Source organism: Kogia breviceps, chromosome 3 (assembly GCF_026419965.1).
Source record: "Kogia breviceps isolate mKogBre1 chromosome 3, mKogBre1 haplotype 1, whole genome shotgun sequence".
In the NCBI taxonomy this organism is placed as follows: Eukaryota; Metazoa; Chordata; class Mammalia; order Artiodactyla; family Physeteridae; genus Kogia; species Kogia breviceps.
In genome coordinates this window covers 97,120,552-97,260,660 of record NC_081312.1, presented here as the reverse complement: position 1 = coordinate 97,260,660, position 140,109 = coordinate 97,120,552, and the positions used below count along the sequence as shown (strand labels likewise).

General features: G+C 39.0%; 1 protein-coding gene across 1 annotated transcript; it reads right to left on the bottom strand.

Moving 5' to 3' along the window:
* Positions 1-22,278: 22,278 nt before the first annotated feature.
* GLCE (glucuronic acid epimerase) lies at positions 22,279-132,149 on the bottom strand. Its single transcript, XM_059056058.2, has 4 exons — positions 131,948-132,149; positions 36,681-37,276; positions 32,124-32,369; positions 22,279-26,272 (listed from the first exon to the last, which is right to left on the bottom strand). Exons 2-4 carry the CDS (start codon positions 37,261-37,263, stop codon positions 25,248-25,250), a joined length of 1,854 nt encoding a protein of 617 aa, XP_058912041.1. The 5' UTR covers positions 37,264-37,276; positions 131,948-132,149; the 3' UTR covers positions 22,279-25,247.
* Between the last annotated feature and the right edge of the window lie 7,960 nt (positions 132,150-140,109).

Sequence of the window (140,109 nt, the reverse complement as noted above, 5' to 3'; positions counted from 1 at the left end):
GGGTCTTCGTTGAGGCGCGCGGGCTTTCTCTAGTTGCAGTGAGCGGGGGTTACTCTTCGTTGCGGTGTGCGGGCTTCTCATTGCGATGACTTCTCTTGTTGCAGAGCACGGGCTCTAGGCGCGCAGGCTTTGGTAGCTTTGGCGTGTGAGCTCAGTAGTTGTGGCTCACGGGCTCTAGAGCGCAGGCTCAGTAGTTGTGGCGCATGGCTTAGTTGCTCCGTGGAATGTGGGATCTTCCCGGACCAGGGCTCGAACCCGTGTACCCCTGCATCGGCAGGCGGATTCTTAACCACTGAGCCACCAGGGAAGCCCCAGACACCTTATAAAACGTAACTCATATAATCCTTTTTGGGAGATTAGCCCCACGCATCCGTATGACTTGGAGTCTCCCATCTCTCTGTCTGCCCCTCCCTGGCACCTGCGCTTTTAGGGTGCAGGTATAGGAAGTTACTTTTCCCAACCAGGTGCCTACTCCTCAGGGGAAGAGCCAGCTCCTCCTGGGTGGGCCCAGACTGTCCTCTTCGTTCAAAAGGCTTTCTGAAGGCAGAACAGTGCCAAAGAGACTCTCACCCCTGCTTAATAGCAGAACGTGGGTCCCTTGCACGTTCTCAGCTCCCTTGCACCCAATCCTAACTTAAGCCATCAGAGCCCCTCCCACTCTTATCTCGCCTGTGATGGCGTCATCAGGTCAGGGCTTACAGCTCCACTTTGAGAAAACTGAGGCCAGGAAAGGTGCCAGGACTCACCCAGCAGTGACGAATCTGGCACACAGCACCTCCCGCACACTGTCGGAGCTGCCCTGCTGACAAGGCCCTTTCCCGGCCATCATCTCTCAGGGCTGGAAGCATTCGCCTCCTTTCCCAGAGGCAGAAATGGCCACTCAGGGAGAGCGTGTGGTTGATGGGAACTTCTCGAAGAGCATTCCTTTCAGCCACTGTGTTCACACAAGTGGGCAGTGCTGGTATTAGTTTCCTAGGGCTGCCGTAACAAATTACCACAAACAACAGAAGCTTAATCTCCCGCAGCCCGGGAGGCTGGAAACCCCGAACGTAGGTGTCAGCAGAACTACACTCCCTCTGAAGCTTCCACAGGAGGGTGTGTCCACGTCCCTTCCAGCTTCTGGTGGCTGCGGGAGTTCCTGGGTTGTAGCAGCATCACTCTGCTTCCGTCTTCCCGTGACCTTCTCCTCTGTCACTGTGTCCTCTCCCCTTTGTGTAAGGACACCAGTCGTTGCCTCGGGATCCTTAATTACATCTGCAAAGACCCCTTTTCCAAGTAAAATCACAGTCACAGGGACTGGAGGTTAGGAGGTGTTCTCATTTCAGGGGACTCCCAAGTGTGCTGTTTTTGTTGGGTGGGGGCTTTATTTGGGGTGGCTTGGGGGGAGGGCACTCATAGAGATCATGAAGGGGGTTTAGCCCACCCTCCCTTGCAAGCACCATTGTTACCCCACAAGGTACCTTCATTTTCCCCTACTAGCCTCAGAAGGTCTCTGTCCCTGCAGCCAAAGATGCTCTAACAAGAAAATGTAACACCTGATCCAGTGGTTCTCAACCCTGGCCAGATGTCAGCATCAGCCACCAATTCAATGGGAATATCTGGCAGTGGGCCGAGGTCTTCTGTGAAGCTCCCCAGGTGATTCTGATGTGCAGCCAGGGTGGAGACCGCCAGGTAGTGCAACTCCCTCGGCTGCCTGACTCTGGAGTGACTAGCGAGCCAAGAAGGCCACGTCTTCTTCGTCATCGTCCTGCCCCGAGTTGCCCTGGGTTGGCCCAGCACGCAGCAAATATAAATACAAATAAATGTGTGAGGGGGCAGGGGGAGCACACCCCAACGGCTCCAGCGTCCAGCGATGGCAGTGGATTTTCCCAGCAGCGATGGCACTTCTTGCCTGATTTCTGGGCCTCTCATTGCTCACCACTTCCCAGTGTTTCTCCTTCTCCCAGCCCCCTGAGCCTGCGGGGCACTGGGGTTGGATGCTGCCGAGCTGGAGGGCAGTCAAGCACTCCAGAAGGGGTGGGAAGAACGGGAGCTCCTCTGGGCAGCCTCTGGCTTCTGCTCTCAGCCTGAGGCTGCTGCCTCTCCTGCATGGCTAACGGCCTATAAGGATTCCGCCCCCGCCCCAGCCCCGCCAAAGTGTTGACTGCCCCCAGTGAACCCAGAGATCCCCCTCCCTGACCCCCGGCTCTCTCTCAGCCCTCAGGCACCAGCTCTCTGCAAGCTCTGGGCAAAACCTGGACTCCGCTCTCTTTCAAGAGCCACACAAATATCTATCACCTTTAACCCCGCAATCCCATGCCTGAGAATGCATCCTAAGGGAAGAATCCTCAAAGAATGAAAACGCTCTTTGAACAAAGTTTCAGCGTTCTAACAGCAGGAAATGAAGGAACCTACGTGTGCAGCTCTAGAGCGCTGGTAAGCAACAGCGCACCCATTTTAAAAGCTAATTGTGAAGACCGTTGCACCATGGGAGAGCGCTGATGATACTCTGTTGAGTGGAAAACTGCACTGGGCAGGAGGCCAGCTGTGAAAAAGTTGTATATGTGCATGTACAAGGGCTGGAGGGGAATTGGGGGGAAAAAAGGGAAACCGAAATGCCCATTTACTAGGTTTGGGATTGTGGGTGATTCTTTTTCTAACTTCTGGTATTGTTGTAATATTGTTTGTGCAATAAATATTTGTATTAGTATATAATAATAGTAATTATTATTAGTCTTGAGATCAGGAAAGGCTCCTGATGGCACCTATTCAAAGCAGGTGTAAATGAGCCCAGGTCCTAATGCAGGCTGCCTCAGTGAAGTATTTGCATTTGAAAGAAGCTAAAGTTTCAGACAAACAGTGGCCTTCAGGCTGGGGCGGTAGGGCTATTTTACAGGCGGGGTAAGGTCCTGCAGTCCCCATCTGTGGATGAGCCCCTGTCTCTGCACAGCCACTCCCGGCAGCCTTCTTTAACTCAGTGTTGGGGCAACGGAGGAAGGGAGAGCTTACAGGTTACTCAACCTCTGAGTCTCACCTCCTCTGCACATTGTTTTATCCAATAATAAGAATATCTGTGGGGGGACTTCCCTGGTGGTGCAGTGGTTAAGAATCTGCCTGCCAATGCAGGGGACCCGGGTTCGACCCTGGTCCGGGAAGATCCCACATGCCGCAGAGCAACTAAGCCCATGCACAACTACTGAGCCTGCGCTCTAGAGCCCGCGAGCCACAACTACTGAGCCCATGTGCCACAATTACTGAAGCCCGCGCTCCTAGAGACTGTGCTCTGCAACAAGAGAAGCCACTGCAATGAAAAAAAAGCTCACGCACCGCAACGAAGAGTAGCCCCCCCGCTCACCACAACTAGAGAAAGCCCGCGTGCAGCAACAAAGAACCAACACAGCCAAAAATTAAATAAACAAATAAATAAATTTATTTTTTTTAAAAAAAGAATATCTGCAGGGTCAAACAGGAACACCCTGACTAGGTTCATGGCTAGTAAAAGGCAGGGCAGAGAGCTGAACTCAGGTGGGTCTCAGCCAAAGGCAAGGGCCTCCTCTCCTCTCTTTTGGGGTCTTCTCCCTGAGGTGGGGAGGTGACCCAGTGCTGTCCACAGCCACCTCAATGGCAGCCTGGATGGGCAAGGACACTTCTAGAAATAGAGCTGGGACAGAGTGCTGACCCCAGGGAGGAGGGGGGTTGGCACTGGGCCTGAGGCTTTCTTAAAGTCTGGGTGTGGATCTTTTGAAGTTTGTTCTCAGGAAAGGCCGGAGAAGCCTTGCTGTGTTCTCTGTCCCCACCCAGCTCAGGAGCTGTGAGAGGTGGAGGCAGAAATGCTCCCCTGTGCTCTCCTGGGGGCTGACCGGCTGGGCAGGGCAGCTCGGGACAGCTGATGAGCCCCATGACGTACCCGGCTGCTTAAGGCGCGGAAGTCCAGATTTACATAAAACATTAGCAGAGCGAAAAGGCTTCACTTTGACAGGAGGATTTCAAGTGATAGTCATAACCACTGTTTACCAAGCTCTTACTACAGGCCAGGTGCCCAGAGCTCTGTAGACACGGAATCTCATTTGACGCTCATCAAGAGCCATGTCTATCTTTATCCCCATTTCATAGATTGGAAAGTTGAGGTAGTGACTTATACAAGGTCACACAGCCAGGACTCAGGACTGGTCCAGAGTTTGTGCCATCAATTGCTGTACTACAGTCTTCCTTGGGAACCAGAGGGTACATTTCAATTTCCAAAAATTAAATATATATACAATTTTCCCTGGAGCACATCTGCTCTGAGGTTCACCACAGCATATATCCTACAGGTAACGTTGAAAATATGACTCCTGGGGCTTTCCTGGTGGCGCAGTGGTTGAGAATCTGCCTGCTAATGCAGGGGACACAGGTTCGAGCCCTGGTCTGGGAGGATCCCACATGCCATAAAGCAACTAAGCCCGTGTGCCAAACTACTGAGCTTGCTCTCTAGAGCCCGCAAGCCACAACTACTGAGCCCGTGTGCCACAACTACTGAAGCCTATACACCTAGAGCCTGTGCTCCACAACAAGAGAAGCGTGTGCACCACAATGAAGAGTAGCCCCTGCTTGCCGCAACTAGAGAAGACTGCATGCAGCAACAAAGACCCAACAGAGCCAAAAATAAAAAAAATAAATTAATCTTTTTAAAAAACAACAAATATCTAAAAAAAAAAAAAGAAAATGTGACTCCTATTCACATTAGCCAGCTAATCTTGAGGCTTTCACAGGATCGAGCCTTTGAGAAATGGTCCACTTGTGGGAAATAGGGCATGCTTGTAGTCAATCTCCTACATTAGAATACAGGGATATAGAGATCTATTCGGTATTGTAGGAACAGTGAACTCCTAAAAGGGCAAGTGACTTCCATGAATTAGAGGCTGAATCTGCATTAGATTGCCATCTGCCCTCCTGGAGTTTCTCCCTCCTCAAAAGTTGTTGTGCAGCTATTTTCAAGGTGGTTTCTGAATGAATACTAGAAAGTCCCTTTGGGTCCAGCCTGCGTCAGACCTAGCCTACATGATTTGTTTTTTTTGCCCTTTAAAGATTCAAATGTGATGTCTTTCTTCTAACACACAGATCTGGGAATCTGCTAAAAGCAAGTGGTCACCATCACCCTCACTCTCAAGTAACTTTCTGCACCACAGCTGGGTTTGAGAATACTCCTGAAATCCCTGCTAAATATTTTAGCGTGGGGAGGGAGCTGCTAAAGAGAGGGAGAAGATAATTGAGGGCTGTGTAAATATTTAATTTAGCCCCAAGCTAGTATCCTTAATTACAGAACACTGATGTCTTTATCATAATATCATCCAGTCTAACTAATGACAAACAGCTCTTTCTCAAGCTCACTTCAAACCCCGGGTCAGAAGACTCCAGGCAGAGCCTCTTTCTATTACTTGCACTCTCTGTTCGCTCTGTCCTCCCAGTCCGCTCCCATGTTACCCTTCACCTCCCCGGCATGTCCTCACCACCCAGGGCCAAGGGAGAGGTGGGATGGATTGCATCATCTCTGCTTACAGATGAGGAAATTGAGGCTTACAGTGTCAGCAAAGCTGTAAGACCAGGTGTCCTCACCCAGATCCTGAGTATTTTCTGCCTCACCTTGGGGCCCACAGGGAGGCCCTCTGGACTATTGGGGGCCCTATGGCTCCTCCCGCCTCTGAGTTCAGTTCTCTGTAATGAATGAGTAAAGCGAGTCAGCAAATTGCACAGAGAGAAAGGGCCATGGACTGCCTCACTCTCGCCCAGGACTGCCAGGGCTGGGGGCCAGGGGCCTCTGGGTAATTGCCAGGCCAACCAGGCAGAGTCAGCACCCACCCCACCACTGCAACCCAGGCCCTGGCTGCAGCTCCCCATTTTGCACCCTCCATCCCTGCCCTCATTCATCCCTCCAGGGCCAGGTACTTCATGCCTTATCTCTGGTTCTCACGACAACCTGACAAACTGGTGATGCTGGTGTTGCCATCCCACATTGCAGATGAAGTCACTGGGGAGGTGCAGAGTGGTGAGGTGGCTTGTGCAAGCTCGTGCACTTGGCACATGGCCGAGTAAGGACTTGACCCCAAAATGTGTGTTCTCCAGACACCAAGCTCTCCATCTGGCACCCCAATCTTCCTCTCACAGCCCACCTTCCGATCACGGGTCTGCCTGCCCCAGCGCTTGGTGCGGGCCGCCTGCCGGGCTCCGTCCTGGCTGGTAGAGCCTCCGTTTTGAGCCTCACCTGCCCAACATACACTGCACCTAGTCACTTGCATTGAAGGATCGATGTGCTGAGGAGCACTGCAGTATCCCATCACCCTGGGACCAGGTCAGATGCTCACAGGCGGGCTAGGGTTCACAGAATAGGGAGGGTGAAGCGTCCTCTTTCTCTGATTTCTTTCTTCATTCACTCACTCATTCATTCTTTCTTCAGCTCCTTGCTGAGAATCTGCTCTGTGACAGATGCTGAATAATGGCCCCTCAAAGATGTTCACATCTTGATTCCAGATCCTGTGAATATGTTACCCTATGTGGTGAAAAGGATTTTGCAGACGTGATTAAGTTAAGGAGCTCAAGATGGGGAGATTGTCCTGGATTATCAGAGTGCGCCCCTTGTAGTCACAAGGGTTCTTACAGGAGAGAGGCGGGAGGGTCAGAGGTCAGAGAAAGAGTGTGATGATGGAACTAGAGGTCAGAGGAATGTGAGCAGCCTCTGGAAGCTAGAAAAGGCAAGGAAATGGATTCTCCCCTAGAGTCTCCAGAAGGAACACATCTGTACTAACACCTTGATTTTAGCCCAGGGAAATGGATTTTGGACTTCTGATCTCCAGAACCATAAGATAATAAATTTGTATTGTTTTAAGCCACCGTGTTTGTGACAATTTGTTATAGCTGTACTAGGAAACTAATACAGATATGAAGATAAATGAGATGTGGTTCCTAACTGTGAGGAGCCTTTTATGAGGCCCGTGCAGAATCCCCTGAGGGCTTGTTAAACACAGATTCTGGGCCCTACCCACAGAGTTCCTGTTTCAGTAGACCTGGGGCATGGTGAGAGTTTGCACTCTGACAAGCTCCCAGGAGATGCTGAGGCGCCGGCTGGGGAACCACACTTTGCCGCTGATGTACAACAGCAGTTCTCAAGTTTTAACGTGCATTCAACTGTCCTGGGGACCTTGTTAACATGCTGGTTCTGAAGTTCATTTGTTCATTTGTTTGTTGCCATGTTTGTTGCCTGAACCCTCTTTAGAAGGTCAGGTCTGTGAAAGCAGCACCTCTGCCGTTGCTGTTAGAACAGGGCCTGGCAATAGATACTTGATAAATGTCTGCTGTTAGGACGGGTGAATGAGCAAGGGTTTGGAGCTTGCAGGAACAGTTTAGGCCAGACATCGTAATGTGGGTGTCCTGGGTGCTCTTGCTGAGGCCACAGAGTGAATGAAATCCCAGGGGGACAGAATGAAGATCAGGAAGGGGGCTTCCCTGGTGGAGCAGTGGTTGAGAATCCACCTGCGGATGCAGGGGACACGGGTTCGTGCCCCGGTCTGGGAAGATCCCACATGCCGCGGAGCAGCTGGGCCCGTGAGCCATGGCCGCTGAGCCTGCGCGTCCGGAGCCTGTGCTCCGCAAAGGGAGAGGCAACAGCAGTGAGAGGCCCGTGTACCACCAAAAAAAAAAAAAAAAAAAGATCAGGAAGGAAAAGGGGGTGGAAGGGGTCCTGGAGGACCCCATCATAGGAGAGGGCTGCAGGAGTATCCACAATGGAAGAGGAGCAGCTGGGTGAGAGGGGAGAGCGACGAGACAGCCAGGGGAGAGGGTGTTCAGGAAGGAAGGTCTGCAGTGCCAAGAGCGCAGAGAGCCAGAAGGGGCTTCTGGATGAGGCTCTAGGGAGACAAAACTTCAGCATATAGTTCTGGGAGCTGGGGTGGCATCTCCTAGGTGAATGATTAGGGAGGACTTAAGGGCTCAGCTACTATGCATCCATTTTTTTTCTCTCTTGACTTAGACAATTTGTAAAAGCAATATGTGTATGTTGGGAAATATTTTGGAGAATTCTGAGAAGTATAAATAAGATAACTGAAATCTTTTATCATTGTCATACCCAGAAATGAGCCCTATTTACATTTGTATGCATTTCCATCTTTATTGAATACATGTATGTAATACATAAAATTTTCCTTCAGATAGGGATAAGACTTTATATGTTTATATCCTGTTTCTTTTACTTAATAAATTGTTCCATAAATATTTTTCATGTTATTTTGAAGAGCAAAATATAATTTTGAAGGGTAGATAATATACTTTTTGCACAAATGCACTGTAATTTAACCACACCCTTGTTTTTGAGTATTTAAGCTGTTGCATTGTGGTTTTAATTTGAATTACCTTAAGGCAAATGATGCTCAGCATCTTTCATGTGTTTATTTGCCTTATTTCTTCTTTTGCAAAGTGTCTGTTGAAATTGTTTGCCTATTTTTGGATTGGGTTATTTCTTTTCCTATTTTTGAGTCCTTTATATATTCTGAGTATAAGTCCTTTGTCAGAGATGTGATTTGTAAATATTTTCTCCCAATGTCCCAGGACATTTTCAGTGTCCTCTACAGAGCAAAAGATTTTAATATCGATGAAGTCCAATTTATTTTTAATCTTTTTCTTTTAAAGATTACGCTTTTGATACCTAAGAGCTCTTTGCCTAACCCAAAGTCACGAATATTTTCTCTTGTATCTTCTAGAAGTTCTACAGGTTTGCATTTTACATTTAGAACTATGACCCTTTTTGGAGTTAATTTTTCTATAAGATGTGGAGTAAATTTTGTATAAGATGTGGAGTATGTGGTCTTTTTGCTTTTTTTTTGTCTTGCATATACATGTTGAATTGTCCTAGTCATTCATGCACTTGTACAAAGCATGCGAGTGTGCACCCCTGGGGCTGGCACATCCCCATTTACACACAGCATGGACACAGGAATTTGCCTTTGCACCACAATCCCACACAAGGGGAGACCATGCTTGGCAAGGAGCGTCCTAGGCTCAGGATCAGATCTCTACTCTGTTTCTAGCCTGCCCCTGACTCTCAGGAAGAAGTTACACCATCTCCCTGGGCCTCAGTTTCAACATCTGAAAATGGCAATAACAATCCTGACCTCACTGGGTTGTTGTGAGGCTGCGGAGGTGTAACTTGGTAGCAGGATTCTAGACACACACACGAACAAACTGAGGAGTTCTGTAAGGCAAGGAGATGGGTCTGAGCGACAGTTTTGGGTGGAGGGATAGGGTTGGTTTGAATGCGAGAGGAATTCGTTTTTTAATGCACTTTTTATGTATTTAAAAATTGAAGTATAGGTAATTTACATGTGTTAATTTACAAGATATTGAGTATAGTTCCCTGTGCTATACAATAGGTCCTTGTTGTTTACCTATTTTATATATATCGATAGTAGTGCATGTATGTTAATCCTAAACTCCTAATTTATCTCTCCCCTCACCCCATCCCCTTTGGTAACAGTCTTTTCTGTCTGTGAGTCTGTTTCTGTTTTGTAAATAAGTTCATTTGTATCATTTTTTTAAAGCTTCACATATAAATGATATCATATGATCTTTGTCTTTCTCTGACTTACTTCACTTAGTATGATAATCTCTAGGCCCATCCATGTTGCTGCAAATGGCATTATTATTATTATTTTTTTATGGCCAATATTCCGTTGTATATACGTACCACATCTTCTTTATCCATTCCTCTGTCGATGGACACTTCCATATCTTGGCTATGGTAAATAGTGCTGCTATGAACATTGGGGTGCATGTCTCTTTTCAAATTAGAGTTTTCTCTAGCTATATGCCCAGGAGTGGGATTGCTAGAGCATGTGGTAGCTCTATTTTTAGTATTTTAAGGAACCTCCATACTGTTTTCCATAGTGGCTGCACTAATTTACATTCCCACCAACTGTGTGGGACAGGAATTCTTGATGGATTTCCAGGGAGCTGTATCTCTGCAAACCCTGGGAAGCAGCTACAGAGACTGCCTGGGGTTTGTCCTATTCTGTTTCCCTGCAGTGAAAAGGGCTTCCATTGCAGTCTGAGGGACTGAGGTTAGACGTTGGGAATAACTTTCCCTCTGACAGAGGAAGAAGTGAAAAGGGATAACTGAGTTCATGGCGCAGGGAGTAGCGTGGGTCTTTCCTGGTTGTGCCTGTCCAGACTTCCTTCCTTCCCTGAGGGACCCAACTGGGCCTCTCTGCAGGCTGGGGTCTGACTCTGATGCAGGCAATTTGCTGGAGAAGGCTGCCCTTCTCCAGCAAATTCTGCAGGGCGCTGCCCTGCAGGTGGCGCCCGTGAGCCGGCCCAGGAGGTGGCTCGGACTGCACCCAGCTCTGCAGCAGCTCGAACGGGCTGCCGGATTTTGGTCGCCACCCTTTGCCCACAGAGCCTCAGGCTAGGGGTTGCAGGACCCCAGGCCTCAGGCCTGAGTGAGCCAGAAGTAGCTGCTGTGGCATCAATGTGAAGACGGAGAAAACCCTGGGTTTGGGGGCCGCCCACCTGCCCAAAACAGTTCAGGGGCCCTGAAGGGGCCTGTGGGCCTTTCCAAGGGTGGCGGCTCAGTGTGGTGACTCAGAAAAACCTGGTACAGATCTTAGTTCTTCCCCTCACTGACTGAGGACACCCGGGCATGTCCTTAGTTTCTCTGTTTTCCCACCCAAAAAAGTGAATGATCCGTCCTCCTTCATAGGGCCGTCAGAACACCTAATAAGCACTTAATAAATGTTAGCAATTCTTGTTATTCAGCAAACGCGCTGTGTCAAAGCATCAAGAAAGATTATATTGCCAATTAGATGGATATTGAACGCTAGAATCACAAGTGGTTTTATTTTTAGAAAATATTTAAGAAGATTTAATTATAATTTCAAAAAATTAAATTGAGAATTCCAGGTGTAAGTAAAATTTTGATTTTATGTTTTGATATCCATTACTTATCATTTGTATTTGGCCTTTAAAGTTTAATAGATATATTTTAATATTTTAGAAAAAATAAAATTTTTTTCACATACATAACTTTTCAAAAAAGTTAATTTTTACAACTGATTTAATTTACATTTCTGATGAAAATGTATTCAAATTTTATACTCTGGATGTAATTCATTTTATTTTTAATCCCTTGGATCATTGAGAATGAGTGCAAATAGACATGATGATAGAAAGAGCAATTATGGAAGTGGAACTCAGACAAAAAAGGCACAAAGAAACAGAAAATCTTGAAAGAGACAGTCTGCTTAAAATTTTAAAAATTGCCAACAACAAGTGAGCAGCTTTCACTGTACCCCTCCCCATCAAAAACCCCACTTATATGATTACTAGAAATGAAAAAGGAGCTGAATAAACCGCCAACAGTGGATAGTCTTCAATAAAGATAATAGGGAACGTTGATGAGATGCTCTATTTATTTATTTATTTTGGCCAAGCCAGGTCTTAGTTGCGGCAAGCAGATCTTCATTGTGGCATGGGGGACTCTTTAGTTGCAGCAAGCAGGCTTCTTAGTTGCAGCATACATGCCGGATCCGACCAGGGATTGAACCTGGGCCCCCTGCATTGGGAGCGCGGAGTCTTACCCACTGGACCACCAGGGAAGTCCCCAACAAAATGGTCTTAAAGATATCAGAGATAATTTGGACAAGATACAGTAGCACTAGAAGAGTTCAGTGAAACAGCAGATGATCCTCAAAGAGCAAACAATGGGCTTTGGCAGAAAATGAAAGTATCTTTAAAAGTTTGTTAATTATTTGCTTGCCACTAATAATGTTAGCAAAGGGTTATTTTTAAAAAACAAACAGATCTAAATTGGCTGTGTCATTTTTTAAAGGACTAAAAATATTTTTAAATGTTTAAAAAAGTTTTTATAAGTAGAAAGAACCTTCATATATAATATGCAGTAAAAGTAATATTCCAATAAGATGTAAGGAAACTAGAAAGCAGAAATAAAACACTCATATGACCGTTAAGGAGAAGATTCACATTCACAGAGTCCAGTTTATAGAGACTATTTTCTAGCCATTTCTGCCTAGATTAAGGCAGAATCTCAATTGAGAGATTTGAACAAATGAGCAAAATACTGGTATTTCGGGTTTTCTTTATAATGTCCCAATGTTGAAAAATGTGAAAGAACTTAAGAAATGCTACATGGATTCTTCATGCTAATCCAGGAATATAAATTAACACACTGCTTCCTTTATCTGGAAAGTCCTGCTATGAAAAAATGCCAGCTGAATTAAAGAGTGTGCTTGCAGGGGTACAGTCTGTCACAGCCTCCCTGCCTCATCACAGACCTGCAACAAATATTTTATGGTTTGGCATTTGGGGTACCACCAAGCTAGATACTGCTTCAAGAGATGTTGAAATCTATAATGAAAGAAATCCCTAGGGGACAATTATAATATTATGTAATGTTTCCTGTGATAATGATGAGTTATTCTATATAAGCTTATTACACTATTTGAACATGTAGAATTTATGATTCACTTCTGAACCTAAGGACCACTTTAAGGAATATATGACTAATTCCAGTTGCTACTGTCTCAGAATATTGAAGTTTCTCCACACAGAATTTAAAGAAAAACTAAGAACTCAAGAAAGGTTGTCTAACCTGGCATTTCTGTCAGTAGAACAAAATTTTGTTACCAATTATTTAACAACATTGTGATTTTGTTGAAATAAAGGAAGAGATGCACTAAAATGAATAATGTATAACTTACCTGTTTTTATTTTATTAGTCTTTCAAACACCACGAGCCCATCAACAGAACACTCAGACATATATAGTAATGATTAAATTCAGCCATCTTTGATATTTTACTAACTTTCAGCCATATAAAAGCCAGTTTTCAGTCACATGAAAAACACTATTTTCAATTTTGTCATTATTAAGGTATATCTGTTAAGGTAGGAGGAGAAAACAACTTTCTTTAAAGGGCTTGTGAGCCTGATTAAGAACTTTGAAATATTTAGTCATGTGGTTGGTGGGCCTCCATCTGTACTCTTGTTCCAGGCCCCAGAAATGTTAGGAGACCACCCGAAGACCCTTCTTCAGAGAGGCTGTGAGGCATAATGGAGAATCACTGAGTATGAACAAGAAGACCCACCTTACTGGACTTATTTTCCTTCCTCGTCCATGAATCCGAGGTGACACGGCCTGCCTCCCAGAACCATTTAGGATTCCCAGGACATAGTACATGTGGAAGTGCTTCCTGACACGGAGACAACTCTCCAGATTGTCTGGCCCAAGACCCCTGGTTTCATGCCTTACCTCCTTCGTAAGGGACACTGGCTTGCCCCAGCTGTTGACTCACTGGCAGTTCTAGGCCATCATATTTTATACCACAGCTGTCCTCCTACCCCTGGTTGACCAAAGGGTAGTCAAGTGAACTATGACATAAGAGTAGACAAAGATGAGCTGGAATGGAGAATATTTCTACCTTCCCATCGACCTCACCCCCTTCCCCAGGATATCCTGTGTGTACTCAGCAACTCAGGAGTGCCGCTAAACTTCTGTCTACTCTTCCTGTCCTCCCGCCCCACCCCATCTCTCTAGCTCATAAATGTAGTGTAGTCTCAATTTTTTTGTGGTATGAGCTAGGAAATTGTTAGAGACTCGTCTTTTATCTAATGCAGAGAAAAACTGAGATGGCTAAATTAGACGGGCTGTTATCTACTACAATTATGAAAGAATCAAATGATCCTGACCAAATTTAGAACAAAATTTGACCCTAGAAAATGGACTTGGTAGAAATAAAGCTCACAAAAGAGAACTTGCCATGACAGAAACTATCATCAGTGAAATCTGGTACTGACCAAAATGTGATCTATGAACCAAATTTCTAACCTAAAACTTAAGCGAAAAAGAATTGGTCCCCATGAAAATAGTTTTAGTCAACTCGAAATGAAAAAGTGAAAAAACTGGAAATGGCTTAACTGGGCTTTATAGAAAATTGATCAAGGAATTAAATTGACTTAATGGAGTCCATTCCAGAAAGCCCTTTCCCAAGAAAAATTAATCAGAGTCAGTGTACTTCCTAGTTATATCTTTATTTTCAAAATGTCTCCAGTGGATTCTCTGTGGAATTTTCAGTAAGAAACAAGGAGAGGTGGTTCATGGTGGTTGCAACCTGAAAGGTCACAGTGTAGAGGGGCTGGGGAGGGTGTGGGCAGGGTCTTTGTAGGTGGGCTCCTCTCTCCCTAAAAATGTACTAGAATTATATGACTGCATTGGTATCATGACAAATATAATCCAGGCTGGATTCATTGTTTTCTATTCGCCATTATTATTTTTTTTTTTAAAAATAATCAATTAATTAATTAATTTTTGGCTGTGTTGGGTCTTCGTTTCTGTGCTAGGGCTTTCTCTAGTTGCGGCAAGCGGGGGCCACTCTTCATCGAGCTGCGCGGGCCTCTCACTGTCGCGGCCTCTCTTGTTGCAGTGCACAGGCTCCAGACGCGCAGGCTCAGTAGTTGTGGTGCACGGGACTAGTTGCTCCGCGGCATGTGGGATCTTCCCAGACCAGGGCTCGAAGCCGTGTCCCCTGCATTGGCAGGCAGATTCTCAACCACTGCGTCATCAGGGAAGCCCTCACCATCATTATATTCATCTTTTTCTTCTGATTTTAAAAGAAATTAAAACACTTCTGTGGGCTCCTATAAAGCATTGAGGGCCTTAGGCGCTGTGGCTAATGGATAAGTTGGCCCAGATCAAGGGTAAGCAGGAAGTCTGAATGAACCTGGGGGTAGGGTGGGGCCGGATGGAAGGAAGAGACAGGGCTTTACCTTCATCTTTTTAGTACAGGTTGCCAGGGTGACAGCTCCCCGTCCAGCCTTCCAGCAGTTGCTCTGCTTTTCCTAAGGCCTGGTTTCTATTCACGTATCTCTTGACAGTGAAAGTTCCATCTTTCAAGGAGCCCTGGGTTTCTGTTCTTGCTACCTTAAGAGCCCAAGTAAACAAACAATTCTAAGGCCCTCTACCCACACTCGTGAAGCCCCTCTCAGCAACCCACGTCAAGGTTGTCCTGTCTCGGTAGAGTTGAGTTGTTTGTGTGGAGGAGAGCCGGTGTGCATGTGGTCCCCGCCCTGACTCAGCTGTGAACTACTGGGGCCAAGATCAGCTTTCTCTTTAGACCCGCTCCCTAACCATTCCACCTCATCAACATTTGAGTACCTTCTGTGTGCCAGCCCCAGGGTCATAGAGCCTGGGGCACAGCATTAAACAAGACACAGCCCTACCCTCAAGGAACTAATTCAGGGCCAGCTCAGAACAGGGTTTCTCAACCTCAGCACTATTGACATTTGGGCTAGATAATTTTTTGTGTGGGCAGCTGTCCTGTGCATTGTAGGATGTTCAGCAACACCCTTGGCCTCCACTCACTAGGTGCCTCCCGCAGCTCATAACCATAAAACTTTCTCCAGACATTGCCAAATATCTCCTAGGTGGCAGACATTGCTCTAGTGAGAACCACTGGTTTAGGCAATGGGTGTTGACAACTGAGTCAAAGGCCTCAGGGATCACAGTGTAGCTCATCGTGGGCACCCCAGAACACCCATAGGAGCTGGAGGGGAGAGAGATGCAGGGATGCAGGTCTGGCTGTCAGGGATGCTTCATGGCTGAAGTGCTGTTTTAATTTGGGCCTTGGAGCTGAGCAGAGCCCTTGGAAGAACTGTCAACAACATGGAGGAGAAGAATTGAGAGAACTTCTATGACATAAGATTGAGGAGAAATGCTTATGCTCCAGTAGGAATGATGGGGGTTAGATAATGGGTAGATCTCATTATCAACTGGAGGGCGGGGCATGTGTAAATACCTAGGAAATCCTTAGACAATACTTAGGTTACCCATGAGTTAAATCTAGTCTCAAGATGCATTTTGTTTGGTTCATCTAGTAATAATTTAATTTTTGACATGATTTTAAATGCTTTGTTTTAGCCACAGTCCCCACTATTCTTTATCACTCACTGACCCAATTATTCTTTTACAATTATTTCACTTGCCAGGTTTCTGAAGGCTTGTAAGTTTACATCTTTAAATATAAATAATATAGTGACTTCACTTGGGGGTTCATAGACACCTTCCAGATCTTTGGGTAAAATTCAGAACATCAGGAGGCTCAATAATTGGCTGAGACCATGGGGCCCAAAAATGTATCTAAAATTTTCTGGGCATTTTTCTGGTGAGAGAGTCTCTGGCTTTCATAGAGTTCTCCAAAGGGTCTGCCCTTCTCTCCTGAAAAAGGCCTAGCTAGGTGGGGCAGAGGTCTTTGCAGTTCCCTGGAGACATTTTGTGCAATCAGCAAAGGAGACTCAGGGCTGACTTCTGTTCACTTTTTCCTCTTAGCCTAGGTTTAATTCAGTTAGTAATTAAAAACATGAATGCACTGTGGGATCTGCTTAGAGCACGGACAGGTGTTGCGGCTGTCACCAGAGGGCTGGGCGCATTGATTTAAGATGTCTGGACAAACTTTGTGAACCATATAGAAAGCCTTCAGTTAAAGATTTCTTCCACCAATTAAGAGGCCACTTTGAAGGACACAGAGCCAGAGGCAAGACAAGAATCGCAGCTTGGAGGTGCCAGTCAGCCAAGGAGGACACGGGCGACGGTGGTGTGGTCCACGAGTGGTCTCCCTCACCCTCCTCAGCCCCTTGGCCCCAGGGCCCGCTGGCTGCGCCACCTTCCAGCAAACCACTCTCACAAAGGAGCTGGTCACTCCATTTACACCAAGGTGTACGTGATGAAGCAGCTTACAATTAGGTTCGCATTTTGACTGTAATCATGTTTTAGCCCAAGAGTCTCTGACTTCACAGGTAGCTTGCTGGGGGCGAGATAAGGGTGGAGGATAACTTTGGGGAGGGGTCCGTGAGTGGGGATTGGGGGAAGGGGCAGGGTTCCTGTCCTCAGACGCAAAGCCCTTTTCCTCAACTGAGAATTGGAATTGTTCTTTGAGCTGCAAGGACAGCTGGGGCATTTCTTCTGGATGGTTCCAGCGTGGGCAAAGACTCTCCTTCCCACTGAAAAGACAGCAGCTGTGTGTGATTTCCCTGACTTCTCTGGGTTTTCTGTTAATCCTACCTCTCTGTAGTTTTTGCTCTCAGGATCTGCTGCGCCCACCAGGCCTGGGCCGAGTTCTGAATTTCCCAAGGGGATGGGCAGGCTGCAGTGTGTGTGTGTATGTATGTGTGAACGTGCTCACAATCATGGGTCTGGGGCTTACCGTGACCCTGACCCATCTCCCAGAGAACTCTGTGCTGAGAACTCTGGGGAACTGGTTTGTTCTGGGGGATAGAGAAAATGAGCAGCTGTAGGGAGGCCTGCACTCTGCCATTAAAGGGGATGACCACTCCATTGGTCCCCTAGGACCACCCTGAGGATAAACTAATGGAAGGATGCTAAAAAGTTTAATATAGGAAAGTTCTTGAGAATCTCATTAATTCAAACTCTAATTTGGAATTTGTAATATTTTTAAATGTTTTGTTTTCATAGCAAAGAATAAAAAACGTGTGCCTCCTGAATCTGTTACTTTCGCAGATTATAGAGGGCAGGGACCCATTCTTACTCATCACTGCCTCTCCAGCTGCTGGCAGGCTGCCTGGTAACCGCCCGCTGAATCCTTCCAGATGTTTCTTGTGCATTTACATACGTGTGTATGCATTTGCACACACAAACACACTCTACTTACATCTTACTCTGTAACATACAGAGCATTTGAAAGTCCATTACGGAAGACGGTAAACAGCAGGGGGGTGCCGGAGGGGCTGTGATGCTGGGTCATCCAAGATCTAATGTATACAGAGGGTCCAGGGATGCAGAAGAAACGGAGCACATACCAAGGAGACTTGATAGCTGAAACAACCTCCTGTTTCCCGGCTCTTCTAATCATTTAGTGGAGCAAGTATCAATTTCAGCAGATCTCATAGAGTCCACAGACGAAATGGGCTCATTTCCCCATCTGTGGGCCAGCACTGGGGCTGAGATCTGCATCCCTACTTGAGCCCCCTGGGGTGGAGTCAGGAGCTAGTGGGTCATGGCTATTGCTTGGGGATGATGGCTCGGAACATGGAATCTGGGGGCGGACATACCTGGCTTCCAGATCTTGGCTGTCAAATTACTGAACGACTTCTGGAGAGTCGTTTGACTTCCCCAAGTTTGTTTTTTCATCTGTGAAGTTCACATAGTACTTCTTCCCAAGACTGTCAAAAGAATTAGGAGTACATGTGGAGTCCTTTTGCCAGAGCCCGACTGTGGGCATGCAGACACTTGAGCTGCCCATATTCCCACTACTACTTGGCTTTGATTTGGGTGGGGGAGGATACCCAAAGCCTACCAGAGGAAGAGCGCTCCCGGCTGTGGCTCAGGGCAGGCACGGCATCTTCTTACCTTTGCTGTCCTGGCAGCTAGCATGTGAAAAGAACTGCATGACCTTGAGCAAGCTGCTTAAACAGTGTTTTGTTTGCTCATCTACCACCTGAGTCAGGCAGAGTGGTAAATGAGGTTGAGCTTGGGGGGCACCTACAATGGTGCTTATTCCCTCTCCTTATTCCTAAACAAAGATCAAGAAACACCAATCCAGGGACCTCCCTGGTGGTCCAGTGGTAAAGAATCCACCTTGCAGTGCAAGGGATGAGGGTTCAATCCCTGGCTGGGGAACTGAGATCCCATATGCCGCAGGGCAACTAAGCCCGTGCGCCACAACTACTGAGCTCGAGCACCTCAACTAGAGCCCGCATGCCACGAACTACAGAGCCCACGCACCCTGGAGCCTGCGCGCCACAACGGGAGAGAAGCCTGCGCTCTGCAATGAAGAGCCCACGTGCCCCAACGAAAGCTTCCGCATGCTGCAACTAAGACCCGACGCAACCAAAAATAAATAAAATAAAATAATAAATAATTCTTAAAAAAACCACTTTCTATCATTCTACTTTAAAAAAAAGAAAAAGAAACACCAATCCAGAGCCATTGTTGGCTGTACTTTGCTGTACCCTGATACTCAGAGCTCTGAATATTTACTCAAGCTGACAAGAAGCTGCCTGGGTGACACCTCCTGGTGGGTATTTCCAGATGGAGACGTACCCTCTTTGTTGCTTGCAGGAGTTGAGAAGATGCACTCTCCTCCTCCTGATTACCTTGCCACACCACTGATGGGATTTGGGAATTAGTTTGGGGCCTCCTACTCTGTATTCGATTGAATTGCAGAGATTTAATTTCACAGGTGTTAAAAAAGGAAAGACAGAGTAATAGGCATTAAATTAAGCTCACGCGCACTTTTGCCAATACCCCTCCACCCCCACCAAGCCTCAGGGATTTTCTTCCTTCTCTAGTGCGCAAAGAGATTACCACTCTACTAGATTTTCTAAACTGAAATGGAACAGCCATTCTTATCTCGGGGATTTTCACTAGGTGCTGATGAGAACAGAGCAAAATCCCAGGAAGGCACTGGCCCTTTCCAGGTGCGCTACAGGCAATGTGCGCGGGGGTTGCCTAATAATATCCTCCCTAAACCGTGTGTTTACCAGCAGTTCGTGGGCTGCTCTATTTCTGATCCTCCCCAGGACTTTTTTCTTCCTCTTTTGCTGTTCTCTTGGCTACTGCTCGATGCTTTGCTTTGCAGTCCTGTCATTTCACAAAATCCTACTTCTGGAAAAGGATTAGCAAAATTACACAGTGTTGCTGCTACTTAACATTCAGGAAATGCAGCATCCACACACAAGTTACCAATCATACTTACCAGATGGTAACAGTATCTTTTCACCAGAAAGTGAGCCGCAAACATTGAAACTCATCACCAACACATTTAAATTCACATCCATTTTCAATCTGACATCCTTAATCAGTTGGTATAATGAAAATCAGTATTTTATCCCTATATTGTTAACTATTTGTAACAATAATGCTACAATAATGCAGACTCGATATTTTTTAAATTGTCATGAAACAAAATCTCACCACAACCTACAATTCTGATATACTCTGTATCTAAATATATTTTTTCAATACTTCAGAGTTCTATATTCAGAATGCGCTAATGGAAATGGCACATGGCAGGAAGAAGAAAAATCTTGCAGCTGATGATGGTGTCTATATACTTTTTTAGCACCACTGCTTAACCTTAGTGGTTACTTTTTTTTTTTTTAGTGGTTACTTTTTGATCACCTATTTCCCTAAAAAAACTTTAAGATCAACTAGTTCTCTCTTATTGGACTTGTGTTAGGAGGCAACTGAAGCCCATGGGGGTGGAGTAAGTTCCTGATGTGATAACAGCAGAGCCAGAGAGCCTTGCCTCCCGAGTCCCCGGTCTAGATTTCAGTCCACCTAACACTCCCTAAAGATCTCTCAGTTTTGGTCTTAGCTGGTTGTCAATAAATTAAATGGAAACCCTGGCTAGTTTGGTTTCTGTGCATTTAATGAGTGAAGAATGGTTGCTAATGGGCTGAATTGTGTCCCACCCAAAATACATGTTGAAGTCCTGACCACTAGGACCTAAGATTGTGACTGTATTTGGCGAGAAGACCTTTAAAGAGGTAATTAAGGTAAACTGAGGTTTCTGAATTAATGGGCCCTGATTCAATATGACTGGTTAGGACACAGACAACACACAGAGGGATGACCATGTGTGAGGACACAGCAAGAAGGCAGCATCCTGCATGCCAAGGAAAGAGGCCACAGAAGAAACCAACCCTGGTGACACCTTGATTTTGGACTTTTACCCTCCAGAATTGCGAGAAAATTAATTTCCACTATTTAAGCCACACAGTCTGTGGCTTTTTTTTTTTTTTTAATGGCAACCCTAGCAAATACAGTGGTCCAGACTGAAAGAAAATGTAGAACTCACATTATACTTTTCTTTACAATAGGGACACTATGTTATTAAGTAGGGCTCATTTATCCTTAGGATACAGTGGAATCTCATGGAACCGGAGTGGAATGCCGATGGCCTCCGAAATGCATTGGAGGGACTTCCCTGGTGGCGGAGTGGTTAAGAATCCACCTGCCAATGCAGGGCACACGGGTTCGAGCCCTGTTCCAGGAAGATCCCACGTGCCGCAGAGCAACTAGGCCTGTGCGCCACAACTACTGAGCCTGTGCTCTAGAGCCCGCGAGCCACAACTACTGAAGCCCACGTCTACAGCCCGTGCTCCGCAACAAGAGAAGCCACCACAATGAGAAGCCCACGCACCACAACGAAGAGTAGCCCCTGCTCGCCGCAACTAGAGAAAGCCCGCGTGCAGCAACAAAGACCCAACGCGGCCAAAAATAAATAAAAATAAAATAAAAATAAAAATAAAAAAGCCCTGTGGAGACAAAGGAGGCGTTCTCAGCAAAGGAGAGCTCACCAGACTATGGAATAAGTCCTGTGCAGCATGGAGGGTCTGTCTCCTCTCAAGGGCAATGGGGAGGCAAATATGTGATGCTCAGTGTGTTAAAGCAGAATGGCCGATGTATTAACAGTTTGGCTACAGATACAGCAAAATCAAGGCAAGAGCAGTGCAAGACCTCATTCAGACCAAGGACTGCTTGCAATTTTATGGCTGTTTCCCAACTGAGGATGAGAGAAAGAAGAGATGACAACAATGTTGATTAGCAGCCTGTCAAAGTATGTGCGCCCGTCAGGTAGAAAAAGTTGATTGGTGATCAACTGGAATTCCATTACAGAAATGGTGCAGAACATTTATAATCTAAAAAATAATGTGCAATGAAACATAACAGGAAGCCAGACTAGTCTCTGGTTTCATACATATTAGGGAGCCTAAGTCATTACCTTCTGAGAGGAAGAGGGTGGGGAGATTAAATAACGATTTTTGTTCTGGAGAAGAGGTTACGTATGGGAAATACAGCAAGAACAAACTTTCAAATAAATCGGAATCAGACAAAAGTGGTTACCAGCCTGAACTAGCATGGGAAAGGGCATCCTCACAACTGTCACAGCTTTTGCTTTTGCTCACGTTACCCCTTCTTCTTCTTCTTCCACCTGGTACCCAGGCCTGAAGCCCCTGCTTAGGCTAGCTCCTCTGTAACACCTACCCTGACTGACCACACAATTTGGCATCTTATTTTTCTGAAACAGTTTTTGTGGATATTGTGTTCCTGCTATAGACTAAACCTCTTTAGGATGAAGGCCTATATGATATTCCCCATTTTGTCTTAAAGGGCCTGACACACACTTAATGAACATTTGTTGCCTGACTAGTTGTCACCAGCTGAACAGAAAATAGTCAGAAATATGCTTGCTGGGCTCAAGTAATCTTAGAATAATCAGAGGAGAAAGAGAAACATCCAGGTATGTTCCTTTTAAGATAAAAACTTTATTTTACAATTATATAAAGCTGTTTTACATTAAGCACAAACAATCCATTTACTTTGTATAGAAACAAAATACCTTTTCATCTGCAAAAAATCAAGTTTTGCTGTATATAAAACTAACATGTGCACATTGTGCTTAAACTGCAAAGTCTGTACAGCTTTACAAAGGACTACCCTTCAGAAGGGCATCCAGTAAACACTTTATTGCATATTTAACACATGGTCTATAACCCACATGTACAATGGAGGAGAAACAATTAAGAGGAGGATGAAAATAGCAGCTTTCAGTGAAAAGTTTGCACACCAACAAAGAAAAAGGTCTGCCACATCTGTAGAGTTGTGCTTGTGTGTCATTTTTGTATTTCCTCACATACACTGGATGGTTTTTGGATGAAGCCTTTATGTACAATAACTCTGAAAGGGTCAAACCTGACCTTCATCTGGAAACTTTTGGCTGGTTTTATAACTGAAGTGGCAATAGGTTTAATTTAATATCAAAGCTAACTCAAGGTAAGTGTAAACAACTAATACCCATATTCTTGGAACAAAGAAAAATTTAAAGAAATAAAACAAAACTTTAAAATACCTTCCCCATTCTCACAAAGCTCAGACTAAATAAACATTTTGCATGATTTAAAATCCTAGAAAACTCCACAGGTGTTTAGGAAGAAAAATGTGATGGATGGTCTTGGGCAGTGTTTCTCCACATATATCCCCCGGTTCACTTGCATCAGAATTACCTGAACACTTTTTTAAAAAATGCAGATTATCATGCTTCACAGGAAGATTTACTGAATATCTGGAATCCGTATTTCAGTAAGCTCCCAGGTGATTCTGAGGCATTAGTTTGAGAGCTTACTGGTTTGTACTGACGGTGCTGCTACAGGGTCAACTCACCCTCTTCGAAAATTCTGGGATCACAGGAAAAATCGAGTTGCTGTTGCAACGTGGAAGGCAGTGTGAAACCAACAGCAATGAAATAGCAATGCCATTTCTAGATCAAAATGTCTTTCTTTTTTCAGTGGAAAAAGACAGCCACATTGTTAAGGCACTGATATTTGTCACAGAAGCAGTACCATACTGTTTTCATTGATTCCCTCAATCTGAAGTACCAGTATGCAAACACAAGGCAGAAGTCTGGACTGCTCTAAATAATAACAAATACGATGGAGTAAAAACGATTTCAAGATTGGAGGTTTATTTTTGAGCCCTGAAATAAAGAGAAGGAGTCCAGATATTCTTGTTGAGACATCGAATGTATAAGAACTACAAAGGTCAACAGCTAGGGGGAAACCTAATAACCCACAACTGTTTTGTTGTGGGCAAAATTGACTTGTGGTCACATAAATCGGGAGTTTGAACTTACTTTTCCATGGCCAGTTTAATATTGTCTTCAGTTGTAGATCTTCGTTCCTGCCCCTTTTGTCACTGATACATATATTTTGTACATAGGTATGTATGTATTGCCTGGTTTCTAAGTGGTGTTGGTAGGCTGAGTTCAATCAAGATGTAGTGTGCAGGCAGGTGCCCACCTGGCTCTTGATATGCATTTCATACAGGTCACACACACACTGCACAGTGTGTGTCAGACTCATCCCCCTGAAAACATGGGGTCTCATATTTCCATTCTGTATAAGTTATTGTGTTGATTTAGTGTATTGTCATACACTAAAACAAAGACAGCAAAATCAGCCCCCCTCAGTTCTGATCTACTGCCTGAAGTCTTATAGCAGACACTACCCAGGGTATGAGGGCTATGATACCTATTTACGTGAGGTATAAAACCAAAATAAAGGTCTGATTAACACATGTACAGCTAATGCAGTAGCATCACTTTTATCCAATAGCTGAAATAATTTAAAGTTAAAATTGCAAAGGAAAAACACTGATGTACAAAAGGCAATAGTTTGGAAAGTTGTCGACCAAGAATGATCTAAGTAGGAAAAAAAAACCCTGCTACAAACCTTATAATATCTGACCTAGTAATTTTCTTTAAAGGGGAAAAAAAATCTTAAAAAGACAGTGGTAGTGGACTTATCAAAATTACTACCTCCTCCCCAAATTTAGGTTTATAATAAAAATTCCCAAATGTCCCCCCAACATAGAAAAAACTCTCTAGCATAGTCTGAAATGAAATACAAAATTCTAGATAGTGACAAAGAGAAACCACCACATGGGGGTAGAGGAGGGATAGAATGATTATCAAACCTTTACTGATTGTAGATCAAGTTTCATAAAACAGATAACATTTCTGTAATTTCTTGTGCAGTCAACAAGTTTCATTTTAGTTGTGCTTACATTATATAACTGTGAAGCCTGAACACTGGTTGTGTTTTTAATTTACACGTTTCAAGAAAACCATAAATTCAAAATATTCTCCATATGTAACAATTGAACAAATGCAACAAATGCTCATTCACTCCCAAGAAATTAATATATAGAAAAGAAACATCATTTTTAAAGTTGCACACAGTCCACTATTCAGGCTACAAGTACATATTTACTGTATTACAGCACATTATTTTTTTTAAAGTCTGCTTTCAACATAAACATAAATAACCATATTTTAAAAGAGCCCCAGACTAAGTTTGCAGGCTAGTGCTGGACAGTTGGCCAGTAAGAGCTACTTACCATTGTCTTTCCCAAACCGAGAGGACTGGACTATCTGTGGAACTATCTGTATAGGGTGATAAGCAAGGCCAAGTTAAACATTTTCATTCACCCACTGACTAAACACTTTTCTGCTCTAAATGCCACCTACATTTCTAAACACCCAACTCACGGAATGCAATTATCTCAGAAGACTGGTTTTAAGGATCATTTATCACTTTGATGTAATCCACAAAAACCTAGTATACAACCTTCTAAAATGTGCCTATGCTGTGCTGACAGAGAGCCTGTAGTTTTTGTGTACAGTAGAGGCTGAAATATGATTTTGGTTCTGAGCTCTAGTTGTGCTTTGCCCTGCTGCCTTTAAGGTAGCTTTTCCACCTCCTGACAAATTCTTTGAAGACTGGGGACTCATCAATGGTGCTGAGTAGCTGCAGTTGATTGATGTGGGTGGTGTGATAGTCCCAGCGGGCCAGGTTGGGGGCAATGCCAAGCATGAAGTGCCGGAGGTCATAGATGGTTCCTGAGCCAGTGTCGTACAAGGGGAGCATGGCTTTAAGGGATTCCATGCCACGCTCATACAAGGACCTCGCTTCTTTCCCGAGTTTTTCCCCTGCAGTTTCTTTTAAGTCATACAACCCAATTAAAGAATACATAAAGCCATTTAAAACAAAAGAGCTAGGTGTGGTTGGATATTCTTCATACCAGTCATGTTTATTCATAAACACAGCTTTAACTCCATGCTGCTCTGATAGAAATTTGTAAGGGGCTGTTGCCCTTAAAGCTGAATTGAGGAATATATGGTCTTTTGTTAAGAGATAGGCCCTGACTAATGTAGAAATGGCTTGCCCTTGGGCCATGGCAGAGTACCACCCTGGCTCTAAAGACTTGAACCCTTCCCCTAACTTACGGGTCACCATAATTGGCCAGCCACCTTTCTCGTCCTGGTTCCTCACCAACCAATCACTGGCAGCAAAGAATGCGGCCATGTGGGCTGTGGTAGAGATGGTAATGTTGTCGAGGAAGCCTTTCCCTTTTGCAATCAACCTAACTACTTTCTTGGGCATTATTTTGGTTGGCTTGACAGCTTTTGTGTTGGAAAGACCCACTCCTTTCCGGAGGTCAGTGACCAGGTCCCTGGTAACCGTGCTCCATGAAGTTCTGGGCCCAATGCCATAGTATATGTCTCTTTCTTTAAAAGCAATTAGCTGGGTATTTGAGACATAATGTACAGTGAAGAGCTGATTCTTTTCTGTGGTCTCCAAAACCACAGACACACTTCCGTTTGTTAAGAACTTGAGGTCAAATGAAATAATAAAATCTTTTGTGTTCCCCAGTTGCAAGGATACACCATCACTGGTTTCTGTAGGGGGAAAATATACCAAAAAAGCCTGGTTAGAATAGAAGCTCTTCGTATTTAAAAGTTACTTGTAATTCATCCTTGACAATCACTGACCATACAAAATTAATACTTCAATATTTTATATGTCAGATTAAAAATTTTTTAATTTTTACTAAGTTAACCATAAACAGATGACAATTGTTGAGTCCATGATGGCTTGTGAGCATCAGGGCAAAGCTCTTACTTTTTGGCCTGTCTAGTTTACATTAGAGGGGTTAATGGCCTTAGCAGATAGCTAAGGTACTGTGGTCAAACTGCCATTTCTAGATCAAATACTGGCTGACCAATAATCAATGACTGTCTAGTATACCCATTCTACAAAAAGAAAAAATATAGCCAAAGGCTGGCTCAACACATAATATTACAAGAAAGAGCCTAGAAGAAAAGAATGGTTAGACGTGAATTTAAAAAAAAAAATTTTTTTTTTTTTGGCTGTGCTGTGCAGCTTGTGTGATCTTAGCTCACCAATCAGGAATAGAACCTGGGCCACCAGCTGTGGAAGCATGGAGTCCTAACCATTGGACCACCAGGGAATTCCCTAAAAAAATTTTATTTACAGGTTTCCCTGGTGGCGCAGTGATTGAGAATCTGCCTGCTAATGCAGGGGACATGGGTTCGAGCCCTGGTCTGGGAGGATCCCACATGCCACGGAACAACTAGGCCCGTGAGCCACAACTACTGAGCCTGCGTGTCTGGAGCCTGTGCTCCGCAACAAGAGAGGCCAAGATAGTGAGAGGCCCACGCACCACGATAAAGAGTGGCCCCCGCTTGCCACAACTAGAGAAAGCCCTCGCACAGAAACGAAGACCCAACACAGCATAAATAAATAAATAAACTCCTACCCCCAACATTAAAAAAATTTTTTTAAATTTACTTAATATTTAGTAAGTATTTACTATGTTCTAAGTGCTTTACACATTTAACTCATTTAGTCATTATAACACTTAACAAGAGTAGTGCTATTATTACTCTATGAATGATGAACACAGACACAGAAGTTAAGTAACTTGCCTAAGGTTCAAAGAGTTGAACACAGGTTGTCTAGTCTGGCTGTATAATACATGCTCTGAATCACCAATCAATTTTGAAAATGATAGGTTTGTCTTCAGATATTTATTGGAATTGTGAATAAATTCTGGAAATTAAGCAATCGGCTCATGAAATCAACAAAAAGTGAGAAATACTGGGGGAGGCTCTGGAGTTAAAACAAACAAACTTTGTTTGGATTCTCACTTCACCACTTACTAGCTTTGAGATATTCAACAAGATACATCTATTTGAGCCTCAGTTTCTTCACGAGTTAAGTAGAAATAATATTACTTTGCAAGGTATTACTTGGCAAATCGTCAAATAGGAAATTTCTTTTGCATGTCTACAGTACGATGATGGCTGACTCTCAGAAAGCTGACTTCTACCAAGAAAAGAAACTGAGCATATTAAAAACAAACAGTAGCAGCAGCAGGAAGAAGAAAAAGAGGAAGAAAACCAACAAAAATATATGTAGTACAAATTTTATAACATTAAAGGTAAATGTGAATATCTTGGTCTATACAGAGCTTAAATCTTTTAAAAATTTATTTAATTAATTAATTAATTTTGGCTGCGTTGGCCTTCGTTGATGCGCGTGGGCTTTCTCTAGTTGCGGTGAGCAGGGGCTACTCTTGGTTGCTGTGCGTGGGCTTTTTTTTTCATTGCAGTGGCTTCTCTTGTTGTGGAGCACGGGCTCTAGGCGCGTGGGCTTCAGTAGTTGCGGAATGTCACATGGGCTCAGTAGTTGTGGCACACGGGCTTAGTTGCTCAGTGGTATGTGGGATCTTCCCGGAACAGGGCTCGAACCTGTGTCCCCTGCATTGACAGGCAGATTCTTAACCACTGCGCCACCAGGGAAGTCCCCAGAGCTTAAATCTTAAAAACACATTCACATGTATTTTCTCATTTGATCCTTACAATAATCTTCTGAGGCTGGTAGAGCAGGAATTACTGCTTCCATTTTAGAGATGAAGATATGGAGGCTTTGCAAGGGTAAAAGGTTTGCCCAAAGCCAAATGCTAACTAGTGGTAGAGCAGAGACTAGAAACCAGTGTTCCTGGGTCTAAGCTCAAAGACTGTGATAAAGAAATGATATTGGAAATACTATCCTCATGAGAATAACCAGTGGAAGAATTATTTCTCTTAAACATAGCTACAGAATCAGATCTACTTTAAGGCGTCCTTGAGGAAATCTTGGGTGCTCCTTATTGGAGCAATGATTGGGAATGTGAACTGATGATAGTGTATATAGTGTGATTAGCTTGGACAGTATTATCACCATGTTGAGCTGATCATTAACTCTTCCAACACTGGACTCTACCAGTGTGGATATAATTGACCCAAGGCTCTTAATTACTTCATTTGATGGAATAGACAATTATGGAAGTGGTACTGAGAATGAGAACATATTGCTAGACATATGATGCTTTGACTTTTTAAAAAGTGATTTCAGAAGTATATTTCTAACACAGTAAAAATCCATTTTATCTGGAGAAATGTCAACATGCAACCTCTCTCTTAGCTGGCATTTTCCTGTATCTATAGTAAATGGAATCTGATGCTCAGTACAATGTACTTGATGTTTCAGGATGTTTCGCAGGATTCTGAATTGACTTATAAATTACTCAAGATTAAATTATATTCAGCAGAGGCTATCTTGAGTGCTACTTATTTTTTTATTCTTATGGTAATGCCTCATTAATCAGACAACACTGTTTACTATGGCATCCATTCTCACTACCATCTTCAGAAGTCCAAATGGGAGAAAGTTGAAGAATTATATTTTCTTCTCAGAATTCCATTCTGGGCTTCCCTGGTTGCGCAGTGGTTGAGAGTCCGCCTGCTGATGCAGGGGACACGGGTTCGTGCCCCGGTCTGGGAAGATCCCACATGCCGCACAGCGGCTGGGCCCGTGAGCCATGGCTGCTGAGCCTGCGCGTCCGGAGCCTGTGCTCCGCAACGGGAGAGGCCACAACAGTGAGAGGCCCGCCTAGCACAAAAAAAAAAAAAAAAAAAAAAAAAGAATTCCATTCTAATTTTCACTTTATGTATACAAACCTAATGAAATGATATAGCTCAATCAATCACCATATGTTTCAATATAACAGATTATGTAGTTCAAAGAACTCAGTAATGAATGATGTCATTTAACACCACCAGAGGGGGTTATTGAGCCACAGAGGTGAAGTGACAAAGAAGTCACAATCCTCAATTTAAATCAATCTACAATCATATGAGACAGGTCTTTTAATTTCTATCTTATAAATGTACAGAGAGGCTAAATATCCTGTCTACGTCACTCAGAAGGGTCTGAATGGTAGCAACTGGGACAAGACTGTGGTTATGGTAACCACTTTGGAAATATACCAGGCAAGATTTTGAGCTCTACTGGAGAATCCTAAGCTATCTGGAGATCTGTGCTTTAAATCTACTAATAGAAAGTTTCAAGCTTCCTGTCGCTTGAAGTCCATGACTCCTCTCTCTGACCGGTTATTCCCACGAGTAACTATAAGTGTCTATTTTTGGTATATGTGGTACATATAAATGTACTTTAGGCAACAAAGGATGATAAACATTTAAGAATAATCTTTAAATCAATGTTTTCACACATAACATGAACTGTTATTAATCAACAGGTTTACTATGTGGAGTGAGAAGAGCCCTTAATCAGAACCTCAAGGAACAGAGAGACAAGGGTCAGGCAGAAGAAGAGAAGTTCATAAGAAGCCTCAGAAGGAATGGATACACAGAGAGGAGAAAGTGAGGTCATGGAAACGAAGTGAAGAGAGTGCTTGGGAAAGGGAAAGCTAATTTAATAAAGCAGGACAGGTATGAAGTTTTAATTCATTCAATTTTAAAATTAGGTAGAAGGAAAAAAAACATTCTTCAACAAACAAAACAATAAAAAATATGCTGCAGACCCATGTTATGGTTTTTCCCTCTAGATAATCTTATTTCCTTTCAGGGAAAAAAAATTCAAGGCCAAAAAGGAAAAGGACCAACAGCATGTAGCCTCTGGTCTTCCAGAGCCTCACTTCACTTAGGCCTATGCTTTTATGCACAAGTTCCAATTTCTTCTCATCAATGATTCTCTGAATTTATCTCCCAAGAAGACTATATCATCTAAAAAGCCTCATTTCCCATCCCTACATTTCAATAAACGTCTCACCTTTTTGATTTCCTTCTCCTGCTCTGAGCAACAACTCCAACTAACTCTCCCTCATATGCTTGTATCAAACACAACTCCAGACACATCCAAGATATCAAAACAAGCACCACATTCTGAGGTAGCACACTCCTACCAACAGAGAGTTCCAATTGTGAGTAGCTAGTGTGCCACTGGCAGAATGTCTGTCAGAGACAGTTTTCTCCTCCATATGCTTAAACCCACCTTGGGAAGTAGTTTCATCTCTGGTTGCCGGCTATAGAATGAAGGGCTGAAGTGAAGAGCCCTTCACTTAGTATGAGGAGACCTATTGTTTGTATTAACCAGGGTACCCAAAAGTGCACAATGAAATCTATTGCTCTGAATAGGGCAGAGTTCAAGAGATCGTTCTAGAAAACCTCCCAGCATTTGAGGAGATCGAGGTGAGGGCTGCTGTTTTCCACCCTAATCAAGACTACATTATTAATCAGTATAAAAATAAGCCCTCTAGATGCAACCAAAATCAAATGTCCTTTTTAGTCTAATAATTTCCTGCTATAAATCATAAGCTAAATATTCTTAAACATCTCCACGTACTTTCTCACCCAGCCAAGCCTGTTGTTTTACAATAAGCAAAGATGCTCTATGTACTGGAATATCACAGAATGCCATAGGATAAAAGAAGTTTTAGCCACAGAATAAAAAGTAAAGGTCACCACCCATTATTTGCATTGCATTAAGCTCTCATAAATCCATTACGTAAGGCCATCTAGAATGTACTGCTGTTTTCAAGGTCTGTGAATTACACAGTCATCAGTAAAGGACAAGGACAGAATACAGAAAAGGTCTTATAACCTTTTCTCTCTTTTTATTTACCAACTGGCAAGGTTGGTGGAGGGAAGATGAGTTCTGTTCTTGACAACATTTCCCCCACCCCACAGAAAATTAAGCCTGAGGTGCTAAAATTATTCCATTGTCCTTTTAAGTAATGAACTCATTAATTCTCATGGATATTGATTAGTGGAGAGAAATACATTACATCCCAATTAATGGGACCGTCTCAGTAAAAGGGGAAATGTTGCATAAAGTTAATTTGATTTTATAAAAGGTTTTATTAATGAAATGGCTTTATATGAAGTTTGAAACAATCTAATACATTAACAAAAGTCAATATAGAAAGCAGGCCTGGTTGGTAATGCTATATTACTTTGAAAAAATAAAAAGCTACTGGTAAAAAACAGGCAAAGGAAAGGATGGCTCTCGCTATAAAGAAAAATTTCTGCCTTAATGCAAAATAGTTTAAAAATTAAAGGATGAGTACTGTGCTGAAACATTAAAATAAACTGAGAAACTTTATTCCTGTGGGATCTGGTTCCCTGGAAGGAGAAAGACATCATGTAGTAACCTGGTTCTTGTGGCTTGGCTCTTCATGCAGTAAATATTCCTTATATAACCTTAAATTTTTTAGCTGATCCTTTTTTAGATTTCACTTGGGTGACACTATTTGTTTCTTCATATATGTAATATCAAGCATCTGCTAATGTGTTTTTTAAAAACCATAAAAACAACTTTAAGGGAGTATCAGGTGCCATAAATCAACATAAAATTAGCAAACACATATAAAAAAACATCACTTACCTGGAGCAGTGAACTGTTTAACATTGGTGAATCTAGACTTATCAGCCACACTAGCCATAAAGCAGCCCTTTGGCACGGTCCAGTCATTGGGCTTGCTATTTTTGTCCCTTTCTTCTGCTGTTTCATATACCTCTATGTGAGGGGGTTTCTCAGTTAGATTCTTGCTGTAATGACTTAACCCATACTGTGCAATCTGGATTGGGTAGAAATAGCCTTGAGGTCCCCATTGTGTAGATAGAGGTACACCTATCAAACAGAGAAACAAAATAAATAACTATCTTCAGACATTCATAATCCTATTCTGAATACCACTCTTCACTCTTTTACTTCTGGGGGAGTTATAGGGTTATCAGCAACTTTTAAGCTTCCTTATTACACTGTTTTCATAATTACTAAAAACGAGTACCAAATTAACCAGAAATGAAAGAACTAAATGCTCATTCACTCTCATTCATTATTTGTTAACAGATAGCAATGCAATGTTGTAGATCATCTTTTTAAGGACTAATTTTTATTTTTATAATTTTTAAAAATTTGTTTGTTTGTTTGTTTTTTGCGGTACACGGACCTCTCACTGTTGTGGCCTCTCCCGTTGTGGGGCACAGGCTCCGGATGCGCAGGCTCAACGGCCACGGCTCACGGGCCCAGCCGCTCCGAGCTATGTGGGATCTTCCCAGACCGGGGCATGAACCTGTATCCCCTGCATCGGCAGGCGGACTCTCAACCACTGTGCCACCAGGGAAGCCCAGGACTAATTTTTAATGTGTGCTACTTTTGCTCATAGCTACAGATGTCATATTTCATAATTCTATTTCATACATTCAAGCTTTACACAATTTAAATACATATAGTTAATGTTACCAGCTTTATTCTAGAATATTAAACCTGAAATTTTCTTAACATCTGTACTTAACAGTCAAGTTAATTACATACTAATCTTTCCCTCCAGTGTCAAGATGTGGTCTAGTAACTTTATCATCTGACGGTTAAAAGTATTTGCTTAAGAAGCCAGCTATGACTAGGCAACTTAAAGTATAAACACAGTTTGCAATTCTTTTTCATATCCTTCACATCAAAATGTAATTCTTGAGAACAAAGAGTGCTTTTTTTAAAGAATGAATTAAAGTTGTATATTTAACCATAGATTCTTGATAAATTCATTAATGGATTACCTCTTGTAAAGTTCTAAGCAAAACTTTTAAATGTTTGGCATTAGTGTTTATTTTATAATTTCCTACATGGGAAATACAATATCACACTGTACAGAATACTGTATTATTGCATCATGGTGTAAGTGTTGAGAGATAAACTCCTATTTGTAGTCCTAAAATAAATTAACAAGCAACAGATGGGCATGGCAGAAACTGGGAACCTACAAAACTATATGTGTTTTAATGTAGTTTCAAAATAGTTTAAGGAATTAGAGACCATATAGGCTAAGAAACCTAGGCTACAGATAAGCTTTTTAACTTCAATATTCTTTCCCCAAGAGTAGATTTTTTTTTTTCAAAATTCAAACAGAATTATTTTCACTTAATAAAAGGAAGGTTTACACTATCTCATTTGATGGGTAATAACTACAATAATGTGCAATTGGCTTAAGAAGTGATAGACTGATCAATGGGACAGAATAGTAGGCCAGAAACATACTCTAGTAAAGATTTAGAAACATACTCTAGTTTCGAAATATTTTAGTATAACAATAAAGATTGAATCATTGATCAGCAGGGAAAAGAGGAGATTATTCAATAAACGTTAAGGGAAAAAAAATCTAAAATTAGGCCCTGACCTTGTACCATTTGTCAAAATATAAATCAGTTTAGCTTGACTAAAAAGTTAAATGTAAAAAAACCCCCAGAAAACTATTAGAGAAAATACAGATGAACAGCTGATCATGGCATGGCAAATGATTTTCTAAGCATAAAAGGAAGAATTAAAAAAAAAAAAAAAACCCTAAGTCTAGTAAATAGAACTAAAACTTTCTAAAACTAGCAAACATAAATAAAATGAAAAGACAGCCAAATTAAAGAAAATATCTTGAACAAATGCAACAAGGTGCTACCACCCTTGCTACATATATAAAAGTTCTCACAAATATATTTTTCTAAAAAATAACATTAATCACATTGAAAAAGGGGGAAAGAACATCAAGCCCATTCTATAATGGTTAAAAGCATATGAAAAAGATATCTGACCTCACTAATTGCAAATCAGAAAGCAAATTATGAGATCCCTTTGTAAATAACAGATTAAAAAATAAACTTTCGAGCATCCCTGGTGGCACAGTGGTTGAGAATCCGCCTGCCGATGCAGGGGACACGGGTTCGTGCCCCGGTCCAGGAAGATCCCACATGCCGCGGAGCGGCTGGGCCCGTGAGCCATGGCCGCTGAGCCTGCGCGTCTGTGCTCCGCAACGGGAGAGGCCACAACAGTGAGAGGCCCGTGTACCGCAAAAAAAAAAAAAAAAATAAATAAATAAAATAAAATAAATAAACTTTCATGGGCTTCCCTGGTGGCGCTGTGGTTGAGAATCTGCCTGCCAATGCAGGGGACATGGGTTCGAGCCCCGGTCTGGGAAGATCCCACATGCCGCGGAGCAACTAGGCCCGTGAGCCACAACTACTGAGTCTGCGCCTCTGAAGCCTGTGCTCCGCAACAACAGAGGATGCGATAGTGAGAGGCCTGTGCACCGTGATGAAGAGTGGCCCCCACTTGCCACAACTAGAGAAAGCCCTCGCACAGAAACGAAGACCCAACACAGCCAAAAATAAATAAATAAATAAATAAATAAATAAAAATCAGAGTTTCTAAAAAAAAAAAGCTTTCATGATGGCAGGAGTTGGGTGACAGGAGCACCCTTATACTCTGCTATTGGAAGCATGAATAGGGTCAACCTTCTTGGAAAGTAGTTTGGTAAAATAGTTTAACTGATACTATTTGACATGGTAATTTATTTCCTAGGGAACTACTTTGAGAATACAATTAAAACAGCAAATGATTAACTATGAATATCTATACCATATGTATAATGGCAAAAAAGTGGAAACGACCTAAATGTCCAACTAAAGAGAAAGGTTCCATACATTATTATGGCATGTCCTTATCACGAATATTAGTGATTAAAATATTCAATAATGAGGAAATAATAATATGTTGAATGAAAAAAGAATACAAAATTGACGATACAGCATGATTCTAATCTGTTTAAAAATGTATACCTACAAAAACAACAAAAAGATTGGAAAAGACATCAAAACACTAACAGTGGTTATGGTTGCTTTTTACTTTTTCTTTAGCATCTAAGCACCTATTAAGCTTATACACTTTTTTTTTTTTTTTTTTTTTTTTTTTTTTTTTTTGCGGTATGCGGGCCTCTCACTGCCGTGGCCCCTCCCATCGCGGAGCACAGGCTCCGGACGCGCAGGCCCAGCGGCCATGGCTCACGGGCCCAGCCGCTCCGCGGCATGTGGGATCCTCCCGGACCAGGGCACGAACCCGCGTCCCCTGCATCGGCAGGCGGATTCCCAACCACTGCGCCACCAGGGAAGCCCAAGCTTATACACTTTTAAAAACTACTGGAAAAAAAAAGGTTTGGCGATGGATATCTTTCAAGCCTCTAAAAAACTATTACCCTCCTGAACACTGCACAATAAATATCATTATAACTATGTTAAAACATATACCTAGGTATAAAGACCTTCTGAGAATATTCAAAAATGGTAATAATTATCTTGAATGGTAAGAATATAAGTGAATTTGCCCCCTTCCTTCTTCTAAACATTCAGTAAAGATATTACAAAATTAAAATAGTAAGATATTAAAATCACTCTCTATAACAAAATGAGAAAAATGAAATAAAACCCAAACTAAGCAATTTTAAACACACTAAGTTCTTTCCTCTGATTAAATGATATACTTTAAAGTCAATTTGGCATTCTGATCAATCCTAGGTTTGAAATACAAATTCCAAAATGTATTAATTATACCCATAAGGAACCCCCAGGTTTTAAAGACAATGAAAGGCAATATGTAATAGACTATAGGAGTTCATGAAGTTCAGAGAAAATGGTATTATGTATTATCTTGTTCTGAGAACTGTAAACCTCCATCCAGGGATGATAACCTGGCTAATCTGGTAATAAGACTTGGTACATCGATGGGTCCACTGGATGGTCTGTCTCCCTTTCCCATCTCCTCTCATAGGATATGATAATAACCTATTACAATAGGTTATTAGGATAATAACTGTACAGGATAATAACTGTATATTTTAATGTAAAATTTCTGGAGATGCTGTGCCTTGACTTTACTGATGATAATTTTAGTTTCTGGGGCAGGTTAATGGCATAATCCTATTTAATCAGGTATGATCTTATTGTAGCCCTTAAATCACACCATCTAGAAAGTTCAGGTTTAACCTGTTCCTCCCTGCTAAGTCAGAGTGATGAAAGGTCTCTTGATAGTAAGCTATGTAAGTACTTGCTATATAATTAACACAGTCTCTTATTCCTCAACACAATCAGGACAGAAAAATGCAGTGGAGTAGTGGATACCAACCTTCAACCCCACTTATGCACTTGACTCTGTCTCGGACTTCCACATTGTAGCCTTCAAAGGACATAAATACCCCATCAGGGTGATAAGGGGCTCTCTGTGCATAGACTTTGGAATAGCTATGAGAGAATTCAAACCGATCATAGCCATCGTACTGAACCACCTTTCCGTAAACGTCAAAATATTTCTCTACCCAGGTGAATGGAAGAAAGACTTCATTCCCCTCTCGTCTCCCTTTAATTGTGTGTTCATCATTTATGAGACAGTCAATTTCTTCATATTTGAGCCCTAACACCTTGCTTCCCCCATTGCTATTGAAGCCCCCAACAACAGGGGGTGCTTTCTGCTGTTCCTGAGGGAATGCCTCCTCAGAATGCTTGGCCATGTGGTTCACATAGTTGTTGCTCTCAGATGCTGCTGCTCTTTTGTCTAATGCATCCACTCTGAAGCCACTACTCGAGTGCCGTGGAAACTGGATCGCTTTGTCGCTGGAACACTTATTCCACAAAAGTACTGTGACCAAAGTGAAGAGTGCGCAGATGACAATCAAAGTCTTATAGTTGACCCGAGCTGCCAAGCAACGCATATTCAGACCATACCTATGGAGGCAAGAAGAAAAATTCACACAAAGATGTACTTACTGACATTTCATAGGATAAGATTTACTTTTTTATACTGAACCACCACATTAGAGCAATTTTATTAACTGCATGTAATCTGATCAGATTTAAAATGACTAACTCAAACTTTTCAGCAGACAAAGAAAAGGCAAGAGGTGCTTCCCCCTCTTAAAATGTTCAGTTAGCATGATCCTCTAAAGCAAAGATTCCCAATCTTTCTCTGTTTGTGGCTCCCTTGGATTCTTAAGAATTTTTTCATGAAACCCCTAGGTCAAAAAAAAATACCTATTACTTCCATTTGTGAAGTAGTTGGGCTCAAACAACTTAATACATATTTTTGTCCTAACAACTGAGTAGCTGTATGAAAAAAATATAACAGGTCATGTCAAGGTAAACACTGACACCCATGTTGCCAAGTCCAACAATGAATTTTTAGTGTTCACCCTATGTTACTTCTCAGCAGCATAAAATAGTAAACGGCTCTTTCCTTCCTGAAACACTTTCTTCCCAGGACTTCCCCGGCACCATTCTTTCTTGGTTCTCCTTATACCCAACTGGATGCTCCTCCTAGTCACCTTTGATCATTCCTTCTCACCTCTCTGAACCTTAATGTTGAAATGCCTTAGGGTCCCAGTCCTCAGACCTCTTCTTTATCTCTATTCACTCCCAGGTGATCTCACCCAATCTCATGGCTTTAAATACAATTTATATGTTGACTTTTCCCAAAATTCCATCTCCAGGGCAGACCTTTCTTCAGAACTGCAGGCACATATACCTATGTGCCAATCCAAGTATCAATAACTGACATTTTTATTTGAAGGTCAAATGGACTTCTGAAACATAACATTCAAAACTTAATCCCTAATCTTTCCCTTCAATCTGTTCCTCCTTTACTGCTCAGACCAGAAATATTTATTCCTTTCTTGTTCACCCCATATCCAACCAGTCAGGAAATCACGCTGTCCCTACCCTCAAATTATACCCAGAATCTAATAACTTTTCACCAACTACACAAGTTACCAACACATCAGAGCCACTGCCATATTTCACTTGGAATATTACAGTGATGTCTAACCTGCTCTCCCTGCTTTTACCCTTGCTCTACTATTCTACCCCAAAGTCTATTCTCAATATAGCAGTCAGAATGATGCTTTTAAATATAAGCCACATCCTGTCTTTCCAGTCATGATGGGAGAAGAATTTGATGCTGTTGCCCTTACTGGCCATGTGGTGTACCAACCAGTTGTGATTGTACTGTAGGTAGTCCTGGAATGCCTGTTGCTGGGGTCACTGGGAAATATGGAAAATTATGGGTTAGTTATATGTGCAACATATGGAATATCTCTGCCCACTGAGAGTAAAGAGAGTAGGCTTACTGCTGTTTGCTACAGTAGCTCTGTAATTTATTTTATGGTGTAAATCCAAAACTACTTATTTTATGGCTGTAATCCTTCTTCCCCCTTTTCCTCTCAATAAACCCTTCTGGCAGCAATGAGATTAAAAAAAATCAAACTGTAAAATGAAAACGTTTAATGAAAAATTACACAATGATTTTCTGTTTTTCATGAAAGCTGATGGTGTTTTTCAATTAAAAGCTCATTTCTTTTAATTCCAAGAGGAGGTAAACCCTGAGTCCTTGCATGTCTGAAAGCAACTTTATTCTGCTCTCACCTTTGATTAATAGTTTGGCAGGGGGCTTCCCTGGTGGCGCAGTGGTTGGGAGTCCTCCTGCCAATGCAGGGGACACGGGTTTGTGCCCCGGTCCGGGAAGATCCCACATGCCGCGGAGCGGCTAGGCCCGTGAGGCATGGCCGCTGAGCATGTGCGTCCGGAGTCTGTGCTCCACAACGGGAGAGGCCACAACAGTGAGAGGCCCGCGTACCGCCAAAAAAAAAAAAAAAAAAAAGTTTGGCAGGATATAGAATCCTTGGGCTGCATATTATTTTCTTTTCTAAATGCTGTAGGCAATGTTTTACTTTCTTAAAGTATTATGGGCTACTGATGAGAGGTTTGACTTCAGTCTGATACTTGCCATTTTTGTACATGACTTCCCTCTGAATCTTGTGTTTACCTTAGGAATTCTGCAGTTTTGCGAGAATGTGTTAACAGTATGATATTTGAGTCACTATTTCAGCACTTGGTGTGCCCTTTCAACCTGAAACCTTGTGTTCTCTTATTCTTGTTTAATGGATGTAGTATCTTCTTGCAGCTCTGAGTATGTTAGAGTTCTGTTTTTATAAAGTTCTCTCTGATTATCTGTTTTCTTTAGTGGTCATTTTTCTGGTTATTTTAGTCTCTTTCATGGTGTTAGCTTTCCTCACATGCCTGTGATCTTTTACTCATTCATCTCTAGGCTTGAATGACTCATTAGCCAACAGAGATTTCCTGTTATTGTGAAGATGGCCTGATTTGGGGCTAGATTGTTCTCCTGAGAGGGGCTCTGTGTGGGTTGGGTACAGGCCGAGTGACAGTGTTCCTTTAGGGTGTGTGGGTGGGTAGCCAGCAGGCCGTCTAAATACCAGAATGAAGATGACTTTTTCTTTTGTCCTGGGGACATAACTCGTACTCTAGAAGCCTTAGCTTTTCCCAATTTCTCTAAAGAAAATCTGGCTGGCGTTTTGGCTGGGGTTCACGCCAGCTATCTATAGTTCAAGTGCAGGGGTGAGAGAGATAAGGAGAAGGAAGGAGAGGGTACAGCTGTGCCTTCTAGTACTGGAACAGAGATCCGGAAATCTGTTTAATTATCACCCTATGGTAATCTTCCTATTTACTGTTATTGGCTTCTTCATTTCTTATTTCTATATATTTTATTTCAGTGGGGCATCAGGAGGGAAAGGAGGCAAAGATATGGGTCTGGTACAACTTGGAAATAATACACAGATTGTAGGAGCTGGAATCCAATAATATATTTCATCATCTGCATTATTACTATGAGAAAATGTGTTGAACGCTAAAAAAAGAAGTGTGGTACAAGCAAACCTTCAGAAGTCATATATTTATAAATTGAGGATTTCCTTATATAGTAGTATGGGCAAACTGATAATACTAAGTGATGTTCTTTGTTTTAATTTTATTTATTTTTACTTTTGGCTGCGTTGGGTCTTTGATGCTGCGTGCAGGCTTTTCTCTAGTTGTGGTGAGCAGAGGCTACTCTTCATTGCAGTGCGCGGGCTTCTCATTGGGTGGCTTCTCTTGTTGCAGAGCATGGGCTCTAGGCACGTGGGCTTCAGTAGTTGTGGCGCTTGCGCTCAGTAGTTGTGGCTCGTGGGCTCTAGAGTGTAGGCTCAGTGGCTGTGGCGCACGGGCTTAGTTGCTCCGCGGCATGTGGGATCTTCCCGGACCAGGGCTCGAACCCATGTCCCCTGCATTGGCAGGTGGATTCTTAACCACTGCGCCACCAAGGAAGCCCCTAAGTGATGTTTAAACAAACAAACAAAAAAAGCCCTCCATTAAAAACATTTATGTGCCAACATCTGAATCATCCGTCAGCTATACTAACATTTAGACCAATTAAAACAGAAATATAAAGCTTTTGTCCCACCTTTGAGACGTGCCTTTCCTCCATGACCTAAAAGAGTAAATAAACCTGCTCATGGAACTAGTAGGCTACCATTATGATGAGGCATGTGACGGGAAAATAAAGAAAAATTAAAAACTTTCAGTAACCTTTATGTCCAGATTTTATATCTGATACCATTCATTATTAAAAGCAATCAGGAAAAAAAATTATAAAAGCAATCAGGGCTTCTTAGAGAAATCAATCTGAAAGGTCCCTTTCCCCATTAAGTCAAAGCTGTGAGAATTATGACTAACGTTGACTGAAACACACTGAATCAATAAAGATCCATGAGCATAATGATATTCAAAAAAGGAGATAGCCAGAAAAAATACTCAAATCATCTTCTGACGAAAATTGGTAACTAAATTAAATAATTTATTTATCTGTCTTTGCAGGAGAATACACCAATAGCCCCAGATGACAAAGAATTCTATTTTACAGAAAAAGGGTGGCTAATAATGTGGAAGAAAAATATCAAAATCAGAAAATTAGTATTATGCAATTCCTCATGAAATTACTAATTTAGGCAAGTGTTATATTCAGGCATATGTTTGATAGGGATTTAGTGATTCATACTGTGCAAAGTAACACCAAATACATTATTTCCTAGTCACAAGGAGAAAAAGGTGAAACTCTACAATGAAGGGATCAGTCAGCACCCTAATTCAGTGGTCAAATTCAGTCTCATTAATGATGACTCATGCAGATGTTGTGTCTCTTGATGAGTTAAAATAAAAAGTACATAACCTATTGTATATCCCAGCCAAAAATGTTTAACTTGGATCTCTTTGACCCTACGATTTAATTTCTAGTTAACAGAAATGCAAGGGAAAGAGGAACAAGTTAAGTGCAGATGCAACCAGTACATCAAGAAGGTGAGACATCCTGCAGGAGGGTTGGCCCCATCTCCTTAATAAATTAGTGGTATGAAAAGAAAAAGGAGACTGGGTTAGACTTTTTGAAAAGAGACTTAAGAAATATAACAACCAAATGTGAGACTTGGTCCTAAGCTGGGAAATCTGACTATGGACTTTGTAAGAAGGAAAGATGGAAGGACATGTGGAGGTTGTTAACTGAAAAAAGGAGGTTACAGAAAGAACAGCACATATAGTATGATTTTCTAATTTTCCATGAATATGTTTAATGTGTTTTTAAACCTTAAAAAAAGAAAATTAAGAAGGTCAAAGTCACTTTTGTTAAAATATTTAAAGAAAGAAATATAAATTTTTAGTTAAAATTCTTAGTTTTCAAAATAGGCACTGACATTTTTTGGAGGGATGGATGGAGAGAAAGAAAACTCTGAATATTGACATGCAGTATTAACTACCAAACAGGCTTATCTAAAGGTAAGTACAATAATTTTATTATGTTTCTCATATTATAGAAAACTGACCATAGAAACTTTCAAATTTTGAAAAGTAAATTGCATTGACATTTTGCTAAGTATAAATGATAGTAACTTTAAAAGCTAAAACCAGGGTTTTCTGCTGAGTGATGATAAGCTTCCTACTCATTTTAAAGCTTTTGTTACATCCATGAACTAGATTAACCTTTCAAGTTAAAGTAAAAAAAAAAAAAAAAGTAAATAAATAAATTCAAAAACCTTGAAAGCTCATGTATTGCTGATCCTAAAGATTTATTTCATTAGAAACATAATCCAATAAAATTTAGTTTTAGTAATTTTAGAGATCTACAACAGGGAATAACATTCAATAAACATCATAAAGAAACTATGGAACAAGTTCTTTGCACAAACAGTTAAAAATTAAGTAAAGCAAAATATAACTTAGTTTTCCTTTGGGAGAGCAAACTGTTCTCTTCTAAAATGATGTGCAATTCAAAGAAATTTTCCTGACACCTTACTTTTCAAATTCATTTGCCTGAGTAATTCAGTAAACATTAAAACTGTGGATATCACCATGAGTTTTTAAAATATGAAGGTCATATTTCAGTTAAGAACAACCTTCAAATAAATTTGTAATAGATTTCAGTGAAAGAAATTATTGGCTTTTTCCTTCCTCTGAATAATGTAGACCAATGCCTGCTTGCCCATTATTTTCTCTTTTTTATTTATATATCTAACAATTTATATTCTTATAATCCTTTGGTAGCAAGTAAATAGAAGGAATGGTAGTTGCTCAATAGAAAATCAAACTGACTGGTTCAATCAGTATCTATTCGGCAGCTAACATGTGGCAGGTAAGGCACAATCCCTGTCCCTAAAGGCCAGACTGGTAGGAAACATGGACATAAGAAACAATAACACAATGATACACAAACTGTGAAAAAAAAAAAAAAGTTATGTAGAATGTGTTATGAAACAGTAACTTTTTTTGTTTTGTTTTGTTTTGTTTTTTGCGGTACGCGGGCCTCTCACTGTTGTGGCCTCTCCCGTTGTGGAGCACAGGCTCCGGATGCGCAGGCTCAGCAGCCATGGTTTACGGGCCCAGCCGCTTGGAGGCATGTGGGATCTTCCCGGATCGGGGTACGAACCCGTGTCCCCTGCATCGGCAGGCGGACTCTCAACCACTGCGCCACCAGCGAAGCCCCACAGTAACGTTTTAAGTGAAAGCTTCCAGGTGGAATGAGTAGACTTACAGTCAAGCATGCTCCAAAATCAGGGTGTTTGCATTTGCCATTCCCTCTGCTTGGCAACCTGTTTCCCCAGATATCCACTTGGCTTGCTCCCTAACTTCTTCAGGTCACTGCTTAAGGGTCAGTTTATTAGAGAAGCCCTCTCTGACCACCCTATCCTAAATAGCAGTTCTCATCCCATCATTCTCTAGGTCCTTACTTGGCTTTATTTTTCTTCATAGCATTTATTACTACTTGATATTATACATATTCAGATTATAAACCCTCTCCAATCCACTAGAATGTAAGTTCCATAAGGGTTGAGATTTTGCTTCTCTTGGTCATTGCTGCATCCCCAATGCCTAGAAATGTGCCTGGTTCAAGTAGGCATTCAATAAATATTTATTGAATGAACACTGTAACATGCAATTTAAAAAAATAACAGACATTTGAAGTAGACAATTTTGTTTCCTTCCCCATATTTGGGTATTCTGAAATCATAATCCAAATAAAAATGAACATAACTGACATAACAGAATATGGATTGTTAGCTGTATATTGGCCAACTCTTTAAAACGGATTTATAATTTAAGTACTGCTTTTAGTAATGTTCCATCTGCTTACTGCTTGATAGACCAAGACTTAAATTACACAGTCAAATGTTTAAGTATTCTGTGATAGCTCCAACTCAAACGAGAACTGCCTAATACTTTTGGTAGTCAGGACTCTTCCAGTAATGCAAGCAAGTAGTATTCCCTAGCAACTACTGAAAATAAAGGACAAAATGAAAAGGTAATTCTGCTAGTCCATTAAAAAGAAAAAAACAAAGTCAAAATAATCTTTGATACAAGTGGCTCACAATGCTTCAAATGAGATTATATTCCTAGGCAAACATCCCAAAGAAATTGTGCAGGGGGTTTATAGTATATTATATTATTCACATTTTACAGATGAAGAGACCAAGGTATAATAGCCCACAAGAGGTTCATTAAAACAGAGGACAAGGACAAAGCCAAAATAGCTGAGAATTTAAGATAAAAAATTATATTTCTATTTTACAGATGATGAAACTGACACTCTGTGATGTTAAGTAGTTTACCCTAGGTCATGTGATTATTTGATGGTTCACTAGAGATCTGAACTCCAAACCCTGTGCTCTGACATTCACAGGGTATCTTTGCGCTGATATATATTTTATTTCAGAAGCGGAATACCACCCTGTCCCAGGAGATACTCTAATTTATAGCAGGTTACCAGATTTTGAATTGAATCCAGACATTAACAGATCTTATTCTAGATAAAGCTGAATTTTGACCTTGAAGCAACAGTTTACATAGGTAGAGTACAAGTTCAGAAAAAGTTATCTAGTTATTTTTAAAACGTATTAGCATTTCTTTTTTTTTTTTTTTTTTTTTTTTTGCATTACGCGGGCCTCTCACTGTTGTGGCCTCTCCCGCTGCGGAGCACAGGCTCCGGACGCGCAGGCTCAGCGGCCACGGCTCACGGGCCCAGCCGCTTCGCGGCATGTGGGATCCTCCCGGACCGGACCGGACCGGGGAGAGAACCGGGGGACCTGCGTCCCCTGCATCGGCAGGCGGACTCTCAACCACCGCGCCACCAGGGAAGCCCATATTAGCATTTCTAAATGAAGCTACTGTTATTTTTGAATCTTCTTCAAATCTAACAATATAATTACAAACCATGTTACTATCAGAAAAGAATAGAAAGGGAAGTCATAATTATGATATTTATGTATACATAACCCAGTAAAGCTACCTGGTCTGCAGGTGGATTAGAATAATTAAGCTCTTGAAAATAGGATCCCCATTGGCCCTACAAATCTAGCAACAGCTTACAAATTCATTACAATGCTTCATTCTGCCAATAATTATAATGATGTTCTGGGACAGCTTGTTGAAGCAAAACCTTTCTCCAGAGATAAAAATGGAGCTTAATAACTGTTTCATCAGTCCATGTTAATTTGAGGCTTTGAAAATAATGTACTGGCGTCCTAAAAACCCCACAGTGGCAGTATTTATAAGAGTAACTAACATTAGTATAAGGACTAATTACTAAACTAAAATTAGTAACTAACATTAGTTCAGGTATAAGAAAGTAGAAATCTTAAGATAAATTTTTTTTTATTCCATGATTGCGTTTTTATTAGCTGTGGGGGGGGGGGAAGAAAAGAGAAACAAAGAAAAACCCGGAATATAAATGCTTTACCTTTTTTTTCTACTTAGCTTAATTTCTGACAAGAACATAGAATCTTTGATATAGATTATTTGTAATAACTCTCAGAATGAAAATTACCCAAGACATCAAAGCTCAAATTTATCTGCTTGGTTACTCAACACAAATCTGCTTAGAAGCAACTTAAACCAATACTTTTGCTTTCCATTCTCTTAGAAACATTTCCATTGTCATGAAAGGAAAAAACAAAACAAAAACGAAAAACTTCAAACTATAGAGATAAAGGAGAACCATGTATACAGCAGCAATTAACACATTATAAATCAACTATACTTCAATAAAAATTTGTTTAAAAAGGAGAACCATCTAATGAGGAATATGTTAATTGTATAAATAAAAACTCAAAATAGAACTCAGGAGTTAGGGGAAGGTATACTTGTGGTTCTGTCTGTGCTCTATTTGCAAGGAGACCTGAGACCACCCGGTGTCTTCTATTAGCCCAGAGTGTGGAAGTGCACATTTTTTCCCCCATTTTTTTTCTTGGGTGGTAAAATGCAAGTAACATAAAATTTACTATCTTAACCATTTTTAAGTGTACAGTTATGTGGTATTACATACATTCACAATGTTGTGTGGCCATCACTACCATTCATCACCATAACTCTTCCCATCTTGTAAAACTGAAACTCATATCCATTAAACAATAACATTTCCCTATTCCTCTCTCCCCACCAGCCCCTGGCAACCACACTTTCTGCATCTATGATTTTGACTAGTCTAAGCATCTCATATAAGTGGAATCATATAGTATTTGTCTTTTTGTGACTGACCTATTTCACTTAGCATAATGAACCCAAGTTTCATCCATGTTGTAGCATACGTCAAATTTCCTTCCTTTTTAAGGCCGAATAATATTTCATTATAGGTATATACCACATTTCGCTTATTCATTCATCAGTTGATGGGCACTTTGGTTGCTGCTGTGAATAATGCTACTATGAACATGGGTGTACAAATATATTTTTGAGACCCTATTTTCAATTCTTTTGGACATAAATCCCAAAATGGAATTGCTGGATCATATGGAAAGTCCATTTTTAAGTTTTTCAGGAATCTCCATACTGTTTTCCACAGAAATTGTAACATATTAACATCCTCACCAAAAGTGCACAGGGTTCCAATTTCTCCACATCCTCACCAACACTTGTTATTTTTAATTTTATTTTAAAAAATAAAACCATCCTAATGTGTGTGAGTATCTCATTGTAGTTTTGATTTGCATTTTCCTAATGATTAGTGATGTTGGGCATCTTTTCACGTGCTTATTGGATATTTGTATATCTTCTTTGAAGAAATGTTTATTCAGGTCCCTTGTCCATCTTTGGCTTGGCTGCGCTGGCATGCAGGATTCTAATTCCCCGACCAGGGATCGGACCCACACCCCCTGCAGTGGAAGCCAGTGCAGAGCCTTAGCCACCAGGGACCACCAGCGAAGTCCCCCATTTTCGAATTTTTGTTGTTGTTGTTGAGTTTGAGGAGTTCTCTATATATTCTGGATTTTAATCCCCTATCAGATATATGATTTGCAAATATTTTCCTCCTATTCACCTCAGTCTACTGTCTTGTAAACTCATTTTCCATGTCTTAATCCAAAGACTCCACAATTTAAAAAATTTCCAAGCATAAAAACCAATTTATAAAATTTCCTTGTTATTGAAGTAACCTGTGATATCAAGAGTATGCTTCTGCCTCGTATTGAGTGCTACCTTCCTCTCTTTTAGTGGCTGCAATGTATTAACTCTAATTCCATCCCTGGGTACTTCCTATAAAACAGTAGCTGATTCCACAGCTTGACAAAAGTAGGGTTTGATTTTTCAGCAAGAATACTTTATGGTAGAGATGTGAACTTTCATGAGGAAATATATGTTTGGTAGTCTCTCTCTTTTTTTTTCTGTTAGGATTAATCTGTACGTTCAGGTGTTGTCAGCCTGACCTAGTCATTATAAAGTTCTGCATTAGCAATCCATCAAATGGTTTTAGCAACCACTGATAATTCTTTTATTAGGGGGGCTGCAAAATGGTGATATTATAATTCTATCAGCCTTTCTTAATGTAGCAGCTGAAATATTTCTGTTAAAGAAAATCTTGCCCTTAGCAGCTATTTGGTTATCCCTATACAGTTTGTACAGGAAAGCCAGAATTAATGCTTGAATCTTTCCTTTACCAATTTTTGAAATAATGAATTGACTCCCTAATAATCTCCAAAAATAAACAATGACTTTTTAAAAGTAACATCTGAATTCATTAATTTTAAACATACCTGATGTGTTTCAATCCACCACAGTTACTAATTTTTCTTTATTTTTTAACATCTTTATTGGAGTATAATTGCTTTACAATGGTGTCTTAGCTTCTGCTTTATAACAAAGTGAATCAGTTATATATATATATATATATATATATATATATATATATATATATATATATATGTTCCCATATCTCTTCCCTCTTGCGTCTCCCTCCCTCCCACCCTCCCTATCCCACCCCTCTAGGTGGTCACAAACCACTGAGCTGATCTCCCTGTGCTATGGGGCTGCTTCCTGCTAGCTAACTATTTTACATTTGGTAGTGTATATAAGTCCATGCCACTCCCTCACTTTGTCACAGCTTACCCTTCCCCCTCCCCATATCTTCAAGTCGATTCTCTAGTAGGTCTGTGTCTTTATTCCCATCTTACCCCTAGGTTCTTCATGACCTTTATTTTCCCTTAGATTCCATAAATATGTGTTAGCATATGGTATTTGTTTTTCTCTTTCTGACTTACTTCACTCTGTATGACAGACTCTAGGTCCATCCACCTCATTACAAATATCTCAGTTTCATTTCTTTTTATGGCTGAGTAATATTCCATTGTATATATGTGCCACATCTTCTTTATCCATTCATCCGATGATGGACACTTAGGTTGCTTCCATGTCCTGGCTATTGTAAATAGAGATGGTACATTTTGGTACAAGCAGCTCATGCAGCTCAATAACAAAAAAACAAACAACCCAATCCAAAAATGGGCAGAAGACCTAAACAGACATTTCTCCAAAGAAGATATAGAGATTGCCAACAAACACATGAAAGAATGCTCAATATCATTAATCATTAGAGAAATGAAAATCAAAACTACAATGAGATATCATCTCACACCAGTCACAATGGCCATTATCAAAAAAATCTGGAAACAATAAATGCTGGAGACGGTGTGGAGAAAAGGTAACACTCTTGCACTGTTGGTGGGAATGTAAATTGATACAGCCACTATGGAGAACAGTATGGAGGTTCCTTAAAAAACTAAAAATAGAACTACTATACAACCCAGCAATCCCACTACTGGGCATATACCCTGAGTTACTATTTCTTTTTTTTTTTTTTGCGGTACGCAGGCCTCTCACTATTGTGGCCTCTCCCGTTGCGGAGCACAGGCTCCGGACCCGCAGGCTCAGCGGCCATGGCTTACGGGCCCAGCCGGTCTGTGGCATGTGGGAATCTTCCTGGACCGGGGCACGAACCCATGTCCCCAGCATCGGCAGGCGGACTCTTAACCACTGCGCCACCAGGAAAGCCTTGAGTTACTACTTCTTGATGCTCAAATTATCCCATCTTTAGCCAGTGCAAATCTCTTCAAGTTGATTCCTAAGTCCTTTTGACACAACCCAAGTAGCTTCTGAGAGCTTCCTTCTATGAAAAGGTATCCCAGGTTCATCATGTACACTTTCTACCAAAGACCTGAAACAGCCATTCTTCAAAGAGCTCTAGTTGCTTTCAGTGGGAATATCTAGGTTATTTCTAATAGAAATTTCTTGACATTTCTATATTTCAGGTATATGAACATGCCTCTTCTATGTTTAAGTGTTGGTATATTATTTTTAGATATTTTAGTGGTGACTAGAGGTGGGTTTAGAAGGAGTCAGATGCCTGTATCCAGACTGCTATCTGAATCAGTTTGGATTAGGTTCTGCTGCTAGTAACAGACACCAGAAACAAACCCTTATATGTTCCACCCATTGACATTTTTCACTAATGCATGAGAAACCCAGAATAGGCAGTCTAGAGCTAATATACAGCTACATGGTCAAGGACCTGGGCACTTTCTATCTTTCTACATCACACTATGGCCCAGAAATTTACTGAAGCTTCAGCTGTCATGTCTGTGTTGTAGTCCAGAAAGAAGAGGAAAGACAGAAGGGCAAATGAGCATATCTCTCAGTAGAATGTCTTTATCCATAGCCACTGTAGTAGGTACTCCATAAATATTAAATTGGAATGTGCCTTAGTCACGTGATAGGTCTGTATCTAGTCACAGTGTTTATAGCCATGTACATTTTCAAACTAACCTAGTCTTCCCATAGTGCAGAGTTTGTGCTGAAAATCATTACCAGCACTCCATGAGTAGGTCAACTCTGCTATCTTCATCTATCTCAAACCTTCAGGAGACATATTTAGGTTAACAACAAAAACAAGACGTCACATTTGAGTGATAAAGGAAGTTATTCTCTTTGTGAGGGTGTAGGGGAAAGATGACAGGGAAAGGAAATATTTAGAGTGTCTTACCATCTGCCAGGTGCTATACATACTTTCAGTTACTGAAATCAAACCCTAAGAAGGAGCTCTTGTTATCACTACCATACAGTTGAGGAAACAGTGCTGAAGAAAATTTAACTCTGCTGAAGAAAAATTGTTAGCAACTACATAATGGGATTTAAAGCTAGATTTATCTGGCTTCCAAGTGTAGGTTCTTTATATCAGACCACAACAGCATATTATCTGGCTCCAAATCACTATTCATTTTCTCACCAACTAGGTAAGAGCAGAATGAGTTGCCCTTGGTTTGTGCAGACATCTTAAACTAGCATTATGCAGCAGTTTCTGAAACTAAAATTTGTTTCTGAAAAGAGCTTCCAAATGTATTCAGCTTAATTCTCTCTAGCACTGAAAGCAATAATATAAAGAACTAGGATAGGAATGTTTTTTAAAGAGCAGAGAGCAGGTTTGTATCCAGAAAAGCTGAACAGCTACAGTGTAGCTAAAATGTTCTTTGAAGTATTATACAGTACTTAACTAAAAAAGCTCTCTGCTTCTTCTAAGCAAGTGTCAAACTAAGCATATGCTATGTAAATATATCAGTTCGGAAAGGAATCCCAGGCTTCTTCAGCTGTGTAAGATTTCTCCCCTCATTAAGAAAGCCAAGAGAAAGAAAACCTAATGATGTGTTTACTCTTCATGGCTCATGCACAGGAGAACTTTACAGCACAAATTGGTAGAACTATCCTAAGAGGTTCTACAGAATAGCTGCTGATAAAAAGTTTTTATGAAGATTGGTGCAATCCTGCAAAACAAGAATGACAGAGGGGGAAAGGTTCATCAAGTTGCTTGCTTACAGTAATTTTAAACAATCATAGGGCGTGAAGACAAGAGTCTTGGCCATGCAGAAGAAGCTATATGTGGAAGAAATGAGTGCCCAAGCTGATTTTCAAATATGAGTAATTACTGGGTTGACTGCTGACACAGAAGTAGTAGAATGCAGTTTTGAGCTACTGCACAAAGCAATGCAGAAAGCATCACATTGGAAAAAATGATTGGAGAATGTGCTAACAGGAATCATGTGAGAACAATCTGTCAGGTTGTTAGACTATATGGTGAAATTCTATTTGCTAGTCAACTTAGTGTTTTTCTAATGTTTATGATAAAAAGAAAAAATCTAATATACCAGCCCACTGACATTGTATAATCTTTTGCAATTAAAAGAAAAAACATGGTAAGGTTAGCTCCCACGTTTTAAATTCTCTTAATAAATAACAGAATAGCTGGGCAGGAGACAAGGAAAGGGGGACCTTTATTAAAAGGGAAGGAGAACATACAAACTACTATACATAAAATAAATAAACAACAAAGTCCTACTGTATAACACAGATATTCAATATCCGGTAATAAACCATAATGGAAAAGAATCTATACATATGTATAAGTGAATCACCTTGCTGTACACCAGAAACACAACACTGTAAATCAACTATACTTCAATTTTAAAAGGGGGGGGCAGGAAAAGCAAGAGACTAGCAGTTTTGAGTCTTATTAATATAATCACATTTGATTCTCATTAACTACAAAGTGAGTATTATCTCCATTTTCCAGAAGGAAACTGTAAGGAGTCAAATGTTGACTCAACCACCATTGCCAGTTGCTTCACTTCTGTGAATCACAGTTTACTCACCAATAAAATACAACTAGTACTATATACCTCATTGGTACCTCATTTGGTGATCATTAGGACTAAATGAGATAATGTATATACTTAAAAATGTGGAAATGTTAGTCCCATTTTTCTTGCAGAGATGTTACTAATTTGCTCAAAGTCACAAAGTGTTAGAAGTCTAATAAGAGATAAAACTGGAGATTGAAACCAGATTAAATGACTAGAACCCAATTTTTAAACTCTTAGTCCAGTGTTTGCCATTACACTACATTTTCATTGTACTCCACTTTGTATTATTTATCTTTCTACTACTACAGCATGCTAAATTAAACAACAAAAAAAGTATGCCCCAAATGTCACTCACATACTACCCTCCAAATTTTCATTGAAAATAGTCAACAAGTTTCTTCATTCCTACTTTCTAATAGAGGGCTCATATTTTAGATTATTTAAGACTAAGGAATCCATGAACTAGTCACTCAACAGAATGCCATGTCCTCAAGATAATGCCATATTAACCCAGATATTCTAAAACTAAAAAGGTTATAAACATGAATGTATAGCAGTTTATTCACAATAATCCCAAACTGGAAACAAACTGATGACTGGGCAAATAAACTGTGGTTCATCTATACAAAGGAATACAACTCAGCAATAAACTGATACCTGATATCGGCAGCAACATGGATGAACCCTAAAAGCATTTGCTAAGAGTAAGAAGCCAGACACAAAAGGTTACTTAATATGATTCAATTTATATGACATTCTGGAAAAAAAAAGTTATAGAGATAAAAGATCAGTAGTGGCAGAAAGGGAATGACTATAAAGGGGCATAAGGGACTTTTGGGGGGTAATGGAAATGTTCTAGATTTTGACTGTTATATATACATGAGTATATACATCTGTTAACTCATCTAACTGTACACTTTAAAAGGAGTGCATTTTAGGGACTTCCCTGGTGGTCCAGTGGGTAAGACTCTGAGCTCCCAATGCAGGGGGCCCAGGTTCGACCCCTGGTCAGGGAACAAGATCCCACATGCATGCTGCAACTAAGAGTCTGCACACTGCATGCCGCAACTAAGAAGCATGCGGAGCAGCCACAGATAAATAAATAAATAAATAAATAAATTTATTTATTTAAAAGGGGGTGCATTTTATTGTATGTAAATTATACCTCAATAAATCTGACTTATAAAACAACTTGTAAAATTAGTCAAGAATAAATGCATCGCCATTGGTTTTTTTGAGCAATAAATGCTATGAAAATATAGAAGAAACTAATAAAATAGGTCAAATAAGCAAAAAGAGATAGTATATTTTGGAAAAATTCTGAAATTTTGAGCCTGATAGGCCTAAATTTGAATACTGGTAAGCTAGACAATGCTGGACTAGTTAGGTAAGCTTTCCAAATCTCAATTTTCTCATCTGTAAAGCTGAGATAATACCTTCTTCTTCATAAAGTAGTTGTAAGACTAATTGAACAATTTGGTTCCTACCACATAGTAGGCAAACAAAGGAAAATGTCTATGGATGAAGTGGTGTTTCTCTTTTTAAGTCAATAAAGAGTAATCTTCATCTCTCTATCTGTATCAGTCCATTTAATCAACACATATTTGTTAAACATCTATTATAACATTTTCTCAAATAAGCAATCTCAAAAAAAGAGAAGCACATGTGTCCCCTGAAAAGAACACCTTTCTCTAAGCTTCTGTAATTTTTATCATCTCAGAAAAGTTGATAAGAACAGCAATCAAGAAACAGTACAGGGCTTCCCTGGTGGTGCAGTGGCTATGAATCTGCCTGCAATGCAGGGGACATGGGTTCGAGCCCTGGTCCGGGAAGATCCCATATGCTGCAGAGCAACTAAGCCCGTGCGCCACAACTACTGAAGCCCACGTGCCACAACTACTGAAGCCTGTGTGCCACAACTACTGAAGCCCACGCGCCTAGAGCCCGTGCTCTGCAACTAGAGAAGCCACTGCAACGAGAAGCCCACGCACTGCAATGAGGAGTGGCCCCTGTTCTCCAAAACTGGAGAAGGCCCATGCGTGCAGCAATGAAGACCCAGTGCAGCTATAAATGAATGAATGAATGAATGAAAGAAACAATACAATCTGCCTTTCCACAGAATGATATATGGGTAAGGAACATAAATTTTATCAGCAATAAATGTGAATTAAATAAGATTTAAGCTAAGATTTCCCAGATATACAATTTTCTAAGCAAATAGGAAGGTTACCAAATTAAATTAACTTCAGCACTGTAGGAACTTTCATTTAACTGGTACTTAAGACCATTCTGCATACTAAGCAAGGGGTATAGATACACTGTGGGTTTTAAAATTTGAGATGAATGTAAATTACACAGAAATTCCACTTACCTAAATAAATAAGGTGACTGAAGTATAAATAAAATGTATGCAAAATAGAATTTTTTAATGTGTAGAAATACATTTCTATACATTTACTAAGGGTTGAAACTAAGTTTTCAGTGACATTTAAATAAACAGTCTCAGATCTTGGCACTAGAATTATTTACAAAGGTGAAACTTGAATTACAAATATTTGGCAAAGATAAAATTATTTCTGTTTTTCTTTCCAAATCAAAATCTTTTCCTCCACATATGTAGGTGTATATCATGTATACTTCATATATATATACATACATTGTTCCTGCAACAAGCCCCATCATATAGCCCATACACTGCTTTATGTTTTTAAAAAATTGCTCCTTTAAAACAGAATTTAAAGTATTATCCCACATCTCATAAGCTTTAGGTTTCAAAATGTAGTAAGTATTGATTAAGGAATAAGAAACTAAGATGACACACAAATCTTCCCGTCTCTATAAAGCCGAAAACAAAGCAGCTATGGCCTCCAAACAATCCAATAGGAATCTGGGTTATAAATCGAGCTTCTCTGTGATGCACATTTATAATAAGGATAGAGAGCATTCTTTTTTGTTAGTGCTAAAACTCCATCTCTGGGAAGCAGAGTGAATTTAAAAAGAAGCTTAACATTATACACTAAATTTGAAGACATGGCATTAATGTTTTCCACCTCTTTACTATTACCTGGAGAAAGGAAGGGGAAGGGTGTTCAAGCAAGTTATTGACGTCTATTTCTTGACTGAAAACTAAATTCTTCTAGCAGTTTCTTGGTGTAAATTTACAGTCTGAATGCAAAAATCAAACAAAGGGACTTTGTTTATAAGCTAAAATCAAACATAAAGTCCATGAAACTTTAATTTCTCATTCTCCACGTTAGTCGTAAGAAGTAACTACAGAGGTCATAGGAATTTGGTGGTTTCAAGATTTTGGCGGGGGGTCATATGGAATCTTTTACAGGTTTTTCATTTAGAAATTAAAACTCTTGGAGGTTATAGAGTACCCTAAAGTTAAATATGCACAACTTGAACATAAGGAACTCCTTTTCTATAAGGAACCCCTTAAGGTGACTCATCAAATTCTAAGCCAGTATAACTTCCTTCAGCCTTTCCAGGAAAATGAGAATTTACCCTACAATACCTAAATATGGATATTATACAATATTTAATAATGCCAAATAAATTATTTCTTTACGTTATTAGGAAATTATTACTCATTTGTATATTCTCTGCCTCATTCCTTAATGTCTGCTCCGCCTCCCCAAATAGTACATCCTCTACTCAAACAGAAACGCTCGCCAACAATTAGTCTATGATTTTAGACTAACCTAAAGCTTTTAACTCTCTTGGGATGAATTTTATATGCCCTCACTGTTGCATTTATATCAGAAAATAAACTCCTTAAGGCGAGAAACCATGTGTAAATGGATTTTTCCCCCCTCCAGAAGTGCCTAGGACAATACTGGGTTTTTGTTTTGTTTTTTTTTCTTTCCATATAATGGTCTAATTATTCTTGGAATACATGTGAATACATTTCTATGGATATAATTCCCACCCCAAATTCTACTTTGCTAGCCTAAACATGGAGTTATTTTTCCCCTGTAAGGAGAAGTAGCTAGTTTGGGAAGTGCAAAGGATCCCAAGCTCTGCAACAATTAAAAACATTTAGAGAGCAATGCCTCAATTTTTTTTTAAGTATTTGAAATCTTTAAGACAAATGGTAGAATAAGATACAAGTACAGCAATTTCTATTTTCACTACAAATAAACCTAGGAGGAAGGAAGGAAAATGGGCACATGAGTGTACGTATACACACACGCACACACAAAGAGGATTCATGTAGTTACACAAACCCCATTGTACCAAGTGACAAATCAAGATCTGTTTTCCTGGAAAAACATTTTGTAATATAACATAGTATTATGTGTTTCATTTAAGGTGCTATTACCTAGAAGTATCACTGATTATTTAGAATATTACAGCTGGATCAGTCCAGAGCTGCTAATGACTAAATTCAACCATATTCTACCAGACTGATACTATTGTCTTGACCCATCAACATACTAGCTACATACAGGAAGTTGTCCTCTAGCTTAAATAATTAAATAATTAGAAATATGTTATTTTCCTGCAAATAAAAGGGAACTATGATCACTCAGACAATATTCTGTTTTACTCCATCCAAAGGTATATATGAAAAAATGAAACACATATATATCCTAAATGGGAAAAGCTCATAAGCATATATAAAGATATATATCATAAATGGGTGTTGAATTCTGTCAAATGCTCTTTCTGCATCTACTGAGATGGTCATATGATTTTTTTTTTTTTTTTTTTGGCGGTACGCTGTCCTCTCACTGTCACGGAACACAGGCTCCGGATGCGCAGTCCCAGCGGCGATGGCCCACAGGCACAGCCGCTCCATGGCATGTGGGATCTTCCCGGACCGGGGCACGAACCCGTGTCCCCTGCATCGGCAGGCAGACTCTCAACCACTGCGCCACCAGGGAAGCCCGGTCATATGATTTTTGTCCTCTATTTTGTTAATGTGTCATTTAGGCCAGTGTTTCCTTATTGACGTTCTGTCTGGATGAGCTATCTATTGATGTTAAGTGGGGTGGTATAGTCCCCTACTATTGCCTTACTGTCATTTTCTCCCTTTTGGTTTGTTAATAATTGCTTTATATATTTTGGCGCTCCTATGTTAGGTGTCTTCTTTATGGATTATTCCCTTTATCATTATATTATGCCCATCTTTGTCTCCTGTTACCTTTTATGGCTTGAAGTCTATGATGTCTGATATGAGTATGGCTACATTCACTTTCTTTTGCCTGCCATTTACTTACAGTATCACTTCCATCCCTTCACTGTGAACCTGTGTTTGTATTTAGAACTGAGATGAGTCTCCTGGAGGCAGCATCTAGTTGGACCTTGTTTTTGAATTCATTCAGCCAGTCTAGATCTTTTGATTGGAGCATTAGTTCATTTACATTTAAAGTAATTATTGATAGATATATATGTACTTATTGCCATTTTGTAAATTGTTTTGGGGTTGTTTCTGTAGTTCTTTTCTTCTTCTTTTGTTCTCTTCCCTTGTTATTTGATGACTCTCTTTAGTATTGTATTTGGATTCTTTTCTTTATTTGTGTGCGTGTGTGTTATCTATCACAGATTTTTGGTGTTTGGTTACCATGAGGTTTATATATAGCTATCTATGTGACTATTTTAGTTGCTAATCTCTTAAATTCAAAGGTATTTAGACAACTCTGCATTTTTACTCCCCTCCCCGCACAATTACTATTTTTGACATATTTTACATCTCTTTGTTTTGTGTATCCTTAACTACTTATTGCAGATATACATTTACTACTTTTGTCTTTTATCCTTCCTACTAGCTTTGTATGTGGTTGATTTACTATCTTCACCATGTATTTGCTTTTACTGATGAGCTTTTACCTTTCAACTTTCTAGTTGTGGTCTTTTTCTTTTTTGCTTAGAGAAGCCCCTTTAACGTTTCTTGTAAAGTTGGTTTGGTGGTGCTGAACTTTTAGCTTTTGCTTTGTCTGTAAAATTTCTGATCTCTCCATTAAATCTGAATGAAAGCCTTCTTGGGTAGAGTATTCTTGGCTGTAGGTTTTTCCCTTTCATCACTTTAAACATGTTGTGCCACTCCTGGTATGTAGAGTTTCTGCTGAAAAGTCAGCTGATAGCCTTATAGGAGTTCCCTTGTACAAGACTTGTTTTTTCCTTGCTGCTTTTAATATTCTCTCTTTAAATTTTACCATTATAATGTGCCTTGGTGTGGTCCTCTTTAGGTTGATCCTGTTTGGATCAACTCTGTGCTTCCTAGGCATGGATGTCTGTTTCCTTTCCCAGGTTAGGGAAGTTTTCAGCTATTATGTCTTTATAGTCTCTGCCCCTTTTTCTCTCTCTTCTTGTGGGACACCTATAATGCAAATGTTAGTACATTTGATGTTATTTCAGAGGTCTCTTAAACTCTCCTCATTTCTTTTTATTCTTTTACTGTTCAGCTTCAGTGATTTCCACTACTCCTTCTTCCAGTTTGCTGACCTGTTCCTCTGCATCATTTAATCTACTGTTGATTCCTTCTAATGTACTTTTTCAGTTATTGTGTTCTTCATCCTCCTCTTTATATCTTTTCTTTGTTAAAAACTCCTAACTCCTCACTCTGTTCGTACATTCTTCTCCTGAGTTTATTGGTCATCTTTATGATCATTAACTTCAATTCTTCATTGGGTACACTGCCTATCTCCACTTCACTTAGTTCTTCTTCTGGGGTTTTATCTTGTCCTTCATTTGGAACATGTTCCTCTGTTGCCTCATTTTGCCTAATTTTCTGTTTTTATTTCTATGTATCTGGTAGGTTGGTTATGTTTCCCAATCTTGGAGAAGTGGTCTTTTTAGGAGATGTCCTACGCATCCCAGCAGCATACTCCCCTCTGGTCACCAGGGCTATATGCTCTAGGCGTGCCCCCTATGTGGGCTACATGCGTCCTTCTGTTGTAACGGGCTAACTACTATGGGCAGCCTGGTATGCATGGCTGGCCCCTGGTCTGGTTGGCTGCCAGGTCCTGCCTTGAACAGAGGCTGCTAGCTGCTGGTTGGCAGGGCTGGGTCACAAGGAGGCTGTTTTCCAGGGTGCCCGAGGGTCAATGCTAGCTCACTAGTAGGCAGAGCCAGGTTCCTGGGTGGATGGTTGCAGATTCCAGGGTGTCTCAAATCTCATGCTGGCCTGCTGGTGAGAGAGGCTGGATCTTGGGCCGGTTGGTCCAAGGTATCTCAGAGCTGGTGTCTGAACACTGGGCTGGGGCCTGGGTGTCCCTGGGCTAGTGCCAGCTCATTGGTGAGTGGACCAGGGCCCTAGGGTTCCCAACACTGGTGTCAGTTTGCTTGTGGTTGGGGCTGTATCCTTGAGCTGCTGGCTAAGGGGCCCAAGGTGTCCCAAAACTGGAGTTGGCCTGCTGGTGGGCAGGGCTGGGACCTAGGAGGTCTCTCAGAGTTGGTGCCAGCCTCCTGATGTGTTGGCAGGGTTCTGACAAGGCAGACTATAGGGCACTGGTCCTGGGGCCAGTGTCACCCTGCTGGTGGGCAGAGTTGGAGTCCAGGAGATCCCAGGACTGGCTCCTGCCCACCAGTGGGTGAACCTGGGTCTTGGGGATAGTGCCGGCCCAGTGGCCAGCAGAGCTGGGTCCTAGGGTCTCTGGCTGCAGGGCCCAGGGGTTCCAAAGCTGGTGTTGGACTGCTGGCCAGTTACTGACATAGCTGGCTATGGGATCCGGGGTGGCCTGAAGCTTGTGTTGGCCTGCTAGTGAGGGGGGCTGGATCCTGGGGCAGCTGGCTGAGGGGGTCAAAGTATCTCAGAGCTGGTGTTGGCCTACTGGTAGATAGGCTGGGTCCTGCCACAGCAGGTTTCAGTGGTCCTGGGGCTGGTATCTACCTACTGGTGGGCAAGGCCAGGGCCAAGGGGGTTCTGGGGCTATGCCTGCCCACTGGTGGGCAGAGCTGGGTCCTGGGGTCTCTGGCTACAGGGCTTTGGGGGTCCTGGGTCTACTGCCTGTGCACTGGTCTATGGGGCTAGGTCCTGGGCCCTCTGGTGTACAGGGCTATGTCAGGGGCAGCTCTGGGATCAGGGGATCTTAAGGCAGCCTGCCTGCTGGTGGGCATGGCTGTGCTCAGCTAGTTGCTTGGCTTGAGGTGTCCCAGTACTGGTACCTACAGGCTGGTGAGCAGGGATGGGGCTAGGTCTTGAGCCTAATAAGCTAGAGAGAGGATTACAAAATGGTGCTCATTAGCACCAGTGTCCCTGTGGTAGAACAAGCTTCCAAAAATGGCAGCCACCAGTGTCTATGTCCTTAGGGTGAGCTCCAGCTGCCTCCTGCCTCTGTGGGAAACTCTCCCAAGATCAGCACCTGGGTCTGACCCAGGCTCCTTTAAAATTACTTCTGCCTTGGGTACCGGAGTGTGTGAGATTTTTGTGTACACTCTTTAAGAGTTGAGACTCTACTTCCCACAGCCCTCTGGTCTCCTGAGAGGCCCATGTTGGGATCCAGGCCTGGGGTCCTGTACCAGGAAGATGAGCCCTCAGACCATTTGGCTTTAAAGGCCACTGGGCCTTGCTTTTCTTTTTTTCCTGCCATTTTCTGAGTATTTTTTATGATTCCATTTTCTCTACCACTGACTTATCAGCCATACCTCTTTTTTTCTTCTACTTACATTGTAAATACCACAATATATTGTTACTCTTGATTTAAACAATTATCTTTAAGAAAAAAATTTCTTAAATGAGGGGGAAAAGGCTTTTAGATCCACCTACATGTTTACTCTTTACAGTGCCCCTCATTTCTTTTTATAGATGTAAATTTCCATTTGATATCATTTTCTTTCTTCCTGAAGAACTACTTTTAACATTTCTTACAGTGCAGGTGTGTTGGTGACAAATTCTCTAAGCTTTGTTTATCCCCAAAAGTCTTTATTTTGCCTTCATTTTGGTAAAATCTTTTTTGTTTTTAAAATTTTTATTTCCAGCACGTTAAGGATGCCACTTCTGGCATGTTTCGTTTCTGACAAGAAGGCTGCAGTAACTTTTATATACTTGCTTGTCTGTTATTTAAGGTGATTCCCCACCCCCCACCCGCGGCTGTTTTTAAGGACTTTTATCACGATTTTTGTCATTAGTTTCAATAATTTTTGTGCCTGGTTCTTCTGCTTAGAGATTTGTGAACTTCTACAATCTTTGGGTTTATAGTTTTCAACAAACTTGGTAAATATTTGCCCATTATTTCTTGAAATAGTCTTTCTGTCTCCCTATCTCCTTCTGAAACTTGTTACACTTACGTTAAACTGCTTGATATTGTCCCATAGCTCATGGGTACTATCATTTTTCTTCTTTTTTCCCCCCAAATATTTTTTTCTCTTGGTATTTCATTTTAGATAATTACTATTCCTATGTCTTTGGGTTTTAACTAATCCTGTTCTCCTGCAATCTGCTATATTTTTCATTTCAGATATTATATTTTTCATCTCTAGAAGTTCTATTTGGGTTTCTCTTTTTAAAAATAACTTCCATGTCTCTTCTTGGCATGTTCATGTTTCCCTCTACCTTCCTGAACATATGGAGTATACTTGTAATTGCTGTTTTAATATCCTTGCCTGCTAATTCAATCATATGTGTCATTTCTTCTTATTAGTTGATTTTGTCCCAGTTATGGGTCATACTTTCCTGCTTCTTTGCATGTCTGGTAAATTTTTTAGGCTACAAGACATTATTTTGTATTGTTGGGTACTGGATTTTTTTTTTAGATTTGTTATGGATATATTTATCTTTTGTGCTTCACTATATGGATATGCAGCATATTTTTTAAAAGCAGAAAACAGTATTTATAGCAAAAATGAATGAACAAATGAATTTGTACAATTTATTTAATTATTACCCTCAACAAATTTTTAAGTGTACAGTACTGTTAATTACAAGCTCAATGTTGTACAGGTGATCTCTAGAACTTTTTTATCTTTCATAACTGAAATTTATACCCATTGAACAGCAACTCCCCATTTCCTTCCTTCCTGCCCCTGGCAACCACTATTCTACTTTCTGCTTCTATGAGTTTGACTATTTTAGATACCTCACACAAGTGGAATCACGCAGTATTTGTCCTTCTGTGACTGGCTTATCTCACTTAGCATAACGTCCTCAAGGTTCTCCCATGTTGTTGCATGACAGAATTCCTTCTTTTTTTAAGGCTAAGTAATATCCCACTGTATGTATATACAACCATTTTCTTTATTCATTCATCTACTGATGAACATTTGGGTTGCTTCCACCTCTTGGCTATTGAATAATGCTTCAGTTAACATAGAAGTGTAAATATCTCTTCAAGATCCTGATTTCAATGATTTTGGATAAATACCCAGAAAGGGGATTGCTACATTACATGGTATGGATTTTTTTTGCATTCTTTTAAGTGTTTTTGAGCTTTGTCCTGTGTGTAGTTAAGTTGCTTGGATATAGTTTGATCATTTCAAGGCTTACTTTTAAACTTTGTTAGGAAGGGCCAGAGTAGCTTCTAGTCTAGGGCAATATCCTTACAACTTTACCCAATGCCTGTCTATTAGAGGTCTTTCCACTCTAGCTGGTAGGGTCACCTTACTCTCTGTAATCTGAGGATTCTTCTTCCTACTCTTTCCAGTGGTTCTTTTCCTGGTGTTTCGTGGTTATTTCACATGTATGCACAGATTGATATTTAGCCAAAGACTTGAAGGGGCCCTCTATAGGGCTCTGGAACTCTACATTTTTGCAGGCCTCTCCTTTCCAATATTTTACCCTCAAAATTTTAGTTTCCTTGCCACATAGCTGAACCCCAAACTCAATCCTATGAGATTCCTGGGCTGTTAAGGTTCCCTGTCTCTGCACTGTGGCTTGGAAACACTGTAGGATCACCTCATTTCTCTTCTGTCAGAGATCATTATCCTGGATTGACTTTTACCTAATATCTGAGAAAAGAACTACTAGGAAAGGTGAAGTAAAATTGAGAAGTCAGTTCTTACCACTAATAAGTTTCATTTAATTATTATACCATAGTTTTGCTGCAACTTAAAAAGCTTCACTTCATTTGTAGCTGACTTCACAGGGGTAAGTGTTAATTGCTAAACTACCTCATAAAATATAGTTCTGGAGAGTACATTTAACTCAAGCATGACTGAAAAGGATAATCTTCCATGGAAATGTAAATTTTTCTTTGCCTCTTCTTGTGCTATAAACAACATGAAAACTTTGGCCAGCCATCACTCCAAATATACTCTTTTTTTTTTTTTTTTTTTTTTTGCGGTATGCGGGCCTCTCACTGTTGTGGCCTCTCCCACTGCGGAGCACAGGCTGCGGACACGCAGGCTCAGCGGCCATGTCTCACGGGCCCAGCCGCTCCGCGGCATGTGGGATCTTCCCGGACCAGGGCACGAACCCGTGTCTCCTGCATCGGCAGGCGGATTCTCAACCACTGCGCCACCAGGGAAGCCCCCCAAATATACTCTTAATTTTTAAAATATTAAACTTTTAAAATAAGCTTTTCATCACAATGTAATACACACTGATTAATTTTCATAAGGTGAATGTACCCATGTAACCATATCCAGATCAAGAAATATACTCTAAGAACACAAGGTTGGTTTAATACTCGGAATTCAAATTAACAGAAAAAAGAGAGAAAAACCATATCATCTCAATATTTTATTTGATTTTTTTTTGATTTTTTATTTGATTTTATCAAATAGAAACATTTAATAAGATTTATCCAGTCATAAGTTTATTAAATGTTTATAGCAAACTATCAGTAGAACAGAACTTCCTTAACCAGCTACAGAGAAGATTGCCTCATGTTATTCCCCTGTCAAAACGCTTCTTCCTAAAGTAACAACTCTCCTGTCTTCTAACACAATAAATCATTTTTTCCTGTTTTTAAACTTTATGTAACTGGAATGATATAAAATATATACTCTTCTGACTGGATTTTTCCACAGATCATTATGTCCCTGAGATTCATCCACATACTCGTGTACTGCAATACTTCATTTCTTCTCATTGTTGTATAGTATTCCATTGTACAAATATACCACTATTTAGTTATCCAGTTTGTTGTTGTTGAACACCTAGACTGTTTCCAGTTTTTGGCTACGTGAATACTGCTCTATGAACACTCTTATACATGTGTTTTAGTGAACATATATTAGCATTTCTATTGGGTATACACCTATGAGTGAAATTGTAAGGTCATGTGGTTTTGAGTATGAGTAAGTTAAACTTTAGTAAAAAAAAATTTTTTTAAGGTATTAACCAGAGTGGTTAAAGCAATTTATATTCCCACCAACTCTGGAAAATGTGTTGCAGATGCAACATAATCTCACCAACATTTGGTATTGTCAGTCTTTCAATCAGGTATATGTAATGCAAATTGCTAATACCCTTTCCCACTCTGTGGCTTGCCTTTTCACTCTTAATGGAGTCTTTTAATGAACAGACTTTCTTAATTTTAATGCAGTTCAATGTATCATTTTTTCCTTTTATTGTTAATGCTATATGTATTCAGTTTTAAGACTCTTTGCCTGCTTCAGGGTCACAAAGATAATGCTTTCTTCCAGAAGCTTTATTGTTTTACTTTGCATATCTATAATTTATCTTTTGATTTCTTTATATGATTTGAGGTCAAGATTCATCTTTTTTCCCCCCACATGGGTATCTAATTGACCTAGTACAATTTATTGAAAAGAATGTCCCTTTCTCTCTGCACTGCAATGTTATCTCTGATATAAATCAAGTCACTATATATGTGTGCATCCGTTGGCTCCATTTTGTTTCATTGGTTTATTTGTCTTTTCTTGTGCAAGAACCATGCTGTCTTTACTATTGTAGCTTTATAAAAGGTCTTGATATCCTGTAGTAAAAATCCTCCAGTTTTGTTATTCTTCAAGACTATCTTGGCCCTTTGCATTTTTATAATTTGAGAATCAGCTTGCCAATTTCAAAACCTAACAAACAAATCTTCAGGGATTTTGCTGAGACTACACTGAATCTGTGTGAGGAGAACTGAAATCACACAACACTGACTCTTTCGATCCATGAACTGATATCTTCTTCTATTTTTTTGTTTTAATTTTTCCTAATAATGTCTTAAATTTTTCAATATAGAGGTCTTTTGTTTGATTAATTTTGTGTATTTGATGTTTTTGTGTACTAATATGGTTTTATTTAAAACTTTTTACTTTTCATTTATTGTTAGTATACAGGCCTAAAATTGATTTTGTATACCAATACCAATCATGTATCTGGCAACCTTGCAATATTAAAATTCACTTTTTAATTCTATCAGTTTATAGATTCTTTCCAATTTTCTTTATAACAATCATGTCATCTGTAAATAACTGCAGTTTTATTTTTCTCTTTCTAATCATTATGCTTCCTCCCTTACTGCACTCTCTAGGTCAGCACTATACAATAGAACTTTCTGTGATAATGAAGTGTTCTATATTTGTGGTATATAGTAGCCACTAGTCACATGTGCCTACTGAGAACCTGACAGGTGGCCAGTGTGACTGATGATCTATAATTTTAACTAATTTAAATTTAAATTGCCAAATATGGTACTGGATAGCTCAGGTCTAGGATCTCCAATATAATGGCGATACACGTGGTTATGGCAGGGATCTTTGTTTTATTCCTGATTGCAAGATAAATGCCTTCAACATTTTGCCACTATATGTGATAACTTGCTGGAGGTTTGCAGGGGAGGCGAATAAAACACCCTATCAGATTAAGGAAGGAATAGTTTGCTATAAGCATTTTAAAAAGTCATAAGTGGGTAAATTTTATCAAATATTATTTGATAAAACCAATTGAGATGATGTAATTCTCTCTCTTTTTCTATTAATTTAGTCAGCTACATTCATTGAGTTCTAAATGTTATAACAAACTTACACTCCTATAGTAAATTCAACTTGGTCATGACATCTATTTCTTTATCTATCTATCTAGATTTGATTTGCTAATATTTTTAGAATTTGTTCACCCATGTTCCCAAGAGAAGTGGATTTGAAATTTTCCTTTCTTATAATGTCTTTATCAGGTGTTGATATTAAGGTTATGCAAGCCTCAAAATGGGTTGGGAAATATTTTCTTCTTATTCTCTGAAAGAGTTTTAGTAATATTGATGTTATTTTTTCTGAAAATTTCTTGGAAAAATGTATTTGTGAAGCCACCTGGACCTAAAAATTTCTTTGTGGAAAAGTTCCAAATTACAGACTCAATTTCACTAATATGGAACTATTCAAATTTTTAATTTTCTGTAAAGTTTTAGCAAACTGTTTTTTTCTAGGAATTTGTCCATTTCATCTAAATTTTCACATCTTCTAGCATAAAGTTACTTTTAAGATTCTCTTATTATCTTTTTTAATGTCTGTAGGACCTGCTAAGATGTCCCCTTCTCATTCTTGAAGTTGGAAATTTATGCCTTTTTCTTTTTTTCTTCACTAGTCCTCCAGAGGGTTATCACTTTTATTAGAAGTACTGATTTTGTTGATACTCTCTTTTGTACTTTTGTTTTTACTTTATTAATTTGGTCTCTAACTTTTATTTTCTGCCTTCTACATTCTTTGTAGAAGAATGCTTCTTGCAGGGCTTATGTTTGGCCCAAAGCTTTTGCTTAAAAGATTACCCTGGTTTTTTTTTTTTACTGTCATGTAAAAAATAAATTGATGACTCCCCTGATTTGATTATCTAAGAGTTCATTCTAGTGAATGCTGTGTTTTCAAAAGCTTTCACTGACATACTTACTCTAGCATCAACTCTACAATGAACAGTCAATGACTAGTGACTTGGTGTGTTACAGGGCTTCACTAACTCTGTGTTCTCTCTCCAAAGTATCATTTTATATAAATAGGGGTCTCTAACGATTAATTGGATACCCTTAGTATAGAGTATATGAATTAGCTTAGTCAGGATATTCAAGGCCTGGGACAGTAACAAATATTCCCTACACTCTTAGTGACTTAGCAAAACAAATTTATTTCTTGCTCACACAGGGTCCAATGACTCAAATTATATTTAAACAATTAGTCACCATTGACTTAAGTAGGCAATAATTTTATACATGTATGTGTATGTATGTATTGATATAAGTATATATATTTATGTACATATTTATAAAATAAAAATTATATATATATATATATATATATATTTGTCTACTGAAATCTACTCGAGAAAATACTAATTAGGTAGCAGGCTTACTCTGGCCATAGACAGAAATCTATATTAAGAGTCCTGATTTACAGATTAGGAATATGCATGAACATGAAGTCCTTATAATGTTTCTATATAGCCATATTTTGATTTTCACTAAGGAGTCGGGATTTATTTTAGTATAAACTTTCCTGCTGGCAATTTAGCTTTACTCTGAAGACCCACTGTTCCTATGCTGTTTTGCAATAAACACTATGGACAAAAAAGTAAAAATGCTACATTTAAACAGTGACCGATTGGCTATATTATTGCCTCAGATTTTCCCATCTTCTGCATCTGTACATTTGTGAGATAGGCAAGGCTTATACAGACCAGGAGGTTTATGAGATATTTGCAAAAATACTCTATTTGCAATGTCTACCTTAATACAGTACTCAGAATTCTATCTAGCATGACACTTCTAACAACAGCAGTGTTTGGAACTTGGCCAAAATCATGTTTATTACTCATGGAATGGTTCTAAAATGTCAATAGTTTGGAACAAAAGACACAGCCTTATCCAACTCACCTAACTATAAGCATGTTAGTGATAGAAAATGCCATGACCACAAGATAGTCTAATTACTCTCCCTAATAATGAGGAATTGAAATAGGGTGTGTCTCTGTGTGTGTGTGTGTGTGTGTGTGTGTGTGTGTGTGTGTGTGTTTGTAGGAGGCTGAAGCTTGATGAATTTAGAACCATAAGTTAGACAAAATCTGAAAATTCACATATATAATACTGGGAAGCTGTACAGCATAGTTAAGGATGTTGGCTTTTAACTGTTCCTTCTCAGTTTGAATCTTGGCTCTATCATTTATTAACTGTGTCTCTAAGAAAGTTATTTAACTTGCTTACATCTCAGTTTCTTCATATACCATATGGGTTTAAAGAATAACTACTTCATAGGGTAGGATTAAATGAGTTAATGTATGTAAAGTGTTTCGATCAATGCCAGGCACATACAAAATAATCATACTAAATTTTTAAAAAGTGAGAGAAAGAGTCTTTAATAATTAAAAATGTAAGTCACAGTTCAAAATTTATACATACTTCACAGGAAGCCATACACACTTTCAACCTAATGTCTACCCAAGTTTCAAAACCTTCACTACTCCACAAAATAATTATGCTTTATATATGATGACCTGATCAATAAGTATTTATTGAACATTTATTAGGCACTGGGATGTAAAAACAAGAGGCATAACAACTGCCCCTTAAAACCTTATAATCATCATTAACAAACAAATTATTTAGAATATAAGACCATATATAATTAAGTGCTAAACTCTGTGGTAAAGAACATAAATCCTGACTAAGAAGACAGGGAATTCCATGAGAGCTGATGTAGGGATGCCTATTGTACTGCAGGCATTCCCATAACTCAGGGTTTACTCTGCATTATGCCAAGTCCTCGAGAGAACTAAATAGTCTAACCCTTCCCTACCACCCTGAAAAAAAAAAAAAAGCTTAAAATACATTTGGCTAATGTTGTAGTCTTTTACTTCTAGTGGTAAGAATAATACTTTTTACATAGGTATATATAGTACTTTCAGCACCTAACTTCACCAGCATAGTTGTGTTGGGCTGCCCATTCTAAAAACAAAATACAAAATGAAAATCACTATTTATTAGTTAAGAGCCAGAAAAGAAAAGTAGACCAACTATACCTTTTAAGTAGGTTTAGTACTGACATAATTTCTGATGTAAGAATCCTAGAGCTGAGAATATATATATTGAAACAATTTTCCATGCAGTTTTATCATACTTGAAATGTTTTCTATATTTATGGAGAATTTTAATATGCTAGAAATAAATACTAAATAACTAGAGACTTGCCTATATAGAAACTTACATTAAGTGTACAATAAGACCACTAACATAACAAAAATGTTAAGGATTCTACATATAGTTGTTAATTCTGACAGTATGACATTACTACAAGGGTAAAATACCATTAAGATAAAGACGTTTCAATCATTGTGCAAATGGAATTTACTGATCTACCGTAAAATCAGCTTATTGACAAAATAGTTTAAATCATTATTTGCAGCTATACAACACTTTGTCTGCAAATGTTATACTACGAATCATTTTTCTAAGAGTTTAATAAGACTATTAAAAAGTTACTGCAAATGTCTTGAATTTTTGAGATGAATATTTTTACTGCTAACACCACTGCAGGCATGTGTTGTTTGATTTATAGATGATTTTTATTTTCAAGAAAGCTATTATCATTAATATCATTAGAGAATCCTTCCTGAGACAGCAATTGGAGACCCAGTCATATGATTAGCATTAATGAGTATTATGCTGGCGTTCTTTCATATAACATGTGTAAAACAGGTTTTCCAAAAGTGAAGCCCCTTGAGGTTGAAGAAAACACTATATAAGGTTGAGATTATCTCAGTCTTATCTAATTATTAGTTTCCCTTCCAGAGGCTTAAAAGTTTAGAAAGATTTTCTAATAATTTGCATTACTTTTCTAATCTTAGGAGAAGCAGTATAGTCTAGTGGACAAGCGTGTAGATTTTTAGGCCAGAAAACAAAAGTTCAAATTCTAACTGTGCCACTACTAGCTGTGTTACCCTGGATAAATTTTCTCTATTTGTGAAATGCGGACATACCATGTAGGCTAACTGTGAGGCTTAAATTAAATAATATGGAAAACAAAGTGCCTGACTTGGAATCAACCAAAGAACAGCTGCTCAGAAGAAGCTAAACTCCATCCTTCCTCAATTTTGCAATTTTGGAATGCTGATTTCAACACTGGAAGGTAAAACTGATATTGACAACAGACACACAAGCACAACTACTTGTAGTTGCTACTTAATAGTCTCAGACGCTAAAGTATACTCAACTGAAGTCACAAACTTCACCTTCCTAGCCTTCTAAATATAATAAGGAAGTAGGCTGCCATCAAACCCCTAATAAGCAAGCAAAACCCCACACTCTTTTTTTCCTGTTCAGGAAAAGGGGAAAAGGAAATTTTAAAAAAAATTATATATATATAAACTCTTCTGGTGTTCTGAGACCAATTCTCAGGACCAGCAGGGCATCCAAGAATTCAACTCAATTCTATCTACCTGGAAACAATAAAATTCCACAGGTGGGCTCAGTCCCACAAGATGGCCCTCTACTTCAGAGGCCAATCAAGTCCAGGTTGTTACCTGTACTTCTGACTGACTGGCTATAAATCAGAGGGTCACACAACCCCTTCCTCAGGTTTGATTAATTTGCTAGGATGGCTCACTGAACTCAAAGAAACACTTTACTTACTGGATTGCCAGTTTATTATAAAAGGATATGATGAAGGATACAGATAAACATTCAGATGGAAAGGATGAGTAGCACAAGGTATGGGGAAAGGGAGTAGAGCTTCCATGCTCTCTCTGAGCTCATCACTCCCTCTAAATCTCCACATGTTCACCAACTTGGAAGCTCTCTGAACTCTCTCCTTTTGGGTTTTTATGGAGGTTTCATTACATAGGCATGCTTGATTAAATCATTGGCCATTGGTGACTGATTCAACCTCCAGCCCCTCTCCCTGGAGGTCAGGGGTGAGACTGAAAGTTCCAACCCTCTAATCACATGGTTGGTTCTACTGGCAACCAGTCTCCATCCTTGGGTGAGAACCAAAAGTCACCTTCCCTGAAGCGTTTTCAGGAACTGAGGACAGGAGACCAAATATTATCCCGCTCTTATTGCTCACGAAATTCCAAGGGTATGGGAGCTGTGAGCTAGGAATTGTGGTGAGAAATTTTCCTATAAATCACAATAGTACTTTTTTCCCCTTTCACGAGGCTAGGAAAACTGTTTGTCTTATTTGTATCTTATTTACAAAGAGAGCCTTGAAGATACAAGACTATAAGTTATGTACAGTGATCAGAGCAGCCACCATAGAAAGATCTGCACTTTCCAATTTAAAACTTGCAGGTTTAAATTCAAAGACTGTCATCATCATAAGAACAACCACCCTGGTTTAGCCACTAGAAATATCAGTGATGTAATCATACTGTCAAAAACCATATTTAAAGAGGTGTGCTCATTCTAAAGCATACAAGAAAGTCATCCTCTCATTTGTAATAACTTCTAATCCTAACATCATTTTCAGAATCTATGTAAATAAAATACTGCTTGGCTAGCTTTCTCCTTCTGAAATACGGGATAACTTACTCAGTTAACTAGAATCTGTATCAAGAGAATCAATCATAATTACCTAAACAATGTGACAGAAATGCTATCCTTTAAGGCATATAGCATTTTCCAAATTTAAGCATATATATTAAGTTCTTAAGAGGAGTTTAAACAGAAAAATCTATTTAAACAATATGGTGTCCCTGCACATATTCTTTTTTTTTTTTTTTTTTTTTTGCGGTACATGGGCCTCTCACTGTTGTGGTCTCTCCCGTTGCGGAGCACAGGCTCCAGACGCGCAGGCTCAGTGGCCATGGCTCACGGGCCCAGCCACTCCACAGCATGTGGGATCTTCCCGGACTGGGGCATGAATCTATGTCCCCTGCATTGACAGGCGGACTCTCAACCACTGCGCCACCAGGGAAGTCCTGATTACTTGTTTTTAAGGATATAATTGTTCTCAGTAGTGCTAGTAAATTTAGTAACAATTTCACATTGTTATACTTTATTGAAAAGAAACGGATTTTTTTAAAAAGCCAATCTGCTATCACGCTAATTTCAAATAGAAAACAAAAACCTCTATGAGGAACAGTTTTTGCCTTAAGGTCTTTGTTTTTCTAATATTACATTTAACTAGAAGTGAAATGACCTGCTTTAAGAATTTAGCTTTATTTTCCCCAGAAACACATTTGGAAAAATATATGACTTACACCTAGAATCATACCCTTGCTAACTGAAGCCATTTGTGTGCAGTCACTATGAAGGTTCAGTAAGGCCAGTTAAGTTTTGACATCCATTAAAACAATGCCTACTGTAAATCTGTATGCTTATTCCTCCCTGTAATCTTCTCAGTAGATGTTCAATGTACTAAACAAAGGCTACTTTAATCATTCAAACCTGACTTCTAAAGATGCAATGGACCTGTCAAAAGCTTTCAGAAAGCCAGTAAATTTCATCTATCATGGCATTGCATACATTTAAGTCACTCTTATATTTTAATGTCAAAAACCATGGAGGAATTTTTCCCTCTCTTTGTAAAATAATCAAGAGAACCCCAGTCATTTTTATTATTGCATGATTCACTGTTATATTTCCAGCTTTCTTCAAAAGTTTCTATTTAATAAAAATTTTAACATATGAACTAAATCCAACAGGATACACATTCCTAGACACTGAGGCATCAAAAAAAAAAGTCCACAGAAATCAACATTATCTAGTACATTAAATTACCTCAGTAAAATAAAACTAGCTATCATCTTCCTTTACTCAAGTTAATATCACCCAATGTAATATAACAGCCACCTTTATATAGGCAAGTCAAATGAATTTTCCATCCACCACTCCAAAACTTCTTTGACCAGGAATGAAATCTTATATAAATATATTTAGACTATTTGTTTGGAGAGTCATGTTGATAAGAAATTATCCATAAATAATGTTAAACTGCCAAAGAATCATGAAGGAATTTTGGATAGACAGCTTGGTATGTATTGCAACTTAGAAAGTATCCTAAGACCCCATGTGATATTTACACTCTGTAGCTCAGACTTGTGTAACAAATATATTTAGCCACTTACCAATAGTTCTGATAAAAAGTTCTGTGATGGTCTCCTTTAAAATTACTACCTGGGTATATTATCCATAAATCTCACATACACTTACTCCAACCCATCACTATTACTAAAGCTCCCCTCTGCTGCTTCCGGAAACTACATTACACAGAATTGTAACCTTGACCATCATTGCAAAAATAACTGTTGTCAGAAGTCTTTGAACAACTGATAAGAATCCTGTGGTTTTCCATAAAGAGTAAACTGACACCCAGCACATAGTGGGAGCATAACAGGGAACTGTATATGAGGAAGAGAGCTCTAAGAGTAGTAAATAACAGATAGTACATCTTTTTTTGTTAGTTTAAAAGTCTATCCGTCCACAAAAAAGTCACATTGAAAAGTTTACTTTAATGTGCTTTTGGGTTGTCAATTCTTCACTATCTATTGATGAATACTGGTTTAGAGCAACTGCTGGTTTTTTAAAAAATTGGGTAAATAACTACTTTCTGGCTGTTGAATCCGGGATGGGGGGGCCAGAAGCAAAAGTTTGCCACTTAATACAATGATAACATTTGTAAAGCTGCCTTTAGCACTTTAGTGTTTTTACTAAGAAAAGGAAAATGAAGTATAAGATAATACTTAATGCCTTTTAAAAAATTGTTCAGTAGGTATCTGATTAAATCTTACATTATCATCTGAGTCTGGATTGCTGAACTCAAAACTCCTCTCTTCTTTTGGAGTAGTAGAAAATAGTAGAAAAGAGAGACAAATCAAGTACCTAACAATGCAAAGGAAAAACAAAGAAAGCCTCTGTGAACAATACCTGTTGAGCATGTAAAACACTATTGTAGTAGTAGGGTGAGGAAAGGGCCAAAACAAAGAACACTAGTACCTGCTTTCAAAGACTTTATGTAGCTATGAAATACGTGAAGAATCCTTTATAAAACACTGCTATATCTGTTTTGCTTGTTTTTGTAAGTAGACTGCTATATACATAAGGGCAGGGACTGTGTCATGTCTTGTCCATTCACCACAATAAGCCCAGTGTCTATTGGCGATGCCTAGCACAAATAATTCAAAAATTATTTTTTGGATAAATGAAGACTTTCAACAGCTATGTTAATACTGTTACTTGGCTTCCTTGATTTCAGTGACCTAGTCCCTTCTGACAGGCAGAATACTGGTCCGCCAAAGATGTCTTTGCCCTTTCCTCTCCCACCCCCAGCCAAGCTTTCCTTACTTGGCAAAAAGGACTTCCAGTTATAATTAAGGTTAAGAACACTGAGATGGGGAGATTATCCTGAATTATCCAAGTGGGTCTAATCTAATCACATGAGTCCTTTGAAGTTGAAGAGAGAGACAGAAGGTGGGTCAGAGAGATGAGACTGAAGAAAGAGGAGGAGATAGTAGAAGTGTGAAAGAGACCTGACCTGCTGTTGCTGGCTTTGAAAGTAGAGGAAGGCAGGCCACAAGCTGAGGAATGAGGGTGGTCTCTAGGAGCTGGGAAGGGTGCTCATCTGACAGCCAGCAAGGCAACTAGCATGTAAACTCCCACTGCAAGGAAAAGAAACCTGCCCTACAGCCTCCAGAAAGGAGCACCGCCCTGCTGAAATCTTGATTTTAGCCCAGTGGGATCCCGGTGTTGTCCTACTGACCTACAGAACTGTAAGATAATACATTTCTGTTGTTTAAACCACTAAATTTGTAGTGATTCACTATGGTAGCGATAGAAAGCTAATATATCCCCTTTAACCTCTACTCTAGCAACCCAAATATACAGCCTCTTACCATCAACCTGACACAACTTCAATAAAAGATCTAAAATTCTTAAATGTTTCAATCTGATCACAATCTCCTATTCTTAACTCTTCTACTCCATATTCTCATACCTGTCATTATGAAGGAAAGATCTTGTGTAAAAAAAGTGATATTTTGAAACAAATGTCATTTATCCAGCATGAATTAGTATTTTCTAGTTACGTTTGGTCAGCATTGTACCAAAGAGTACACGATAGCCCCACAGAATGATTATAATCAGACTGCAAATTTCACATTCCTTACAACATGCAATACGAAGGACATACACAGAAATGTATTATTAAACTACGCAGTGTGTCAGATCCTGACTAACTTACTTCAAAGGAAGTCTTTTGTGTTTTAAATCTGGAACCATTTCTTTGCCTCTTGATATTTATACACTTGCTCTAAAATATTAAAGACAACCTCATAAACAATCTGTTTAACAGTAATTAGAATCTTTTCTAGTTAAAACAACAGCAGAGCATGCCACAACACAGATGGCAGAAGACTTTCTCCTTGCCTGATCAGTGTCAAAAAACTATTCTCCTATTCATGTTTAAGAAGAATTTTATCACAGGCTATCTCATTTACAAAATATATACTAGTGAGTGAAAAGAAACAGCTTTATTAAGAAAGCCTTTGTTTAGCAGAACTCTTGGCTATTTCTTAATGTAAAGACTTCTCTTACTGCCCAGATAAAACCTAGCCAAATATATAATTAAGGAATCAGAATGGATGGAAGTCTATACTATTGATTTCACTCCAGTTTCAAGTGCTTAAGCACACTAATTCCTTATGGAACAGTTCCCAAACTTGGAGCTTTTAAAAAATGAGGTGGATCAAGTTCCACCTCATACCAATTAACTCAAAATGTCTGGGGATGGGACAGGCATAAGTATTTTTAAAGATTCCCTAAGTGGTTCCAGTATGATTTATTATTGGCAATGTGGCATGGTACAATGCACTGAATGGAATCAGTAGGCCTGGGATCTGGCATTGGCTCTGCTACCAGCAAACTTGGGCACATCACTGGGTACCCATTTCTTCATCTGTAAAAAGTTAAGATAGGAAAATTCATTTCTAATATCTAACATGTTATGAGTCTCGGATGAGGTTCCTTAGTTCTCTTCTAAAGATTAAATTGCTTCAACATTTAAACTATGCAAAAAAAAAAAATCAAAACCCATGATCTGATATTTATTCCAATCTATTAGGAGCTTATTTTTGTAAGGAAAGATTATTTTACAGTAGATTTCAAATTTAACTATACTTTAATCCCACAGATTTTGATATATCATTATGTCTATCCAGGTCATAAAATGACATGTGTGTTGGCAATGACTGGGAAGCTTGAATTATCTCCAAATGTAGCTTGCTATTAGACTATTAAATTATATACTGCACATATTCTGATTTTCTTAAATATAATTTCTAGTTTCATAAACATAAAATGATTTTACCTTTTCACTAAATATTAATTTATTTCATAAAAGCACATCATTAATGACACCAGGAACATGGGATAAAAGAATCCCCGAGTAGCAAGTTATTGTTTGATAGTCTCAAACTGAATTCTCACCCTTGGCCAGCCTTCTTACAAATGTATGCTACCTGTTATGAGGGTGCTTGGGAAAAGGTTAATTCACTCAACACACTAAGCATTTTATAGTGCCAGGATCTGAGGACTGAGAGGCAGACTTCTAAGATGCACCTCCAGTGATTCCTGCATCCTGCTATTCATACGCTTGTGTAATTCCCTATTCCTTTGAGTGTGGGATTGGTCTAGTGATTTCCTTCTAAAGAATAGAATATGGCAAAAGTGATGGGATGTCATATCTGCAATGAGGTTATAAAATTGTGATGTCCTTGCTAGCATTCTTTTTTACTGGCACTCTTTTTTGCCCTCTTGTGTACTTGCTTGGAGGGAGATGCTCTATGGAGAGGTCCATGTGGCAAGGAACCACAGGAAGCCTCTGGCCAACAGCCCATGGGGGAAATGAATTCTGCCAACAACCATGTAAGTGAGCTGGGAAGTGGATCCTTCCACAGCAAGCTTTTAGGATAATGCAAGCTCAGCCAACATATTGATTTTTGCCTTGTAAGAGACCCACCTAGGCCATTCCTGCATTCCTGGCCCACTGTGAGATAATAAATGTCATTTTGTGCTAAGTTTTGATGTAATTTATTATGCAGCAATAGGTAACTAAGATAGGCATGTAGCAATGAATAAAAACACTGTACTGAAGAAACCAAGAGTTGAGTAATAAGTAGGTTCAAGGTAACAATAATCTAGTAATGGGTGAGAGACATGTAAATAAATGTAATAAAGTGTTTTAGGCTGTTTGACAGAAGTACACACGTGAGGGTATGTGGGGACATAAGAAAGGGTTTGTGTCAGGAAGGGCACAGGCACTGAAGTTCTTTAAAAGAGAGGAATGTGAGTTATAAGCATAAAAGTAGGAAATATAATGGTCAGCTTGGGAAACTATAGGTAATCCAGTAAGACTGTAACATAGAGGGAAGAGATGATTATTCATCTTCCAACTTCAAAAGTGTACAAACATTTACAGGTAGCATAAGAGTCAAAGAGGTCTCTAGCACTGTGTATAGTATAATTTTAGTTATATCAGTATAGTAGACTCCTAACCTACATTAGATTACAGATCATCATTTTATTATGGAATTCTATCACTGATTATGAATAAACTGGTCCATACTCCAACACAGGATCTGACCAGGGCCAACCCTTCTACCCGTATACTAGATCCTGATTCTCTCCCACCTATTCAAGGAAATTGCTCCAGCAATTATCTCTTCTCTCTACTGCACTGTCAAATATCTCCTCTCTACTGGATCATTCCCATCCATATTTTAAACAAACAAAAAAGCCCCTCCCTTAACTCTACATGCCATGTATGCATAGCTCCCCCTTTATAATAAAACTCAGAAGTGTTGTCAGTACTCACCATCTCCACATCTCCTCCCATTTTCTCTTGTATCCACAACAACCAGGCTTTTTTCCACTACCTATCTGCCAAACTCGCCCTTATTAAAGTCACCAATTGACTTCCACATTGCTAAATACAATGACCGATTCTCAGTCTTCCTCTTACTTTACCTATGACCAGCAGCTGACACAAACAATAACTCCTGCCTTGAAATACACGGCTCCCAGAACACCGCATTCTCCTGGTGTTCATCTTTCTCATTCATTTTCTTTTGCTGATTCCTCATTTCTCTACCCTCTAAATATAGAGTGTTCTAGATCTCAGTCTTTGGACCTCCTGTCTCTTCTGTGATACTCTGACTTATAATAATTATATATATATATATATATATATATATATATATATATATATTTTTTTTTTTTTTTTTTTTTTTTTTTGCGGTACGTGGGCCTCTCACTGTTGTGGCCTCTCCCATTACGGAGCACAGGCTCCGGACGCTCAGGCTCAGCGGCCATGGCTCATGGGCCCAGCCGCTCCGCGGCACGTGGGATCTTCCCGGACCGGGGAACGAACTCGTGTCCCCTGCATCAGCAGGCGGACTCTCAACCACTGCGCACCAGGGAAGCCCTATATATATTTTTATTTGGTATTGGTCCCTGTTTCTGACACACAGTTCCTAAAACTCTTGGAATTTCCTAACAGATGGAGAGCTAGAAAAGGTGTCTTTTGTTATGTTAATGAGGTAAGGTGACTTGGAAAGCACTAAAGATGGGGGCTAGTTGCCAGGAGAACAAACCATGTAATTAGAGGGTTAGAATTTTCAGTCCTATCCCCTGACCTCCAGGGAGGGAAGAGGCACTGGAGGTTGAACCATTCGCCAGCTGTCAATAATTTAATCGATTGTGCCTTTGTAATGAAGACTCTATAAAAACCCAACAGGAAGTGTTTCAGAGAGCTTCCGGATTGGTGAACACGCGGAGATTTGGGGAAACTGGCATGCTCTGAGGGGACATGGAAGCTCCATTCCCTTTCCCTGTACCTTGCTCTATGCCTCACTTCCATCTGGCTGTTCCTGAGTTCTATCCTTTTGTAATAAACCAGTAATCTAGTAAGTAAAATGTTTCTCTGAATTCTGTAAGCCACTCTAGCAAATTAACCAAACCCAAGGAAGAGAGTGTTGGAACCCCTGATCTATAGCTGGTGGGTCAGAAACACAGGTGACTACCTGGGCTTGCGACTGGCATCTGAAATGGGAGCAAGGGTAGTCCTGTAGAACTGAGCCCTTAACCTGTGGAATCTGATACTATCTCCAGATAGACAGTAAAGCCTGAGCTGAACTGTAGGACCCCCAGCTGATGTCCAAGAATTGCTTGGTGTGGGGAAAAAGCCACAGTATGAAATTGGGTGCAGAAAGTACTTCCATTTATACCTACTCCCTCTGTTGTCTCCTCTAGTCTGAGGTCTTTATTTTTTTGTTTTGTTTTGGTTTTGTTTTGTTTTTTTCGGTATGCGGGCCTCACACTGTTGTGGCCTCTCCCGTTGCGGAGCGCAGGCTCCGGAAGCACAGGCTCAGTGGCCATGGCTCACGGGCCCAGCCGCTCCGCAGCATGTGGGATCTTCCCGGACTGGGGCACGAACCCGTGTCCCCTGCATTTGCAGGCGGGTTCTCAACCACTGCGCCACCAGGGAAGCCCTAGTCTGAGGTCTTTAAATACCACCTACAAACTGATGACTCCCAAAATTATTTATAGATCGATAAATAGTTCCTCGCTCCATAATTGTCCTCTAGTACAACCAACTACCTACTCAACATTTTTTACTTGGACATTTCTTAACATTTCTTTTCAAAACCAAACTCCCAATTAACCTCACCACAACCCCACCCACAAACCTGCTTCTCTCCCACAGTCTTTCCCATCTTAGCGAATGACAACTCTAAGCTGCCAGTCGCTCAGACCAAAAATCATCTGTTAGCCCTATTTCCTCTCTCCTTTTCCCTCTTATCTCTCATCTATCAGCAACACCTCTTGGCTTTACTTTTAATATAGAATCCAACCATTTATTACCATCGCCATTGCTACCAAGCTCACAGTCTCCTAAATGATCTATTTCTGCCTCAAACCCCCATTTGCCCACCAATGGTAATCTTTAAAAAAATAAATAAATAAGACAGGCTGTGTGATCACTCTGCTCAAGAGTCTCCAATGGCTTCCCTTTTCAGATTAAAAGGCAAAGTTCTCATAAAGTTCCATTAACTAGATGCCATTACCCCTCTGACTTCATCTATTACTCTCCCCTAAGCTCACTCCACTTTAGTCACACTGGCCTCCTCCTTGGCCCCTGAGCACACTAGGCACACACTTAGGGCCACACACTTGCTTCACCTTGAAACAGGAATGCTCCTCCTTGAGATATTCATCTGTATAGGTTGCTCCTTCAGGCCTAGGGTCAAATGTTATCATCTTTCTATGGCCTGTGCTCCTCTGATCCCCAAGCCTCCCAACACTCCCTATTCCCTACCCCTGCTTTACTTTTCTCTATAGTACTTATTGCTATCTGACATACTATGTATTTAATCTATTATCTGTCTCCCTTCACTAGAATGTAAGCTCTATTAGGGCAGGAGTTTCTGTCTATTTTGTTTACTGTTGGATAGTGTTGTAGAACAGTATCTGGCAATAATAGGTGCTGTATTCGTATTTGTTTAATGAAAGACTAAACAAACCAAGGTGATTCTCTTGCTGATCCATTCTAATACAGGGGAGTAATTTGAATAATTTCAAAGGTACCAAAATATTACGTTGATTGTGATTACGTTCTGACAGAATTTAACTCTCTAATTATACTCACACTGGGCTTATATTAGTTTGAATTGCCCTCACTACATATTAATTAGGAAGGAAAGAGTAGTCCAGAATCATCCTAGGCAAAAGGAACAATTAGACTGATTTAAAAAAATAACTTTCCACAGATAATCCAAAGTTGGAAAATCCACACACAACATTCCACAGAATCTAACTGTTAAAGATTTACAAAACATGGGACTAGAAAAGAGGATAAGTAAAAATTTCAATCAAATTTTATTAGTACCAAAAACCAAAAAACCTTTAAAGGAGATTTTATAAATTTTCTCATAGGTAACTTATAACCTCTGCCTAAGACACCATCATATATTTCCATCCATTTTTTAACCTACATCTTCTTCATTTTCCTTTTTCTAAACTACCAGTGATAAAAGAAATAAACTAGATGAAACTATATTTATACAGTCTCTCAAAGACGAGGACTTAATTGAACTGAGATAAAGAAATTTTATAAATATAGTTTTACATTTTTATTCATAGTGTTTTACACATTTTCCAAAGTGCTTTCACATCTTTATTTATGATCTTCATACTGACAAGTACAATAAGCAGATATTATCACAACCTCCCCTACCTCCCACATACTTACACTTTACAGATGGAAAAAATTTTCAGTCTCAAAGAGATTAACTGACTTGCTCAAGGTCACAAAGCTGTAAGTGGTTCAACCTTGACTATAACTGAGTTCTTTCAAACCTAAGTCCACTGTTTTCTATCATAATGACCTATTATCTCACTCAGTGATTGAAGAAAGGTACCACTGCATAAGTCTACAAAGACTTGACTGTAAAAGCATTTTTCTTCAACACTGGGGATTTTTACATTCCAATCTATTATAAAAATGCTTTGAAGATGGTACAAATGTGCTAATATTCTTAGAGGAAAAAAAGCCCAAGAAGTCAATAAAAATCAAGTAAAGAAAATTTAGGATCCAAAGCAGTAGTAACATGAGATTAATGTTTATTCTCTGCATACAAGATCAATGTTTTAGAACCTCTGAATTGTCAAACAGATGCCTAATACCACTGCACCCAGACAGAGGAAGACATTTAACAGAAGCATTCCAGGTAAAATTACTTATTACCACTAGAACTCACACTAGATTCCTATCTGAATAACCCTGGAAATCTGGACTGAAAATATAAGAATGCCTTTCTCTCCAAGGCTTAGCTCAGTTTCAGATAAACAAATGGCTCCATGACTCATTTCATCTGTATTTCTTCCTGGTCTTCACTAATATTCTAAGATGAAGAAAGAGGGATTTCTTTTTCATTCCAGCTGCACCCTAAAGCAATCCAACTGTGGGTCAAGAGTCAAAAGAACTCAAAAAGAGTACATTCCATGTGAGATCAAAAGCTTCAATTTTCTCATCATCAGAGCATAACTGTGTCTCTGACCCATATTAAAATTTCTCCTAGTAGAAATCAAGACTCATTTCTGAAGCCAAGTCAGCCTTACTTGGGACTCTCAAACTGCAAATAAGGGTGCAAACCCAGTGGGTAACAGCACACATGGAATTAATAGAATCTAGCCCAGGTGGGGAGAGCCATTCATTTCTAGGGACAGGACAGACTAACCTAAAAATAGATAAGGCTTCAGTACACATGGTTTGACTGTGGAACAGTATTTGCCACCTCAGATACTCTTTTTCTTTCTTCCATTTCTCAGCCAATACCAAGGGACTGACATGTTACATCAGATTTTACTACAGTTCCTTTAAGAAAATAAGTGGTTGGAGAGAAGTTAAGTAATTTAACTATGAAGGTAAAAAAAAAAAGACTTAAACCTATGCTAAAGGAAATACATGATCTAGAGTTAATAGTGATTTGGAACCAATGTCCTAGGTAATGACAATGATATTTGTCTAGAATATCCCCTGCAAAGCCTAAAATAAAGTGAGGCAAACAAGATAGCACGTAGGAGAAAAAAATTTAAGGAAGCACTGACTCCAAAGGCTGTTCAAGTGCAGGACTGGCACCTGAGAGTGAGCACCTCCTTAAATTTTGTACCCTAAATGCCCCACTTGCCTCACCCGATTTAGAGCCCTGATCCACTATGAGATATATATATTCCTTAAAGGCACAGCAGATTTTATGGCTACAGCAAGAACCTGAGCAGAATTTGAAGTCTAAGATCCTGATCACATTCATCATGGCTATCTTCTGAACACAGTTAAGAAAAGAATAGGCTTGACATTTGTTTTTCAAGAGAGGCTTGACATTTTTGCACATATTCTGAAATAAAGTTGCCTTAGAAAAAGGAAAAGTTTATAGTGAAAATGGAAGTTTAGTACTTATAGGGAGATTTCCACTTTGAATGTGAAGAACAAAGAGGGTCTGGAATTACCCTTCTGTGTAAACAACTAAAAATTAGAAAAAATATATGAAACAACTATTTTCTGATGCTGAACAAAGGTAGCACAATACTGTGATCCCAGATTATTGCCCTAAAAGTGCAATAAATGAGACAGCCCTCTAGCTTTATGCCTAGAGGTAATTTCCAGACAACAGTACAGAGAAGGGTAACCTCCAAAGAACCCACTAAACTTTCTGAGTTGAAAAGACACATATCACAGTTTGGGGAGGCCACGGTGCATAGAACTGGGGGGGGTGGGCAGAATAGCTGAGAGGAGAGATCTACACAAAGAAAGAGATTCAAAACAACTCTCCCACGTGGAGAATGAAACCCCAAGAGGCAGGGAAAAATCAAAATCAACCTCTAGGGAAAGAAAATTACCGTCGGCCCTCTGTATCTGTGGGTCCTGCATCCATGAATTCAATGAACTACAGATCAAAAATATGTGGGGTAAAAAATTCCAGAAAGTTCCAAAAAGCAAAACTTGAATTTCCTGCACTGGTAACTATTTACATAGCATTTCTATTATATTTACTACTATTTATATTGTATTAGGTATTATAAGTAATCTTGAGATGATTTAAAGTATATGGGAAGATATGTGTAGGTTATATGCAAACTCTATGCTATTTTATACAAGAAACTTGAGCATCCATGGTATTGGCATTGGTGGGGGTCAAGAAACCAATCCCACACAGATACCAAGGGACAACTGTACCAGGAGACTATAAGATAAACAATTGTCAGAGCTCACAAAAGGCCAGGAACTGTCAAAGTTCCCACTATCCAAAGCAGAAAAATCTTGCTGAATACAGAAGCCAACAGTGACCCCAGAAGGGCCATGCCTTAGAAGTGAGGTTAAATTAGCCCTAAAGACTACTATAGGTTTGCCCCAAAACTCTTAAAAATAAACCACAAAAGGATCAAATTTACCTGCCAGTAACTAAGCAGCTTACCAGAAAAAAACCAACATTCTTTAAAGATAATACAACAAAATCCAGCAAACACCACAAAATTCACAATCATGAGCATACAATCAAAAATTATTAGACCTAAGAATAAGTAATGAAATGTGACCCAGGAACTAGAAAAACAGTCAACATTAACAGAACCAGAAATGAAAGAGATGATCAAATTAGAAGATGAAGATGTTAAAACAGCTATAATAAATATGTTTGCGCAGTGACATCACAGAAAACGTGAACATAATGAGACACGGAACCATTTTTAAAAAGAATTAAATGGAACTTCTAGAGATGAAAAATACACTATCTGAAATAAAAATATCACTGAATAGGATTTATAGCAGATTAGCTACTGCAAAAGATTAGTAAACCCAAAGACTCAGGAAAAACAAATATTCAAAAGAGGAGATAAAGGGTAAAAAAAGATGTCCCCTTCCCCCAAATGAACAGTCTCAGTAACCTGTGTGACAGTAAGCAATCTAACATGTTTAACTGAAGCATGAAAACAAAAGAGGTGGGGCAGTGCTGAAAAAAATAATGGCTGAGAAAATTTCAATTTGTGAAAACCACAAACTCACATTTCCAAGAAGTTCAAGGAATCCAAAGCAGGATAAACAAAAACACACATTCATACAGGCAGGTAAGGCACATCATAAACAAATTACTGAAAACAGTGATAAAGAGAAATCTTAAAAGCAGTCAGAGGAAGAAAGGTACTTCGCATATGACAGAATAAAGATAAGAATCATCACAGATTTCCCCCAGAAGGTCTGCAAGCTAGAAGACAACAAAATAAAATCTTTAAAGTGCAAACAAACAACAAAAAGGCAACCTAGGATGCAGAAAAGAGTCAACATAGCAGTCCCCAAACTGCTTGCAAGTTTAGCCCCTGGCTGGTGCCTGTGAAGTGGGATTTCGGGAGGATTCCTAACATTCTCTAACTAATAAGGGTCATTTTCTGTGCCTAAAGTGTTTGTGCAAACAATATGATTTATGCTAAATACCAGTTTTGCTTCTGGAGTCTGGAATTTTAGTACTTGCAAGGGAGAGGATGCCTGTGTGACTAGTCCTCAATAAAAACCTTGGGCACTGAGTCTCTAATGAGTTTCCCTGTTAGACAACATTTCACAAGTGCTGTCACAATTCATTGCAGGAGGAATTAAACATGTTCCCTGTGACTCTACTGGGAGAACTCTCCTGGAAGCTTGTGCTTTGTTTCCTCCAGACTTTAACCATGCACTTTTTTCCTTTGTTAATTTGGCTTTGCATCCTTTCACTGTAATAAATCTTGAGTACAACTATATGCTCAGTCCTGGGAGTCCTCCTAGTGAATGACCAAATCTGAGGGCAGTCCTGGAGACTCTCAACACGCTGAAGTTCAGTACCTAGCAAAAACATCTTTCTGAAATGTTGACGAAATACTTTTTCAGACAAATAAAAGCTGAGAGAATGTGTCACCAGCAGACCTACACAATAAAAAATGTTGTGGAAGAATTTTTGCAGAAGAAAAATGATACTAGACAAAAATGTGAATCTATACAAAAGAATGAAGAGCACTTAAATGAGAAAATTTGTGAAATGATGTACATTTTCTTATTTTTAAAGGCTTTTAATAGAAAACTAAAGTAAAAATAATAATAATCTATTATGAGTTTGTAACATATACAGAAGTAAAATGTATGACAACATTTGGACAAAGGATGGGATAAGGGAAATGAAAATATACTGTGCTTAAACTCACACATTACACACGAAGTGGTATAATATTATTTGTGGGAACACTACGATGAATTAAAGATGCATATTATAACTCTACAACAATCACTAAAAAAAGAAAGAAAAAAGGTACAGTCAATAAGGCAATAACAGAGGTAAAATGGAATACCAAAATGTACTCAATCCAAAAGAAGTCAGGAAAAGAAGAAAAAATGCAAAGAACAGATGGGACAAATAGAAAACAAATAGCAATATAGCAGACATAAACCCTATCACATCAGTAATCACATTAAATGTAAGTGGTCTGAACTCCTGTTTGAAAGGGAGAGATTGTCGGACTGGATAAAATGCTGTCTACAAGAAACCCACCTTAAATATAAAAAGGTTAAAATTAAAGGATTGTAACTAATCCTTTAGGCTAATATTAATCAAAAGAGAACAGACTGGGACTTCCCTGGTGGTCAAATGGTTAAGACTTTGCCTTCCAATACAGGGGGTGTGGGTTCGATCCCTGGTCAGGGAGCAAAGATCTCACATGCCTCGCAGCCAAAAAATCAAAACAGAAGCAATATTGTAACAAATTAAATAAAGACTTCAAAAATGGTTCACATTAAAAAAAAAAAACTAAAAAAAAAAGAAAAAACAAGAGAGCAGGGTAATTATATTAATATCAGATAAAGCATATTTCACAGCAAAGTCTATTACCAAGCATAAATAGGGTCATTTCATGATAAAGGAATCAATTCATCAAGTGGATAAAAGAATCTCAAACTAATAACAGCTTCAAAATACATAAAGCAAAAACTGACAGAATTGCAAGGAAGAAGAGACAAATCCACAATTATTGTCAGAGATTTCAACATTCCTCTCTCAATAACTGACAGAACAGAAAATTAGTAAGGATACAGCAGACCTGAATAATACTACCAACCAACTTGATCTATCTGACATTTACAGAACATTTCACCCAACAACAGCAGAATACACATTCTTTTTAACTATACAAAGAACTATTACTCAAGATAAACTATATTCTGAGCCATAAAACCATTCTCAATACATTTTAAAGATTTCAAGTCATATAAAGTACATCCTCTGACCACAATGGAATTAAATTAGAAATTAAAATAAGAACATCTAAAAAATCCCCAAACATCTGGAAACTAAAAGATACACTTCTAAATCTTAGATAAGAAGAAAAAGTCTGAAATCAATGACCTAAGCGTCTACCTTCAGAAATTAGAAAGAGGAGAACAAATTAAACCTAAGAGTAAGTAAAGTATTCCCTCCATTTCTGTAAGAAAAATAAGCAGAAGAAAAAAAGGAGTGGGGGAGGAGGAGAAAAAATAAATACATAAGGACAACAAACTAGAAAATAGAAAAAAGTCATTAGGACCAAAAGCTAGTTCTTCAAGATCAGTAAAATGTAAAATGGTAAAGACATTCTAGAAGACAGTTTGGCAATTTCTTTATAAAATTAAACATATTCTTACCATGTAATCCAGCAATCATGCTACCTGGTATCAACCCAAATGAGTTGAAATTTATGTCTACACAAAAACCTACACATAGATGTTTATAACAGCCTTATTCATAATTGTCAAAACTTGAAAGCAACCAAGATGTCCTTCAGTACGTGAATGGATAAGCTGTAGTACATCCATACAATGGAATATTATCCATCCCTAAAAAGAAAGGAGCTATCAAGCTATGAAAAGACATGGAGGAACCTTAAATGCATATTACTAAGTAAAGGAAGCCAAAGTGCAAAGGCTACATATCGTGATTCCAGCTCTACGACATTGTGGAAAAGGCAAAACTATGAAGACAGTAAAGATCAGTGGTTGCCAGGGCTTAGCTGGGAGGGAGAGATGAATAGGCAGAGCACAGGATTTTTAAAGCAGTGAAGCTACTCTGTATGATGGTAAGTACATGTCATTAAACATTTGTCTAAACCCACAGAATGTACAACACCAAGAGTGAACCCTACTGTAAACTGTGGACTTTGAGTGATAATGATATGCCACTGTAGTTTTATCATGATGTGTCACATTATGTAGTTTCATTGACTGTAACAGATATAGCACTATGGTGAGGAATGCTGGTAGTGGGGGAAGCTGTGCATGTGTGGGAGCAGGAGGTATGTATATGGGAACTCGATACTTTACATTCAACTTTGCTGTGAACTTAAAACTAAAAAGCTCTAAAAAAATTAAGTCTATTTTAAAAAAGTTTTAAAAGTCAATGAGACCACCAGTTCCTCGCATCAGGAAACTTCCACAAGCCTCTTACATAGCCTCATCCACCAGAGGGCACACAGCAGAAGCAAGAACTACAATCCTGCAGCCTGTGGAACAAACACCACATTCACAGAAAGATACACAAGATGAAAAGGCAGAGGGCTATGTACCAGATGAAGGAACAAGATAAAACCCCAGAAAAACAACTAAATGAAGTGGAGATAGGCAACCTTCCAGAAAAAGAATTCAGAATAATGATAGTGAAGATGATACAGGACCTCGGAAAAACAATGGAGGCAAAGATCGAGAAGATGCAAGAAATGCTTAAGAAAGATTTAGAAGAATTAAAGAACAGACAAACAAAGATGAACAATACAATAAATGAAATGAAAACTACACTAGAAGGAATCAATAGCAGAATAACCGAGGTGGAAGACAGAATGGCGGAATTCACTGCTGCGGAACAGAATAAAGAAAAAAGAATGAAAAGAAATGAAGACAGCCTAAGAGACCTCTGGGACAACATTAAATGCAATAACATTTGCATTATAGGGATCCCAGAAGAAGAAGAGAGAGAGAAAGGACCCGAGAAAATATTTGAAGAGATTATAGTCGAAAATGTCCCTAACATGGGAAAGGAAATAGCCACCCAAGTCCAGGAAGCACAGCGAGTCCCATACAGGATAAACCCAAGGAGAAACACGCCAAGACACATAGTAATCAAATTGGCAAAACTTAAAGACAAAGAAAAATTGTTGAAAGCAGCAAGGGAAAAATGACAAATAATATACAAGGGAACTCCCATAAGGTTATTAACAGCTGATTTCTCAGCAGAAACTCTACAAACCAGAAGGGAGTGGCATGATATAAAGTGATGAAAGGGAAGAACCTACAACCAAGATTACTCTACCTGTCAAGGATCTCATTCAGATTCGATGGAGAAATCAAAAACTTTACAGACAAGCAAAAGCTAAGAGAATTCAGCACCACCAAACCAGCTCTACAACAAATGGTAAAGGAACTTCTCTAAGTGGGAAACACAAGAGAAGAAAAGGACCTATAAAAACAAACCCCAAAACCATTAAGAAAATGGTAATAGGAACATACATATTGATAATTACCTTAAATGTGAATGAATTAAATGCTCCAACCAAAAGACACAGGCTTGCTGAATGGATACAAAAACAAGATCCATCTATATGGTGCCTACAAGAGACCCACGTCAAACCTAGGGACACATACAGACTGAAAGTGAGGGGATGGAAAAAGATATTCCATGCAAATGGAAATCAAAAGAAAGCTGGAGTAGCTATACTCATATCAGATAAAAGAGACTTTAAAATAAAGAATGTTACAAGAGACAAGGAAGGACACTACATAATGATCAAGGGATCAATCCAAGAAGAAGATATAACAATTATAAATACATAGGCACCCAACACAGGAGCACCTCAATACATACGGCAACTGCTAACAGCTATAAAAGAGGATATCGACAGTAACACAATAATAGTGAGGGACTTTAACACCTCACTTACACCAATGGACAGATCATCCAAACAGAAAATTAATACGGAAACACAAGCTTTAAATGACACAACAGACCAGATAGATTTAATTGATATTTATATGACATTCCATCCCCAAACAGCAGATTATACTTTCTTCTCAAGTGCACACAGAACATTCTACAGGATAGATCACATCTTGGGTCACAAATCAAGCCTCAGTAAATTTAAGAAAACTGAAATCATATCAAGCATCTTTTCTGACCACAACGCTATGAGATTAGCAATCAATTACAGGGGAAAAAAAATGTAAAAAACACAAACACATGGGGGCTAAACAATACATTACTAAATAACCAAGACATCACTGAAGAAATCAAAGAGGAAATCAAAAAATACCTAGAGACAAATGACAATGAAAACACGATGATCCAAAACGTATGGGATGCAGCAAAAACAGTTCTAAGAGGGAAGTTTATAGCTATCCAAGTCTACCTCAAGAAACAAGAAAAATCTCAAATAAACAATCTAACCTCCCACCTAAAGGAACTAGAGAAAGAAGAACAAACAAAACCCAAAGTTAGTAGAAGGAAAGAAATCATAAAGATCAGAGCAGAAATAAATGAAATAGAAACAAAGAAAACAATAGCAAAGATCAATAAAACTAAAAGCTGGTTCTTTGAAAAGCTAAACAAAACTGATAAACCTTTAGCCAGACTCATCAAGAAAAAGAGGGAGAGAACTCAAATCAATAAAATTAGAAATGAAAAAGGAAGTTACAACAGACACTGCAGAAATACAAAGCATCCTAAGAGACTACTACAAGCAACTCTATGCCAATAAAATGGACAACCTGGAAGAAATGGAAAAATTCTTAGAAAGGTATAACCTTCCAAGACTGAACCAGGAAGAAAGAGAAAATATGAACAGACCAATCACAAGTAATGAAATTGAAACTATGATTAAAAATCTTCCAACAAACAAAAGCCCAGCACCAGATGGCTTCACAGGTGAACTCTATCAAACATTTAGAGAAGAGCTAACAACCATCCTTCTCAAACCCTTCCAAAACACTGCAGAGGAAGGAATACTCCCAAACTCATTCTATGAGGCCACCATCACCTGATACCAAAACCAGACAGAGATAATACAAAAAAAGAAAATTACAAACCAATATCACTGATGAATATAGAGGCAAATATCTTCAACAAAATACTAGCAAACAGAATCCAAGAACATATTAAAAGGATCATACACCATGATCAAGTGGCATTTATCCCAGAGATGCAAGGATTCTTCAATATATGCAAATCAATCACTGTGATACACCATATTAAAAAATTGAAGAATAAAAACCATATGATCATCTCAATAGATGCAGAAAAAGCTTTTGACAAAATTCAACACTCATTTATGATAAAAACTCTCCAGAAAGTGGGCATAGAGGGAACCTACCTCAACATAATAAAGGCCATATACAGCTAACCCACAGCAAACATCATTCTCAAAGGTGAAAAACTGAAAGCATTTCCTTTAATATTAGGAACAAGACAAGGATGTCCACTCTCATCACTATTATTCAACATAGTTTTGGAAGTCCTAGCCATGGCAATCAGAGAAGGAAAAGAAATAAAAGGAATACAAATCGGAAAAGAAGAAGTAAAACTGTCACTGTGTGCAGATGACATGATACTATAAATAGAGAATCCTAAAGATGCCACCAGAAAACTACTAGAGCTAATGAATGAATTTGGTAAAGTTGCAGGATACAAAATTAATGCATAGAAATCTCTTGCATTCTTATACACTAATGATGAAAAATCTGAAAGAGAAATTAAGGAAACACTCCCATCTACCATTGCAATAAAAATGAAATGCCTAGGAATAAACCTACTGAGGGAGACAAAAGACCTGTATGCAGAAAACTATAAGACGATGATGAAAGAAATTAAAGATGATACCAACAGATAGAGAGATATACCATGTTCTTGGATTGGAAGAATTAATATTGTGAAAATGACTATACTCTCCAAAGCAATCTACAGATTCAATGCAATCCCTAGCAAATTACCAGTGGCATTTTTTACAGAACTAGAACAAAAAATCTTAAAATTTGTAGAGATACAAAAGACCCTGAATAGCCGAAGCAGTATTGAGGGAAAAAAATGGAGCTGGAGGAATCAGATTCCCTGACTTCAGACTATACTACAAAGCTACAGTAATCAAGACAATATGGTACTGGCACAAAAACAGAAATATAGATCAATGGAACAAGATAGAAAGCCCAGAGATAAACCCATGCACCTATGGTCAACCAACCTATGACAAAGGAGGCAAGGATATACAATGGAGAATAGACAGCCTCTTCAATAAGTGGTGCTGGGAAAACTGGACAGCTACATGTAAAAGAATGAAATTAGAACACTCCCTAACACCATGCACAAAAATAAACTCAAAATGGATTTAAGACCTAAATGTAAGACCAGACACTAGAAAACTCTTAGAGGAAAACATAGGAAGAACACTCTATGACAGAAATCACAGCAAAATCTTTTTTGATCCACCTCCTAGAGTAATGGAAATACAACCAAAAATAAACAAATGGGACCTAATGAAACTTAAAAGCTTTTGCACAGCAAAGGAAACCATAAACAAGACGACAAGACAACCCTCAGAATGGGAGAAAATATTTGCAAACGAATCACCGGACAAAGGATTACTCTCCAAAATATATAAACAGCTCATGCAGCTCCATATTAAAAAAAACAAACAACCCAATCCAAAAATGGGCAGAAGACCTAAATAGACATTTCTCCAAAGAAGACATACAGATGGCCAAGAAGCATATGAAAAGCTGCTCAACATCACTGATTATTAGAGAAATGCAAATCAAAACTACAATGAGGTATCACCTCACAACAGTTAGAATGGGCATCATCAGAAAATCTACAAACAACAAATGCTGGAGAGGATGGGTGCTCTCTCTTGCACTGTTGGTGGGAATGTAAATTGATACAGCCACTATGGAGAACAGTATGGAGGTTCCTTAAATAACTAAACATAGAATTACCGCATGACCCAGCAATCCCACTACTGGGCATATACCCAGAGAAAACCATAATTCAAAAAGACACATGCACCTCAATGTTCACTGCAGGACTATTTATAATAGCCAGGTCATGGAGGCAACCTAAATGCCCATCGACAGATGAATGGATAAAGAAGATGTGGTACATATATACAATGGAATATTATTGAGCCATAAAAAGGAACGAAATTGGGTCATTTGTAGAGACGTGGATGCATCTAGAGACTGTCATAGAGAGTGAAATAAGTCAGAAAGAGAAAAACAAATATTGTATATTAACACATATATGTAGAACCTAAAAAATGGTAGAGATGAACCAGTTTTGTAGGGCAGAAATTGAGACACAGAAGTAGAGAAGAAACATATGGACACCAAGGGGGGAAAGCGGCAGGTGGTTGGGGTGGTGGTGTGATGAATTGGGAGATTGGGATTGACATGTATACACTGATGTGTATAAAATGGATGACTAATAAGAACCTGCTGTATAAAAAAATAAATAAAATTAAATTTAAAAAAAGAAGAAGTCAATGAAATCAAAAGCTGGTTCTTTAAGATCAGTAAAATTGATAAACCTCCAGATGGGGAGGAGTGGCTAGGGTGTGGGCAGGCAGGACAAAATATCAGTATCAGAAATGAGAGAGAGAAATCACAGACATAAAAAGAGGGGACTGTCATGAACAACTTTACGTCAATAAATTTAATAACTCGGATGAAATAAACAAATTCCTTGAAGACAAACTACCAAAGCTCACTTAGGAAGAAAAAGATAAGTAAATAATGCTTTATCTATTAAAGAATTTGAAATTGAAATTATAGTTTAAAATCTTCCCATAAAGGAAATCTAGGCCCAACTGGCTTCATTGGTGAATTCTACCATAAATTTCAGAACAAAATAATGCCAATTCTAAAAAACATCCACAAAATTGGGAGACATAAATGTTATTTACTTGGTATGCTTGTGCATAGTAACAAAGTCAACATTTGTCAATTCCCTTCTTATGTGTGTAAGCCAATACACATTATCTCACATGTAAAAGACATACTGTAAGGTTGGTCTTCTCATTTAGAAAAGGTTACTGCCCCAAATATAATATGATAACAGCAACTACCTCAAAACAAAAAGTTGAATGATATCAACTGAAGAAGCACAAATGCTGTTTCACCAATAGTAATAAGATACAAAGAGAAATTATTTAATACTTTATAGTTTATTAACACACTCAGGTTCATTATGTACATTAACCTAAGACATGATAAATAAATAGTATTTTAAAAGTCAAATTCCTTATCATCATCTTAACTTCATTCAACTCTAAATACAAAGTTTTCCTTTTTACAGTTCTCAGTTTAGTAATAACAACAAAACTCCACCCACATTTCTGTGTGAAACCTCAGGGTTCTTATAAAGAAAAATGTTCCAAAAAGGAAGACAACAAAGTACATACGAGAAAACAGTCGATAACTGGAATAAATAAATGTATCCATCATACCCTCGAAGCCACATAAAGCACTTTAGTTTACAATTTACTCCATAGTTGTTATCTTCAAAAACATCTTTAACCAAAAAAAAAACCAGAGCAAAAATGTGAAGTAAACAAATTCTGGGGAATACTTACCTGAAAAGTAGCTTGTAGGATACACTAGCTAGAATCAAGTATCCAAATAGCTGTTCTATGATAAACCTATTTTATTCACTAAGCATCTAATGTGAAAAAAGCTACACACATCCCTTATCATCTACTGATACGTCTTGAATATGCAGAATCTAAGATCAATTATTTACTTTTTAGGACCAGAATCTCCTGTGTTATTTAGTTCTCCCCCCCTTAACTCTTTTTCATTAATGTAATAATTAAGACATTTAAAATTGTATGCTACTGTATACTTTTCAATTCCTTAAATTGAAAATCACATCACTTTAACTCCCATAAGAACAACTTGGTGAGAAGATAGGTACTATTATCTCAGCTTATAGAGAAGGCAGTTGAAGGTCTGAGAGATGAAGTGATTTGTCCATAATCACATAACTGGAAAGTTGTGAAGCTAGAATTAAATAGAGCCTTAATCATAACCCAGTTCACTTTCTACTTTAACACAATGCTCCAGGCGACTTTTGAAGAGAGAAAGGAGATACAAATCAAATCACTAAAGTCTCTATGTAAATGGTAACTAAGTCAATTACGTGGAGGTAAAAGAGGTTAAATATTATGGGTTACAAGGAGATACAGATTCAAATTTGCCAACTATCTTCAGTCTTTTCACTACTCTTTTTTTTCTCTTTTTACAGACAGAAATGCTTAATATTGCCGTATTGCTTTATGTGATAGAAAGCTCTGAACATGGGCAATTATACCCATAAAGATGACTTAGCATATTTTGACTCATTATAGGAGTACAACAGAAAAAGAATGGATTAAAAAATCTCAGAGCACTAGGACACAACCAAAGCAGACACTGTGACTGCTCCAATATCCATTCCAATGCCATTCGACTCTAAGTGGCAGCAACCTGGAGAACTGACTTAAGCTCAAAGATGGGCCTATCCCACTGCCAGAAACTGATTCAGACGTGAGGAGAAATTGTGCCAATGAGACATGAAAAGAAGTTTTCTGGCAGCTTCTGGTTAAGTTTGTCCTTTCTGATAAGAGGAGGCCAGATTGTTTCTTATTTGTAGAACATATGGTTCCTTCCTGGCAACCATAAGACAACTACAAAGAGACTCCTGCTTGGTATAAAGCCAGCATTAAGGAGTGCAAAGTGGAACAATAGAAAGAATCTGAATCCTTGGTGTCTTCATTAAGGTACTGACCAACTAATTCTGAAGCCTACTGTGCTTCTGGACTTCCACTTAACGTTAACCTATAAATTTCCTTATTGTGTGAAGCTGTTTGAACTGGGCTTTCTGATGCTTAGAGCTGAAACAAGCCTAACTGAAACAGACATTGAAGTTAATACACCTAGCTGATGGACTACAAACGGTACCTAAGAACCAAGATGAGCTCTTGAATTTTTAAAAAGATTTTAAGAACACTGTTATTAGTAGGTAATTTAGATGTAGTAATATAAAATAGATAAAACAAGTTATAGAACTGGAAAAGAAGTGGAAACTCTATGCTTATTTTTTATAATTATAATTTTTCTCTGATTTGGATAGTGCTGAAAAACTTGGAGGGATGCAGGGTTCACCAGAGAGGTGTCATTATTCTACACTGCATGCCCAGAGCTACAACTACATTGAGGAGGTGGTTGGGAAGCTTCAACAAAAATCGTTGTTAATGGTTCAGGATGAGTCCTAGGAAATAATAAACCAAGGCCCTGCTGATTTCAGACTTGGGGCTGAAATTTTCTGGATGCTGAAATACAGAGAATGCTTGTAAATTCTAAGTACTATGAAAAGGGATAAGGCTACAAAGCCATCAAACAGGGGTAAAACTCAAATTCCAAAACTGCACTATAATTTTTGCTGTTCTCCAAAATTAGTACCTTCTATGCCTCTATTTGGGATGATCTTCACCAGCTCAACTGGCTAAACATTGTAGTGTCCCAAATATCTGTCCTGGGACCTTTGCCTATTTATCATTACCCCCTTGGTGAAGCCATCTGGTCTGATTTCTTTAAACACCATCTAGACATAATCCCCAAACTTAAATCTTTAGCCCATACATCTCCCTTGAACTCTAGACTCATACATTCAGCAGTCTCTCCACTTAGATAACTACTGCGTATCTCACATTTACCTTGTCCAAAATCAAACTTTTCTCCCCCCAAAATCTTTTTCTCCACAGTTTTACCCATTACAGCAAATGGGTGATTCTGTTCTTCTAGGTGCTCAAGCCAAGTACTCTGTACCAACCTTAACCTCCTTCCTTCCTTCACTGTCTCCCTCTTTCTCTCCCTCCCAACAATTCCTGTTGACTCTATCTTCAAAATACCAATTACTTACCATTTCCACTGCTACCATTTTGGTTTAAGTTGCCATCTCTCACCTAGATTATTGCAACAGCCTCCTAAGTGGCTTTACAGTTTCTGCCCTTGTCCTTCTTCAGTCTATTCTCAAGACAGTAGCCAGAATGATTCTTTAAAAGGAAAGTCTAACCATATCACTATTCTGTTCAAATCCACCCACTGTCCTTCTATATCACATACCACTTAGACTAAAAGCATAGCTCCTTAAATTATCATATAAGACCCTGCTTGATCTAACACCATCCACCCACCACCACCACCCTCTGACTTCATCCTCCATTTACTCCTTTACTCCACACCAAACAGACTTCTTGGAATGTAAATACCTCAGGCATGCCTCAGACTCAAGGACTTGGCATTTGCTATTTCCCTGGACCTAGAATCTCTGCATTGGTCTGCATACCTCATTCACAGACTGCCTTCATGTTGTCATTTAAATGTCACCTTCAGCAGTGAACTTTCCTAGCCAACTCCTCCCATGCTCTACTCCACTTTCCCTGCTTTATTTTTTCTCTTTATTATTTATCATCTGACATGCTGTATATTTACTTATCTTTTTTTTATCATCCCATCTAAAATTTAAGTTTTATGAGGGTAGGTAATTTTATGTTTTGTTCACTGATGTATTTCCAGGGCCTACAGGAGTGCCTGGCATAAAGTGGTCATACAAACATTTGCTAAGTGAATGAAATAATTTCCCTCCTTCAAGGATGATATTGAATTATCCACAGTATCAAGATTATATCGAAAGGGGCCAATGAAAATCTCTCTCCCAACTTCCTTATTTTAAATATATCTAGTTAGTTAGCAGCTGATTTATGCAGGATTAGAACTAGAGCTAGTTCAACTAATAACTATACTAATTCTGTTTCCATAAAGATTTTTCTGATCCCTCTTTTCTAATCTTTGATCACCCTGAGCTCTCAAAGCAATAAATATGTTCTGCCCTTTTGGTATTTGCCAAGTTCTGTTCTTTGTTCAGGATTGTTTGTATATCTCTATCATCTCTCCATAAGCCTATATACTCTTTACATCCAAGGACTCCATCTTCTCCATCTTAATACCTTTAGCATTTCGCACAGTAATTTATTCTCAGTAGAGTCTCAAAATATTTGTTGAAATGAATATGTAAGAAAGTCAAACAGAAACAAGTGCTAGGAAACAAACTGTTCTGTTTTGCTTATGACAATACTGAGGCCCAAGAATCAGAGACCGTGACTGATTTAGCAGATTATATTCATAGACAAGTTACAGACCTAAAACCTACAATATGAGTGTTTAACTTGGGGTCCAAGTAAAGGATTTGGAGAATACGTGAACTCCCTGATATTATATATAAAATTTCCTTCTGGGTTGCAACTTTTAAAATTTTCTCAAAGAAGTCTGAAGAAAGTGATTGCAAGCAAATTTTTTAAGGAAACCATTCTAAAGTTGCACTTTCTACTCTTTTCTAATGTGGTACTGACTGAATCAGCACTTTTAAAAAATTTCATGAATGACTCCAGAACACATTTCACTACAATTTAAATTTTATAGTTCTTCATAATCCCATGACTAATCAGATGGCTAACTATAGCACTCGACCTAAGAACTGCCACATTGATTTACCTTGTTTCTAAAATAGTGAATTCTATAATATGTAATTATATCATTTAAAATCATAGTTAACATAAATACATTTTCCAGACTACAACATATGGCATCACAGACATTAATGCTGTTTAGAAAAGGAAAGATAATTATTATCTGACCCTAACCTGACATTTTTCTTTAAGAAAAGATTTGCTCCCAGGCAGGTGGGAGCATTTACTGAGAACGGTAAATGTTTAGTAAATGTTTAGTAAAATGCATTCAAGGTAATTTAACAACAGAAATAAAAAAATGAAGTTCACATAAGTTTGCATTTTACCTTTTAAAAAAACTTTACAAAACAAATTATAAGGCTTAGGTTTCCTAAAAGGGAAAATAAAGGTTTTTAAATTTGTTTTGTTTTGATTTAAATACAAAGGATACCAACGACCCAACAAAATAATCTTTGAATATTCATCTGACAAATTCCTAAATGTACCTAAAGAAATGGAAGGTTTTTTTTAATGAATAAATCATAGTCCCTGTCATGATGAAGTCTAAATGGAGGGATAACAATGAGTGGTTTCATACATCTTAAAATACAAATCGTACGTTAAATTCAGTGTCTTGGTCTGTTCGGGTTGCTATAACAAACTACCACAGACTGGGTGGCTTAAACAGCAAATATTTATCTCTCACAATTCAGGAGGGTGAGAAGACCAAGATTAAGGCACCAGCAGATTCTGTCTGGTGAGGGCCTGCTTCCTGGTTCACTGATGGTCTTTTGCCATCACATGACAGACAGGGGCGAGGGATCTCTCAGGCGTCTCTTCTATAAGGACACTAATGCCGTTCATGAGGGTTCGGCCCTCATGACCCAATCACCTCCGAAATGCCCCACCTCCGAATATCCTCACCCTGGGGATTAGATTTCAACATATGAATTTTGGGGAGACATAAACATTCAGTCTATAGCATGCAGTAAGAGGAATATAAAGTGCCATAGGTGTCCACAACATAAAATGATACCTAGAACATATATCTCTGACACAAAAAATTCATAAAATAAGCATATACAATACACACACTATACACTACACTATACACACACACAATCTGGTATATCTACTACATATGCTATACACACACGTTAATGTACTATGTACTTAAATATATCGCCTGGTGGTTCTGCTTATTCCATTGTCTACATTTATAGTAAATAAGCCATTTCCCATTGTTCACTTTACTTGTCAATTGACACAGACACCAAAGGTCACAACAGCAAGCAGAAATATATGGCCAAAACAGTAGTAACTAATATACCTGTCACAACTGTCACAGATAGCTATGTGAAACAAACTTAATAATCAAGTTTAAAGAGTAACTTCTTATACACCTGAAGTCGCATATTAATAAAGTACTATGCAAAATCCCTATACCACCAGATACAAAGTAAAAATGCCCCCTTAAATCTTTTTATAGAGATCTTACTAAGTGCAAGGTACTGAATCTACCCTCAAGGAGCATATACAGTCAGCCTTTCTTAAAATACTATAGTCAATATACCAATAATTGCCTCTTAGCTTACACTCCCATATTAAAGAACCCACCCTGCTCAACCCCTGGATGGTAGAGCCCTATGTACCAAGTCACCTGGTTCACCTAAACCAAATGAGCTACAGTCTCTCTCCTTATAATTTGGAAAATGACACAAAGAGAATGACTAAGTTAAATACAGTGATCTTGGAAGTAAGAGGAAATATATTCAGAGTTGGAGTTAGTGCCATGGCAAATCAACCCAAAGTTATGTACAACCCAAAGTTATAAGGTAACAGATACTATGAGTATACAGAGGGACCTACACTGCAGAAAAAAAGAAGAATGGAGCAGGCATGCAGAAAAAAGCAAAGACAGAGAGCATATGGCACCAGGAGAAAAGAAAGAAGTTACTATCATTCACTTCAGTTGAATGTCCCCCATGGAAGCACAGCTGTATTTTATTTTCAGTCCTCGGTCACTGGTGAGACTGCTCGTTCAACAGCAGGGAAACGGCTTATTTACTATAAATTTAGACAATGGAATATTGGACAAACATCAAAAAAAACTTGTTTTCAAAAATGTTTTATCACATGGAAAATGTTCATGAATATTGGTAAAAAGCAGGATAAAAAATTATACATGCATAATAATACCTTTTGTTTCTTTAAATGCACAGATACAAAATAGTGCACAGGAAAAATAACAGAAGAAAACAAACCCAACAGTAAACAGTGGTTGGTTTTGGAGGCAGGAAATACAGCTGATTTTTGTGTCCTACAAATATATTCCAGTAAACTGATAATAAGATTAACACTGCAAAAAACAAGAAAGGTCACAGTGACAAAATGTAAATACTTTAATTCAGTTGCACGCAGATGTTGTGTGGTTATTTATATGTTATATAGTTAGTATTCACATATATGTTTCTACACTCTAAAAACTAATTTTGAAAAAAAAATCTTTTCCTTCCCCTTAAATGACAAAATTCTTTTGTTTTAATTTTGTTCCTAGTCTTTTTTCGGTATGTTTTGCCTATTATCACTAATAAATGATAACATTCCCATTCATAAGAGAAGCATATACATACAAACTCTATTACAACATTCTTAAGAGAATTTCATGCTTCCTAATACACCTAAAAAAATTCCATGGCATGAGTATATCAATGCATCTAGCAACTATTCAATGTAAGACTTATTAATCAGTACTATAAAGTAAGAACTAATACAGGTATAAAATGTTTTGAAATTATACTTTTATTACAGATGTGTATTTATGAAGGGTAAGAGCAGAAGAACCAACAGCAGGAAAGAGATTCAAAGCTTCTGCAAGACCAATGTTATGCAAAGATCTAAAGATAGATTTTAAAAATAGAGCAGTGATATAGTAGCATTCTCTCATGAATCAAACCAATTTACTTTAGCTGCATAGATTTATTCAATTAAGAAATTTAGGGCTCCTCAATAAAGTAAAACACACTGGTCTCAAAATCAGTCCTTTAACAAGTTCCTCAAAAGGAGCACTTTTACTTCATTCACATTTACTGAAGATACATCATTACATAGTTTGTAAAGTTCAGTCTTTTCGATCTCCAAAATTCATAGGCAAAAAATAATCTGTTTTTTTAATAAAAGGAATTTTCACTGAGGTTTTTCAAAAATAAAAGATAAACTGTAGGGCTTCCCTGGTGGCACAGTGGTTGAGAGTCCGTCTGCCGATGCAGGGGACATGGGTTCGTGCCCCGGTCCAGGAGGATCCCACATGCTGCGGAGCGGCTGGGCCCATGAGCCATGGCCACTGAGCCTGTGCGTCCAGAGCCTGTGCTCCGCAACAGGAGAGGCCACAACAGTGAGAGGCCCATGTACAGCGCAAAAAAAAAAAAAGATAAACTGTTAGATTTTAATCACTGTTGAAACATGTTGGATTTTTAAGATAGAATAATTTAGCATACCCACTCCTTTGATCAGGACATTGATTACTGAAAACTGTTACTGAACTTTCTTATAGTTTATCAGAAAAACAGTAACAAAGAATTTGGGAACACTGGGTTCTTGTTACAGTTGTAAGACTTTGAGCAACTCAACAGTCTCCCTAGGTATTGTTTTCTCCACATGCAAAATAAAAAGTTCAAACTAGATTATCAGTGGTTTCTAAACTATTCTATGGAAGTACTTCAGGTGTTTTGCAAAGATCTACTTTGAATTTCACTTCTTTATTTTAGCTATAATTTTAAAAACATACTCATATGTGTTACACCCAAGGGATACAATTAACATATTATAAACGTAGCAGAGTAACTCATTTTGAGCAAATTTCAGAACAACTTTTTTATATATAGTAGGCCTTTTTGTAAATGTGTCATTATGTAGCAAGCCTGCAACTCTGAACTACTGTTTTATTTAATCCAGGTCCATGTATAGTCCCTGAAATAGAATTCATTACCTAAGCAAACTAGTAAACAACATATATGTACAAACACATTTTCAGTTCACATGGGCTCAGGCTCATTGCCTTGTTCAAAATGTATTGACACAGTTAAAAAAATAACAATCTTCCAACAAACAAAAGCCCAGGACCAGATGGCTTCACAGGCTAATTCTATCAAACATTTAGAGAAGAACTAACACCTATCCTTCTCAAACTTTTCCAAAAGATAGCAGAGGGAGGAACACTCCCAAACTCATTCTATGAGGCCACCATAACCCTGATACCAAAACCAGACAAAGACGTCACAAAGAAAGAAAACTACAGGCCAATATCACTGATGAACATAGATGCAAAAATCCTCAACAAAATACTAGCAAACAGAATCCAACAGCACATTAAAAGGATTAAAAGGATAATACACCATGATCAAGTGGGGTTTATTCCAGGAATGCAAGGATTCTTCAATATACGCAAATCAATCAACGTGATAAACCACATCAACAAACTGAAGGAGAAAAACCATATGATCATCTCAATAGATGCAGAGAAAGCTTTTGACAAAATGCAACACTCATTTATGATAAAAACCCTGCAGAAAGTAGGCATACAGGGAACTTTCCTCAACACAATAAAGGCCATATATGACAAACCCACAGCCAGCATCATTCTCAAGGGTGAAAAACTGAAACCATTTCCACTAAGATCAGGAACAAGACAAGGTTGCCCACTCTCACCACTCTTATTCAACATAGTTTTGGAAGTTCTAGCCACAGCAATCAGAGAAGAAAAAGAAATAAACGGAATCCAAATCAGAAAAGAAGAAGTAAAGCTGTCACTGTTTGCAGATGACATGATACTATACATAGAGAATCCTAAGGATGCTACCAGAAAACTACTAGAACTAATCAATGAATTTGGTAAAGTAGCAGGATACACAATTAATGCGCAGAAATCTCTGGCATTCTTATAGACTAATGATGAAAAATCTGAGAGTGAAATTAAGAAAACACTCCCACTTACCACTGCAACAAAAAGAATAAAATATCTAGGAATAAACCTAGCTAAGGAGACAAAAGACCTGTATGCAGAAAATTATAAGACACTGATGAAAGAAATTAAAGATGATACAAACAGATGGAGAGATATACCATGTTCTCAGATTGGAAGAATCAACATTGTGAAAATGACTCTACTACCCAAAGCAATCTACAGATTCAATGCAATCCCTATCAAACTACCACTGGCATTTTTTACAGAACTAGAACAAAAAATTTCACAATTTGTATGGAAACACAAAAGACCCTGAATAGCCAAAGTAATCTTGAGAACGAAAAATGGAGCTGGAGGAATCAGGCTCCCTGACTTCAGACTATACTACAAAGCTACAGTAATCAAGACAGTATGGTACTGGCACAGAAAAAGAAATATAGATCAATGGAACAGGATAGAAAGCCCAGAGATAAACCCACAAACATATGATCACCTTATCTTTGATAAAGCAGGCAAAAGTATACAATGGAGAAAAGCCAGCCTCTTCAATAAGTGGTGCAGGGAAAACTGGACAGCTACATGTAAAAGCATGAAAGTAGAACACTCCCTAACACCATACACAAAAACTCAAAATGGGTTAAAGACCTACATGTAAGGCCAGACACTATCAAACTCTTAGAGGAAAACATAGGCAGAACACTCTATGACATAGATCACAGCAAGATACTTTTGACCCACCTCCTAGAGAAATGGAAATAAAAACACAAATAAACAAATGGGACCTAATGAAACTTAAAAGCTTTTGCACAGCAAAGGATACCATAAACAAGACCAAAAGACAACCCTCAGAATGTGAGAAAATATTTGCAAATGAAGCAACTGACAAAGGATTAATATCCAAAATTTATAAGCAACTCATGCAGCTCAATAACAAAAAAACAAACAAACAAATCCAAAAAGGGGCAGAAGACCTAAATAGACATTTCTCCAAAGAAGATATACAGATTGCCAACAAACACATGAAAGAATGCTCAACATCATTAATCATTAGAGAAATGCAAATCAAAACTACAATGAGATATCATCTCATACCGGTCTGACTGGTCATCATCAAAAACTCTAGAAACAATAAATGCTGCAGAGGGTGTGGAGAAAAGGGAACCCTCTTGTACTGCTGGTGGGAATGTAAATTGATATAGCCACTATGGAGAACAGTATGGAGGTTCCTTAAAAAACTACAAATAGAACTACCATACAACCCAGCAATCCCACTACTGGGCATATACCCTGAGAAAACCATAATTCAAAAAGAGTCATGTACCAAAATGTTTATTGCAGCTCTATTTACAATAGCCAGGACATGGAAGCAACCTAAGTGTCCATCAACAGATGAATGGATAAGGAAGATGTGGCACATATATACAATGGAATATTACTCAGCCATAAAAAGAAATGAAACTGAGTTATTTGTAATGAGGTGGATAGACCTGGAATCTGTCATACAGAGTGAAGTAAGTCAGAAGGACAAAAACAAATACCGTATGCTAACACATATATATGGAATCTAAAAAAAAAAAATGTCATGAAGAGATTAGTGGTAGGAGGGAATAAAACACAGACCTACTAGAGCATGGACTTGAGGATATGGGGAGGGGGAAGGGTAAGCTGTGACGATGTGAGAGAGTGGCAGGGACATATACACACTACTAAATGTAAATTAGATAGCTAGTGGGAAGCTACAGCATAGCACAGGGAGTTCACCTCTGTACTTAGTGACCACCTAGAGGGGTGGGATAGGGAGGGTGGGAGGGAGGGTGACAAAAGAGGGAAGAGTTATGGGAACATATGTATATGTATAACTGATTCACTTTGTTGTAAAGGAGAAACTAACCCACTATTGTAAAACAGTTATACTCAAATAAAGATGTTAAAAAAAAAAAAAAAAAAAAAGAGTCATGTACCAAAATGTTCATTGTAGCTCTATTTACGATAGCCAGGACATGGAAGCAACCTAAGCGTCCATCAACAGATGAATGGATAAAGAAGATGTGGCACATATATACAATGGAATACCGTATGCTAACACATATATATGGAATCTAAGAAAAAAAAATGTCATGAAGAGACTAGGGGTAGGACGGGAAGCAAACACAGAACTACTAGAGCATGGACTTGAGGATATGGGGAGGGGGAAGGGTAAGCTGTGATGAAGTGAGAGAATGGAATGGACATATATACACTACCAAACGTAGGGTGGATAGCTAGTGGGAAGCAGCCGCATGGCACAGGGAGATCAGCTAGGTGGTTTGTGACCACCTAGAGGGGTGGGATAGGGAGGGTGGGACGGAGGGAGACGCAAGAGGGAAGAGATATGGGAACATATGTATACGTATAACTGATTCACTTTGTTGTAAAACAGAAACTAACACACCATTGTAAAGCAATTATACTCCAATAAAGATGTTAAAAAAAATAACAACTAAAATCTACCATTTCTAACCAAAATAGAGTAACATGGACCAAATTTACTCTCTAGTCTGAAAATAGAAAAAAAAATACATTAAATAGTTTCAAGACATTTGCTATCAGGCTATGTAGGGCAGTGATCCCTGAAATGAGAAACAATTAAGGATGAGCCCTATTATTAGCCCCATCTTCCCTTCCTGCCTTGAGAGAGTTTCCAACCCATGGTGCAGGGAGGGAGAACTGAGGCAGAGCACAACACACTCTTTGAGTTAAGATGGAGCTGAAAGTCTAAAAAGACCAAGGCAACTAGAGTTAACAGAATAGAGTACTAGAGAAGTACACAGCTAGTACAGAGAGATCATCAGGTATATGCAAAGGATTCTTCTCAAGTATTCAGCAGAGTACTAAGCAGTGCTTGCATGTGAGGAAACTACTGGAAGATGAGGAAAGAACCATCTGAAAGGATTAGACAAAACAGTCCTAGCACACACATCGGGTCAGGAACAGTGTCTGTACCCACCAGCCAGATTGGAAAAACTCATAAGTCATGGATTGGGTAGACTACTCATGAAAGTCTTGACTCAGCAGTGGAGAATACTGCCTCTTGTCGGAGCACTGCTCCAGGCCCATCTAACAAATCACAAAGCCAAGAACTGAAAGGCTCAAACTGTTTTCAAGTAACTTGATGGAAAGTAACCTAACAAAACATGAAACTATCCAGCATCAAAAAAGAAAAATTCACACTTTCTGCCATTCGAAGACTAGCAGGCATAAAATAAGATAGAAAAAGATGATCTGTCATTAGAAGAATAATCAAAACTGACCCTGAAGGAGTGGTATTACTGAAAATGGAAGAGCAGACAGCTCAACGATCCATCCCTCCTCTAAGGCAACAAGTAAACTGGCAAAAACTGTTAGAATCAACTTTTTTAAACTCTGGAAATTAATCAAAAATGTACAACCACCACAGGAGTGCTTATGAAGAAAAAAGTTTACATAGTTCAATAAGACATTCAAAAGTTCAAAAGCATTGTGGCATTTTGGTTTAGCAGCCTGCCATCCCCCATTCTCCAGCTCAGAGGTAGACTTGTGGATAGCAGCCCACATTACTGGTGTGACTTGCTGGTGCCAGATGGGGCAATAAAACCTTGTTCTCAAAAAGTATAGTTGTAGGTTTTAACCCGTCTGGTGGCTTCCTGAAGGAATGGCTCAGGGGCTTGTCTGTATTTTGCACACCCTTGGAACTCTCTCAGAGCTGAGGTGGCCTCCCATACAGTATCTGTTGAAAACATTTAAAGGCATATCCGTGGTTACCTGGGGCAACAGAGGGGTTAAGTAGCCAACAGAGCAAGAAGCCTAGGAAGATGGTAGCGAAGGAGACAGAGCTGTGAAAAGCTCTCCTATGAACTGGGGAATCTAGAAGGCCACACACATGTCCAGGGCTAGATGCATGTCAGAATATAGCTAAAAAGATCCTAAGCTTTCACCTCTCTCTCATTTTTAGGCTCCATGTAAGCAAAAAGTGAGGAACTGTAAACAGCCTCACTAAGCACTGAAGGAGCACCCCCAACTCAAAGTCAGTCTACAAAGTCCAGAAGAAAATTTTGTTTGTTTGGATATTGTTTTTGTTTTCTTTTTGGCTCCAGGTGTTTAGAGAAATCTGTCAGATCACTAGCTGACCACTAAGCTAATGGAACAGAGATGTCAATGACCATACATGACAAAGAATACTCTTTGCAAAAATAGTTTAGAAAAATAACTAAAAAACAAAAAACTACAACCCATAACAAGCAGCAACAATACTTACTGGGGTGGTGGAAGACTTTGTTCTCTAAAACTACCACATTATTAAAAATGTCCACATATTAAAAATGTCCAGTTTTCAACAAAAAATTATGAGGTATGCAAAGTAACAAGAAAGTATGGTCTACTCACAGGAAAGGAAAAAATAGAAACTGTCCTTAAGGAAGGCTAACATTAGACAGACATATTAGACTAACTGACTTTTTTAAAATTTTTAATTTTTTAAAGGTTACTTTCCATTTACAGTTATTACAAAATATTGGCTATATTCCCCATTTTGTGCAATACCTCCTTGAGCCTATATTACACCCAGTAGTTTCTACCTCCCACTCCCCAACCCCTATATTGCCTCTCCCTCTTTCCCTGGTAACCATTAGTTTGCTCTCTATATCTGTGAGTCTGCTTCTTTTTTGTTATATTCACTAGTTTGTTGTATTTTTTAGATTCCACATATAAGTGGTATCATACAGTATTTATCTTTCTCTGTTTGACTTAATTTCACTTCGCATAATGCCCTCCCAGTCCATCCATATTGCTGCAAATGGCAAAACTTTGTTCTTTCTTATGGCTGAGTAGTATTCCACTGTACATATACACCACATCTTCTTTATCCATTCATCAGTTGATAGACAGGTTGTTGCCATATTTTGGCAATTGTAAATAATGCTGCTATGAACAATGGGGTGCATGTATCTTTTTGAATTACTGTTGCTTTTTTTTTCAGATATAAACCCAGGAGTGGAATTGTTGAGTCATATGGTAGTTCTATTTTTAGTTTTTCGAGCATCCTCCATACTCTTTTCCCACAGTGGTTGCACCAACTGACATTCCCACCAACAGGTGCGGGTTCCCTTTTCTCCACATCCTTCCCAACATTTGTTACTTGTGTTCTTTTTGATGACAGCCATTCTTACAGGTGTGTGGTGATATATCATTGTGGTTTTGATTTGCATTTCTCTGATGATTAGCAATGTTGAGAGTCTTTAAATGCCTGTCGCCCATCTACATTTCCTCTTTGGAAAAATGTCTATTCAGTTCTTCTGCCCATTTTTTAATCGGGTTGTTTGTTTTTTTATGTTGAGTTGTATTGAGCTGTTTATATATGTTGAATATTAATCCCTTATAAGTCATATAATTTGTAAATATTTTTTTCCCATTTAGTAGGTTGTCTTTTTGTTTTGTCAATGGTTTCCTTTTCTGCGCAAAAGCTTCTAAGTTTAATTAGGTCCCATCTGTTTATTTTTCCTGTTATTTCATTTATTTTAGGAGACAGATCCAAAAAACTATTGCTGTAATTTATATCAAAGAGTGTTCTACCTATGTTTTCCTCAAGGAGTTTTATAGTATCTGGTCTTACATTTAGGTCCTTAATCCATTTTGAGTTCATTTTTGTATATAGTGTTAGAAAATGTTCTAATTTCATTCTTTTACATGTAGCTGTCCAGTTTTCCCAGCACCACTTAGTGGAGACTGTCTTTTCTCCATTGTATATCCTTGCCTCCTTTGTTGTGGATTAATTAACCATAAGTGTGTGGGCTTACTTCTGGGCTCTCTATCCTGTTACACTGATCTATGTGTCTGATTTTATGCCAGTACCACACTTACTGTAGCTTTGGAGTATAGCCTTAAGTCAGGGAGCATGATTCCTCCAGTTCTGTTCTTCTTTCTCCAGATTGTTTTAGCTATTCAAGGTGTTTTGTGCTTCCATACAAATTTAAAAAATTTTTCTTCTAGCTCTGTGAAAAATTCCATTGATATTCTTTTTTTGTTTTGAGGGGTTTTTTTTTTTTGCAGTATGCTGGCCTCTCACTGTCATGGACTCTCCTGTTGCGGAGCACAGGCTCCAGACATGCAGGCTCAGCGGCCATAGCTCACAGGCCCAGCCGCTCCGCAGCATGTGGGATCTTCCCGGACTGGGGCACGAACCCGTGTCCCCTGCATCGGCAGGCGGACTCTCAACCACTGCACCACCAGGGAAGCTCGCCATTGGTATTCTGATAGGGATTGCCTTGAATCTGTACATTGCCTTAAGACTGACTTTAAATCAACTGTCTCAAATATGCTCAAAGAACAAAAGGAAATCACAGACAAGGAACTAAAGGAAACCAAGGGAATGAGATCTCATCAACTAAAGAACACTAATAACAAGATATAAATTATAAAAAAGAACCGAATAAAAATTCTGGAGCTGAAAAGTACAATAACTTTGAAGAAAAATGAACAGAACCAGTGGGATATCATCTTACATACCAATGTATACATAAAGGGAGTTCTAGGGGGGAAAAAAAGGCAAAGGGTCAGAAAGAATACAGGAAATGATACTAGCCAAAAACTTCCCAAATTTTATAAAAGCTGTAAATCTACATATTCAAGAAGCGTAAAGAACTCCAAGCAGGACAAACTCAAAGAGATCCTCATACTGCCAACCCAATATAATCTGTCCAAAGATGAAGACAAAGAGACTATCTTGAAAGCAGTAAGAGAGACGCAACATTTCACATACAAGGGATCCTCAATAAGATAACAGTTAATTTCTCATCAGAACCCATGGTGGGATGATATACTTATAAAGTGCTTTTCAAAAAACTCTATCAATGAAAAATTTTATATTCAGCAAAGCCCTCCTTCAAAAAATGAAGGAACTGGGAATTCACTGGCAGTCCAGTGGTTACGACTCAGCACTTTCACTGATGGGGCCCAGGATCAATCCCTGGTCGGGGAACTTAAATCCCACAAGCCATGTGGTGCAGTCAAAAAAAAAAAAAAAAGAAGAAGAAACTAACACATACTCAGGTAAATAAAAGCATCACCAGTAGACCTGCCTTACAAGAAATGTTAAACAGAGTCCTTCAGGCTGAAATGAAAGGACACTAGACAGTTAACTCAAAGCCATACAAAAAAGAACTCTAGTAAAAATAACTACATAGATAAATTTAAAAGCCAGCATTGTTGTATTTGTGATTTTAACTCCTTTTTTTCCCTATATAATTTAAAAGACAAATGTATAAAATAATTATAACTCTAGGTCAATGGACACACAATGTATAAATAAGTAATTTTTGACAATAACAATAAGAGGGAAGTTGGAGGTATATAGGAATAGTTTTTGAATACTACTGAAGCTATGTTGTTATGAATCCAAACTAGTTTCTTATAAGTTTGAGATCAATATAGCCTTAATCCTCAGGGTTAAGGAAAAGAACTAAAAAATATACAAAAAATAAAACGAGAGGGAATCAAAATAGGACACTAGAAAAAATAAACTAAACACAAAAGAGGGCAGTAATGGAGGAAATGAAGAACAAAAAAGATATGATTTTTTTTTATTAAAAAGAAGACCTTACCTATGAATAGTTATTTTAAGTGTAAATGGTTTAATTCTTCAACCAAAAAGCAGAGATTGGTAGAATAAATTTTAAAAAGTGATCCAATTATACACTGTCTACAAGGGACTCACCCTGGATCCAAAGACACAAACAGGTTGATAGTGAAAAGATGGAAAAAGACAATCCATGCAAACAGTAACCAGAAGAGAGTTGGGATAGCTATACTCATATCTGACAAAATAAACCATAAGTCAAAAATAGTTTTGAGACAAATAAGGACATCATACATTGATAAAAGGGTAAATCCAACATGAAAATATGTCAAACATAAACATATGAACCTAACAGTACATCTCCAAAATATATGAAGCAAAAATTGACAAAATAGATGAGAGAAATGTTCTATAATAATAGCTGGAAACTTTCAAAAATATCTCACTTTCAAAAAGAAAAACAGGCAGATAACCAATAAGAAAACAGACTTGTTGAACAACAGAATAAATCAACTAGACCTAACAGACACATACAGAACACTCAACTCAACAACAGCAGAATAGTGCATTCTGTAATACTCTTCTCAAATCCATGTGGAACATTTTCCAGGACAGAAACACAATAGAGAGAATCAACAAAACCAAAAGTTAGTTCTTGAAAAGATCAACAATCAACAAATTTTTAGCTAGACTAACTAAGAAAATAAGAGAGAAGACTCAAACTATGAATATTAGAAATTATTATGGGGCATTACTACTGACCTTAAAGAAATAAGCAGAATTATAAGAGAATACTGTGAACAACTGATTGTGAACAAATTAGACAACCTAGATGAAATGGATGGATTCCTAGAAAGACATGATCTACCAAAATTTACTCAAAAAGAAATCGAAAATCTGAACAGAACTATAACAAGAGATTGAATCAGTAACCAAAGACCTCCCAACAGGAAAGTGGCAAAGATGGCTGAGTAGAAAGACCCTGAGCTCACCTCCTCTCACAAGCACACCAAAATCACAACTATTTGCAAAACAAACATTGATGAAAAAGAATGGAACCTACAAGAAAAGGTCTTCTACAACTTAACACAAAAAGAAGGAACCACAATGAGACAGGTGGGTAGGAGGGGTGAACTCACAATATAATCAATTCCCATACGCCTAAGTGGGCAACACACAAACTGGAGGATAATTCTATTGCAGAGGTTCTCCCACAGGAGAGTTCTGAGCCCCACAATAGGCTCCCCAGCCCAGGGGTCCTGCACTAGGAAGACGAACCCCCAGAATATTTGGCTTTGAAGGCCAGCAGGGCTTTAATTTCAGGAGCCCCACAGGACTAGGGGAAATAAGAGACTTCACTTTTAAAGGGCCTACGCAAAATCTCATATGCACCAGGACCCAGGGCAAAAGCAGTTATTTAACAGGAGCCTGAGCCAGACCTACCTCCTGGTCTTGGCGAATCTCCTGGAGAAGTGGGAGATGGCTGTGGCTCACCCTGGAGACATAGACACTGGTGGCAGTCATATTTTGGAACATTCTACCACGTGAATGCTGCCATCTTGGCTCATTGTTGCTAAGACCTCGCCCCACCCAACAGCCTATAGGTGCCAGTGCTGGGATGCTTCAGGACAAACAAGTAACTGGGCAGGGACACAGCCCCATCCATCAGCAGACAGGCTGCCTAAAGACTTCCTGAGCTCACAGCCACCTCTAGAAATGCCCCTAGACACAGCCCTGCCCACCAGAGGACCAAGACCCAGCTCCACCCATCAGTGGACAGACACTGTCCCTTCCCTCCAGGAAGCCTGCACCAACCTCTAGACCCATCTCACCCACCGGGGGCAGACAACAGATGCAAGCAAACTAAGATCCCACAGCCTGTGGACCCAGCCCACCCACAGCAGGCCAGACTCTACCCTGGAACCAGCTGGGCCCTGTCCACTTGCAGGCCAACTCAAGCTTTGGGACACCACAGACCCCAAACTCAACTGTGTCAGGACTCGTGCTCCAACAATCTGAAATGAACTCTGAGATCCCTGGGCTCTGCAGCCAGAGTCCAGCACTAACCCCAGGACCTGGCTTCACCTGCCAGTGGGTGGGCAACAGCTCCAGAGTCTTCAGGACCCTGCCTCCACCCACCAGTAAGCCAGCACTTTATACCCACTATGATGGCTATAATTTCAAAAACAAAAATAACAGCTAGGATGTAGAAAAAGTGAAACCTTCATACATTACTGGTAAGAAAATAAAATGTTATAGTTGCTATGGAAAACAGTATAGTAATTCCTCAATAAGGTAATCACAATTTCATATTACACAGCAGTTTCATTCCTAACTAAATACATCCAAAAATTGAAAATAGGTGTTTAAACAAAAAAATTTACAAAAAAAGTTTATAACAGCAGTATTCACCATACCCAAAAGGTGGAGATAACTAAAATATCCATCAATGAACAAACAGATAAACAAAATGTGTTATATCCATACATGGAAGTATTGTTCAGCCATATAAAGGAATAACATAGTGATACATGGTATAAAATGGATAAACCTCGAAAACAATGTGATAAGCAAAAGAAGACATAAAAGGACACATGTTGCATTATTCTATGAAATATCCAGAATTGGCAAATCCATGGAGACAGAAAGTAGATTAATAATTGTCAGGGGCTGAGGGGATAGGGGGAATGGGGAATGATTGTTTAAAGGGTACAAAGCTTCTTTTTGAAGTTATAAAATGACTGTGACTAGATAAGGGTGATGGCTGCACAACACTGTCAGTGTATTAACTTTCACTGATTTGTACATTTAAAATTATTAAAATTGTAAATTTTATGTTATGTGTATTTTACCACAATGATTATTTGAAAGACCCAGAACTGCCACAGATATTAGAATTAAGATGGAATGACACTAAAATCATCGTTATAACCACATTCCACGTGTACAAAAAGTTTAGCAGAAACATGGAAGATATCTTTTAAATAGAAATTTTAGAAATGAAAAGTACAGTGATTAAGATGATAATACACTAGATGAGATTAGCACAGAATAGACAATACAGAAGAAAAGATTAGTGAACCTGAAGGCACAGGAACAGAAACTATCTAAAAGAAAGAGAAAAAAGGAATTAAAAAAAAAAAAAAAGAAGAACATAGGTAAACCACTGAACTTCAAGTGACCAAATATATGGGTAACTGGAGTCCCCAAAAGGGAGGAGGAAAATATATTTTAACTTTGCAGAAATAATGGCAAAACTTCTCAAACTTAATGAAAATTATAAAGCTAGGTGGGGTTTTATAGCATATATAAAAGTAAAATTGATGATAACAATAGCATAAAGGCCAAGAAGGGCCTTATAAACAAGCTCAACAAAACCCTACCACACACACACACAAATCAACACAACTGCATCAACATACATCATAATCAAATTGCCCAAAACTACTGATAAGGAGAAAATCTTAAAAGTAGCTAGAGGAAAAAAGACATGTTACATACAGAGGCATAAGAATAAGGACAACACCAGATTCACAGAAACAATATAAGTGAGAAGACACTGGAGCAACACCTTTAAAGTACTGAAAGAAAAAAAATCAACAAAGAATTCTATACTCAGAAAAATTATCTTTCAAAAATGAAGGCAAAAGTAAAGCAACCATACACCAATAATAATTAATTTTTAAAAAAGAGAAAAACAAACAAACAAAAATGAAGGCAAAATAAAGACATTTTCAGACATTCAAAAATGAAAAGAATTCATCACACACAGACCCACATTACCAAAAATGTTAAATGAAATCCTCCAGACAGAAGAAAAATCTTGATACAAATATGGATCTACATAAAGGAATGATGAACACTAGATATGGTGATTTCAAAGATAAATATATATTAATATTTAAATCTCTTTAAAAATAACTGACTGCTTAAATAACAATGTACTGAGAGTTTATAACATATTTAAAATTAAAAGTAAAATGTATCGTAACAATAGCATAAAGACTAACAGAAGAGAAATGGAAGTATACTTTTCTAAGGTTCAGTACTATATATGAAGTGCTATAATATTCTTTGAAAGCAGATAAAGATGTATACTATAAACATTTATGTACTATAAACCCTAAGCAAACACTAAAATAACCAAATAAGTAGTTATAGCTAAAAAGGTAACTGATGTGATCAAATAGAATCATAGAAAATACTCAACTAATACAAAAGAGGACAGGAAAAAGAGGAATGAAGGAACAAAGATCAAATAGGACAAATAAAAAACAAATAACAAGATGACAGACTCAAACATAATCACATCAATGATCACATTAAATGTATACGGTCTATACACTCCATTTAAAAGATATATATTATCAGATTGGATTAAAAGCATGACCCAACTAGAAGCTGCCTACAAAAAAACTCTTTAAATATAAAGACACAAGTAGGTTAAAAATAAAAGGATGGGAAAAGACATACCAGAAAAAAAAAAAAAAAAAGCTGTAATGGCTATATTAATGTAAGACAAATTCTTAGAGTAAAGACTATAACCAGGAATAAAGACAGTCATTTCATAATGATAGGTGAGTCATTTCATCATAAAAACATAATAATCCTAAATGTTTATGCCAATAACAGAGCTTCAAAATACATGAAGCAAAAACTGATAGAACTGCATAAGAAAATAGACAGATCCACAATTATCCAATACTTCTCTCTCAAAAACTTATGTAACAAATAGGCAAAAAGACAAAAACTAGAAATGAAAGCATGGATATAGTAGATTTGACAACACTATCAATGAACTTTATCTGACTGACATTTCTAAAACACACTACTACCCAACAGCAGAAGAATACACATATTTCTCAAGAGCACACAGAGACCTTAAGAAGAGAGACCATATTCTAAGAAATAAAAGGCTAAATAAATTTAAAATGATTCAAGTCGTACAAAGTATGTTCTCTAACCACAATGTAATCAAATTATAAATCAACAACAAGAAGATTATAGGCAAATCCTCAAATATCTGGAAATTAAAGAATACCCTTCTAAATAATTCATGGATTTTTAAAAAAGGGGGGTAAACTAAAAGGAATTATTAACTGAATGAAAAGAAAAGCAAAATACATCAGAATTTGTGGGATTGTGCTAAAGAGGAATTTAAGGAGAAATTGACAGCAATGAATGCCTGCTTCTACCTTTTAGAAATTAGAAAAAGAATAGCAAAGTAAACAGAAGAAAGGAAGTAATAAAGATCAGAGCTGAAATCAACAAAACAGAAAAGAGAAATAATAGAGAAAAATCAATGAACTCGAAAGCTGGTTCTTGAGAAGAGTAACAAAATTAGTAAGCCTCTAACCAGAATGATCAGGAAAAAGAGAAATACACAAATAACCCATATCAGGAATGAAAGAAGAATCATTACAGATTCTACAGATACTAAAAGGATAACAAACCATGATAAACAACTTTATGCCAATAAACTTGACAACTTAGATAAAATAGACAAATATTTGCAAACCACTTATATGACAAAGAACTCATATCTAGAATATATAACTAACTCTCAAAATTCAAGAGTAAAAAACCAAAGATCCAAGTAAAAATGAGCAGAAAACATGAAGAGACATTTCACCAAAATGGATATACAGATGGCAAATATAATAAGTTCAACATCGTTAGTCATCAGGAAATGAAAATTAAAACCATAATGAGATACCACTACATATCTATTAGAATACCTAAAATAAAAAAGAGTGACAATACCAAATGCTAATAACGAAGACAGACAAACTAGACCTCTAATACAATGCTGATAGGAACATAAATTGGTACACCACTCTGGAAAATGGTTTGGTAGTTTCTTAAAATACACTTAACACTTCCTTAAATATATTTACCATACTACCCTGGAATTTACACTCCTAGACACTCATTCCAGAGAAATGAAAACTCATGTGCACACAAAAACTTGTATAGAAATGTTGATAGCAGCTGTATTTGTAATAGCCAAAAATGAAACTGCTCAACTGTCCATCAGTGGGTGAAGATTAAACAAACTCTCATACATTTATACCATGGGATACTGTTCAGCAATAAAAAGGAACTATTGATACATGTAACAACTTGGATGGATTTCAAGGGAATTATGCAGAGTTTTTAAAAAACCAGTCTCAAAGGTTACATACTGTATGATTCCATTTATATAATATCTGGAAATGACAAAACAGTAATGGAGAACAGATTAGTGGTTGCCAGAGGTTAGGGGATCTTTCTGGTCATGGAACAGTACAGTATCTCAATTGTGATGGTGATTACACAAGTCTACATTTGATAAAACTGCAAAGAATTACACACACAAAGGAACACATGTAAAACTGGTGAAAAAGGAATAAGATCTGTGGATTGTACTAAAGTCGATTTCCTGGTTTTGATATTGTACTATAGTTATTTAAAATGTTACCACTGGGGCTTCCCTGGTGGCTCAGTGGTTAGGAATCCACCTGCCAAAGCAGGGGACACAGGTTCAAGCCCTGGTCCCACATGCCGCGAGCAACTAAGCCCATGCACCACAACTATTGCACCTGCGCTCTAGAGCCTGCGAGCAACAACTACTGAAGCCCACGCGCCTAGAGCCCGTGCTCTGCAACAAGAGGCCACCGCAATGAGATGCCTGTGCACTGCAAAAAAGAGTAGCCCCCACTCGCTGCAACTAGAGAGGGCCTGTGCGCAGCAACGAAGACCCAACACAGCCAAAAATAAATAAATAAAATAAATTAATTTTAATAAAATAAAATAAAATGTTACCACTGAGAGGAACTGGATGAAAGACACATGGGACCTCTCTGTACTAATTTTGGAAGTTACTGTGAATCTATAATTACTTCAAAATAAAAAAATCTTTTTATAATACACTCTTCAAAAACAAAAAAGAAAAAAAAATCAAGAAGTATAAAAGTGTACACAACTAAACCAAACCAGTCTTACTGAGATCTCAGACTTCCAATCTCCTAACTCTTTTCCAGGAAAGTCTTATGCACACAGAAACATAACTGTGTTTATTAATGTGTGAATATGTATGTTATTTAAACCCACACATACACAACTGTTTTGCAGTAATGTCAGCATACTATAAACACTGTCCTGCCACTTATTTTTTTCACCCAATAATATGTCTTATCATTTTATTAATAAGTAAAGCCAACTTGCCCTGCAAAGAAACTGCACGCATTTACATTCCTGCCTACAGTGTATGAGAGACAGTGATTCTACACATCCTTGCCATTATTGAACGTTTTAATCTTTGTCAATCTGGAAAGTGAAAACATGCTCTACTGTTATTTAAATTTGCATAATAATAACATTATTATTATATACTAACGTTTGATACTATATGAAACCATAAGATGTTGAGAATAAGTGAGGTAACCCAACAGAAAGTTTTGCTATGGGGAATTATAACCAATAAAAATTTTTTTAAAGGTTGGAGTTGGAAAAGTCCTTACAGGATAGCTTGATTAAACTCTACTCAATACATGCTTTAATGCCTCAATGACAGAATGTCCACTCTATTTTTGGTCCAATTGTTAAAAACATACTCGTACGTACAGTATTTTCCTTCCTCTAACTTTCACTCATTGTTCGTAGTTCTACCCTCTGGGGATGCAAAAGATATGTTTAATCCCTCTTCCACATGCCATTCCTTCATGTGTTTCACAGAATCACATATTTGAGTCAGGAAGAATATTAAAGCTCATTCAATTACCCAATTTGAAAAGCATTACCATATACCTCACTAAAGTCTTCTTTCTTCCAGGCTGAAAACCTCAAATATGTCAATTATCGTGCAAGCATCTGTTTCAAGACACTGCTTCATTCCAATTACTCTCCTCTGAACACACTGTCTATCAATGTCCTCCTTAAAATGCGGCAAACCGAACTGAGAGCACTAAGCTAAATGCAAAGTAGAAAAGGAAAATCAACTGTGTTTTGGACAACATGTCTCAAAATAACACTGTTATTAGGGCAGCTAGCCTTTAGGGCAGTTATAATAAATCATGGACTCACCAACTTCAGACAAATAAGAAGACACACCCAGGCACACACCTGCTTTGAAAAAAAAATACACCTACACCTACTGCTGTTAGCCCTCCTAGTCTCCAACTCTGTATTTGTGCAGATTTTTTAAAAATATATTCAATTATAGGGCTTTGTCTCTATCAAATATTAACACACCAAAAATAAAATTATCATAGGGACTTGCCTGGTGGTGCAGTGGTTAAGAATCCGCCTGCCAATGCAGGGGACACGGGTTCAAGCCCTGGTCCGGGAAGATCCCACATGCCACAGAGCAACTAAGCCTGTGCGCCACAACTACTGGGCCTGTGCTCTAGAGCCCGCGAGCCACAACTACTGAGCCTGCATGCTGCAACTACTGAAGCCCGTGTGCCTAGAGCCCGTGCTCGGCAACAAGAGAAACCACTGCAATAAGAAGCCTGCACACCGCAACAAAGAGCAGCCCCCAGTCACCGCAACTAGAGAAAGCCCGCGCACAGCAACAAAGACCCAATGCAGCCAAAAATAAATAAATTTAAAAAATAAAAAATTTTTAAAAGGGTAAAAATAAATAAAATTATTATAACAAATAATTTCTTAGATACAGTCCACCGTTCTAATTATTAAAAATAAAGTGGGCTGGGGAGGACCCTGATTCTGTCACATAACATACTAGCACTTCCTCACAATTTTGAGAATAACTTATGATAAACATCTTAAAAAGACATGGGGGAAGATAGCATCTTGAGGCTCACCACTAAGAATGAACTACAGTTTAATTTTAACATCAGCCCGTTCATTAATCAATTTACAAATCCACCTGCCTATGCAATTATTAACTACATTTCTGTATCTTTTCTACAAAGATATAATAAAAGGCTATCAAATGCTACCTGTATAACCCTTGGGATCCCTTTCCTCATTTGTAAAACAGGACTAAATGAGGCAGTCTATATAAAGTGTTTAACCCAGTACCCAGCACAAAATTTAAAATCCAATAAATGTAGCTATAATTCTAGATATATTATAGCCAGAGCATCTCCTGATGTACCTACCAGCTTACATACCCTATAAGAAAAAAAGTGAGGCTAGTGTGGCATGACTTGTCCTCTGTAAACCCATGCCGGCTCCTAGTGATTAGTGTCTTTTTTGGGGGGGTATCAAAAATATGTGTTCAATAATCTGACAGTTTGTTCAGGAATAACACCAAGCTCACCATTTTATTATTATTATCTGCAACCTTTACTTCTTTTCCAAATTGTGTATCAGCAGCTAAAACACTCTGTTACACATAATATGTGTTCAAAAAAAAAAAGTTTGCTGAATTCCCCTTTAAAAAAAATCAGGATTAATTTCTTAGTTTTGATAAATTTGCCATGGTTATATAAGATGTTAACATTAGGGGAAGCTGGGTGAAAGGCGTATGGGAATTCTTTGTACTTTGCAATTCTCCTATAAACATATAACTATTTCAAAATTAAATGTTTCTTTAAAATCAAGAGGATCTTTTCCCACCTCTGGTAAATTCTTTCTTAAAACTACTCATATATTACCAACCACTATTAGGTGTAAGTTCTTTAGCAGCTTTTATAGCCCTATAATTAACCTGGAATAGGAGACATGAATTTCAGCAAATAGGAACTCTCATAATATCCCTAACTTATCCTGGCCCACACAGAGTTAGTATTCAGTAAACAACAGTCATCCCCAAATTTTATCTTTGGAAACATGGGCTTAAAAAAAAAAATCTATCCCCAAAGCAAATATCTTTTCCCTAAAGCATTAAAGCTCTGTAGAATCCAATTAAAACCTCTGACTCTTATTGTTCAAATTACTTATTTAGCAGTGGCCTCCAAGCTCAAAAAGATCTTTGATTGTATGAGACAAATTACTACTATATTATTAGCATGAAAATCTTTTAAAAATATTTTTTAAAGCATTTTATATCATGGTTGATTGGTTTTTGAATTAGGTAAATAAGAGTTTAGGGAAATGATGAATTTCATTTATAATTATTCAAGCTCGAACTTTCACTGTTAAGCAACAAAGTCATGAAAATTCTGATACAACTGTACTTGCCAAAGAAATCCTAAAATACCTAAGAAGAAAGTATCTTGTTCCTAAATACCTCCAAATAGCTTTTGTACTTTAAAGAGTTTCTTTCAGGCATCAACTAATTTTCAAAAACTTGGCTTTCCTTTTTGGAATAGAACTACAGAATAGGTACTATAAACAGAAGTGCTATTGTCAAAGAATCGATCCAATAATAAAAAGAGCTAAGGCCACTTGTCTTATAGAAAATTACTGCCAAATGCTGCCAGATCCTGCTTTTCTTCCTTCTGGGCCAGTAGCCAGATACTAATCATTTTTAGACCCTTTCTAATTTTTAGTACACAGTTTAGTACACAATACCACATCTGAACTAGACCGTATTTTAATGAATGTTCTCCATAATTCGTCTAATGTTTTGGCACACACACACATGATTTACAATACCTTTGGAAGTACATATAAGAAACTGGTAACAGAAGTTGCCTCTAGGGCAACTGTTTGGGTCTTTGAATTTTGTAAGTTTTTTTAATAACTATTCAAGAAATTAATTTATCTATTAAAAGAAAAAACTACAATCATAAAACATTAATTCCAGTTAAAACATTTTACCTTATAACATAATGCATGTGGTAGTCTTTTAAAAATCTTTTAATATGCAACTTCAAAAAAAAATTTTGCAATGCTCTTCAGTTATAATCAAAGAAATACAAATTAAAGTCAGATCATTTTTGCTTATTAAATTAGAAAAGGGTTCTTTTTTAAATTTTTTAATTAATTTTTTTGGTTGTGCCGCACAGCATGCAGGATCTTAGTTCCCCGACCAGGGATCAAACCTGTGCCCACTACAGTGGAAGTGTGGAGACTTAACCACTGGATAACCAGGGAATTGCCTAGAAAAGATTTTTAAAACTAATACTGATATTGGCATGTAAAGTGGCATAACCTTTCTAGAAAGTAATGTGGCAATACCTACTTTTTTTAAGATCTTCTAACCTTTTGACTCAACATTTTTATTCCTATCCTAAGAAAATAATCAAGTATGGAGAAATATTTATGCACAAAGACTTTCTTCAAGTGTTATCTGCAGAGGAAAAAAATATTCAGTAATTGGGAATGGTTAAATCATTACACATCCGTTCAACAGAATATTATGCTGCTATTAAAAATCCGGTTTTGAAACAATTTTGACAAAGTACGAAAATCTTTATGATATAAATTCATGGTGGGAGAATAAACAGTATACAAATGAATAAATATATTCATGGAAGGAGGAAGAATGTGTACCAAAATGTTAGCAATGTTTATATTTGAGCTGAGGCATTAGATCTTTGTCTTCAGTATTTCTCCATGTATTTAAAATGAGTTCCTAGAACTTATAAAATAAGGGGGAAAAACAAGCTACATACACATTCCTAAGTTTATAATATTGGAAAACTGATTGATATTTAAACAGCTGAAATAAATTAAAGCCTTCTAATTAGTAACATTTACAAAAGCTGGTGACAAACTAACTCAAATTACTATGTATCATTAAGATCATTCCTACCATATAATAAGCACTACCAGCTAGCTTATTTTTTAATCAATACAATAAAAAAGAAGACTTTGAACTATCATATGGTACAACATGGACAAAAATTAAATCCCATCAAACAGGGTTAAAAGTGTAATTATGAGTTGAATTGTAATAATACTTATTATATAATAAGTAATAATATCCCTGGAAGAAAAAAAAGATTAAACTAACATATAACATCTAAATTAATAAACATAACCAAACTTTTCCTTTAAATGAACTGAATCTGCCACTGGGAAAAACAATAATTATTAATGAATGGGTAAACTATCATTGCTCAGACATTAATCTGTACAGTTTCAAATGTGGATGAAGTTTACCCCTAAAGATGATTTCCACCACTACTGCCCCCTTGAAAATCACAAATCTCACAAGGTCACTCTTCTGCTTAGCACCCTTCAGTGGGTTACCACTGCCTTAAATCCAAATTCCTTACATTAGTTGTAAGATCCTCCATGATATGGTCCTTGCATTCACTCCCCACTCCTTCCTTCTCACTTGCTTCCTATGCTCTGGCCCAGTGGTTTGCAAAGTGTGATCCTTTAACCAGCGAGATCTCTACCACCTGTGAACATGTTAGAACTCCAAACTCATGAGCCCCACTCCTACCGGGAGATTCATATTCACATTATAGCTTGAAAACCACTGCTCTAGCCCTCCTGAATTGCCTGCAGATTCCCAAATCTGCCCTGCTCTCTCTCTGCAAAGACAGCTCCCCACCTACAGTGCTTTTACCCCATTCCCTACCGGGCATCTCATCCACCTTGTTTCCTACTCATCTTTCAAGTCTTAGCTTAGAAACCACTTCAAAAGGGAACTGAAAACTTTTCCAGAATTAGAAAAATATTTCTCATGATTTCTTCTATTACTGTAGTTCTCATTTGCATTCTTCACCTACTAAAGCCATTTCTAAAATTTCTTAAGACCATCAAAGAAAAGCCTTTGCTTGACATATCCCAAAACATAACTTACGCATTGGTATAAATGATTTCAAACTGTACAGAATAGTAACAAATATATATAATGTACAGTAGAACCAAACTGTCAAAAAGAAATGACTTTTTTAAGTTGGGAAAATATAGAAAAATAGCCAACCAGTTCTGAAATTCACACCTTAAAATTAATTAATTTGAATTTCCTCTTTTCTGGACATATTTCTCCCATCTTCTGGAGAAGGGGCACCAACTAATAAAGAACATGGTTTTTTAAAAAGAGGCTAATCAAGAGGAAAGAGAAATGTGTACAGTCTGGATAAAGTTAAGTGCTACATGTTTTAAGTCAGATATAAGAACAAAAGCACGGACTAGAAGCTGTTCTCCAATATTTTTAATAAGTTTGAGATAATCTCACAGTACATGATTAGTTAATAATTTATCTTCAGTCATTTAATGATCATCTATCATGTGCTAAGGACCACATGGAATTAAGAATTATGTGTATGTATCTATATATCTATATCTATAAGAAGATGAGGTTAACTTCTAGTTTTTTAGCCAAGAAATGAATCTTTATGCCCACAAAAAGACAGGTACAAAATTGTTCTGAGCAGCTTTGTTCCTTAGAGCTAAAACCTGGAAATGGCCCAAATGTCTATAAATAGTACAATAAAAAATATATACTCACACAATGGAATACTATACAGCAATGAAAAAGAATGAACTTCTGCTAACTTAAAAACTGATTTGATTCCATTTACTGGGTTGGCCAAAAAGTGCCTTCAGTTTTTAAGTAAAACTAAAAGACACGTTCTTCATTTTCACCAAGAACTTTACAGAACAACCTATTCACCCTTTTGTTCCACTACCTTCTGCCATTTTTCAGGCAACTTCACAATTCTGTCTTCCCAAAACTTTTCGGCTTTTTGAGCAAAGAACTGTTCCAGGTGCCTTTTACAGTCTTCCAGGAAACTGAAATTTTTTCCATTAAGAGAATTTTGTAAAGACCTAAATAAATGGATATCCGAAGGTGCAATGTCTGGTGAATAAGGCAGATAAATCAGAACCTCCCAGCCAAGCTGTAACAGTTTTTGCCTGCTCATCAAAGAAACATGAAGTCTTGTATTATCCTGATGGAAGATTATGCCTTTTCTGTTGACTAATTCTGGATGCTTTTCATCAAGTGCTGCTTTCAGTTAGTCTAACTGGGAGCAGTACTTGTTGGAATTAATCGTTTGGTTTTCCGGAAGGAGCTCATAATAGAGGACTCCCTTCCAATCCCACCAAATATACAACATCACCTTCTTTGGATGAAAACCAGCCTTTGGTGTGGTTGGTGATGGTTCATTTCGCTTGCCCCACGATCTCTTCCATTCCACACTGTTGTACAGTATCCACTTTTCATTACCCATCATAATTTGTTTTAAAAACGGAACGTTTTCATTAAGTAGAGAATCGTATGTGGAAATATGGTCAAGAAGGTTTTCTTTGCTTAACTTATGTGAAACCCAAATATCAAAGCGATGAACATAACCAAGCTGGTGCAGTGATTTTCAACACTTGATTTGGATATTTTGAGTACGTAGGCAATCTCCCACGTGGGATAACATTGACTGTTCTCAATTAATGTCTCGATTTGATCACTATCAACTTCAACTGGTCTACCTGATCGTGGAGCATCGTCCAGTGAGAAATCTCCAGCACGAAACTTCACAAACCACTTCTGACATATTCGATCAGTCACAGCACCTTCTCCATACACTGCACAAATCTTTTTTTTTTATGTTTCAGTTGTGTTTTAACCTTTCTTGAAATAATAAAGCATAATAGGCTGAAAATGTTAGCTTTTTTCTTCTATCTTCAATATTAAAATGGCTACACAAAAATTCACCAATCTTGATGTCTTTTTTCAAAGGTATGCTGATATACAGCTGTCACATAAAATCTAACAAAATTGTTTCGAATGAAGTTAAAGACAGCTAAGTGCTACTAGAGCCATCTTACGGAAAAAATTGAACAAACCTTTTGGCCAACCCAATGTATGAAGTTTAAGAAAAAGCAAAACTAATCTACTGTGATGGCGGTCAGAATAGTGGTTACCTTTGGGAAGTACTGACTAGCAGAGAGTAAGGATGGATGCTGAGGTCCTAGAAGTGTTCTATTCTTGGTGTGGTTGGTGATCACATGCTTACATATGTAGAAACTCATTGAGCTGTTTATGATTTCTGCACTGTATACAATTTAAGTCCTAGAAATTTTTTTTTTTTTTTTTTTTTTGCGGTACGTGGGCCTCTCACTGTTGTGGCCTCTCCCGTTGAGGAGCACAGGCTCTGGATGCGCAGGCCCAGCGGCCATGGCTCGCGGGCCCAGCCGCTCCGCAGCATGTGGGATCTTCCCAGACCGGGGCACGAACCCGTGTCCCCTGCATCGGCAGGCGGACTCTCAACCACTGCGCCACCAGGGAAGCCCAAAAAATTTTTTTTAAATAGAAGAGAAAGTTCCTCATCCTCCATGCCAGCCAGCAAGGAAGGAAGGAAGGAGAGAGGTTAGATCAAACAATCTTCAAGTTTCTGTTTTAAAGTTCGATTGCCTTATTCATTTAACAAAAATGTGAGCACCTACTTTGTAAAAGGTAAAATGTGAGCACCTACTTTGTATCCCGTGGGTGCTGGGGATATAGCACTGAATAAAATGGGTAAAAATCCCTGCTCTCAAGGATCTTACATTATAGTAGGGTTAGAAAGATAATAAAAGCAGTGGAGGGAAGAGTTATGGGAACATATGTATATGTATAACTGATTCACTTTGTTGTAAAGGAGAAACTAACACACTATTGTAAAACAGTTATACTCAAATAAAGATGTTAAAAATAAATAAATAAATAAATAAAAAATAAAAGCAGTGTGTTGGACTGCAGAAAAGCACACAAAAAGAAATGAAGCAGGGAAGAGGGATAGGAAGAGTATGAATGCTGTAATTTTAAACGAGGTATCAGTAAAGGCCTTTCAGAAGGGGTGATACTTTAATTCAGACCTGAAAGAAGGAAGGGAGGGAGACATACAGATATCTGGAAGAACATGTTCCAGGCCTTCTAAAACAGCAAGGAGGCCACTGCAGCTAAAGGGTAGTGAACAAGGGTTAGGTTAAAAAAATACACACACACACACACACACACACACACACACACACAGAGCCAGATATTCTTTTCCTCAGTCTTTCCCTCCAATCCCTCATTTAAAGGCTAACTTAAATCAAAACTTTTCTACATAGAAACTTCTACAGCCACTAGCCCAGTCCACATTTACCTTTATCTTCTGAGCTCCTGAAGCTGCATCACTCATGGCATCTTTATATACTGCCTTGCAATTAAATACTTACTGCCTCCCACTCCCAATAAACTGAGCCTCTTCAGGGCAATGACTAGATTTTATGCTTTTTTGTATCCCTGTTAGCCCATGGTTGGCATGTAAATGGTTACTGGTCAGTCTGCTGCTAATAACTTTAGCAGGCAGAAGATTAGTAAACTGTGAATAGATTTTTAAAAAGAAAAAAGATGAAGGAAAGAAACCAAGACTAGGGAGCTACGTGAGTGAAGAGGCACTGAGGCGTCTCCATGTGTCATGATGCAAAGTCTGGATTTTCTCTGAGCCATGTCCTTAAGACTCTGAGATCCTCAACATCACTTTTCTAAAAGCCACTCTAGGCTTTTTTCCTGGGGGGAACATCAGGCACCTGGTTTCCTTTCAAATAATGGTTTTACAACACCAATGGTCATAACTGGCTTAACAACAACAACAAATCTTAACCAACTACAAAGCTGTGTGATCTTGAGCAAGTCATTTAACTATTCTTGTGTATGTCAGTTCCCTCATAGGCTAAATGAAGGAGTTGGATTAAGTGCTCTAAAGTCCAATCAATCTCAAATCCTCTACTTTAGCTTTTTTTGAAAAAGCTGAATGGATAAACCTCACAACCTACTTCTTCAATTTATAAAATGAATAAATATCTATTAATAATTTTAAATACACTGAATAAGAACTCATATTCAGAAAGCAGTGTAGTATTTTGAAAACGCATAGAATCTGGAGTAAGACCTGGATCTACATAGCCTGCTTCTTAGTAGATAATAACCCTGAGAAAGTTACTAAATTTGCAGGATTTGTTTTGAGAATTAAAGGTAATGTATGTAAAGCAATTATTAAGCCACTATAAAATCCCATACACACTGGCAACAATCATTTCCCATACAGAAAGCAGCCAAGGTAAAATATCTACTAAATCACTGATGTCTAAGATCTGAAATACTCAAACTAGTTCATAACTGTGCTAACAACTTTAGATACAGGGATTAGTGGTTGCCTCAAAATTCTGCATGACTTTTCTGCAAGTTTAACAGAGTAACCTTTTTTCTTAAACCTCTTTTCTTAAACATGAGGATAAGAACTACAGATCCAATGTCAGTTTGCAGTCATAGGGGCAAGAGAATAAGATAATATAGAAAGCCCAACATTTTAGAAAAATAGCACAAGACTGAGATTTGGGCTTAACTCGGACATTATGAAGATATTAATCTTGGCACTGAGAGTTCAAATCTGTAATGAGAGCCAACTGTGTAAACTAAGCAATAGATATTCAATAAGTAATAAGATAAATATACATTGGCTTCTGAGTCCGGGAAGAGACATACATAATTACAGCATACTAATGAACATAAGAGAATGAATGAACAAGATACAGAGAGTGAATACCTAGTGGGGCTGGAAGAGCGAGGACCAGAGCACACAGAAGACTCAAAAAGCAGACAGCGCTTAAGTTGTATCTTGAAAAATCACTAGACTCTGTCAGTAAGACACAAGAAGGAAAGGCATTCTAAGCAGCAGGGAGAATATATAAGAAGGCTCTGAGTCAGGAAAAAGTATGGCTCTTTCAGTAAACTGATATTATTAGTACAGTTGGAGCTTGAGATGTATGGTGGGAGAAATGCAGGAGATGAGCCCGATGATGAAGGGTCTTGTAACCATAGAACTAAATACTGTAGGTAAGGGAGAAGTATGGGTTTTAAGAAAAAAGCACTGAACATACTTGCATTTTAGAAAAATCACACTGGCAGCAGTGTAAAGGATAGATTAAAGGGGGTCAACCACTAGAGACCTCATTCTACACACAAAGTTAAATAAGGACATTACATTATCATATAGATACTCTATTACAGAACCAGGGATCAGAAGCAAAAACAATAATGCTTTAACAGATAAAGCTAAATTACCAAAAGGAAATCATTTACCTTCATGAATGTATATTCTTGAATTAAATATTTCCTATATATCTTAAAATAGAAGAGGCTCTAAAATTAGGTATGATATATAAAAATTATTGTACCTGAGAACTAGCTACTCTTATGGCATCTATCCCTTTTTGTACATATAATACTGTAGATCTGCAACATAAAAACCTATGTAATAAAAACCTTGGAATTGGAGTTTATATTGATTACTGACAGGGACTTCTCTTTCTTTAATTTTTTTTTTTTTTTTTTTTTTTGCGGTACGCGGGCTTCTCACTGTTGTGGCCTCTCCCGTTGCGGAGCACAGGCTCCGGACGCGCAGGCTCAGCGGCCATGGCTCACGGGCCCAGCCGCTCCGCGGCATGTGGGATCTTCCCAGACCGGGGCACGAACCCGTGTCCCCTGCATCGGCAGGCGGACTCTCAACCACTGCGCCACCAGGGAAGCCCTCTTTCTTTAATTTTATATATACGGAAACTGAGGCCCTGAGAGACTAAGGAATCATCCAAGGTCAGATGGTTAGCAGCACAGTTAAGATTGGAATTCATGTCCTATGATTTCCTTTCTAGAAACTGGCTTAGTACGCCACATTTATAATTTCAGAATTTTGAATGATAATCCAAAAGACACTGGTATTGTCATTTTCAGCAGTGTAATAATGAACTATAAAACTATTTTTGTTTCATATGCCTCACAAGAAAAACATCTATTAGGTGTCCATATGTCTGACAAAAAGAAATCCCATCCTGAAATCTGTGCCACAATAAAAACACCTCCTGCCCCGCCACAAAAACACAACCTATTCTTCTCTAGGGAGTCTAAAAACTTCCTTTTTCATACTCAGGAAACAAATTTGAAATAAGAAAGGCCTAAGATTAATTTATCTTTGTATAATTAAAGATCCAACATCTTTACCATGTTGTAAGATTTAACCTGGGCCTCAGTCTTTTACTTATTCTGTTGTGCTCCCCTCTCTACCCCATTCCTATAATTTTACATACTTGAAATACATTTTTCCTTCACTAGTACGCACAGTAGAAGTGGCAACACTGACAAAATGCCTTATAAATACAGTACTCTTCACAAATTTGCATAGTGACCAAAATTTTAATTTTTAGACTTCTCTAATTTACCCTTAAGTAATGTCTGCTCACTGAAATAAATTCAAATAGTATAAAAGCATATATTAATAATTAATAACTCTCTTCCATGCCTTTGCAACTCTCTCCTGAAGAATCCCCCAAACACTTAAAAGTCTGATGTTTATCCTTACAGACATTTTTTATGCTTATATAACAGAAGATGCTAATCCTCAGAGTCAAAATATATTTAACACTCAAACTCTACTGATCATAATTTAATCTTTATTAATTCAGAAGGTAGATCGTTATCTTCCCTGGTTTCTAGTTAACGTGACAGACATCAATTATATTATCATTCAGAGGTTATTTTTTTTTAAGTGAGCAAAATCCCAACTATCCTGTTTATTTCTTCCTTATCAGCATCTCAATTACTTTATGTATTTATTTTATTTATTTGTTGTCTTTCTCTCTCTTGATATAGGTTTCATGAGAGCTGGAATCATTGTGCCTCCATGCTGTGACAGCTAGCAGACAATCAAATATTTTTTGACTGATCAGTATGTTTACTTAGAAATTATGAAAACTGCTTTTTCAAAAGTTACTGACATCTGCTTAATTTTTCATTGGCTTTCAAAAATAATGAGGAAAAAAAGATCTGCTTAGAGTTTTTTTGGCTGTGGTTCCAAATCTGCTCAACTGATCAGTTTTGATAGTCAAAACTATCTTATAAAAGTCAATCAGGCATTTTGGTTTGATCAGGAATTTATAACCAAAACAAAAACCAAAAAACTTAAGCTTTTCAGAGAGTTATGCATTGCTATGCAGAATTCCCTTGTTTTTTAAAAATGATTACAAAAGTCAAGTATTAAGTAGATTATCACTAATGTTTCTGGTTCTAAGATCAAAAGAAATGTCATTAAAAAATGTCACTAAGAAAAAGAATGAGGCAAGCAAAGTTTTCTGCTTTGGCATACTCAAATTTGTCTGTTTATCCCAAATTACAGAATTACTGTGAGTACAGGTTCCACTGCCTGCCACATACAGAATTCATTTACGGGCCTCTATGATAAAGGAGCTATCTAACCAGAACTGTCAAGCAAAGGAACAGACTGTCTGACGTAAACATAAAAAACAAACAAACAAACAAAACACACATACACATATATACAGGTAATTTTATTTGAATTCCACCTAAGTCTGAGCTAATTACCAAGGACTCTGCATAGGAGTCAAGACTAACTGTACCTTTACAATAAAACTGTTAAGCAGGATTCTCTAAAAGAGCTGTTAGCCATGCTTACAGGTCTCAAATGACGCTTCTGCAGAGCTCTAGCTTTGGAACTTCGAATTCCAATGCGTTATTTGGAAGCTGAACTTTAAGTTCTCTCTCTCCACAAATGCTTTTCAAAGGACAGAGAGAAGCCAGAACACACTTCCCAGCACTGCTTGACTGCCTAACACTCGAGCAAGACTTCAGGACAGACCTAATAAGGCAGGATCAGCAAAGCAGACCACCTAGGAAAGGAAGCCAAAACCTCACAGCCTTCCCTATCCTCAGCGGCTTCCACGCTGACCCGGAGGACACTCGCTTCCTTAAGAATCTACAGTCTACATGCCCACTTTAAGGTGCTGCCTGCCACCCTCCCGCTCCCACAGCAGGGAGAGCAGCACGCCTCCACAGGGATCCCGGGACAGAGAGAAGAAAACTGCATAACAAACCCACTATTTCTCCAACTAGGCAATAACACGGATCAATCCTTCAACTAAGCATTGAGTAAATCTCAACTAGAAAGACATTTGTTCCAGGATGCTGACCAGCCACAGACTGTGTACTAGGCTGGCTCGGGATGTCACCAGTCCCCTTCCCGCCCCGAGCCGACCCAGCGCCTGCAGAGCCGCGCCCTCCCTTCGAGATCTCCCGGGGACCCGCTAACTCGCCCAGTCGCCCCCGAAAAGACTGGAGACCGTGCCAAGTTACCGCCCCCCTCTGGGCAAAGCAGAAACCCCAATAAAGACGCTGGTCTCCGCTGTAAACCCTTCCGTCCCCAGCAGCCCACCAAGGCGGTCCTGGCCCCTGCAGAACGCAGATACATCGCCCTCTCGCCCGGAGACCCCGATAAACAGACGGAACCCCAATACACTGCTTCTTTATCCCAGGAATGCGAAACGAGACGCCCACTCTCGCTCAAAGGACCCCCCAAACCCCTTGGATGTGCCCCTTCAGAGACCTAGGACCTTCCTAAACTGAATCCTCTGCCCCCAAAGAGCCTGAGACCGCGATAAAAGGACCCCTTGTCCCGGAACCGCGTTATACCACCTCAAGGAACCGAAGGATCCTGATAAATCTCCTTCTACCCCGAAGACCCGGGACCCAATATGCTGCCAGCCACCCCCCCCCAATGCCGGAAAAAACCCTGGACCCCCATTAAACCTCCTCCTCACCCCGAGGAGCCCTGGCACCCGCTACACCGCCCATGGGCGCCCGCACCCGGATCCCACCCCACTGCCTCCTCGACCCCCGCACTCACGAACCCCTCCAAGCCTCGCGCCCACCAGGCAGCGCCGCGCTGCCCGCGGAGCCGCCCCCGTCGGGAGCCCCCCTGCCCCGGCTGCTCCGTGTCCCCGCTCCCCGACCGCTCCTCAGCGAAGACGAGCTCCGCTCTTCCTCACCTGGGTAGCGTCGGAGGGCAAGAGGACCGGGGAGCCCTCAGGAAGAGAAGGAGACGACAGAGAAGGGGCTGCCCAGGCCTGCGTCTGCCGCAGCTCCAACCCCTCCGCGAGGAAGCGCTTGTGTGAGGAAAGCCCTCCCGCTCCGCGCGCAGCCGGGAGACGGACCCACAGCCGTGCCCACCGCTCTTCCCGCGAGATCCCAGCCACAGCGAGGGGCGGGGCCACGGCGAGGGGCGGCTGCAGAGGATCGAATGACAACCCCGAGAGCCTGTCTGCGGCGGGGCAGGAGGCGGGACTTGGAGCCTAATACTACCAATCGTAAAATAGGAAAGGTGATTCGCTTACTGCTTCTCTTCTCCTCGCCCCTCATCAATAAACTAGGCAAAAGGAGCAGTGACCTTAAGTACTCAGGGGAAGAGGGAAGGTACCTTGGATGGAGAGGTTTAGCTTGGGTCTGGTCCTGGTCAGCCTCCGTAGATATACCTGGTTAGGGAAGAAGGTGGTTTTCACACCACCGTGGACTGGGGCGCTGTTACCCTCGGTTACCGCGCGGCCTGAAGGGCTCAAGAGGTTCGCCTCTTCCTGGTTGAAGGCGCACCCTCCTCGGGTTACCCAGGTCTAAACCTGTTTTTCCCCCATCGGGGCCTCTCCTCCCTCTCCACCTCAAACAGGGCGCCATTGTTGAGATGCCAGTGTTTTCCCAACCCCTACTAGGGACGTCAGGTCTGACAAAGGACACCCTTCTGATTCGTGTTTATTCCTACTGAAAGCCTTCTAGAAGAGTAAAAAGTAAATCTCAGTCACCATTATAACAAATTCCGAAATTAAATGAAAAGTTTTATCTCTGTAGACCCCAGTGTCTGGCACACGCAGAGCACTGAATAAATGTAAAAGGAATGACTGAAGATTGTGATATTTAAATACAGTCCTCTCTCAGTATCCTGGGGTATTGGTTCCAGGACCCCTGCAGATACTAAAATAGTGGATGCTCAATTCCCTTATGTAAAATGGCTGTAGTATTTGCATATAACCTACCTCCCATATCCTTTAAATCATCTCTGGATTATTTATAATACCTAATACAATCAATGTAAATACTATGTAAATAGTTGCTGGTGCAACTTTTTAGAACTTTCTGGAATTTTTTTTCCTGAATACCATGATTGGTTGAATCCACAGATATGGTGGCCAACTATGTATGAAATCTGAACCCACTCCAGAAAATTCGGGCTTTCCTAACCTTTCCTCTACAATGACAGCCAACTTTTTTCACCCTTAAGCCCCGTCTCTTCATTATTATGCCTATCCTATAGCCTTCATTCGTTCCCTGTCCCACAGCAAGAAGTGTCCTTTCTCCTCATCAAGGTTAATCCCTGCACCTGTGCACTGGATCACAACCATTCCCAGATTTTGATGAATCAACTATCCTTTCCTTGTTATCAATTTTCCCCTCTAATCTAGCTCTTTTGTCCCACAAACACAGTCTCCTCCATGCTTTGAACAGAACAAAACAACTAACCTCCTCCACCCTTTCAAACTACTCTACCTCCTTTCTTCTCAGAATCAGTGCTTAAGAGACATGAAACTGTATTTGCTGTCTTTACTTTCTCATCTCTTATTTTCCCCACTGCAATGCTGCTTACCCACACAATGGGCTGATCTCTCAGTGATCACAAAAGACCTCTTTCCTCTTTCTATTTTGGGGGATCTTTCCCAATGACCATATTGCAGCCTTTTGACAATGCCAGCCATCTCCTCCTTTGGTACCTGGCTAACTACTTTCTCCAGATTCTCTAGCTACTTTTCTGATTTTTTTTTCTAATCCTCTCTCCTCATTCGAAAACTGTTGCATATTGGCATCTCCTTATCTTTTAGCCATGCCTTGTGCGTAATAAGAAAAATGGTTTCCACACATGGTTCCACACTTTGAGTGTCAATAAGTGGCTCAGACAAAAGCTGTTAGAAGAATCCAGAGGGAGGAGACATGACTATGAGGCTGGGTCTTAAAACAGTAATTGGCCCATACAAATGCAGAGCAGAAACAGAGGCTTTTCAGAGAAAAAAAAATGAGTGAACCTGAGCACAGAGGAAAGGATGTAGGCCAAGCCTGGCTACGGGTGCACCAGATTGGTCTACAGAGGATTCCTGCAGAAGAGTACTAAAAGGTAAGTTTAGGGAAGAACCAATAGTAAAAGGCCTTAAAAACCAGGCCAAGTTGATTCAACTTGATTCTGTATCAAATGGGAAACCAGAGCCAACCCTAGCATTTGTAGGGCCCACAAAAGGCTACACATGGAGTTCCACATATCAAATGTCTAAATATTATGTAAAAGTTATAAAACAAGCTAACAGACTGTGAAGTTAAAAAATATATCCTCTTGCTTTGACAAATTTTCCTAACAACTTGGAAGACCAGGTTCGAACTTAGTGTTCTGGGACCTTTCAGAGTTCCCTGCTTGGAACAGAGAGAGCTGGCCCACACACAGAGCAGTCTTCCCCCCTTTTCTTCCCACAGCCAGTTCACCCCCCACTCCATGAGTACCCTAGCCCACATGTCCAAGCTCCATTCCCACTTTTCCCTCTACAAAACTATAATTTCTTAGCCTCTCCACAAGTCCAGGCGTTTATATTTCAGGCTCTAGGGGGGAAGACCACAAAGGCCCTGGAGGTAGGCTCAGGGTCATTGGGGTAAAGAATTTTGGCTTCCAATACCTGGAGCGAGGTCTGAAGGGGTGAAGTCAGCTTCAGGTGGGCATATTCCTTTGGTTTGATGGATTCCCGTCCCACATAGGAGTGCAGCTGGAGAAGGGCCAGAGCAGAGCCCCTTAAAGGTAGGCCCCTCTCACCTGCATCTAAGGTGGTAGCAGGTAGCAGCAGAGCCCCTGAATGTCTTTAGTAGGGTAATGACATATATAGTAGATCTATAGCTTGAAATCTACATCTGTGTATTTTCTGTTTCCCACCTCCTCTCCTCTTGCACTGGTATCTAAATGGCAGGAATGTACTGGAAAGAAAACTCTATTCTTGACTCCACTCTCTCCTTATGTGGCAACTCCTCTCCAATGCCCAGTTTCACAAATTATACTATTCTATGACTCCCTTATTAATCAGTGTATTAGAAACCTGGGTGTCTCTAAATGTGAGAAAACAGAAAAGCTATGAAGCACTCTTAGCCTGGACTGGAGCTTGGAACACTCACATTTGACTTCTAAATTAAAATGCTTTGGAAATAGAAGCTCCTGAAGAGGCCCAATGTGAAGAGTACACAGGCAGGAAGAGTACCAAAAAGGCAGTAAGCCACCACAGACGGGGGCACCCCTCTCACCATCTGTCTTTATGGCACAACGCTTCACTCTGTGGCCTGACAGTCATACTGGGTCCTCGCAACCTCTCCATCTGGTACCAAGTACACCCTTCAGCACATTGTATGTTAAGAGCTGCCAAGGAGCCAGAACTACCATGGTTTCTGTTTTCAGGATCCAAGCCTAGAATTCTGCCCGTGGATCCTGTACATCTCTCAGTAGTGCTGCAGATGATTTCATCAGGAGGCTCTGATGCTTCCTTAATCCCAGGACCAACATCTACTCATAGCCACACCCTCACTCACTGTCTGTGGCTGGTCTTCGCCAACCAGCAGCAGAACAGAACCAGCTAACTTATTCAGGTCTTACCATCTGCTGCCTGTGTCTAACCTGTTAGTCCAGGTAAGTACAATCCAACGCTTCTATTCCTGTTCCTTTCTAGCCCTTCCATCCTTACTGGTGTCCCCCTCTCTGAGCATGTGCTGGGGAAAGCTTCCTCCTGGCCACTGCATATTCATGAGGGGCATAGAAAACAGTATCGTTGGAGAATCTGGAAGAAGAAATCTGTCTCTCTCAGACCCAACCTCCACTCTACCCTTTTCAAGTTTTGGAGGAGCACCTATTTGGTTAGGTTAGAAGGCTGAAATTCTGCATGAATTACCCCAAATTGAGGGAACAGTATTCATCTGTCCATTTGCTAACCACACACTAAACCTCTGAGTTTGGTTTATTTTGAAGATACCCAGTTACAAAAGGGGGAAATCAAGAGGGCTGTAGTGGTTTATAAATATGTCCACAAAACTTTTGATACATCTCCCTTCAAGAGGTGGAGCTTAATTCTCTTCCCCTTGAGTATGGGATTGACCTAGTGAGTGATTCACTTCTAGCAAAGAGAATATGGCAGAAGTGACAGTGTATGACTTCTAAGCCTAGGTCATAAGAGGCATTGCAGCTTCCTCCTTAGTTCTCTCTTTGATCACTTACTCTGGACGAAGCCAGCTGCCATGCCATAAGGACAAGCAAGCAGAGGCCCACATGGCAAGAAACTTAGGCTTCCAGCTAACAGCTGTGTGAGTGAGCCATCTTGGAAAACTCAGTCCAGCTCCGGTTAAGCCTTCAGATGCCTACACCCCCAGGCCAACACCTTGAAATAACTGCATGAGCCAGGACCACCCAGCTAAGCCTCTCCCAAATTCCACACAGAAACTGTGTGAGATAATACCTGTCTGGTTTTTTTTTCTTTTATTGAAGTATAGTTGATATACAATGTTGTGTTAGTTTAAGGTTACTCGTCTATTGTTTTAAGCCATTTCCTTTTGGCATCACTTGTTATGCAGCAGTAGATAGCTAATACAAAAGTGTTGAGAGTAGTTTAGTCTACTCCTACTCCTGGGCAAATATCTAAAAACTCACATCAGGCACTAACATTACCTAAAGAGCAAGGAACAACAGATTTGTAGCTATAATGGCTACATCTAAAATTCAAGCAATGCTGCACCAAAAGAATGTAGAAGAAATAATTTCTTGGTGGGAACAAAGATTCCAAGGCCTTCAGACTATTAAGAGCATCAGAGCAAATTGGAGATTGCAACAATCATGGACCCATTTCGAGGCAGTTAATAGTAGGTCTTGAGCAGGAGGAAACTTTTCATAGAGTGCTTCACAAACATACTACTGTCATCCAAGTTTATGGGAAAGTATATATTTCCATGAAAACAGAGGTGGAAAAAACCTCAAACATCCTCTTATCCATCCATATTAACCAAGAATAAGAGGTTGAAGATTCCATCTATAGGGATCCTGTCAAAATGAAATTGACATCCTGACACCATTAGTGCCCATGTGAAAGCAGAGTATGTTTGACAGCAAGAATATTGAAATTCTTTCTTGCATATAAAACTATATTTCTGAAGTCTTAACATTGTGAATTAAGATTCAGTGGGAGAGCAATTTCCCTATTAAGTAAAAAATGAGGAAAAGACATAAAAAGGAGACCAGTTAACTGAGTTACATACATTGCCTGTCTAAATTCATCTTACATCTGTAAGATGGGCCATATATACGAAGTCAAATACTTTACAAGTTAACCAGAAGATAACTTAGAACTAAGAAGATATACTTAGATTCATTTGCAGGTCCATGATTCAAACGACCACAACACAGATGTGGGATCTTTCATTTCCTACAGCAGTGAGTGCAAAAATTAAGTCTTTGAACAACAAGGCCCTAGAAAGACTCTGAATTCTATACCTTTCTCTCGATCCCTCACCATCAAATATTTTAAATCAGCAAATACTTATTGAATAGCTACTAAGTGTAAGTCATTGTAACGATGCAGAGTATAAGCTACTGTTCCTGTCATTAAAAAAAAATCATATGAATGAGATGAGAATCTAAAACATGCTGTGCCTTGCATGTAATACTCAATTGCTAGCAGGTAAGTTGATGAAAAAGCATCCTGGTCAGTTACTCTTGGCTACCTAGGCAACAGCAAGAACACCCCCCCTTCCGTTCTTCTAACAGAGCCCTGCTTTGGTTCAGCAGAGTTCTCAGCTCCAGGAATGAACGTCGTTTGAGCTAATCCAAGCTCAGCTCTTCCATTCCCCTTTGCCAGATACTCATTTTCCCTGCCTCCTCACAAGGTGACCCTAGTTTCCTGGATAGTCTCTAGGGAAGCTTTCCTTTTTTGTAGGAAAGTCCTCTCGCCACCTGCTCCCTTCTTCTTTCTGCTTGGAATACTGGTGTTTGAGGATGTGGTTATGGTGTAGTGACTATGGGGAAATAAGGCCATGATGTTAAGTGATAAATAAATAGTGTAGACAAAAAAGAGCAACAGGAATTCAGAGCCAGGAGAGCCCAGTTACATCTGGAGTGGTAGAATGGATATATGTTGTTTTTGCCTGCCTGGTGTCCATCCAGTTCCCCTTCTGGTAAAGGAATCTAAATTTTCCTTTGGGGAGCCACCCAACTCCCACTGTCCATTAAAGCAGTTTTGAGAGGTTTACTCCACCCATAGTTTCCAGGAGTGGACATATGACCCAGACCTGGTTAATCAGAGCACCATAGCAATGGGTTCAGAATGGGCATGTGACCCATCCTTCTCTATGACTTTTGCTGGAACTTTAAAGAAAGAGGGGCTTCCCTGGTGGCGCAGTGGTTGGGGGTCCGCCTGCGGATGCAGGGGACACGGGTTCGTGCCCCGGTCCGGGAGGATCCCACATGCCGTGGAGCGGCTGGGCCCGTGAGCCATGGCCGCTGGGCCTGCGCGTCCGGAGCCTGTGCTCCACAGGGGGAGAGGCCACGGCAGTGAGAGGCCCACGTACCACCAAAAAAAAAAAAAAAAAAAAAATAGAAAGAGAAGTTCACTTTTTCTGAGGTTGCTAAGCAGGTAGGATTTTAGCCTTGAGTGTATGGGGCTACCACGTGAAACATATTGTCACCCACTCCCTGGTAAAACTAACTCAGAATGAAATCAGCAGATCAAAAGAATCAGCAGAATCAGAAGAGAGAGAAGGATTACTGATAATATTTTACCTAAAGTCATATTTAAACTCTATCTCTGGACTTATCAATTACATGAACCAATAAATTCTATTTTTTACCTAAACCAATTTGAGATTGGCCTCATCATTTACAACTGAAAGGTTCTAACATAGGTGGCTAGGGACTGTTATACAGAGAAAATGGGATATAAGCTGTACTCTTAGGTTGGATAGAAGTTTGGTAACAGAAGAGAAGGTGGCACTTCTGTGGGGGAGTAAATAATATAAACAAAAGCTCAAAGTCAGTGGATAAAAATGTCTGGTGGAACAAACAATTTACCTTAGAGAGTAAGTAAATACAGAAATTTAGGTCAGAATCAGATTAAAGATGGACTTGAAAGTCAGGTGAAGTCTGAGTTTATTCAGTAGCCAACTCTTTTAAGCAGAAGAGTCACCTGGTCAAATCAATGTTTGGGGAAGATTAATCCGGTAGGATCTCACAGGGTGGATTGAAATGGGGAAAGCTCAAGTGTGAGACAATGAGGGCAGAATCCAAGTACAGACTCTGCCCAAGACAAGAGGACTAACCAGTAGGTAACCACTCAGCAGGGCGGAGCTAATCAGTTTTTTTGTTTGGTTTGGTTTGGTTTGGTTTTTTTTGGCTGTGTCTTGTCTTAGTTGTGGAGCGCGGGCTCTTCGTTGTGGTGCCAGGCTTCTCTCTAGTTGTGGCGTGTGGGTTTTCTCTCTCTAGTTGAGGCCCACGAGCTCAGTAGTTGTGGCTCAAGGGCCTAGTTGCCCCGCGGAATGTGGAATCTTAGTTCCCGACCAGGGATCCAACCTGCGTCCCTTGCATTGGAAGGTGGATTCTTTACCACTGGACAAACAGGTAAGTCCCTAACCAGTTTTTTTGTGGGGTTTTTTTGCGGTACGCAGGCCTCTCACTGTTGTGGCCCCTCCCGTGGTGGAGCACAGGCTCCAGACGCGCAGGCTCAGAGGCCATGGCTCACAGGCCCAGCTGCTCTGCAGCATGTGGGATCCTCCCAGACTGGAGCACGACCCCGTGTCCCCTGCATCGGCAGGCAGACTCTCAACCACTGCACCACCAGGGAAGCCCCCTAACCAGTTTTTAAATTACCAAATAGTAAGGGAACTCTTGATGAAGTTTTGACTTAGAGACATGGTACTTAAGATTAGTAAGTACTTATGATTAGTACCTATACAGTACATATGATTGGTCGTGGATATGTTCTACAGATATTTACTATGATCCCGGCACTCTGCCAGATGCTTGGTACATAATAATAAACATGACAGCTGTGAAGACCAGTTGATGAGGTATACAGCCATGAAACAAATAACTGAACACAACCATGATAAG

Excerpts from the sequence above, each read along its gene's own strand:
- GLCE (XM_059056058.2), bottom strand. The coding sequence starts at position 37,263 with ATGCGTTGCTTGGCAGCTCGGGTCAACTATAAGACTTTGATTGTCATC. Across the intron at positions 32,370-36,680 it reads GTGCATAAGTGGGGTTGAAG|GTGTACCTCTATCTACACAA; the intron begins GTTGGTATCCAC and ends TCTGTTTGATAG. Across the intron at positions 26,273-32,123 it reads TAAACAGTTCACTGCTCCAG|AAACCAGTGATGGTGTATCC; the intron begins GTAAGTGATGTT and ends TTCCCCCTACAG.